This window comes from Ochotona curzoniae, unplaced genomic scaffold (assembly GCF_017591425.1).
Source record: "Ochotona curzoniae isolate NIBS_2020 unplaced genomic scaffold, NIBS_Ocur_1.0 scaffold_461, whole genome shotgun sequence".
In the NCBI taxonomy this organism is placed as follows: Eukaryota; Metazoa; Chordata; class Mammalia; order Lagomorpha; family Ochotonidae; genus Ochotona; species Ochotona curzoniae.
The window spans coordinates 12,236,892-12,378,822 of record NW_024467120.1 but is presented as its reverse complement, the minus strand read 5'-3'; the positions used below and the strand labels follow the sequence as shown (position 1 = coordinate 12,378,822).

The window sequence follows — 141,931 nt, the reverse complement described above, 5'->3', positions numbered from 1 at the left end:
GCGCTTGAAAGGGCAGTATTAGTCAACTGACTCACAGCACTGAGCTCTAAAAATATGTAAGATGAGGTCCTTTTTTTTTTTTTTGGCCAATTTATTTGTAATTTAAAGCTTTGCAGTGATCTAGAATATATTTTAAGAAGCGATGGGCAGGCACAGTGGATTAAGAAGCTGCTTGTATGCCATATGGGTGCTGATTTGTCTCCCAGCTGCTCCACTTCTGATCCAGCTCTCTGCTTATGGCCTGGGAAAGCAGCAGGTGACCACCCAGGTCCTTGGGTCCCTGCACCCACATGGGGGACCTGGAAAAAGCTCACCTCCTCATGCAAGCCTGCCCCTGTCCTGGTGGTTGTGGCTATCTGGAGAGCAAACCAGCAGATGGAAGGCCTCTCTTTCTCAGTTAACCCTTTCCAATAAATAAGCAATTCTTAGAGAAAAGAGATGGAGTCTTTCAGTTTTCCGCGATCATTTATGAAATGTTCAGAGCCAAGCTGCAATTTTTCCTCCTTGTTATACCAATTCTTTTTTGGTATATTTTCCAGTATTTTGGTGTATTTTCTAAGTTCTAATATGTCCAACCAACCTGTCAGCTTACTTTAAGCACTGCAGCTTTGTGTCAATCCTGTTATTATTATTATTGGGCATATGAGAAGAGAGTCTGCATAAACAGGTTAGGCTAACTAGGATCTCAACATAGTGTGGCTTAGTTCACGTTCTCTACCTTTTCTCGGGAATGGGTTAGTTTTTAGGGTCCAGAATGTCAAGGACTGGATTGGCACATCCTCAGGGGGTTGGCACATCCACTCAGCCCCCTGGGCACCGTCTTGCATGAGTAAGAAGCCTGCAGCTTCTAGCACCCTGAATGTGCCCATAGTGGTCTGACCTGGAATGCTAAGTAGGGTCGGCCCAGTTAGTATCTGGATGGGAGACGCCGGGGGTGAGTCCTTCTCAAGGGCTGCTCTGGAAGCAGAGGCCTCACTGCTGAGACGCAAGAACTGTAGCTGAGAACTATTCATTGGATAGCAGCAAACACCTGGTCAGGGCTGAGGGGGTGATGCCAGAGCTGGAACTGTCCTGGACGCTAGAACAGACCCTGGGTCTCCATCCGAACTTATGCAAGGAAGGAGTGGTTTTAGGTTTTACTCCCAAATAAGCACCCTCCTGCTGACATCTCTGCCCTACGGAAATAGTTACCGGTCCATGTTAAACCCATTTCACCTCTCCTCTCCCCAAACAAAACAAAATTGTGAGCCCCTGTAAATTGGGGTTTGCTGACTAACGTGCGTCACATACCGGATGCAGCAACCCCACCCCCTGACCTCAAGGTCTGTACTTCCCAACCCTACACACAAAGCCAGCTGAGGCCTGAGCGCCGCGGGGAAACCAAAGAAACAAAAGAGCAGCGGGGGCAGGCCGGGCGGCTGCGGAAACGGGGAGGCGGGCCTGGATGCACCCTGTCACGGCACCAGCGACCCATTCCGAGCTCTCGTGCCGGCACGTCCCGCCCCGAGGCGGCTGACCAAGCTACGGCGCGCCGTGCGTGAGGAAAAAGCCAGGCCCGCAGGCTCCCAAACCGCGTCGGGCTGCAGGAGCCCGGGCCAAGCCCCGCCCCGCCGAGCCGCCTCTTCCGCTCGCGCCGGGGTGGGGTCGACGCGGCCTCCCCGATCCGCTCGGACGCGGCCACGTTGCCTTACTCGCCCGTCGGCTCCTTGTCCCCTTGGGATCCAGCCCGGCGGTTCCGCACTCCTGGCCCCCGCAGCAGGGCCGCCGCGCACGATCCGGCGGCTGCGGCGTCCCCGCTTCCGCTCAGCGGGGCGCGGCGGGGTGGGGAGCGGCCCGGCCCGCCCCGAGCCTCCCGCCCCGAGCCTCCAGCGCGCCGGGCGCGTCAGGGATCCGGCCCCGAGAGGCGCCGCCCTCCGCCCGCCCCGCCGGCCTCCCCTCGCCTCCTGGGAGCTGCGAACCGGAGAGCGCGCCCGGCACCTGGGCTCGGCGCAGGGCTCGGTGCCGCGGGCCCATGCCCGTGCGCTCTCTCAGGCCCTCGCCATGGCCTCCGCGAGCGTGGCCGAGTGCCTGCAGCAGGAGACCACCTGCCCTGTGTGCCTGCAGTATTTCGTCGAGCCCATGATGCTCGACTGCGGACACAACATCTGTTGCGCGTGCCTCGCCCGCTGCTGGGGCACGGCTGAGACCAACGTGTCGTGCCCGCAGTGCCGAGAGACCTTCCCGCAGCGGCACATGCGGCCCAACCGGCACCTGGCCAATGTGACCCAGCTGGTGAAGCAGCTGCGCACCGAGCGGCCGTCCGGGCCCGGCGGCGAGATGGGCGTGTGCGAGAAGCACCGCGAGCCCCTGAAGCTGTACTGCGAGGAGGACCAGATGCCCATCTGCGTGGTGTGCGACCGCTCCCGCGAGCACCGCGGCCACAGCGTGCTGCCGCTCGAAGAGGCGGTGGAGGGCTTCAAGGTGAGGGCCACCTCCATCCCACCCCACCCACCCAAGCGCGCGCGCGGCGGGGAGGGGGGCAGGCGTGCAAGACGGACAAAGGGAGGAGGGAGCCAAAAGGGGCTTCCCCCCTTTTTTCCTGCCTAGAAAATGGCTGAGCCGGACGTGTGGTTCACAGCCGTCATTTCCTCCCTGTGCGCTCCTGAGCCTCAGCACTCAGATTTGGAGGAAAACCTGTAGCTGGTGAGGAAGCCAGAAGCCCCCCGCCCATCCCCCGCTCCAGTCCCCGTCAGTCCCTGCGTTTCCCTCATCACTGACACCTTGTGCATAAAGAGCCCCCTCCTCCAGTGGGGGCTGTGGAGACCCCCAGGCCTGACAGCAGCAGAGGCGTGCATGGCCAACTTACTCCGCGCAGGCTGCGCTGAGAATTGGTTGTATGCCCAGCAATCAGACGCCTTTCACTCAGTCCGTCAGCGACTTTCCCAGTACTTCCTGTATCCCGTCCTGTTCTAGAAGCTCATGGAAAAGAGTGCATTTCTTGGCTGCTTGAGTAAGCCACGCTTCCGAGGCCCAGGAGATAACACAGGTATCGTGATGAGGGAATGAGTTGTGCAGAGCTTATTGCAATCTGTTGAGCAGACCCGGATAGCAGAAACAATAACTTGGAAGCAAAGTATCCGGAGTAGGACAGTCTTAAGGAGACGTTCAGGGCGTCCATGATGTCGTCTGTTTTGTGTCTTGTAGGACTACAGGACAATATGGCGAGTGTTCCCATTTAAACGTGACAGCATTCGTGCAGTCAATGATTATGGAGTTTCCAGTTAACAGCATTCCACCTGCTCTGGTGGCAGCTGTCGGATAGGCAGGAAAATGAGAGAAGATAATTCATTTATCTCAGTGTGCCTCTGTGGCCTACACCGTAGGCTTTAACTTTCTTGGGCTAGTCACCTTTGTGCTAAAGTGGATAGATGACTTGCCGTTTAAGAAGGGCACACATTGCCCAAGGAGAGACGGTGGTGGTATGCTGTGTGGATTTGGGGTCTGTGACCACGCAAGAACCAGAGACCTGGCATCAGAAGAGTGGGTTCTGGATGTGGTAAGCAGAACAGCCATGCTTGTGCTGAGTAAGGCCTGTGTAACTTTGCCTTTTTTTTTTTTTTCTCAGGAACAAATCCAGAACCAGCTGGACCATCTCAAAAGAGTCAAAGACTTGAAAAAGAGGCGCCGGGCACAGGGGGAACAAGCACGAGCTGAACTCTTGGTAAGGGCTTTTGGAATTTGCGGATCATTGTGTTTTGACTGGTCAGTCCCTCTGATGGTCAAGCCAGGTCTTGTTGAGTTGCGTTCCTCAGAACTGGAGTTGCAGGTACAGCAGCCCCATGTGCCCGGGAAGACTCACCTGGAGAACCGAGGGATTCCCTTTTATGGAGAAGAGGGAGCTGCTGTGGTTGCAAGTCACAGAAATCCCCCACAGCGATCAAGTTTCGCTTGCTGGCCGCGTGTGGACTAGCCCTGATCCTTGATGGCGTGGAGCGGGGTGATCTTGAGCCCCGTTAGCTTGTGTCCTACCCATGGGTGCTGCTGCTCGATGTGGGCGAGCCACCCTGGTGGCCTCTCTCTGGAGTAACAGTTCATCCATTCTGAATTCTTTGACCAGTCTTTCAAGGCTTTGGCAGGGACCTGATGGGCTAATTCTGACATGGATATTTGGGAATTTTGTTTTTGAAAAACGGAATGTACAAAGTTTCATAATATAGGCTCACCTGTTCCACAACTTAAGCATTTATCATGTTTTTTGAATGAATAAAAGATCGTGAACATCTACCCTTTAGAGGTATCTGAAAAGCAGAGTCCTACACTGGTAGTGTCTGGAATCGGCTTGTGAGGAAGTGTGTCAGTCCTAGCCGGGGTATGGTGAAGTTCTAAACCAGGGGACTCAAGCCTGTGATGTCCTTAGATCGTACCACTTGCTCTGCCCACACAGTCAGCTGACACTGCAGTTCTTACTCCAGAAGGATTTTTGTGGCTGAAGCCTCCTCTTGTTGGGCCTGAGCGATCTTGAGTCATTAAGTACAGCACCGGGTCTCCTGTGGGGGGATTGTCGAAGAGGAAAGACAGCCTTTCTCTGAACTCAGGCCACCTGGACATGCCTGTTGATCTGACACTAGCCATTTGCTTAACATCATGCAGCGTCTGGGCTTTGTGGAATGGATGGGTTGAGGTGGGGTAGCAGGGAGACCAGTGTTGTGGTGTAGTGGGTAAAGCCACATCCTGCAGGGCAGGTTGGACAAGACTTGTGGATCTCCAGCAAGGCTAGTATTGCCTTTTGCTTTTCAGAAGAGTTGTGTGGATGTTTCTTTGGTCTTTATTCTAGGAAATCAGGTGACCCGGAAGGGTAGGGTGAGGAATGCTATGCATTATGCAACCCAACAGCAGTGTCCTGGCCGAGAATCCCCTTTGAGAAACACTAATATTTAAGGTTTCCTTCAGCTTTAGTTTTCTGTTTTTGAGATTCTATTTCCTGGCTTATCTTTGAAAAGATTTATTCAGCTGAGAGAAGGATTTATAGAGAAAGGGGTGGGAGTATGTACTAAGTTGTACAGAGAGTGCCTAGTGTCAGGGTGGCTAGAGGGGTGGTCAGCGGGGGAAGTGTCTCGGCAGGATGTGAATTCAGAATATGTGTTTAGCTTTGGGGGCACCATGGGTCCCTTTAAGCTAATCAGTTCTGATGTGTCGTCTCACAGGGAGCTGCATCCAGTATGTAAGTGAATAGGTATGGTTGTGTTTCAATAAAACTTGTTTGATTCCTTTGGAGCCATCTGCTGCCCGTTTGCTTAGAGCAGACCTCTAAGCTCTCTCTGACAGTACCGTGAGAGGTGGAGAAGGAAGAGGGGCTGTGATCAGTGAAGCTCCGAGAGGAAACTGGGACTGTCCCCTCCCCTCCAGCCAGGGAGCTGGGGTACCTGTAAAGGCCCTGTCCTGGAGGGATGGAACGTGGGCCTGAGGAAGCTGCTCAGCAAACCTGTGATGAATTTTCCCAAATCCTCCACCTCAGGGCGTGTGTGTTTCTAACCTGGTATTTCCCTGTGTGAAAATTATTGTCTCAATTGCAATAAAGTTCTTGCCCCCTAGCCTCCTAAGCAAGGTGTGGCCTGATCTCTTTCCTGGTGTCCTCCCTCCACACTTGTTTGCCCCAGCCAGACAAACCGCTTCCCTGCTTTTCACACTCTGGTGTCATTTACTCTTCCCGGAAAGCCTTGCACCTGTGTGCTAAACTCCTGTTCTCCTTTTTTTTTTTTTCCAATTTTTATTTTTGAAATTTATTGTACAGTTTTGTATAGTCTGGGATATCCCTCCCCCCCACCCCCAATTTCCACCCCATGATTGATTTTTCCCATAAAGTCACAATTCTTCATAAGGAGTTACAATTCCATCAGTTGGCTGTATAAGTGTCCCCCTGCGTTGCTGGTACAGACAATGTCAGACAGTCCATCATCCCATTGTCTAGGTATATCCAACACTTTCCTTGGGGGTCTATCTTTTGTTTGGAAGCAGAGATGCATGTTGCATTGTGTCTTCACATCTGGATATGGTAGTCTCTATTCCACCACTATACATTCCAATTTGCATGATGGATTCCTTATTAGAGAGAACATGGTATTTCTCTTTTTCTGGCTGACTTATTTCACTGAGCATAATGGTCTCTACTTGGAACCATCTAGTTGCAAATGGTACAATTCATTCTTTTTAATGGCTGAATAATATTCCATGGAGCAGATGTACCACAGTTTAAGCACTCTTCTTTGGAAGGACATCTGGGTTGTTTCTATGTCTTTGCTATTATAGATTGTGCTGCTGTAAATATAGGATTACAGATCCCCTTCTCACATGTAGCTTTAGTTTCATTTGGATATGTTCCTAGAGTGGGATAGCTGGGTCCTGTGCCTCTTCTCACATGGTTTGTACATTGCTTTTGTGAAGACTGTACCACTTTCCCACCATGGACTATTAACCTATTTAAAAAAACCTGATTTTCAAATGTACAATTTCCTTTTTTTTTAGTTTTAACGCAAGATTTATTAGAAAAGCTGAGAAGAGAAGACTCCCGTCCTAGTGACGGGAGGGGGTTTTGAGACAGAAAGGACCCTCACCCCCTGCCATAGTGTCAAGAGGAAAAGGACCCCAGTGCTCTGCCATAGTGGCAGGAAGACAAGAACCCCTCCTTTTTTGTTTTTTAAGATTTACTTATTTTTATTGGAAAGGCAGATTTACAGAGAGGAAAATCAGAAAGATCTTCCATCTGCTGGCTTACTCCCCACATGGCTGCAAAGGCTGGAAAAGAGCTGATCCGAAGCCAGGAGTCGGGAGCTTCTTCTGGGTCTCCCACATGCAGGGGCAGGGTCCCAAGGCTTTGGGCCATTCTCTACTGCTTTCCTAGGCCACAAGCAGGGAGCTTGGTGGAAAGTAGAACAGCCAGGATACCGACTGGTGCCCATATGGGATCTCAGTGCTTGTATGGAGAGAATTAACCAATTGGGCCATCACCTCAAGCCTTCAAATGTACACTTTCTTTTTCTTTTCTTTTTTCAAATTTATTTATTTTTATTGTAAAGTCAGATAAACAGAGAGGAGGAGCGATAGAGAGGAAGATCTTCCATCTGATGATTCATTCCCCAAGCAACTGCAATGATGCAGAACTGCTCTGATCCAAAGCCAGGAGCCTGGGCCCAGTTCCCTGGACTAGTAGCTAAAGTCCTTGCCTTGAACATGCCTGGATCCCATAAGGGTGCTGGTTCTAATCCCAGCAGCCATGCTGCCCATCCAACTTCCTGCTTGTGGCCTGGGAGAAAGCAGTGGAGGACAGCCCAGGACCTTGGGACCCTGCACCCATGTGGGAGACCCAGAAGAAGTTCCTGGCTCTAAGCAGGGAGCTGGAAGGGAAGTGGGGCTGCCGGGATTAGAACCGGCACCCATATGTGATCCCGGCAGGTTCAAGGCGAGGACTTTAGCCGCTAGGCCACACCTCCAGGCCCTGCTTTTTGTTTTTTAAAGATTTATTTCTTTTATTACAAAGTCAGATATACAGAGAGGAGGAGAGACAGAGAGGAAGATCTTCTGCCCGATGATTCACTCCCCAAGTGATCGTAACAGCTGGTGCTGTACCGATCCGAAGCCGGGAACCAGGAACCTTTTCTGGGTCTCCCACGCGGGTGCAGCGTCCCAAAGCTTTGGGCCGTCCTCGACTGCTTTCCCAGGCCACAAGCAGGAAGCTGGATGGGAAGTGGGGTCGCCAGTATTAGAATCGGTGCCCATAGGGGATCCTGGTGTGTTCAAGGCGAGGAATTTAACCACTACACTATCACACCAGCCACGATTCAAGGGTTCTTTATTGTTCTTTGCCAACTTTCCAAGATCTTTCTTGTGGTCCTTGTAAAGTTTGGGGAGAAACGTCAAAATAGTGACTTTGCTAGGATGTCAGGCAGAAAGGCTGTCTCCTGGTCTTTAATTGACTGTCCCATGAGCTATGTGTGTCTCATGAGTATTAACTTGACTGAGCTCCATAGGGTCAGGAACTGCCGTAACAATCCCTGGGGCAACTCTTTCCAGGACATCCTGTAGCTAATCACTGAGCACCAGAAGTAGTGAGCGAATGAACACTGTGGTGTTTTAGTGTCCTAGGACAAAATGATGAGTTCTCTGAATGCATGGTCGCGGGGGATGGGAAGGGATCCAGCAGTGGGCTTCCCCTCTCTTTACTGACATCTCTGTCACCCGCCAGAGCCTGACCCAGATGGAGAGGGAGAAGATCGTGTGGGAGTTTGAGCAGCTGTATCACTCCTTGAAGGAGCATGAGTACCGGCTCCTGGCACGCCTGGAGGAGCTAGACCTGGCCATCTACAACAGCATCAATGGTGCCATCACCCAGTTCTCCTGCAACATCTCCCACCTCAGCAGCCTGATTGCCCAGCTGGAAGAGAAGCAGCAGCAGCCCACCAGGGAGCTCTTGCAGGTCAGGCACAGAGAGTGCTGCCCAAGTGGCTCCCACGACAAAGAGTCTCCCTCCTTTGCCAAGTAGGACCCAGGCCCTGTCTCCTTGTGAATGCTTCAGGGGTAGCGAGGGCTTGCCAAGCGCTGCATTCGCAAGTTAAAAGCAAAACGTGTGCACTAGAGGTTGCGATTGCCGTATCTTAGACCAGTTCAAAGCATCATCTCACGGGAGGATTAAAAGGTGATACTGTGTCCAGGTCTGCCTTATACTGATAAGTGCTTCTTATCGTAGTTGTGACTTTTCTATGGTGACCTCATTTGCTCTTTTTCTTAAAAAGGAAAAAAAAACATTTTTAACTGGAAAGTCAGATACAGAGAGGAGGACAGAGAGCGATGAAGATCTTCCATCTGTTGATTTACTCCCCAAGTGGCTGGAACGGCCAGAGCTGAGCCAGCCAGGAGCCTCTTCCAGGTCTCCCACATGGGTACAGGGTCCCAAAGCTTTGGGCCACCCTGAACAGCTTTCCCAGGCTACAAGGATGGAGCTGGAAGGGAGGCAAGACTGCCAGGAGACAAACCAGCACCCATATGGGATCCTGGTGTGTGCAAGGCGAGGACTTTAGCCTCTAGGGCTGCACCTGGCCGATCAGGAGCCAGGAGCAGCTTCCAGGTCTCCCATGCAGGTGCAGGGTCTCACTGCTTTGAGCCATCCTCTATTGCTCTCCCAGGCCAAAAGCAAGGAGCTGGATGGGAAATGGAGTAGCTAAAGACACGAGCTGGTACCCATGTGGTTTTCTTGGTTTATGTATCTGAAAAAGACGAGGGAGAGATAAATCTTCTGTCGGCTGACTTACTCCTTGAATGGTGCACTGGCCGGCTTTGGGCCAAGCCAAGCCACAACCCTGGAACTCCCTGTGAATCTCATACAGAAGTGCAGGCTGGTCAGCCAGGTGCCTTTGTAATAGGAAGAAATCCCCACTATATGACTTCTTGTGCCCTGCCACCTCCCAACTTTAATTAGGTCATTTGGGGGAGAGAATCAGTGCTTCTAAGGTGCCGGAGTAGCATTAGCAGGAAACTTAAATTAGAAGCAGAACGTGGTACTCAAGTCTACAACTCACATGTGAAATACAGGTATCCCAAAGGAGAGAGATTACTTTTTAAGGGCAGAGTTATAGAGAGATGAGGAGAAATAGAGGCCTTTCATTTGCTCCCCAGATGGCTACAAGAGCCAGGGCTGGGCTATTCCAGCCAAAGCCAGGGTCCTCCTGCCAGTCTCATGTGGGTGGCAGGTGCCCAAGCACTTGGGCAATAGTCTGCTGCTTTCCCAGGTGCTTTAGCAGGGAGGGGAATTGAAAGTGAAGCAGCTGGGACTCAAACCAACACACAGTAGGCAGCAGCTTAAGCCACGGTTGCCACTATTCCCGTCCCCAGTCCCCTGCCCCAAGCAGCATCTTAACCACTGCACCAAATTCCTGTCCCTGGCTCCTCTCACTTGGCATACATTCTTCAAGGTTTATTAACCATATTGCAGTGTGTATCAGTATTTCATGTTTTCTGTCTTTTTTTTCCCCCCTTGGAAAGTGAGATTTACAGAGAGAAGGAAAATGAGAAAGATCTTCCATCCACAGGTTCATTTGCTACGTGGGTGCAGTGGCCAGAACTGAGCCAATTGAAAGCCAGGAACCAGGAGCTTCCTCTGCGTCTCCCACATGAGTGCAGGGTTCCAAGGCCATCCTCTGCTCCTTTCCCTAGCTACAAGCAGGGAGCTGGAAGGGAAGTGGAGCAGTCAGGACACAAATGAGCAGGCATATGGGATCCCGGTGACTGCAAAGCGAGGATTAGCCACTAGGCTACCGTGCAGGTCCCATTTCATGTCTTTCTTTGCCTAAATCATATCCCTTTAACCATAATACACAAGCTAAACTGTAAATGAATGAATCTGTAAGTCCATAGTAATAAGTAGGGGAAATATTTCCTTTCAGTAGAATGTCAGTAAAATAGTACAGAAGGAAATTTGAAGCTAGAAAATGATGGTTCAACAGCCATCGTAGTAACACTTGAGACAATAGTTTTTGTTTTAAATATTTATTCATTTTGAAGGAGTTTTGACGAGAGACGGAGAGATTAGTGGTGTCTTACATCTGCTGGTTCGCTTTCCAGATATTTGCAAGTGCCAATGATATGCCAGGACAAAACCAGAAGCCAGGAGTTTTACCACTTCAACATGAATTACAGGAACCCAAACACTGGAACTGCTTTGTTCAGGCCATTAGCAGGGACCTGGATCAGAAGTGGAGCCACCGGCACATGCACTGGTACCATGTGGTATGCTGCTGTTGGCAGCAGTGCTGGCACTGCAGACAAGTGTTGTTAATGAATGTTCGAGAAACGTTTGGTAATTGGTAGTGTACCTATAACCACTCACTAATTACAAGAGGTAAAATAACAACAGTACAAGGATCCAAACCGGTATCACAAATGTGGGGCATGTTGGTGTCATGTCACTTTAAAGGACACAACGTTTACTGGTCAGAGGTGGTGCGGTCTTGTGTCCATTGTCATGGTTCCCAGAGTGCCCTGCTGATGCACCTGGGCAGTCAGTGGGGGGCAGTCAGTGGGAGGCGCCCCAGGGACTTGTGCTGTGATGCTTTCTGGCCTCAATTGTGGCCATTTGGGGAGCGAGCTAGTGGATGCAAGATCGTTCTTTGTGTCTTTTTCTCCCTGCAACAATCTGAGTCTAATCATGAGGGAGATATCTGACAAACTTACACCTTAAACAATGCTGTGAAAGAGGAGTCAGTACTGAGGGACTGTTGCAGACATCATAACTAAATGTAGCTAGTAATTCTAGATTCCCCTGTGGGTGGGTGGTATATTTGTAAACAACATTAAGAAAGTGATTGAAGTGTGGGCCACTGGTTGGATAGGTGTCTGTGTGTAATTTCTTGAATTTGATGACTAATGTGGTTATGTGAAGAAATGTAGTTGTTCTTAGGAACTACACATAGAAGTATAAAGTGGTACTATAAACAATCACCTCTTCTGAAAATAAGTGTGGCACATATATCAAAGGGGAGAGAAAAAAATAAATTTTAGGTGCCTGGCACAGTAGCCTAGCAGCTAAACTTGCCTTGCATGTGCTAGGATCCCATATGGATACTGGTTCTAATCCCAGCAGACATGCTTCCCGACTAGCTCCTTGGCTGTGGCCTGGGAAAGCAGTGGAGGACAGCCCAGGACCTTGGGACCCTGCACCCATGTGGGGGACCTGGAAGAAGTTCCTGGATCCTGGCTTCGGATCAGCATAGCATCGGCCATTGCACTCACTTGGGGAATGAATCAATGAACGAAAGATCTTCTCTGTCTTCCTTTCCGTATATCTGACTTTCCAATAAAAATAATACCATAAGTCTTTTTTTTTTTAAGATTTATTTTTCTTACACAGTAGGGGGAATGCTAGGATAGCGTATGCTTCCCCGTTTTCTCTGTCTGGCTTTTAGCTGCTTGCACTGATCTTTGTCTTGTAGCTTTTCCTGGGGGCCATCCCATAGTTGCATTTTCAAAGACCATGCATGAAAGATGACTGATGTTACGATGGCCTTTGATGGTTCTGCTTTTCCTTTCTTTTGCAGGACATCGGGGACACACTGAGCAGGTACAGTTCCCTCTCCCCTTAGTGTAAAATCAAGCTCAGGAAGACTGTTTTCCTCATGTTTGTTCATCCTGAAAGGAACCCAGTGGCCGAGACAGATACAAAACCGACATACCTGCTTATCCCGGAAGAGAGTCACTAGTGTGTAAGGAACTAGGTGAACCAGAGCTCTTCTCGGTAAACCTTGGGAATTACTGGCAGACTGATGAATGAGGCGGTGCCAGTGTTTTAACAGAGTGGGTACCTTTCCATGCAGTGTGGGGACTCAGGCCGAGTTCAAGGTTCAGCTATTGTTTCCTATATATTTCAGAAATTTTTCTGCTTTTGTTCTATCGTTTTTATTTTATAATAGAAGAAATACAAAGTAAGTAGGATATACCGGACTTGAAGTTATATGATTACTCGTGAGCCACTGGATTCTGGTTCTTATTTCCATTATTTTTCTACCATCAAGTGGCAAGTAGGAAAAAGCTCCTTGGGAGTTGGGATATGATCACACAGGGAAAGCTTCGAAAGGGGTGAGAAGCCAGGACAGTGCTGTGTTTGCAGAATGGAAGGTGAAGGCAAATGGAATACAATGTTTAGTACAAGAGTGCCAACAGAGGTGGAGGCTGGCTTTGAGGAAAATGGGCTTCCCAGTTGGTTAAAAGCCTGTATGGTAGAAATCCTCCAAGAGAAGATGTAGATGAACTATGTGAGAACATTTCAGGAGATAGGGAAGACCTCGTAGATGAGGTGGGCTGGCTTGCAGGTTTGTGTCAGTAGAATCATGCTGATGGAAGTCAAGTTCTTGAGGGTCCTGGTCCCCAGGATGGATCTATGTTAAGAGTATATTTGACTCCCAGTCAGATGACCCAAGAAAATACCACCTTTGCCTACTGCCTTTTGATGCCCATCTATTTCTGACCTAACATAAGAAGGTAGATTGTTTGGAATCTAGTGGATAATTTAGGATTAGATATGGCAATAGGAGATAAGAACACCAAAATTTCATTGGCTTTAGGCCTAAATGTAGCACAAGGTTTTGTTGCCATGTGAGAATGTACAGGTAACGCCTGGGGCTGGTGTGTTGGCTCCAGTGATTCACGGACTCCGGATGTTTTCCGCTTTGCTCTTGTACCATCTCGAAGGTACATCCCTCCTGCATCCCTGGCTGGCTGCTGGAACACCAGCTTGGGGAAGATGTCATATCACATTCTGTTTTCAGACAGACTTCTCAAAATACCAAGATACTTCTTAGCCACCCATTGGCCAGAATTTAGCAGCAGGTCATATCTAACTACAACAAAGACTGGATATGTATAAGCCATAAAATTGGAGAAACCGGAGAATTTTTTTTTTCCCCAGAGATTGTGAAATTGGTCTGTTGACCCTCGGGGAGTGCATTATCTCTCTGTAGATTGTATTTGGATTGTGGGGATTCTGGATAATTACCTACCATAAATAACAAGGAGTAGGTCATAGATTCTAGTACTTTGTGGTAAGGTCAGCCCGTAACTTAATTCAGCAAATGTGTTTTTGAGGAATTGCTGCTAGGATGTCCATGGGCTTGGATCCATGGGGGAACTGACAGTGAGTAAGGGTTCTTCCTTCCCTGATCGAGGGGATCAGAGTCCAGGAAAAGCTGTAGGGATTGGTTTGAACAACTCCATCCATATAGCTCAGTTTAAGCCCAGGACCATCTGAACCCCGGAAGATTGTGGCTTGGGGGAAGGGATTCATGTGTGTGTGTTTTAATTTAGGGCTGAAAGAATCCGGATCCCTGAACCTTGGATCACACCTCCAGATCTGCAAGAGAAAATCCACATTTTTGCCCAAAAATGTCTGTTCTTGACGGAAAGTCTGAAGCAGTTCACAGGTAATATGAGGGGAGGGATTATGAGGGGAAATGGATTTATATTGTAAATATTTATGTAATGTCTGAAAGGAAATATTTTCCAACCAGAGAGAGTAGCATGCAAATTCACACTTTTCGTTTTCTCTCCTTAGAAAAAATGCAGTCAGATATGGAGAAAATCCAAGGTAAGTTCATGTATTTGCTGTGATTTTTGATGTTGACATTTCCTGGAAAGCAGTGCCTTCTGTACTATAATCCTTAGGGAATGAGACCAGCGAGGTGCCAGTCAGCCTGACCTGATAGCTTGCTAGCTTGCATTCTTTTTTTTTTTTTTTTTAATTTTTCAATTAATAGCTTCTTGTTCTAATTTGAAATCTGGTAACTGTTCAGTCATTCTTCAGTCTGTCTTGATGAAGGAGAAAATAGGCAATCCAGAGATTTAATTCTGAATTTGATTTATTCTTAAATTGTTTTTGATTAGGGAAAAAAATGAACAGAAACTGTCCTAATCACATTTCCCTTGAGGCAGTGCGTCTCGTGGTTTGGTGAATTCCTGCTGTTTGTGGCCAGAGGTGCCATCCCAGACGGGAGGACTCGGGCAGCCCTGTCAGCACTACCAGCAGAGTTGTTAGGAGTGAGCACTGGCAGTTTGGACAGCCTGCGCTGTCTACACCCAGTTCCACCACTTCATCAAGATTGTTTTTTTCCAGTATTTTATGTATTTTTTTTTTTTTTGAAAGACACAGTTACAAAGAAAGAGGGGTCTTCCATCCACTGGTTCACTCCCTAAATATTGACAATGTCTGGGTCTGACCAGAGAAGCCAAGAACCAGTAGCATCAGCAGGGTATCCCATGTGGATGCAGAGGATCAAAAACTGCGGCCATTTTCTGCTGGTTTCCCGGGCCATTAGCAGGGAACTTGGATCCTACGTAGAGCAGTCAGGACTTGAACTGGTCACTGTGTGGAATGCTAATGTTGGCAGCAGTTTAACCCACAGTGCCACAATGTTGGCCCCTTACCAAAGATCTTACAGTGGAACTTTCTAAATGACGAAAATAATAGTTATAAGGTTGTAAACTAAGATTAGGCACCATTTCTGAAGCCTTTAGAATGGAGCCTGACACACTAAAATATTCTGGGCAATTAGGAGACACTTTCACATCTAAAATTTTCTACTCGTGAGCCATGTTTAGTAGTTGGCTAGGCTGGTTAGTAAAATCCTTACATATATGTAACTCCTTTTCTTATTGTAAATGGTAAAGCCTCCTAATCCTTGATAATTTCTTGTATTATGTGTGCTGAATCCTTGTTGGCATTGCATCTTGTCGGATGTGTATGGTCATTTGGCATCTAGCAGCATAGATGTAGGAGACCCTTTTGTGTCCTCCACAAGGGAGACATGGCTGGAGACAGTTACGACACTAGGTAATGCCGGAAGCGAAACAATCAGACATGGCCTGCTTCCCTCTCTGCAGCCTTGTGGTCTGGGCTTAGTTTGACCCAACGTTCTGGCCATCCCAGGCGTGTGGCTATCCTTTCAATGAAGTTGCCAGCCCCTCTCTCCTTTCAGTCTCTTGGCTGAATGATGGAGTCATAATTTAGATGTGGAAGTCAGCGCACGGCTCACAGTGGGAGTTCTGGAGGTCTTGGTGGAGACCTCTACCTTGGGATTACTAAGCAAAGCTCCTGGTGTTAACCTGCTTCCTGGAAATACTCCTGTGACTTCTGTAACTGCTTTTCTCTTTTCTTTCAGAACTCAGAGAGGCTCAGTTATACTCAGGTAAGTAATGGAAGACAAACTGTTGGGAATAATGACATCCCTATGCGTCTCTCTGCTAATGTGAATGATTTCAAAGTGTCCCAAATGTGGATTCCTTCAGGTTTCATGTGTAAAAATCATCAAAAACCCACTGGTTTCTCATAGTATCTTTGCCTCCTGAAATGCCTCAGAACTAAAGCCATGGGAAGAAATTAGTCTGAGATGTCAAAAAAGGTTAGAATGGAAGCCTCTACTTCCTAAAACAAACAGCCTTCCCAGCCTTCCCAGCCTCGGGGCAGCAAGCAGCTGGCCACAGGCAGGGCTGACTGAGCTCAGCTCTCAGTGCCAGACGCAGCCTGGAAGCCTTAGCCCAGCCCATCACTTCACCTCAGGGAAATGGTCACATGCTCCCTTCCTTGCCAGCCACTTTCACCCCAGAATCAGAGAAAGCCTGCAAATCCACAGTCCTAGAGGTTCCTCAACTGGAAGTACATACTTTCTGTGGTTACGCAGCTGTCGTCTTGTGGAAGGCTTCACGGAGAGAAGGGATGAGTCCGTGCACTCAAACCCACCGGCTGTGACCCGTATTTAAGTCTGAGTCCCTTGCTCACCTTCTGCACTGTCTAGCCTTGTGCTGGATATTTTAGAGGAAGGCAGACAGCCCCTTTGTGTTTGGAGTTTTCATGGTCTGGTGGAAGGTATGAAGTGTACCCGGGACATGGGAAAGAGATAGGCAGCTGTTGGGAACAGATTGTTCAACCACGAATGAAGGATCTGGGGTTCTTGCTCGCTTCTGCCAGGTCCTCCACTGAACCGTGGTGGGAGTCACTTGGCCTCCCTGGGCTTTGTGCTCTGGAGACACAGTAGTTGGCAGACTTCTCCAGAACAAGAGGCAAAGAGCAAGTGAGCGCACTTATCCGGGCTTTCACGTACTAAATGCTTGTCCCAGGAGATGTGACGTAGGTAATGTGAAGAATAGAACAGTGAGGGCTGGCTGAGAGCTCCGAGGTAGACACAGACGTTAGACGAGAAACGGAGTTTGGGCGTGCAGAGTAAAGATTTGATAGAATAAATAAGCACGTAAAAGAATGACTTGAAAGGGGGACACCTTGGTACCTACTCCTGATCACTTATCTACATTTCTCAGATCCCAAGTCTGAAAGCCAAAAGCTTTCCCATTATTTGCTATTAAGTTCAGTCTGGTAGCAACAGCTGTGCTTAGGCTGGTCTGCAGAGAGGCTTTTTCCTGGGGGAGGAAGCACTAATGTTTCATGGCTGCCTGTCTAAAATCTGTGATATTCTGAATTCTGCAACACTGTCGGTTTCACAGAAAAGTGATTTACAGACATGTAAGAAAACCTCAAATTCAGACTATACTGGATATTGTGGGTTAGGATGTAAAAGAAAGGGAATGCAGGTAAAATTTCAATATTCAATATATGCTTATTAAGAGGTAACTAGTTATTCCAAGGAAAAGAAAAAACTCATAGTAACAAGGAAAGAGTTTTTTTAGCTCACTTCCCAGATTTCTACAATAGCCAGAGCTAGGAGAGGCTGAGAGCCAAAAACTCAATCCAGGCCTCCCACGTGGTGGCAAGAACCTGGTCCCTGAGCCTTCATTCCTGTGCTTGCAGGAAGCTGGAACCGGGAGTAGGAGTTGACTGCTGATCACAGGTGCTGCCTGTGGGACCTGGGTACCTGCACCAGGGTCTTGGGCACTAAACACCCCCTCTTAAGCAGTAATTCTTTTTTTTTTAAAGATTTATTTATTTTTATTGGAAAGTCAGATATATACAGAGGAGGAGAGACAGAGAGGAAGCTCTTCCGTCCGATGGTTCACTCCCCAAGTGAGCACAACGGCTGGAGCTAAGCCGATCTGGAGCCAGGAGCTCGTTCGGGTCTCCCACGCGGGTGCAGGGTCCCAAGGCCTTGGGCTGTCCTCGACTGCTTTCCTGGGCCACAAGCAGGGAGCTGGATGGGAAGTGGAGCAGCTAGGAATAGAATTGGCATCCATATGGGATCCCAGACGTGCAATGCGAGGACTTTAACCACTATACTATAGCACCAGGCCCAAGCAGTAATTCTTAAGTGTGGATTTTAGGATTTATTTCACCATACATGAATGCAGCTTCTTGTGGGGAGCTTTGCAGGAAGGTGTGAAAGGCTGCCGAGTGGTTCTCCTGGCCCTCGGGCTGACCATGCCTCTGTGTCTCTGCAGTGGATGTGACTCTGGACCCGGACACGGCCTACCCCAGCCTGATCCTCTCCGATAACCTGCGGCAAGTGCGTTACAGCTACCTTCAGCAGGACCTGCCCGACAACCCTGAACGATTCAACCTGTTCCCCTGTGTCCTGGGCTCTCCATGCTTCATCGCTGGGAGACATTATTGGGAGGTAGAAGTGGGAGACAAAGCCAAGTGGACCATAGGTGTCTGCGAAGACTCAGTATGCAGAAAAGGTGGCGTGACCTCGGCTCCCCAGAATGGCTTCTGGGCAGTGTCACTGTGGTATGGGAAAGAATACTGGGCTCTCACTTCCCCCATGACTGCCCTTCCCCTCCGGACCCCCCTCCAGCGGGTGGGGATCTTCTTGGACTATGATGCTGGGGAGGTGTCCTTCTACAACGTGACAGAGAGGTGTCACACCTTCACTTTCTCTCACGCTACCTTCTGTGGTCCTGTCCGGCCCTACTTCAGTCTGAGTTATTCGGGTGGGAAGAGTGCAGCTCCTCTGATCATCTGTCCCATGAGTGGGATTGATGGCTTTTCTGGCCATGTTGGGAATCATGGGCATTCTATGGAGACTTCTCCTTGAGGACGTGAACTTAGGCTATAAGGGTTCTTGGCCATAATCTGGTCCCAGGCACAAGACGTCTTGTTGCCTTGCCACTTCCTGTCCGTCACTCCAGGTATTCTCACCATTTTCCACCCCCTTGCCAATGGGAGATAGGATGTCCATGTTCTTACCATCCTTTCTCTTCCCCTGGAAATTTTGAGAAGTATCAAGAGTTCTCCTCCCCACCAAAATAAATAAAAACCAGAGTGTACCTCTGGTGGTTCATCCTTTTTGCTTTTACACACTACTGGAAGCGATCCCGATGTGGGGAGTCTCTGGCTTTGCAGGGCCGTCCGAGACAGGCATGCCCTCCTGGGTCAGCCACGAAGAGTGACCGAGGTTTTCTGCTATTATTTCTGGACTGGAGCTTTTCCCTAAAAACTTGGATGGAACGTCAAGGCCCAGTGAACATGGCCACCTGTGTTCATTTTATTCCCTTGGAAGAGTACCTCAAGCCCCGATTTCCCCATCCATCATAATTTGATTAACTCAGTTAACGCGGCCTGTGTGTGTTTTGATTAGTCAGTTATTTTTAAATTATGGTGGGAAAACGCCTCCAGCTGTATTATGAGATGATGTTCTAATCACTGTCTCCGAGTCTTTTCTAAGGGATTCATCCACTTCCTTTATTCTACTGGAAGGGGAATCCTGGTGCTGGATACACATCATCCAGGATGATTTCTGCCCAACACGTGTCTGCTGTCTCTAGGCCCCCCTCCCAACTCACACGTATGGATTGGCGGGCACAGGGCAGCCCTGGAAGGGTGCTGGGGAAGTACTTCAGGGATTCATTGACCTCTGCCTCCTTCTCTCCATCTCCTCTGGGCGATGGGAGGATTGACCTTTCGGATGCGCATACCTTTGAGACAGCTCCAGCCCCCTGACTGTAGGATCATGCCACATTCTAGAATGATAGGGCAGATCGCTCTGAACGAGCCCCCTTGCTGGTCCTTCTCTTCGGGTACATGCCTCTCTGTTTAAAAATAAAGTGAATATGGATGTTTACAGTGTTGTCATTTTCTGGGTCTTGGTAAGTCTCAGTTCATAGATAATTGGGGTGGGGTGGGGTTGGGTGTGTGTGGAAATGGTAGTGATTTTCCATATAAATCCAGAATTCCATTCTGCCGAGTATTTTTGCTTCTAACTGAATAATAAAATGACTTTCTAATTATTGAGAAAGTAATGTTGGATATCCTTTAATTTCACTGAAAAAGTGTTTTTTTTCTTTGTTGGTTTGTTTTGTTTTGTGGTTGGCAATGAAACGACCCAAACCTTTCTTCCAGAACCCACCAGGCATTTGGATACCATCACCATGTGCTGAGGGAGGAAGTGCCATACTGAAAGAATACCCCTCTTTCTAGGTTAGAAGCTTTTCCGCTTGAGAACCTGGGCTTAGAAACCAAGACCCTGTGGGCTGTATGTTGCAGTGTGCCACACTGAGGTTCCATAACGGAGAGCATGGGTTGGTGGTCACATGTCCCAATTTTAGATGTTACAGGGGAAATAGAAGCAGGGGCTTGTAGAAAGGGCCTTCTGGGGCCAGTGTTGTGGCATGGTGAGTTAAGCTGCTGCTGCAATACCAGCATCCCATATGGTTGCTGGTTTGAGAGTCAGCTGCTCCACTTCAGTTCCCTGCTAATACACTCCTAGGACCCCTGCATCCACCTGGGGAGACCGGAAGGATGGAGCTCCTGGCTTTGGCCTGGCCTTCTCTGGTTCTTGTGGCTCTTTGGGGAGTGAACCAGTAGTTGCTCTCTAACTTTCAAATATATATTGTTTTATTATTGGAAAGGCTATACAGAGAAAGATCTTGATTCACTCCCCAGGTGGCCTTAGCAGCTGGAGCTGATCTGATCTGAAACTAGGGACCAGGAGCCTTTTAGGGGTCTCATGCAGGTGCAGGGTCCAAGGCCTTCCTTGACTGCATTCCCATGCCACAAGCAGGGAGCTGGAGAGAAAGTGGAGCAGTTGGGATATGAATCAGCACCCATATGGGATCGCAGCAGATGCAAGGCAAGGATTTAGCCACTAGGCCCTCATACCAGGCACTCAAAACAACTTTTTAAAAGGGGGCTTCCAGGAGGCTGAGGAGCTTTTTCTGAGTACACCAAGATAACAATATCTTTCAGAACATATACACATGTATGTAATGTGCTATGAAGTGTGTACACTGATGTTACAGTTGAGAAAACTAAACCAGGGAGGATAATTATCCACAGTGCAAAGCTAGGATTTTTTTTTTAAAGATTTATTTTTATTACAAAGTCAGACATACCGAGATTCACTCCCCAATTGAGCACAATGGTCGGAGCTGAGCCAACTCAAAACCAGGAGCCAGGAACTTCCTCCAGGTCTACCACATGGGTGCAGGGTCCCAAAGCTTTGGCTGTCCTTGACTGCTTTCCCAGGCCACAAGCAGGGAGCTGGATGGGAAGTGGAGCTGCTGGGATTAGAACCGGCGTCCATATGGGATCCCGGCACATTCATGGCGAGGACTTGAGCCACTAGACCACACTGCTGGGCCCCAAAGTTAGGATTTTAACAGAGATGGAACATGACCACGTACATTCAGTGCTGCCCCCCACAATGTCTGGATGGATGCATGCATGCATGGGTGCTTTTCTGCAGGGGAGGGACAGAACTAAGACTCGTCGGTACTCTCCCCTGGAGTCCTGCATTGTTACTGTGGCTCTTCTGCACTTAAGGATCTGCAAAGATCACAGCTGTGGCTGGACATGGTGCACTGGGCGAAGCATAAAGGCTCACAAAGACACACCTGGCAGCCGTGCTGGGAAACCTTCCCTTGGGATAGATTCTAAGGTCTTGTTCCCCTACTGGGGGGCTGTCTCTCCACGGGAACTTAAGAGGCTTTTTCACAAAGGAACTACTTTATTCCCCGCAGATCCAATGCTTTGGGAGTAACATCTCAATTCACTGTCATTAAAAAGCAGCAATGGGCCAGCATTGTGGCACAGTGGGTGGAACTACTATTTATGCAGGCATCCTCTACTGGAGTTCTGGTCTGAGTCCCAGCTGTTCTTGTCCTCTGGTTCCCTGCTGCTGTGCCTGGAAAAGCAACAGAAGATGGTCCAAATATTTGGCCCCTGCTAGCCACGAGGGAATCCCAGAGGAAGTTCAGGCTCTTCCCACTGGTGTGGCCCAAGCCCTAGACATGAACCAGTGGATAGCAGTTTTCCCATGTTTTTAAGTAAAAAGTCAGAAAACTTTAGAATTTATGAAACCCACTTAAAATAGTCATCTTTACCAATGGGGGTGCGGAAATAAAATCTTTATCAATGGAGGGATGAAATACAGGAGGGGTCCTAGGTTAACAGGTATTAGTTATTTTCTAGTGTGTGTGTGTGTTAATGTATTGAGAAGGCAGTGTGACAAGGAAATCAGAGAAACATTTTCCATCCACTGGTTCATTCCACAAATGTTCACAGCAGCTGGGCTAGGCCAAATCTCCACCCCTAGAGTTCTGGTCTCTTATGGGGGTGGGAGGGCTGTCTGCCATTTTGTTTCAAGGGAACTTGTTAACAATTATTAGCAATTGTTGCTTGCATAAAGGCAAACAGTATTTGAGTTGATTGAATTGGAATTTGGGTCACTGAAATCAGTCAGGTGGCCCCTTCTGATTCTTGAGGCTTTTCAGGCTGGCTAATCCTAGTATGCTAATTCTCATAGGTTAATCCTTTGCCTGTGGTCCTGGCAGTTCGCGTCCCAGCTGCTCCACTTTTGATCCAGCTCCCTGCTTATGCTCTGGGAAAGTCAGTGGAGTATGGCCTTAGGATCCTGCACTCACGTGGAGACCCAGAAGAAACTCCTGGCTGCTGGCTTCAGATCATCTCAGCTCTGGCCATTTGGAAAGTGAACCAGTGGATGGATGATCTCTGTCTCTCCTTCTCCCTCTGTAAAATAAGCCCTTCTTTTTTCTTATTGGAAAGGCACATTTACAGAAAAAAGGAGAGACAGAAAGATCTGTGTGCTTGTTCACTCAAGTGGCACCAATGGCCTGAGCTGAGCTGACCCAACGCCAGGGGCCAGGAGCTTCTGGGTCTTCCTGGACGGATGCTGGGTTGAAGGCTTTGGGTCATCCTGTATGGCTTTCCCAGGGCACAAACAGGGAGCTGGATGGGAACTGGAGAAGCTAGGATATGAACCAGCATCCATATGGGATCCCAGCAGATGCAAGGCAAGGATTTAGCTACTGAACAATTGTTCCAGGCCAAAAATCTGCCTTTCAAATCAATAAAGAAGTAAATAAATAAATTTTTAAAGGATTCTTGTGACTTATTTCCTCAGAATGTCTGAAGTTAATGGCCTATTAGGGGCTCAGTAACTCCTTATTTCTTCAACTAACCTAGATCTTGCATATGTCATGTGCCCCACCTAAGCATCTTCAGCTGCTCTTTTTACTTTTTTCTTTCTTTCTTTTTTCTTCACTTTTTTTCATATGGGGCTAATATGCAAACTCACCCTCCGCAGGAGTAGACAAGGCCGGGGAGGGCAGAGCCATGCTTAGGAAGCGGATTCCAGTCCCTGGCATCCAACATGTATTCCACATAAGAGAATACATGTGGCCATGTGAAATTAAAAGGGAATAGCCATTAGGTGGTGAGAACCCTTTATTAATGCCTTCAGTTACCCGAGGTCCAGACTAGAGATTTTATACAGTTGGAAATCAACACATCTGTTCCCCAGGGACGAGGGGGCTAAGTCCCAAGGTTCTGGTGTACTGGTAGTGGGTGAACTGCCTTTTTCACAAATGGAGGACAATGATTCTTTGAAATACACAATTGGCTACTGTTTGCCGCAGCTGAATCTGACTCCTTGGGGGAGTACAAGAGAACGTGGCTTCTGCGCTGAGAATACTAAAGTCAGTTAAAGCGGTGGAGGGAGGGAGGGAATGTAGAGAGAACACTTGGGAATAAATGACACTGCGCTGCAGGAGAGTCCTCAGCTGGTACCACGGCATTTAGAGGAAGCTGACATATTAAGTCATCGCACATTTAGAATTTATGAGGATTTGTATGGGATGTAAATTCAAACCTAGGTTGGGGTTTGGAACACACAAGAAAAATGGGAAGTGGAGGGCTGATGTTGTAGCACTGTGGGTTAAGCTGCTGCCTGCAATGCCAGCATCCCTAACTGGCACTGGTTTCTGTTCCAATTGTTCCACTCCTGATGCAGCTCCCTGTAATCTGGCTGGAAAGCAGCAATCACCTGAGCTTCTACACTTGTGTGGGACACCTGGCAGGAACTCGTAGGTGCCGCCTTTGGTTCAGCATAGCCCCAGCCACTGAGACCATCTGGGGAATGAATGAACGGGTGGAAGATACATATATTCCCTAGTTCTTTCAAAATCTCTTCTGCGGATGCTTTCTGTTAATAAATAGTAAAATCTTTCCATTTTAATTACATCTCACCTTATTCTGAAAAGAATTTAAAGCTCTTTAAAAGGTAATGTCAGGGCCCAGTGGTTAAGGTCCTCGCCTTGCACGCCCGGGATCCCATATGGGCGCCAGTTCTAATCCCGGCCGCTGCATCCAGCTCCCTGCCTGTGGCCCAGGAAAGCAGTCGAGGACAGCCCAAAGCCTTGGGACCCTGCACCCTCGTGGTAGACCTGGAAGAAGCTCCTGGTTCCCGGCTTCAGATCGGCACAGTATCAGCCATTGCAGCCACTTGGGGAGTGAATCATCAGACAGAATATCTTCCTTTCTGTCTCCCCTCCTCTCTGTATATCTGACTTTCCAATAAATAAATAAATCTTTAAAAAAAATTAGGAATCTTGTGTTCTGCAAAGCTGGTTTGATAATGGGATCTTGGAAGTTGTTAAACCTTGCACTAGGCTTGCACAAGGGCACAGTAGCTAAGCTGCCCTTTTGGATGGTTCCTGCTCCAGCTTCCTGCTAATGTGCACCCTCGGAGGCAGCAGGTGCAGCCCCTTGCCACCATGCCAGAGACCCAGAGAGACTCCTTGGCTCCTGCTTTCAGCATTGCCATTGTCAGTATTTGGGGAGTGAATCAGCAGATGGAAGATCTTTCTGTCTCTCAAAACATAACTTTTTAAAAATGCTAACAGGGATACAAAAATTATTTACTTGGCAACACATCTACTGTACTCTAAAAGAAAATTCACAAGACATGCACTACACACATAACGATTTTTGGGAAAAAAAAGTGTGCCATGGAAAGACTGGAATGAAGTCACAAAAATGTTAACATTACTTAACCCTGATTTGATTATGGATAAATTTTTTAAAATTTATTTATTGGGAAGTAACGTTCACCACTCATTTTCTCCCATATTGAAAAAAAAAAACAAACCAAGAGAGTTCATGGAAATTTCAGAGCCTACCAAAAAACCCGAATTATATAGAAATGAAGCATAGGTTCATTTTAGAACAAGCGAAACTTTTCGTTTTGGTAAATTAAAAATAATAATCTATCTGGACAGAATTAATTAAAATAGCCAAATCGATATTTCACTCTCAGCTCCACAATCGAAACTACTGTAATTAAAATAAGCTGGAAAAAAAAAAAAAAAGCAAAAACAAGCTGGGTTTAAACACTGTTTACTGAGCCCTGACCGTGCTGGGAGCACGGTCCTGGCCTACCAAGGCTATTTCAGCAGTGTCCTCCGCTACTAAGGGTTGTGCTAGTCGGGGGAGTCATTTCTGATCAAGGCCCCACTAAAGTGTGTGACCTGGGGCCTTGCACGCCCGGATCCCAGAGCAGATGGCGCAGCCCAAGAATTCTGGGCGAGGCACGCGGCCTCCTTCCCGTCCATCCTCCCTCACCGCCGAGGCTTTCTCGCTCCTTCGCGAACCCGAGGGGGCCTGCCGGCTGAGGGAGACTCCACAGCGCGTGTCATGGCGGTCCCGAGACGGAAGAAGCCCCCGGGGAGGAGGAAGGGGACGCTGCAGCCTTGTGCTGTGGATTGCTGAGAGAGAAATCCAAGCGCAAGCGAACCCCGATCAAAGTTTCGGACCTGTTCGAACCCGGACGGGCCATCCGGGAGCGAGGCAAATGCCGCCTTCCTTCCCCTGCTCCCCGAAACCCACACGGGCTGGGCGCAGGACATGGCGCTGCCGACGACAGCTGTAACATTCGTGGGATTCGTGCTCAGCCTCGTTCGTACACAGCTTCGTCCACTTTGGTAAAATCTCCCTGTTCTCACTACCGGTGGCTGTTGCCTTTAGCGTTGCCAAGCAACCGTGACGTCGCCGCTGTGACCTACGTCATACAGCCGCGCCCACTCAGCGCTTTTTCAATGCAAAATTTTCCCTCTTCGCCAGGGTGTCAGGATGGCCGAGTGGTCTAAGGCGCCAGACTCAAGCTCCGCTTCCCCGCGCTGGGGGTTCTGGTCTCCGAATGGAGGCGTGGGTTCGAATCCCACTTCTGACACATACCTTTTCTTCTTCCTTTTTGACAAGAATGTTAATTTGAGCACTGTACATATACAACTACCTCTACCTTTTAAATAATTTTCATAAAAATTGTCGATGTTGAAAAGATATAAGACATCGCGATATGGAGGGAGTCAATAAAGAGCAGAACTGACTACGTTAGTTTCTGGATTGTATCGCGAGAAAAAATAATCTGTGTTGCGCGAAGTTTTGATTGGCTCATTCTCCGCAGTGTAGGGCGCTAGAGGCGATGAGGTTACGGGCAACCCCTGCACCTCAGGGTTCCTGTATATTCAAGAGTTCTTTTTATAACACAGTAGTTAAATCTTTCTCAGCAGAAATTTTCCACGTCTTGTTATTATCCTGGTATTTTCCCACTATCTATGTAGTATTTTTAAATACTGCCAGCGTAGAAGTTGTGCCAGGTTTGACTCTGCTGTGGACCTTGTGTATCGTTACATAGAAAAATGCAAGAAGGCACTGGTTACTCAATAAACAGTACACCAATGATGCTTGATAGACTTGCAGAAATTCATGTCATGACTTATACTGTGCTTAAATTCAGACACTGTTAACTTCACACTCCCTTCTTTTCCTCCAATATTTCTTTTTGTTTTGTCTTTGTGTTTAGAAGAGTTTGTCATAAAAGTAGTTTCTTGGACAGAGTTTGGGCACACAGGCAATATCATATATCACACATCACATATCATATACAATGTGCAATATATAATGCATAATGTATTATATGATGTGCATATATACATTATATGCCATATAATATATTATATTGCATATAAAAATACAATATATAGTAATTTCACATATATTTCATGCATTGTATTTATATATTTCTTTGTATAATCACATACTTGCATATAAATATATGAATGTATTTAACATTAATTTTATTCATATATAATATAAATATGCTTTATATGTTGTAATATTTATATTCATGTTCATATTTATGTTTTATTCATATAGCAATATGATTATATGTTATAAATATATAAAATATAGTTATTATGCATTTATATATAAATGCATTATATTTAAATATTTATATATAAATTCTACACATATAATAATTTCATGGCATTTAATTTCTAACCTTCTTTAAAATTCATTGAAGTTCCATAAGGGATCAAATGTTTTCTATTGATGCTCTACTTTTAAAATTCCTATATGTCATGTGGAAAGAATATTGTTAAAAATTATTTCATATCCTAGCTTCGTTAAAGAATCTCTGTTTTAGGGCCACCTACCATAAATACTGACTGTTCCATCATGGTACTGCAGGTGAACACAGTATGCTTGCTGTTTGGGATGCTTAGTGGATTCAGCCCACCGGCAGTGCCTTTGCAAGCAGCAAAGCTTTCGGAACAATCCTAAACGTCCAGTGACTATATTTACAGCACTCACTAGAATATGTGATAGTTGTCATATTTTCTCTAATACAGGACATGAAGGAAACCCTAAAAGGTTGAGGGGCAGCAGATAGTCTGTTTTTTCACTCAAGCATATAGTAATTTTGTGATTTTCATAAATATCATCGAATCTCAAGTTTATAAAAACCTAAAGATTTCCAGGCTGTACCATGGAAGAAAGATTGGTTCTATTTCTAAAGCAAAACCAGAAAACAATTTGACTTGGGAGAAGTTGGTAATAATTGGAGTTTAAATTGATGTAAAAGAAATACGCACGGGACACTCAAGAGAAACTGAGCTTCAGACCTTTGAAAAAGATGAAACCTGAGCTCCAACGACATCAGGACCACAGATGGATGTTTGGTTACACTGGCAAGAAAAATTAAAGTGTTAGATTCTGAGCCATGCAGAGTCACATAAAGAGAAATGTAGTTGACAGTGCACTAAGCTCAGAGGCGGGATCAGAGCAGCATGATTCACAACAAGGAAAATCAGTCACTTGGGTCAAAGGTGCGAGTCCCTCCAGGGAACCTTGCTCCTCTTCCCGAACTCAAGCTATCCGCAAGCTGTGCCTGTCAGCCACGTCATCACTTCCTTCGTTTTCTCTTGCACTGTAACATGGCTGCTGACTGCAGTCTTACTCATTTTCTCCTTTAAGTCCATCTTCTATACTATCACCATGGGTTCTTTCATAAAACACAAAGCTAATATTACTTGCTCAGAATCTGTTAGTTTGACAGGATGTAGCCTACCTGTACAGCCTTCGCTGCTTTCACTCTTACAGTCGTTCTGAACACTAGCTCATTTATCCTTTTTAAAAAATGCATGAATAATTTTGTACATGTGTTCTTTCTATCTAGAAAAATGTATCTACTTTCCCCTTTTCTGCTCATTTGTGCTCAGGCTTTGTTCTTTGAGAGGATGGCGGAGATGGAGAGCAGGGGAGGGAGGTTCCGTCTGTTGACTCACTCCCCAGATGCCCACATGGCCGTAGCTAATGCTGGGAGTTGGGAATGCAATCAGGATCCATCAGGGAAACGCAAAACCGCAAGGAGATTCCATTTCACAGCACTAGACAGGCCATAATTAAGACAAGGAAAAATAAGAAATGTTGATAAGAATGTGCACAAAAACCCCTCATAGATTAGGATAGAATTTTTAAATATTGCAACCATTATGGAAGCCAGTTTAGTGGTTACTTACTCCGAAAATTAAAATCTTAATGCTCATTGTAGCATTGTTCACAAGAGTCAAAAGGTGAAATCCAGCCATCTGTAGATGAATGGATAAGCAAAATATAATATATACAAGGAAGCAGCAATCAGCCAAAAGAAGAGCAAATATTTAATACATGTTGCAAATGAATGAACCTGGAAAACCTTTGATTAAGTGCAACAGGCCAAACACAAAAGCCAAGCACTGCGTAGTCCCACTTAAGTAAGACAGCCAGGGGAGTATGTTACATAGAGACAAAAAGTAGACCAGAGGTAAGCAGATAATTGGGAATTGTTTCTTTTTAAAGAAAAATTTTGTTTGTAATTTACTCATGTGAAGTGGACAAGTTTCACATCTATGGCTGTGCACATTTAGGAGCTTAGTGGTAATGTCCCAACGCTCTCATTCCTTCTTTCTGTTTTATTATTTCTTTGGATTTTTACCATAGCATACTTTCATTTCACTTCACAGTCATTGGTTTAACTCCTCTCCGTTAGGTGAAGATTTCAACACATGGCTATAAAGATAGGCTGTACATAATAATCAAATCTCAGAGGGCGGGAATTCTTTCTTAATGGGTACAGAGCTTCTGTCTGAGATGATGGAAAAGTTTACTAAATAGATTATGCAACTGTGGGAAGATACTATCACTGATTCTTCTGCTTTAAAATGGATAAAATGATCTTTACATTTTGTATATGAGTGTTAAAATGTCACACTCTACCTTATATATACACACAGTAACTGTTAGTTAAAAAAATATTTTTTTAAAAAGTTGAAGTCGGGCGTGGCCTAGCTGCTAAAGTCCTCACTTTGAACGCACAGGGATCCCATATGGGCGCCAGTTCGAATCCTGGCAGCTCCACTTTCCCATCCAGCTCCCTGCTTGTGGCCTGGGAAAGCAGTCAAGGACGGCCCAATGCTTTGGGACCCTGCACCGTGTGGCTCCCGGCTTCGGATAGCAGCAGCACCGGCCGCTCACTTGGGGAGTGATTCATCGGGCCTCTCTGTCTTTCCTGCTCTCTGTACATCTGACTTTGTAAAAAAAAAAAAAAATCTTAAAAAAAAGAAACTTGAAGTAGAAAATGTTATGTGGAATGCATCTTACCAAATAAAATCAGAAACAAACAAACATCATAACAACAACCACAAAAACGATTACGTTTTAGGGGCCTATGTGGCTCAAGCCAGTACTGGCAATGCCAGAATTCCATCAGGGCACCAGTTCATCCAGCTTCCTCCTAGTTGCCTGGGAAAAGCGGCAAAAGATGGCCCAAGTCCTTGGGGTCCTGCCATCACCTGGGAGATCCAGAAGAAGCTCTTGGCTTCTGGCTTCTGTGTGGCTCAGCACAGGCTGTTGCAGCCATCTGGGAATGAAACAGCAGATGGAAGACCTCTCTCACTCTTAATCTCTCTCTCATCTCTTTCCCTCTCTTTCTTTGTAACCCTGTTTCAAAATAATAAACATGTATATAGGTTTTAAGCATTGAGACTGGACTCCAAATATTACATATTTTGTCTTAGTCCCTAATTTTACCACTTATTAGTTACATCATTTGGCCCAAGAAATGGTTTTTTTTTTTATGGCCTTGTGTTCAAGGATTGTATAGTAGAACCACTAGTAAGTCTATCCCAGTTGCAATAGTGAAAGCACATTTGCATTCAGTAAATATTAATGGCTACTGGTTTTAAGTGTATAAAGAGCATCATTCTTTTGAAAAGGATGTTACTCTATTACCACATATTCTCAGAAAAGCAAAGATTCTCAAGAACTACTTCTAGTTATTGGAGCCTAGCTCAAACAATGAGAACCTTTTTAAAAATTTTGTTTTAAAACAATATTCAAGTTTATTAAACAAATTAGAAAAGGTTTTACAAAATGTTTAACTTTCGTCAGCTTCAACGTTTATGTTGCTTCCAAATTTTGCATGTAATTGAACGTGCTTGAATTGATTTCACTGTGGATTCCAAGGCATCAGTTTCTCCTTGCAAACTTTTCTTGGCCTCTTCTAGCATTTTCTGTGTTCCTTCTTGCGAGTGGCTCATGAACACATCACCAATCTGATAAGGAATCATTAAGCAATCGTCATCAGCAATCATGATACCAGCACAAGCATCTTCTAAATTTTGGAGTTTTTGTTGTTGTTGTTGTTGTTGTTGTTGCTGTTTTACTTCTATTTCTTCTTTTTAGCTCTGTGATTCTACTTGTATTCCGCGCATATTGATTGATTTATTCATTGATTGATTGATCTTCGAAAGTAACATTGACAGCTTCTGCAGCCGCCTTCACCATGGTGGCCGCCGTCTTAAGACTGGACCATACGATGAGAACTTTTATCCATTTCTCGTCACTTTCTCTGTAGAAAATTCACATCTGTTTATACAATTGATTTCTTTGCTAAGACGGAACCCGTCGAGTTTGGTCTAAAAGTTTTTGGTAGTTTCTGCCTTTGGACTCCTTTCTGATATTACGATTTGGGAAGTAGAGACAGATTTGCGGTAGCTAGTGAAAATCTAGAGGACACGGATTGAAAATCATATTCAGAGCTTTAGTGATGGACTCCTTGTCAGAGTCCTTGCTCCTGAAAGATTAACTCGACGTTAGCCCTGCTTGTAGCGATTTTCTCCATACCCCCTGAAAGAAGTGTTCAGTGATCAGAACCTGGAGGAGAGTAGGCGCTTTCAGCCTCTGGGTGAGCTAGCCCCTGTCACTCCCTCTCCCCACATTGCCCTTAAAGAGGCTTTCTAAATAAGAAAGGCTTGCTTAAGAGATGGGGCTTTCTAAACAAGCCCCCGTTCGGTTTTGTTGTTGTTTGTTTCTGAGTTGTTTTGTTTTTCTATTCTTCTGTCCGAACTTTGAACAAGCGTATTGCTTACCTGACATCCTCTGTCTGGAGCAGTGGAAGGTAAGCTTCTTGAGGACACGTTCTAATTCTACCTTGCCCATTTGTAAAGTTTTTGTCACGTATCTGAACCTCCATGTGTAATTACTACTAATGAAGGGTTCTGGCTTTCCTGTCTGAGCAGTAGAAACAGTGAGGGGAGGAGAAGCAAGGAAAATGAGGAAAGACGAGTTCCTACCTCTGAGATTTATTCAAGCATGAAATCAGACAAGGAAAACGAAACGAAGGCAACGACCACGAAGGGACTCGAACCCTCAATCTTCTGATCCGGAATCAGACGCCTTATCCATTAGGCCACGCGGCCACCTGATAGTAGTGGCTCTTATCACGTCTGATGCAGATAATGTAACGAGGTGGGGGCAGGGCTTTCTAATGCTGATTCTGAAATTTTAGTTTAACAAGAAGTTCCCTGTTTGACATTTAAATTTATTGCTACAAATGATTCCGACTTTTAGGTTTTTCAGAATCTAACAAGCAGATGTCACAAACTGTAATACAGCTGGCAGAGAGAAAGAGAATATGGAATAGTATCCAATGATTTAGTAAGAATGTGAAGATGCTTTTCTGTGAGGTATGGGATGAGTGGGCCCAGCCGTTATGCAAATCTTTAAGATCAGTAGAAGCTCTCATAATTTTTCATTAAATGAGTCCCATCTAATCCTGACTATCAGTTTAGGAAGCCCACCCACCAGAAGATCACCTTAGACAAGGAACCCGCGAAAAGGTCTTGGACTGAAGTCCAAAATTCTAAGGTTAGATTTGGAATATACTTGAAAATATTTTCTCCTAAGCCCTGGGATCTGCCAATAAAAAGTGTATGCTGAACTCCTCTTGCCAAGACAGGCTCCAAAGGGTACAGTGAACTCACCCACGAGGGACTTTTTCACAGAAGAGACTAGAGGTTGATACATTGGTTGGACAGATTGTTACTGGTTATCACCTGTCCTTTAAATGGTCCATTCATCTTTCCCCTCCAATAACTAGAATAATTAAAATACGGATTTTGGAACAAGCGTGATGGGTATATACATCAAGATTGAGTGTGAAGCCAGAATTAGGAATATTTTCCAGTCTATTTTACAGAATAGAGAGGGTGGTATTATCAGCTAGTCAGTTAAATGTATCTTATTGCACAGATACTACTTCTAATACATAAATAAAACCATTATGATAAAATTTATCTAAATTCCATTTGATATTGAAATAATTTAGTTCTTTCCTCTAGGCTACTGATTCATTTTAATTACAGATTTTCTTCTGATAATAAATAGTTTTTATGCTTCTGGAAAAACCATTTGTTTAGGTCAGTAAGGTTTTTGACTTAACAGGTATATATTTGACTAATGTTTTTTACAACAATGTGCATGAATGAAATTGGCCTTGACTTCCTGTTCAGGCAGCCTTGGAAGGAGTTAGAGCCAAGACTGTGCTAGCTTCTTGAAATTAAGTGGGAATTAATTAATTCTTTTCCTATGCTGCCCAACAGTTGAAGCGATGGTGAGTGTGTGCTTAATGTTATTCCACAGCCTACCTTCCTTTTAGAATGCCACTTTCCTTTCCCTTCTCTAGTTGCTCAGGAATTCTCAAAAATTGTGATTCGCAAAATCAGACTGTGTGCAAGATATTGGAGTTTAGAAACTCAAGATGCTTAACAAAACAAGTTAAGAAAAGGGCCAAGGATATGAACAAGCCTTTTGCTAAAGATGATTAAAAAAAAAAAAAACAGCTCAACACACGTTTGGGGTACTACAGTCTTAGACATTTTCTTTTCCAGTGAGAAGTTGTCCTCGAGGGAGAGTGAATTGTAAATGGTGTCATTTGAATTAGACACATACTGTGGGGGTGGTGGAGCAGTTGATTCGTTTGAATGGCCCATATCTGGCTCAAGCTCTTCCAGGGTACAAATAGACACTAACAAAAGAATGATAGTCTAAACATGAAGCAGTGCCACTGGAAACAGGATTTGAACCCACACAGGAAAACCCTACCAGACTCCAAGTCCAATCGCTTGATCACTCAGCCACCACAGCACTTAAGAACAACTTCCTGTATTCTTTATACACTCATGGCAAATGTAATTTTTGGCTCAAAATCCTGTTTGGCTTTTGCAACAAGTATGAAAGCCACCTAAAGTGTAAGAAGAGCACAGTATCCTAAAATGGAGGATGCAGGATACGCAGGTAAATGGGAGTTACAATGAAACTACAGAGAACTCTTTGCTTGCTTCCTGAGTTTGCTCTCTGTTAAATGAGAGAAGATGAGACTGTCGTGCGTGGCACTGAATGGGCAGGCGGCTTCCCCAGAGGCTCCTTCCACGCTCATCATCTGGCTTGTTTACTCTCAAGATAGGCTGCTCTAGTTTCCCTGGCTCATTCACGGAGATCTTACTCTGCAGCAACAAGCTTGCCTGCGAAGCTCTGCTCCTCCTGGAGGTCAGTCTTGGGGTATGGATCGGAAGGGCACCGCTTCTAGAAAATAACCGAGCAAAGAAAGAGGAACAATGTGACTTAAAATTTAAAGCGTAAACTTCACCTGGGAACTATCCATCTTAAAGACAGTGAAGATTCTACAGTTTCCTTTGAGTGCTGGTAAGTTCTCGGTCTTTTTAGAAGAGTTAGAAAAACAAAATAGAACACTTTTTAAATTTTTTCCTTCACCACAGAGTGAATAATTTAAAGAGAGAAATCTTGGAGGAAAAGAGAGACCAAATGATGAATGAAAGGCTGTTCTCTTGTGGATAAGAGGGTCTGGGCAAGAAAGAAAGTTTTTATTTCATTTTTCACACAGGATTCACACAGTTCAGTGATCATAGCCATGTCTACGGTTCAGGCAGGTTGATGTCTTATGAAACTTCATGTGAGAAGTCATGTTTAAGAAAAATATGACTATGAAATTAGATATAAAAGTGAAAGTGTTTAGAATGAGACAAGAAATAAAGATAAAAATTTTAGATAGCTTGTGGATCTTGAAAACATAATTTAAGAACTAATTTATTGATCCAGGTCTACAATAGTTTTTCTCCTACGTTATTTAGCTGCATCCCTCTTGATCGCCTTTCATAGAACAATAGTTTTCTATGGAGAAGTGGACAATTCAGGTTTTTCTTCAATTTTATTGGACAATTCTTTCAAAATATAGTTTAGGTGTTTTTTTTAACCCTTATTATTTATATGTCAAGTGTATTTATTCATTTCTTTAAGTTTGGGGAAACTGGCCTTTGTTCATATACGAGCAGAAAGATTTCAGGATCCATATTTCAAATGTGATTTCTCTTAATTACTCGGGGGGGGGGGCGCAAGTACAAAAGGTAAATTTGCAAAGCAAATTTGAGAATCTAATTTGAGGCCATATCAAGCCAGTTGGGCTAGAAAGAGATCCTGAAGCAGGTATTATATACCTTTAAGCTGAGCATGCCCCTAATTCGACATTGCTCAGCTTGATTCCAACACTGTCTGTTCCTACTCCAATGCTACTAGATACAAGGGAAAACTAGATACGAGGGATTTTGGAGTGAAAAACAATACTAACACTTTTAAGATTTTTATACAGATTCCTGGCCTTGGAAAAGGCTGGAGTGAATGAGACACCAGGTGATTAGGCTTAATTTGCTTTTTATATCTCTGTCATTTGAACCTCATTCTGTTTTTCCAGGTCACAAAGCCTTCTGCGCTTCACTGTCCTTCACCCATTTATTATTAATTTTTAAAGATTTAATTTCTTTTTTATATCATTTACATAACTGAGAGGGATGCATGCCCATGTGGGACTCTGATTAGGGTAGGGTGGGTCATTAATGGAAGAAGATGGGTGGGACAAATGTTTCAAGTTCTTTTATTATTATTATTATTATTTCTTTTTTTCCTATGTCCACAATGGGGAAAGAGAAGGAGCTGTTTCTTGCTGTCAAACCCTATCAGTACCTGGGGATGGGTGATGGTCATTTGATGACATCTTAGAGACCCTGATGTGGGGAAGAATATTCCAAAGTTGTTACTTGAGTGGTTTTGATAGTTTTGAAATGTTGTTGGCCTTGTTGCACCAGGGTAGAGAAAAATCTTTTCAAGGTCTATTGGTTGACCAAGCCCACCTTAGTCCATCCACAGACCCAATATCATGTTACAATCCTTGCCAGGAGAGTTGTCAAAAAAGGCACGTAATGTCCTCTGCTGGCCTAGATGAGCTGGCTATCATGTCTCCTGTGTGCATTTGGGCATTCTGTCCACTGCACAGGCATCACCAACTCAGGAGGCCCAGTCCTGACACATGCACTCCAAGGTTGGACCACACGTCTTGTGCTTTTCTCTTGTGGTTCGAGTTCAGCAATCTAGTTGGGAGGTCCTCCAAGAAACCTTCTCTGGGGTGACCTCAGATTTGACTCTTCTGTGTGCCAGCAGTGCAGGATCAGGTTCTGTCTGTCACCCGCACCAGCCACTGCACATACTGGTGGATGTAGTTGCCTGGTCAGTTCCACCCCCAGTCCGTTTCACACACAAACTGTGATCTAGCTTGGCCCAGCCACAGGCCAGGTCCTCACGAACAACAATGGGTGCTAAAACCTAGTAGGGGAGACCACCAATTAAACCCACCAGACCTGCCCCAGCCATGGTTTTTGCCCATGCTGGTAGGTGCTGTGGTCTAGCCTGGGCCGGTCTACATCTCATCTGGCTCTCGAGTACATCATGGGTGGTGCAGGTTACCTCAGTTTGACCCACCCCTAGACACAGCCCACATATATGCCAAAGTCCAGCCACCTTGTCCAGCCTGGACTGCCACTTGCCCTGGCTCGTATGCTAATTAGCAAAAACTGCAGCCTAGCAGGGGTGCGTCCATAGTTCCCCCTCCAGGCCTGCTGCCAGTGCTACATCTTACACTTGCCAGGGGGTTTTGCAGTCCATCCTGACATACCTTGCACCGAGTCCCAGCACTTGCCCCTGGGTACTGGGGCCTAGGTCATCCATTCTGGCTCTGCCAGCAGATGTGGCAGCCTAGTGCAGCCTAGCCTGCCCCCAGTCCCAGCTCTCACACTCACCAGTGGAAGAGGTGGCCTAGTAGGAGAGTCCCTGAAGCTCCCAGGTGAACTCCCAGTCCTGAGTATTGTGTGTGCCAGCAAATGCTGTGGCCTACCTCCAGTCATAACATTCACAGGCCTGACTTATTTTGGCTCACCTGCAGTCCCAGCTGTCACCACTTGGTGTCTAGCTCCACCTTGACCTCGTGAACTAGCAGGTGTGTTAGCTCAACCTTTCCTGGCTTGCTCCCCATCCTGACTCCTAGCCATGTCAGCAGGTGCTGTGGCCTAGCCCTGCCCTGCCTGAAACCCAGACACAGGCCACACACATGATGAGGAGTGCTGCAACTTTGCCTGGCTGGGCCACCTCATCCCTGACTTCCATTCTCCCAAGCAGGAGCTATGGTCTAGAAGGGAAGTTCCCCAAGTTCCCTTACCATGCCCACTTCCAGCCCTGGGTCTCATGCTTGCCAATGGTTGCTGCAACCCTGGTTGGCGCCCTCACTCCTGGCTTTTTGCTGGCAGTGGGGCCCAGTCTGCCCTCCTCCCAGCCTCAGCTTCCTTGAGTATTGGTGAATTCTGTGTCCAGTCTGGCTCAGCCCCTCACCACTCCCAGCTCTCCAGGCACACCGGTGGGTTGTGCATTCCAACAGAGGTGAGTCCACAAATCCCCTACAGAAATCTTTCCCCAGATCCAGTTCTCTCATTCCAGTGGGTGCTACAGCCCAGCGTGAAGTGGCTCACACACTTGCCTTGACACTGACAGGTAGATACTTCAGCCTAACCTTCCAGGATGCCCCTCAGTCCCAGCTCTTCTGTGTGTCAGTGGTGATGGGTGATGCTGCTTAGCCCAGCCCTTCCATGTGGGTCTGTGCCTTGGCCTGGACTTGGCTAAACATGCCCTTAGTGGCCCCCCACTCTAGTATGTCCCCAGCTGCCTTCCCCAGGCAGTCTGTAGCTCCACCCCCTCACTAACCTGGGGACCTTTGGTGGTGTGACCTGGCCTCATGTCTCCTGCCTTCCCAGCATATCTTTAAAAAATAGAATAGGGAACCTGGCACGATGGCCTACTGGCTAAACCCTCACCTTGTAAGTGCCAGGATCTCATATTAATGTAAGTTCATATCCCAGCTTCTCCACTTCCCATCCAGCTCCCTACTTACAGCTTGGGAAAGCAGTGAGGATGGCCCAATCCTTGGGAATTTTGCATCCACATGGGAAACCTGGCAGAAATTTTTGGCACCTGGTTTTGGATCAGGTTAGCTTTGGCTGCTATGACCTCTTGAAAAGTAAACCAGCAGATGGAAGATCCTTCTGTCTGTAAATCTACCTTTGCAAGAAAAATAAATATTAAAAAAAAATAAAATAGAATAGGCCATTATGCTGGCACACTTTTAGAGTTGACACAGATTTGGCATTAAACAAGAGCAGAGTGCCCGCCAGCTTCTGGCTGCTTTTTGCCCAGCAGTGTAATACTTGCCTAGGTGCATGACAACCTAGGCAGGTGCCTACAGATGGGGTCAGCACATTTCAATTAAGAAGTCTCTCATGACACATCGCTTACTGTCCTGGTACAAATTCAGAGTTACTTCTCCTTGGGGCTGATGTCCTTGGAGGTGATAAAAGAACATTGCTGTGATTGACCTTCAGCTTTGCCCCTTCTTGCTTTGTGAATTCTTCTGTTTCTTTAGCAAACTGACTTAAAAAAAAAAGTAAGTCATGAGATACAACAAAAAAATATGGGTGTCTATTCTAACCCGATTCTTACAGCAATTCTTAAAACTTAAATTTTCATAAAATGTTTAGACTTTCTGAATTATGTTTATATTTTTCTTGCATACTACTTACCTTTAAATTTGTGAAAACTGAAAAAGAAAAATGGTAGGCTCTCGGTAAACACTTTTCTCAGTGTCACATCAGCACTGGGAATTTCACTGTGGAGAAAACAGGTGCTTTATTTTCCCACTGAATTAGTTTGGGCTGTAGATGCACATATGTGGCTGATCATCTGAGCGGGATCTTTCCTCTTCCTAACAGACCAGAGCAGAAAGGAATGGTTCAGATCCAATTACTGGGGTCTGACATCTTCGTGAGTTAAAATCCAATTGTCCTTTTCTCACAGGGCTCTAGTTCTAAACTTGGAGAATGAGAGTACATTGAGATTTGTTTTCTCCTTTCGTCATTCTTCACAGCCTGGGGATGCTGAACCTCCTAGCCCACGTTCTCAGTTCTTTTATCTGGACGTCATGCGCCTGTTCCCTTCTGCTCAGAGGAGGGAAATTCCGGGCTGAGGCCGTTTTCTTTCCCTTACTTCTGTCTACTTTCTGTGTCAGTGTTGGCCTCATGGGCATCTTCATTTCCACTTACATTTTGCATCCCATATCTTCTGCAAAATATATGTAAAAATGCATGGTTAGTTTCCTCTCCAGCATATCTTCTATCCTCCCTTTCTCATTGTACTCGTCCTAAAATATCGTGAATCTATCTTTAATGGGGGTAATGGATGGATTTCAGTAGATTCCAAACAGTTCTTTTTTTGCAGATAAGAAAGTTTTTGACTTTTCCTCTCTTCTGTCACATCATGTAAAGAGAAAATCACATTGACAAGTAAAGGAAGTGTGAACTGGAGTTTGTAGGAGCCTGTAGGTTCAGAGTTCTATATACTCTTGCTGTACTCAAGATGTTATACAATATTTGCTTCTAATATTTCTGCAAGAAGAAGGAAATCATGCAGAAGTTACTTGAGAAGACTTCAAAATTCCATCAGTATCTCCAGGACTTGTTTTTTATATTTATAATTGTAGATGATGAATCAAAACAAATCAAGTTAGAAATAAAAATACCTAGTATAAGTAAAAATTATAGGAGGTCATTGTTATGGATTAAGCTCTTACACTGAGCCCTAGTAGGCCAGACTGAAAATAAAAATGGAGTCACTCATGTTGAAGTTTCATGTAATTAAACCAAAAATAAGTTACCTGACCTTGCAAGGCATCAGGAGAGACAGCTGAAAAACAGATCAAAAACAAGAGACCTTTTTCAATCAGTTTGAAATGAAGTTCTCTCTGTCTTAATCCTGACCAAAAGAAAAAAAGAAAAGTAGCCTGATTTTACCCAATGTTTATCATAATCACAGTGTTCTTAAAAATTGTTCTGTCTTCCTGCTTCCATCATAGAAGAAATGACCAAGCCACTTTTGGGCTATAGCAATTTTTCATCTATGCAACCAGCCTCTTCTATTCAACCTGGTGGAATACTTACTGTATTTTATGAAAGGACATTTTGCCTTATGCTAGAAATGCAAAGAATAACCAGTTACGATCTTTAAGCTGAATTGTAATTGCATCCTTTGGCATTAGTTATCTGGGTAGGTACTTCTAAGAATGTCCTTCTCTAGTCCTTATTATGGAGTTGAAGTAGTGGGAGAGTCAATGGTGTGGGAATCATTTATTTTCTACACTCCGAGTTCATCTCTTTGAAGGAAATTTCCGTAAGAAGATTCCACATGGTTCCTCTAGGCTCAAGAAATCTCCTGGGAATAAAATAAAAAGACAAAAAAAAAAAAAAAAAAAAAAAAGGAAAGTTAAGAAAAATAGAGGATAATTCCACATAGTTCACTAGCAAACTAAAAATAATTCCAAATGAGAAGAAAGAAGAAAGGAAAAAGAAAAGAAGAAAAAAGGGAGAAAATGGTTCCAGAAATATATTTTTCAAAAATTTTCTAGGATGGGAGGTAAGGAATTTATAGATTAAGATGTGTTAAGATTACACTAACCATTGTAAAAACAAGTAAATGCTTCAAACACATAACGAGTTAAGCAAGCAGGGCTCTTTCCCCTTAGTTTTATATTGCAGATGAGTTTGTGTGTGGGGGCTGGATGTTCCTTTGAGCAGTGGCTCACAGCCCCGTCTCCTTTCTGTGTGTGACTCATTTTCTTCAGCTGATGCTTTTGCAAAGCACATCTGCTCTTTTGCAGTGAGACTGTACGTGAAGACTAGGGGATTGACTAGGAGTTATAGTTATGCTTTTGCCCTGCAAGAGTTGTAAATCCTGTTCTCATTCCTCCAACACAACTCAGTCACATGGCCACACCTAACTCCAAGGGAATCTGGGAAATGTAGTCTTGTGTGCCCAGAAGTCAAGGGAACAGTTGTGTAAATGGCTCACCAGTATCTTCCACAAGAGGATACAAAAAACAAAACAAAACAAAACAAAAAATCCCCAGCAAAAGAATAAAAAAAAGATCTGTATTAAGACATATCATTGCAAAATTTCGCTGTATTAGGGATATTATTGCACACTATTTTTATTGGTGGAGCCGCTCGCAATCTCCGTGTTTAGGAATTGCACATTTAGAAAACATAAAGGAGCAAAACATAGAGAAGCTCAACAGAGATCTTGGGAATCAGGACTTTTTTTACTTGGGAAAAATGTAACACAACACAGAAAGGCTCTGGGGACTGTTCATTCAGACTAGAAGGAGGTGTGAACTGGATGCTCCAAACTCACAGATCATTCATTCCCAGAGGGAAGATTAACAGACGTTCTGTATTTAACCAAACTATGATCAGGGTCTCGTACCTTCGCCTGTGCCTACCTGTGCACTTCCTTCTAAATTACGATTTGTAGCAAAGCAGGGCATAACCGGAGGCCAGGAGACTCACCCGGATCTCCCAAACACTTGGGCCATCTTCCGCTGTCGGCTTTCCCCGGCCGGTAGCTGGGAGGACAGCACGGATGCTCTTGCCACCTTAGGAGTGTGCATGGCATCGCCACTGCCTCTTAAGGCTCAGAACGTGGGTCCTGCAGCAGTATACAGTATTCGCTTCCTTTATTTTAACGTAGTCGCAACAGTGTCAGACACAGAAACTGTAAATATTGAATTTAGTAAAAAAAAAAAAAAAAAAAAAAAGTCTTCGCCGGTACCAAAGCTGGTGTTTGTAAGCAATAGAACTATTTCGGCATCGCCTCTGCCGTGAGGGGGTGTAGCTCAGTGGTAGAGCGCGTGCTTAGCATGCACGAGGCCCCGGGTTCAATCCCCGGCACCTCCACTTTTTGCCCTGTCATTTCATTTGCCTCTCGATTTTTTGGGGGTGGTGGGGTGACGTGTTTGTTTATGCTCATTTCTAATTTACAGAGGAAGCAAACTGATTCCTACTTGGGGTTTCGGTGTATGTCAACGTTGACGCCTTGATTTCACCCTCGCAAACGTCGTAGGCTTGACGGACAGTAAGAGCCACAGGCAGCGGGTGGGGAGCATGGCGCATCTTTAGACTCCGAGCAGTGCAGGAAAGGAGACCTCTGTCCTGCACTGTATTGTGCTACGGCCCAGTGACCTGCTACCGACTCTCGTGGCTAGCAGGACGGAGAGCATGAACGCACACAGCCTTTCCTTCTGCTCTTCCGTGACGCTGAAACTCTGAGATTCTCCTGATCTCTGAAATGAAAGGGTTTAATCGAGCCCTGACAGGTGCTAGCCAATGAAGGGCCCGTTCCAGGACGAGCTCCAGCAACTGTTAAGGGTAGCTAGCCGCGTTCACACTGGCTTTCCGTTCAATCAGGAAAGTCTGGGGATAGGAGGGCAGCCCCGAAGGAGGAAGGAGTGCTGTGTCTGAGCTGGTCGGGGCCTCGGCAGGATGCAGCGGGCTTTGGGAGTTACCACGGGGCTTGATCTCACAGTCTGTCGTCTCACTAGCCTCCTCGCTTCCCTTTCCCCCATCCTTACTCCATCGAAATTAAGTTTAGGACGTCTCAGATTTTCCTCTTATCATCTCCCACTCTTGGTTCCGTCTTACTTTGAAACGCCTCACGCTGTGGACCCGAGTAACACGCGTTGCTGAACGTGGGACGCGCGCCTGGCAGCACCCAGGCCTCCTCTTGGTCAAGGCCAGAGCGCCAACAGGAGAATCTGCCCTGGGTGGATGCGCTGGCTTCAGAGGGAGGACCGGAACGCCAACAGGAGAATCTGGCCTGGGTGGATGCGCTGGGTTCAGAGGGAGGACCAGAACGCCAACAGGAGAATCTGGCCTGGGTGGATGCGCTGGGTTCAGAGGGAGGACCAGAACGCTAACAGGAGAATCTGGCCTGGGTGGATGCGCTGGCTTCAGAGGGAGGACCGGAACGCCAACAGGAGAATCTGCCCTGGGTGGATGCGCTGGCTGCAGACGGAGGACCGGAGGACCGTGACTGCTCTGCCCGGGAATCCTGCGGGTTCAGATCAACAGTGTGAACTTCACGCCCACAGAGACACGCAGGACCAGGAGAGGGCCCAGGGTGCAGTCTGGAACGCATGGGAGGTGTCAGAGTGTATGGACATATTTTTCCTGACCAACACCCCAGATGGTCTTTCCAACGTAACCCCGTGCTATCTGACCGAGGGCTGTGCCTCTCAGAAATGTGACTTGTCTCTGCTGGACACTGCGTCAGACACCTGACATTAGATTTTGACAATACTTTCAAAATTAAAATGTAACAAGGCAGGATTTATCAGATGAACTTTACAAGTTCCTCTAAAAGTGTTGTGATAAGAGATTCGAGAAACTTGGTAGCATACATCGTATTAGGGATGAAGATGTTTAGGACGAAGAAGGCTTTTCTGAAAATGTGAAGATATTTGTCTTTTTAAAAAACACAGGAGTTTGTGCTACTTCCTCAGAGTTTTGAGAACGTACAATAATGTGTGTGCTGTAGTGAGAAAATGCTAATTTTCTTACTGAAGTGGAGATTTCTATTAAGAATGCTAGACAATACGTCTCAAGTGCAAAACTGAAGTTCATAGCTTTCAAAAAATATTTCCTGCTATTACTCAGTCACAGGTGCATTCACTGGTCTCATGTCAATGCTGAAGAGCCACAGGTGGCAATGACCATTTGGCCAACACAGATATTGATAGAATATTTTTGTTTTCATAAAAACTTAGGTTTGAGAGCACTAAATCAAATTATTTGGGGAGAAAAAGTATCAGTCCAACCAAATATTGTAGAATTTTATCTGACCATATTAATGATACATGTTACATTTTTAAAAGTTTAAACAAATGAATGAAATCCATTTGAAATATCCCAACAGTCCTAATTTAGTTTTGGGTGCTGTGTGTAGGAGTGATAATACAGATAAGACAGGATCCAGTCACCCTTAAAGCTTCTGGGTTTAAAATTTTTTAGAAGAAATACTGATAAATTTGGACAAATTTTGTTATTAGGAATGTTTTTATTTCATAGACGCGTTGAAATTCCAGAGAATGACTTTGGCGCCACCAAGTGGCCGTCTTGGAAACATCAGAATCCGTTGCTGTGCAGCAGTTTTGAAATGCACAGTCAACATTTTCTCTACTGTTGATTTTGAATATATCCTTCTGAGTTCCCAAAAGCATACTGAGAAATTGCTTGTACAATTCAGATGGCAGAGGTGTAGGGAATTGTATCGGGCTTCAAAAGGTTTGACTTTGGAATTCACTTCAATATTCCTAACAGATTTTCAAATGTTGATTTTTCTCTCGTGCGTCATTACTATTTTTCCATGTTTGAATGAGGTGTCCAAGGTAGTTAGAATCCCCTATTTCTCTATCACAACTTTCTAAAACCACATATAATCGAAGGATAGTTATTAACTACTACCTTCCAAGTTTTCATGATGAAATTTAAACTAAGTGTAATCTTCTAAGTAGATTTGGCTTCTATTGCAGTGTTCAAAATTTAAAGTATATCCAGCATAAAATGTATCTTGAATTTTAAAAGATATTTGTAGATATATTTTGAATTTTAAAATCAGAGTTGTCTAGAGGGAAACAGGTAGCAGTAGTCTGACTTTCCCCCCTTTATGTGATCAGTGGCTGGAGAGCGGCTCATTCGGGCGCTAACACCCGTTAGTAACCAATTCCCTCAGGCTCAACAACTGCAATTCACATCTGTCTGATCTCCTCGGATTGCAGCGAGCTGCTCTCTCTAAACTGCATCTTAGTAACAATGAAAGGTCTTAAATTTCCATTTTTACATGCTGTCGTTCACATGATCCACGCCTCTTTACCAGCTTATGATAAGTCATGGATAATGGGTCTTTTTCCCCTCTGCCTCGGCGTTTCCCTACGTCTCTCCTTCTGACAATGTTTAGCTGCCAGGTTTTCCTTAAGAACATAAGTACACCATCCTTGCCCTGCGAGAGAATCAGGTGCCATCCATAGCACGGAGAGGCAACTCCTGGACTGGCAGGACTGGCACATGCGCCCAGGTGAGACAGACCAGTTCTGCAGGGATGTGACTACTTTGACTTCTGCGGTGGTGAAGTGAGAGGGACCACGCACATTTTTTTTTAAAGATTTGTGTTATTTTACTTGAAGGGCAATTGGAGAGAGAGAGAGAGAGGGAGGGAGGGAGAGAGGGAGATCTTCCAACTGCCAATTCACTCCTCCACATGGCTGCCCAGGGTGCTAAAGCAGTTTTCCAGTCACTTGAAACCATGCTTCAGGGTAAAATCTAGAAAGAACAGGCTGGCATTTAAATATGAATCTCCTGAAGTCCTTTACCCAAAAAGCAAAAAGAGATAACAAGGCCTTGTCATCTTGAAAAATATTTTTCTTTCAGCTTTTTGGCTTAAAATAACCACAAGTGCCAGTTACAGTAGATGGAATAAATTATTTGTCCTTCCTCAAAAAAATTAGTCCATTCTCTACCCTGATATTCCTAATTTTCAGTAGAGATCCAGAGACCCAGAGACTCAGGCCCAGATAAATATTTTCATTTCTACCCCTCCCCCATTTTTTGAAGATTTATTTGTTTATCTATTTATTTATCTATTTTTATGGGAAAGGCAAATCAGATGTACAGAGAGAAGAAACAGAGAAAGATCTTCCACCTACTGGTTTACTACCCAGATGGCCACAAGGGCACAAACTGAGTCAATCTGAAGCCAGAAGCCAAGTGCTTCCTCTGGGTCTCCAACTTGGGAGTTGGGTCCTAAGGCCGCGCTCAACTGCTTCTCCAGGTCACAAACAGGGAGCTGCATGGGAAGTGGAGCAACTGGAACACAAATTGGCGCCCAGTTGGGATCCCAGCACGATCACTACGTCCTCACCCTGGCCCTAGCCTCGATTTTATTAAATTCCCTTATGTGCTATATATGTCACTGTTTTTGCTTTTTGTAACTTCACAGAGCCAATGAATGAGAGTTTAACGAAAAGAATGGATGTTATTTATATACATATATAAACATACAAGACGCCTATGTATATGTGTGTATCTTGAGAAGGGCGCACAATCTAGGACCGAAGCAGGCACCAGCAGCCAAGGCCCTGCACGCCACCTAGTGGCTTTGCATGCAGGGATGCCTTCTCAAGTGCTTTCAGCAAGCAAATGGAATCATACAAAATTAGACTTTTTGAAACAAGAAATGGACACATGGCAGGTTCCTAATCTTTTCAGTGTTACTGGCCCGATGGCAACAAAGTAGCCTGATGTTGCCTTTTGATTTTTTCATACCTAATAGATAATTCTGAGCTAAGGGAACATTCAAAAGAAAACTGCCAAGCTATGAATTGGGCTCATGTGATGGAAAATGCTGCGTCCAGATCAAGACTGGGAATCATCATAAAAATAAACAGCAAATTCCTTTTACAGAATGTTAGAGTCTTAATATCATTTTATAATCCCCACCTAACAGCACAAGAGTTGCATGGGAGTAATCTACATTAAAACATCAAAATTTGTATCCTTTATTGATGTTGGAATAACCTATGGTAGAGGTTTGCAGAATGTTGATCTTGATTTAACGCTGTGATTGCCTTCTTGCTCATCTGTACAAGAAGGACAAAGAAAGAGATAACATAGTGCAAACTTCATGAAGCTATGCTTGCACTTCTCACTCTGTCAAGCCCTTCAGTCTTTTCTCATGGTTTTTCTATGTTTTGGTGTGACAAACCCAGGGATAAGGAGCAAAGTATTCTGCATGGTACTTGAATGGTAGATACGTGTCACTTGCATTTGTTCAAATTCAAAGAACACACAAACACCACAAGTGAAACCGAATGTAAGCTATGGACTTTAGGTGACAATGCAAGGCTTATTAACTGACACCGATGTGCAACTCTGGTGAGACGATGCTAGCAGTGGGTCTGTGGGGTGGGAAGGGAATGTAGGGGAACTCTGTAGATTTCAGTTGATTTTACTGTAAATCTAAAAGTGCTCCAAAAGACAAACTCTATGCTAAACGTCCAGATTATATATGAAGTTATAATGATAGTATACAAGATTTTTCCTCCTGGGAGTCACTGCTTTAAAATACGTATCCTTAAATTTAGACAATTACTAAGCACATTGGAGACAAAAAGGCAAATGAGACAACCAGAGGTGGCCAAGTGAGTTTGAATTGTCATCCTTGGACCTATACACACAGTCAAAGATTGACTACTCCAATAAATGCTTTTTAAAGATTTAGCTGCCTGTGTGGGAGACCTGGAGCAAAGTTCCTGGCCCCTGGCTTTGGACCGGCACAGCACCGACCACTGTGGCTACTTGGGGAGTGAACCATCAGATGGAGGATCTTTCTCTCTGTCTCTCCTCCTTTCTGTATATCTGACTTTGCAATAAAAATAAATAAAATCTTTTTAAAAAAGGATTTAGCTGAAGCACTGTTGCTTTCTTATTTCCTTTCTTCCCTAGCTACTTCACTGCATTAATAGTGCCAGTGGTTATGGAGATGAGTTTTGAAGAAGAGTTCAGAAATTGTATCACAGAGCCTGAAGTCAAAGCCTGTAGCATAGACAGGAGGTAATGAATTCGGTCTCTAAGCTTTTATTCTTTTGATATAATTTTGGTTTATTGAATATTCTTGTTCTAATAAAATCTTGAGGTACAATTTAGTCTTGTAGTTAACATTTTGGAATCAAAACAACTGGATTTAAGCCTGATGTTACTATTTTTATAGGCATGGTTACATTTCCAAATTACAAGAATTTTCCATAGATTCTAGTTTTATTTATGATAAACGAAGAGGGAACTGTACTCTTGGGAATGGATGACGAGTCACCCTAGTGAAGGCAACAAAAAAGTTGAAGGTTATATGAAAATCACTCTTTTTAAAGCTTTGAGAGAAGCAAATTCAGTGATTAAGTACGAAGGACCGCTTTCTCTGAAAGCAGAGACGAAGACATAGAGCTGTGTTAATGAGAACCTGGGGCTGATGCTGGGAGTGAGGCCGGGCTGGGCAAGGCTGTAGCATTCATAGGTGAGAGTTAAAATGGGTGCGGGCCATCGGGCTGGGTTGCAGTACCAGCCAGGACTTGGGTATGGCCAAGTCAGTCCAGGTGGCAACACCTGCTGGCAAACACAGGATCCATCGGGGCAGGGCTGTTACGGGGGGTTTGGGGAACTTTCCTGCAAGTCCCAGCTCTCGCTGGGGAGCACGAGGGGAAACTGGGAGCAGGCCAGACTAGAGTCTGAGGTCCACAACACGATTTGACACGAGAAAGAGCCAGGACTGAGTATAGGCTGGGCTGGGTAGGCACGCAACATCTACCAGTTCACACCAGGCCAGGCTGGACTAGGCTTCTGTACCTGTTAGCGAGAACTGGACTGGGGGCGTGCTGGGCTAAACCAGCCTAAGCCCGGCTGTAGTACCTGCAGCAGCATGCCAAGACTGGGACGGCCATCTCAGACTTGGTCGCAGCATTAGCTGGCATGTGCAAGACTCAGGGCTGGACGTGGGCTGGTAGGGGACTCTCCAGGACTCCGAGGCCGAGGGTTTGTGATGCGGCCCTCAGCTGCGCAGAGCCCGGGGCAGCTCAGTCCTCCTGCTCCCAGAGCTGGGGAGCCCACTCCGCTCACGGTGAATGCACCTGCCGCTGCCCCACTGCACATTTCTCTTGGTCTGCATCTCCCACCAGTCCCCCAGGCGCCCGAGTCCTGGACTCGGGGACTGCGACCCAGCAGAGCGGCGAGGATCCTCCGCCTTTGTCTGCTCGCAGGAATGTCTACCGCAGTCTTTGCATCCTGTAGATCTTCAAAGCAGCGGGAAAGCGATGCGGAGGGTGGAGGAGATGGAACAATGAGAAGGGGGAAGTCCCCTCTGGGCTCTGCCTGTGGTGCAGGGAAGATCTGAGGACCCATGGGTGCTGTTTGAGGACAGAGCAGTTCATTTGTGGCTCCAGCCCAGCGGGGAATGCTAGCTACGTGTACAAGTTTTGGAAATCGTAAGATGAAATAAAATGGGCTTTAGCCACAAAATTCTGTTTTGCCTTGTATGTATTCCCGAGAGCCATCTCCCACCAAGGGGGTGTAGCTCAGTGGTAGAGCGCGTGCTTAGCATGCACGAGGCCCCGGGTTCAATCCCCGGCACCTCCACTTTTCTTCACGTTTTGGGGATAAATGTGCTTGTTTTCCTGTTTTGTTTATATTTGCCTCCCTCAAACAGAAAGTGAATCTGTTTCACATCATATGAGTGCTGCCCGTTTCTATTTGAAATTGCACACTACCGGGAAAGGCTACAGAAACAAAAAGAGAAGAAAAGGTGGAGAAAGAAGATTCCACTCGCTTCTCACTTCCCGGTCTGTGCTGCAAGAGTACCACCAAGGTGGAGCACTGCGGGGAGGCATTCGTCTTGGGTTCCATTTTGCGGTTATTTGTAGAACAGGCTGAAAAGAAAGATGAAGATAGAGGAGTTTAACAGAAGAAAAACGACAGCTCTCAATTTTCCTTGGTTTCTTTGTTTTCTAACTGTGATTGGCGGGGACGCAGACAGCAGGCTGAGCAAGGGAGACCGGTGGCGCCCCTGCCACCTGGGACAATGAGACGGATGTTTCATCAGTGAATGCAACCGCCCTCGTTTTGTCCACAAGTGGCCGTGTCAGCTGGAGATCTCAAAGCTCATCAACTCCCAGTTCCTATGTGACTCACCTAAGTAGCTACCAGACACAGCTGTGCCACCAGAAAGGATTTTTCCCCTCATTAAACTTTTAATGGGTTTCAAAATTCTGTGAGATTTTTTTGGTTAAGTTGTTTCCATGAAAATGTGCTGATTTTAACAACCGATAACTTGAAATGGCCACCCACACCCACAAGTACGGTCCACAACACACTCTGCTTTCCTTCAGAATGTTTTATATTATCACTAGCCAGCCTTTCACTATTAAACCTGAATGATCAATTGAAATGATCGATCAGAGATGGTTCTTCCATTACTAGATACTATTCATTTAGCCTTCTGTGGCCTTTCCAACTCCGGCTGCCACGTTCATTGCTTGGATCACACCCACAGCAGCTGTCTCCTATTACCAGCGGCAGAAATGATCCACAGGACAGAGACGTTCCCTACAACGGCAGCATCACCGGATTTCAAGAACTGGGGGCCAATTTCCAGCCTCTTATCAGGACCATGAGCTGTATGTTCTGAAACTCAGCAGACTCACAAGCAGTGTGAGCTGGGTGACGATCCAGCACTGATCGGTCCTGGATGGTTCAGGATGATCACCTAAACAGCAAAGCCAGCTGCTTCTGCCGGTGACACCAATGACCTTGCCAGGATGACCATCTTTGCCAGAGGCATTCCTGACATTGAAGCCCGTGCTGTCACCATGGAGAGCTTCACTCGAAACCTCGCGGTGCATTTCAGCAGGCGTGACTTTGACCATGACTTTGGAGAAAAGGCTACACGCATGCAAGGTTTCAGAACACCAGTTTCCACTGGGGCCACAGGAATGGTACCCAAACCAATCCATTTTGTATACATCCTGTGGAGATAGAAGCACAGACCCATCAGTTGGTCTACTAGGATGGAGGACACAATTCAGGAATTCAAGTAGTGTTGTACTGGCGTACTGTCTTTGTAGGTAAATTACTAGCTTTTTAGCCAAGACCCATTGGCACTGGGCATGACAACATTATCATTACAACCAGAAATTGGCAGAAATGCTACTGTATTGAGGTTGTAACCTATTTTTTCTTTTCTTCTTCCCTTTTCTTTTTTTTAGATTTATTTTGTTTTTGTTTTTGTTTGATGGGCCTGGCGCGGTGGCACAGTGGTTAAGTTTCTCTCCTTGCACACCTGGGATCCCATATGGGCGCCAGTTCTAATCCAGCTCCCTGCCTGTGGCCCAGGAAAGCAGTTGAGTACCGCCCAAAGCTTTGGGACCCTGCACCCGTGTGGAGACCCTGTTTGGGACAGACCTGTATTAATATGAACACACAAGAACCAGATCTGAGATCACCTCAGATGAAGTATTTTTGGGAATCTCCCCAACTGAACTGCTGGACTCAGAACTCCAACTATGGAGAGAATTGTAGGTTCCATGGTCTGACGATAGAATGCATGTGACAGAGCTGGGCCTCCTCAGTGGCTCAGATGGAGCGGTGGACAGCATATCGGCATGCACATGGAGGATATGGCAGTACATTGGAGCCTGCAGAGGACACCTGGTACCATGGCAGAGCACAGAGGACAGAAGAAATGGATCAAGTGCACAGGCAATAGTTGGCAGTGAATACCTGGGCATACGGAGCCTCTAAGGTGGACTGTCTGCCAGTGGATTCTGAAGAGATTTCAACGTTATAAGAGTGGCAAGATCAACAGCAACACAGAACTGTTGAATTATCAAAGCCACTTGAGCAGTGGCCACGGAACAAGGCCCACACTGGGGACCCTGGGATGGTTGCGAGGTTGGGTGTGGCTTCTCTTCTTATCTCTCCACTCCCCCAGGAAGGAAAAAGAGAATGTGAAACAATGGTCTCACCCACTTTCCTCTAACCCTTGACCCTTCCCACCCTAATCATATTTGTAAAAACTATCAAAAATAAAATACGGAAAAAAAAAAAATTCCCCTCAGGGCCCAACGCGATAGCATAGTGGTTAAAGTCCTCATGTTGCATGCGCCGGGATCCCATATGGCTGCCAGTTCTAATCCCAGCAGCTCCACTTTCCATCCCAGCTCCCTGCCTGTGGCCTGGGAAAGCAATTGAGGATGGCCCAAAGCTTGGGGACCCTGCACCCGCTTGGGAGACTTGGGACCCTGCACCCACGTGGAAGGCCTGGAAGAAGCTCCTGGATCCTGCCTTTGGATTGGCTTGGCTCCAGCCATTGGGGCCGCTTGGGGAGTGAATCATGGGAAGGAGGATTCTCCTCTCTGTATATCTGCCTTTCCAATAAAAATAAATAAATCTTTAAAGAAAATTTCCGTCTATCTCTTCGGGCTGTCTGGTGGCTCAGTTAACACCAACAATGAGTTGTTTCATTATCAGAAGATAAGCCAGAAGCACATACTTAGCAATCCACCGGTTCTTGGGAACGCGAGCTTCACACTCGCCAATACCAGCAACAACAGTCAGGACAGCACAGGGAGTCTAAGATGTTTCAGGAATCATCTTTTTGATAAAGTCTATGTGTCCTGAGACATCAGTGTAGTACTTGCTGGTCTCCAATATCCACCAGGAGATGGTGGATGGTGAGATCACACACTTGACTTTTAGTTTCCCCAAGACCCAGACATCCCTGAAGGAGCCCTTTCCCATCTCAGCAGCCTCCTTCTCAGATGTGGTAATGGTTCTTGTTGACACATCAAGTTTGTAGATGGTGGCGGTAGTGGTGGACCTGCCCAAATGGACCTGTCTGATGATAACAATGCTGATAAGAATCTTTTCTAATCTTTCTTTGGCTTTGATTTAGCAATGATTTTCAAGACACACATAGTGGTTGATCTGCATGGAAAAGGAAAGCCAAAAAAGGGATTTCCCAAATGTTTGGTCAGTGTGGTCCCTCGAATCACAAGAACTAGCGGCGCTGGAGAATTCAGAATCTGAACTCCATCCTAGACCTACAGAACCACAGCAGTGTTTTCCAGGGTCCTCAAATAATTTTTGCATAAGAAAGTTTGAAATCTATGGTATGGACTGAGGTGGTATATTATATAAATATAGGATTTTTTTTCTCAATTTTCTGGAAAAAAAATACTGTGGAAACACATTTTTGTTGGTGAACCACTTTCGTGTTCTAACCATCGGTGCTGTTCCCACCTTCTTCCCTTGGTAACTTATTTACTAACATTTTTGGATTACTATACATGACTGAATATGATGTGAGTTTTGCTTCTTTGTCAATAAAAATCGTACAACTTTTGCCGTAAAGACTGCACTAGCCTCTGATATGTGAAGTTGATGCCTTTGTCTCCACTCTGCAGCGTTTTAAACCAGGTAAATGTTGTAATCATTTCACAACCCAGGGCTACTGCCTCAGCACCACCACCAAATCTTTAGGAATTTTTTTCTATGAAAAAATTTCTTCTTTTTGTTTCTTCTTTGTGTTCTAAGCCCTATGGTAGACCTGGAAGATGCAAAAACTTGCAGCTATAATGAAGAGGACCAAAGTGTACAGCAAGAATTGGGAAATTCTTGGCTTTCATGGAAATCATGTCAGACCCCCTCTCTTGCTGTGAGGCGACTAAGGGATTTTCAAAGAATGTGTTCCAAATGACATTGGGATTTAGTCCTCTGACGTAGTACGGAAACAATAGTCAGTAACCAGACTTTATTTGGTAGGGAAACGGGTCACATTTCGCTCTGATGACGTATAATCTCTCTGTTTCCGGCAAGGACTTAAAAATAAATCCTTAAACAAAAGTAACAGAATCATCCAGAACTTGCTGATTTTCTATCTCCAAACAGTCTTCAATCCTGTTGAAAGAATCACACACAAATAGGGGGATGGGGAGCCACAGAACGCAGTGAGATAATGGACCTTCACATGGCTCTTATAAGTGTTAGTGCGAGGCGTGAAAGAAACCCTGGATGTAACTCCTTGTGCTCAGGCCTACAGTGTTGTTGTCAACACACTTTCAAAAAAATATGTATATTTTAAACAAAATTTGTATAAAATATATTTAATATTCTATTTGATGTTATAAACTTTCATAAATGTAATATAAGACTTTATAATGTTTTTATAAAATGTGTGTGGAATTGTCAATTTGTATAGTTTTTCAAAATTTTATATGAATTTTACATAAAATTCACATATACTGCTATTGCCTATAAATTTGTTTTTTTGTTTGTTTTTTTTTAACATTTATTTTATTTTTATTGGAAAGGCAGATATACAGAGAGGAAAGACAGAGAGGAAGATCTTCCGTCTGATGATCCACTCCCCAAGTGAGCGCAACGGGCCGATGCTATGCCGATCTGAAGCCAGGAACCTCTTCTGGGTCTCCCGTGCAGGTGCAGGGCCCCAAAGCTTTGGGCCATCCTCGACTGCTTTCCCAGGCCACAGGCAGGGAGCTGGAAAGGAAGCGGGGCTGCCGGGATTAGAACTGGCGCCCATATGGGATCCCAGGCGTGCAAGGTGAGGACCTTAACCACTTGCGCCACCGTGCCGGACCCTGCCTATAAATTTGTATAAAATTTTTATGTTGTAATTTTATATAAAATATAAACATAAAGTATGTAAATTGTTACTAAATTAAGATAATATTTAAATAAAACTATAAATATAAATAGTTTAAACATTTTCTACTTTTAGTAAATATATACATTTACAGAAAAATTCAATAAAATTTATACAAAATTTTATTTAGTACAATTTATATAAAACATTTATTTTGTTTTATTTTTATTTATTTAAAATATTTATTTATTTTTATTGGAAAGGAGGATATACAGAGAGGAGGAGAGACAGAGAGGAAGATCCCCTGTCCAATGACTCACTCCCCAAGCGACAGCAATGGCTGGAGCTGAGCCAATCCGAAGCCAGGAGCCAGGAGCTTCATCCAGGGTCCCAAGGCTTTGGGCTGTCCTCAACTGCTTTCCCAGGCCACAATCAGGGAGCTGGGGTGTAAAGTGGAGCTGCCGGGATTAGAACTGTCGTCCGTATGGGATCCCAGGTGTATTCAAGGCGAGGACTTTAACCACTATGCTATCACGCCAGGCTCTATATAAAATCTTTATAAAATGTTTACATTTAAAAAATGAACTTATATTTACAGTAAGTTTTAAAAATAACCTATTAGTTGAATCCTCACCTTCAGTTGCTGGGATCTCATGCGTGCTGGTTCATTTCATGGCTATTCCACTTCCCACCTAGCTTCCTGCTGGTGGTCTGGGAGAGCGGTAGAGGATGGCCCAGGTCCTTAGGACCCTGCACCCATGTGGGAGACCTAGAAGAGGCTCCTCATTCAGCAAAGACCGTTGTGGCCATTTGAAGAGTGAACAAGCAGATGGAAGATCTTTCTCTCTGTAAAATAATAACAATAGTAAGATAATTCTTAAAAACATAAAATTGTGTAAAATTTTATTGCAGTTTTTATAAAATTTAGGTTAGATTTTATAAATTTATATATGTAAATTTATATATTGCACAAATTATAAATTAGACATACATTTAATTTGTAATAAAGTTGCTATATTTCTATATATGATTTTTCTATATACAATTATAAATATTTCATTCTTTTTGTGCAAGTTGCAAAATATTATTTATCCTGAACAAATGTATATGTATTACATGATTAGCAAAAAAAAAGTTCATTTTTAAAGAAAGAAATAGTCTTGAAACCAGTACACCAAAATTCTAGTCTCTCCAGAATTCCAAAATTCTGGTTCTAAAACATAATCTTGCTTCTCTTTTTTTAAAAATATATTTTTATTTTGAATTTTGAATTGTGAGGTACAATTTTGTGCAGGCTGGAATTCTCCCCCAAACTCCCACCCCCTGTCAGATTTTTCCCATTTTGTTACAATAGTCCTTCATAAGGAATCATAATTCTATCAGTCTCTTATTTAAGTGTGCCCTGACATTGTTGGTACAGACAACGTCAGACAGTCCAGCATCCCATTGTCTATACATGTCCAATAGTTTCATTGGGAATCCATCTTTCATCTGGAAGCAGGGATGATTGTTCCATTATAACTCCACATCCATATATGATAGACCCCAGTACTCCATCACTATACATTACCATAAGTGAGAAGCCATGAAACAAGGTCAACAACTGGTATGAGTTAGAATACCCACAATAACAACATCAACAACAAATTATAGTACCATGAAAAAAAAAACAAACAAACAAAAAAAGTGCCACTCAGTAACCAACACATGAGTGACAAAAACAAAAGACAGAAGTCTCTTGGGAAAATGATGCCATCATATAATTCATGAGCCGGCGATGAATTCGACTAGAGAAAAGGGATTATTTGGAATGAACCAAACTGAAATAAAAAAAAAATTGCTTCTCTTACCTACAGAGAACAATTGACCATTCCTTTCCCGCACTCACTGTTATTACTGAGTAGGGATAGATGTTTGCAGTGCTGGCATATAGAACTGGTTGCCATAAAGACCGTGGAGACACAGGACCACAGCCTGTGTTAGTGAGGGTTCATTCCACGAGTACCAGCCTGCCCAGCAGCTAGGAGAACAGTGACTAAAACAATTAACCCATGAAAGTGTTTGCTAATGATTATTGTTCTAATCTGCCAGTAATCTCAGACCCTCGGATTCATGTAGTGTTTACTTTGTACACATAGAATAAAGAATTCAAAGAATGAGTCGCCCTGGGCTATTGTACCTAGAATCAGCCCTGGTCCCTTCTCTCTCTTCATCTTGTGTAATTCATTCTTAATTCTTCCTATTTTGATTTCATTCCTTCAGTTGCTGTCTCTTACAGAACTGTTGCGTACTGGCATGCAACACCACTCTATCATCATTTTTTTCCAAATTTGATTCTGTTTTTAGGTCTTGATTGCAGTGGAGCTCATATATTTTGGGGTGGGAGATGAAGTAGAGGTGGGTGATACTGAATAAAGTGAACGTTGACATAAAAACATATGAACAAGCTAGCTATATAAAATGAAAGTTTTTTTTTTTAATTAACCAATCGTTTTTTTTTAAAGATTTATTTTTATTATTTTTTTCATTGGAAAGGCGGATATACAGAGAGGAGAGACAGAGAGGAAGATCTTCCGTCCGATGATTCACTCCCCAAGTGAGCGCAACGGGCCAATACTATGCCGATCCAAAGCCAGGAGCCTCTTCCGGGTCTCCCACGCGGGTGCAGGTTCCCAAAGCTTTGGGCCGTCCTCGACTGCTTTCCCAGGCCACAGGCAGGGAGCTGGAAGGGAAGCGGGGCTGCCGGGATTAGAACTGGCGCCCATATGGGATCCCGGGCGTGCAAGGTGAGGACCTTTAACCACTTGCACCACCGCGCCGGGCCCAAAATGAAAGTTTTAATACTGAAAAGAATGGCTAGAAAACTTGTCCCAGGGGGCTGTTGAAATAATTCTACTGGGAGAATGTTAAAGAACTAAAGGATCCTGGTTCAATCCTGGGTTTGGGCAGCAGTTTGACAATTACCATAGTCTTGATGCAGTAGCATCAGAAACACATACAAAGATGATTGGCTTTTGCAAATCCGATTAATAACTATAGCTTCTGCTTTTATTCCCCCCCCCTTTTTTTTGGCAAACATCAAGGTGATGTCAACAATTGTATTATGTACACAATATCTCACTCTCTGGTTGACTATTTCACCGAGTCTTCTATCATAAAGTGTTAATTAGATCATTTTTTAAATTTAGTTTTTTTTAATCCATTTAAAAAAAGAATAATGATTACATGGTAGATCGGGGTGGGAAGGATCGTGGTTTAGGGAAAAGTGAGTGAGTTCATTGTTTCCAAATTTGCTATTTCTTCTTGTTGTTCCTTGGGGGAGGGGTGAAACAAAGTTGGAAGCCACTCACAACTTTCCACACGTCCCAGTAAATATAGTTTTAAAACCTAAAAATTCCCATTGAAGCAAAACCAGCCTATTTTCGCATTGTCCAACCTTTGTCCCATTCTCAAAAGAATTACTACACTTTTTCATTTCTGTTCTTCCTTCTGGCTCTTAATGGAATGTTAGGTTGTTTTTTCTTTGTCTCACGAATCTGCATGTCTAAATTAGAACTGAAGTTTCTCCTGACCGTGACCTTCCTCCACAAATCCAATCATTAATATTCCAGTTAAGAAAACAACGAAAATGAAGTTCAATAGCCTTATGTTTCAGGCTAGGATTTTATCTGGAAGAAATCACAAGAACCAAAAATCAGAAGGAGAACCTGATAACTTGCTGTATTTTTTTTTAATTAATTACCTTGCATTATGTGACACAGTTTTATAGGTACTGGGATTCCCCTACCCCTCCCCAAACCCTCCTCCCATGGTGGATTCCTCCACCTTGTTGCATTACCACAGTTCAAGTTCAGTTGAGATTCTTTCATTGCAAGCATATACCAAGCATAGAGTCCAGCATCTTATTGTCCAGATTAGTTCAACGACTTGTTGGGGAGACCATCTCTGGTTTAAAGCTAGAGCCGCCAGACTATCATCCCGATCTATTAAAAGTCCCAACATAACATCAGCTACAATTTATAACTTTGTGGAATTAAATGACCTAGTATTGAGTAACCAATATGTTTTAAAAAGTGCAAGTTCTTAACTACATCCTGTGACTTCTTCATTTACGTTTCAATTTTAGTTTATATACAACCAGGTTCTATACACTTAAAATGGCTATAAAGTACTATTCAGCTGTCTCGTGCCTATTTTCATTATAGTATTTAGCATTTTATAGCGTTGAGGCATAATTTTGTTGAAACTGGCTTTTTTTCGGGTGGTCTAGACTGGCTTTTAACTCTAACAAGACATGTGTCAACAGTTTAGGTGCAGAACATTTTTAGGAGGGGTGTGCAGAGAAATCCTCAATACCCTAGTGAGGAGTAACTAATCTTTGTGTCCCATCTAGTGAGGATGAGTGAATCCACGCTGACTGTTTCCTGTCTGGTTCTAAGCTCTCCTTGTTGTTGTCTATCTATTCTAGATTTTTTGTTTGTTTTCTTGTTTGTTTGTTTTGAGGAGTTTCCGGAGCAATCCTGATGGTCATTGCCAGAGAGGGTGGAGACCCAAAGTGATAACTTGCTGTATTAAAGCCACCATGAAAGATTCTTGTGATTATCGCCTGATGTATGTTTCCAATCTCTTGGCTTCCATTTCCTGTCCTACACTGTAAACAGTCTATATTTATCCATTGCAACTTCCACTGCCAGCATCCAGTGTTAAGGAATGCTGATACCAACAACTATTTCCGGTAGTCCTCAGGCATGGAAACCTTTGAGAAGTAGAACTTTTGATACACATTAATCACAGGTTGGCTTGTGGAGGGTGACTTCCTTATGGATGGGGGTGTAGCTCAGTGGTAGAGCGCATGCTTTGCATGTATGAGGCCCCGGGTTCGATCCCCGGCACCTCCATGGTGGTTAATTTTCAAGACTGTATGTTTAATCATATAATTATGATATATTTTAATAATACTATATTTATATAATTACATATACTCAGTATATTACATACAATATGTCATATAAAAGTTATATTTGATAAAATATGGTTTCTATTTATATTATATTATAAATAATTTACAAATATTATAAATATGAATATGTTGCAAAATAATATAAAATGTATATTATATCTCATATATTATATAGATACTTAATATATTAAAATATTAAAATGTAAATATGAACATATAATAGAATAGATAATATATTAAGTGTGTATACTTTTATATTATATATTATGTATTATATAAGTACATCTAATTACATATAATTCATTTAATTATTTTTTATTTAGCTTTTATACACAAAGGAAGCTAACCTTGCCTTTCCAAACCCATCTCTGCAGTGAAGCCCCATGTTGGATAAGATGTCTGAGAAAGAGGAAAGAGGGCAAAAAGAAAGGACTAAATAAAGAAAAGGGGATCCCAGCTCCTGCATCCAAGCAGCACTGGGCCCATTCACAGGCAGTCACCTTTTGTGCTATTACTAAAGATGGAAAATCTAGAGGAATAAGTAGAAAAGAGGACCATGTGAACATTTTCACTTTAGTTGTTTTTGTTTTCTGGGCCAAGTAATGGAGAAGTACAAGATATCTCAACCAGTCTGTGGGCAGAAAATGCGGCAAAAAGTTTCCTCCCATGAGATGAGGATTGCTGCGACTTTGGAGTCCGTAGATGAGGGAATGGCAGGTCGCTGGTCTCTGGCGTTAGACTGCTGGGGAGACTGGAGGCTTCCAATGCAACAGAAGAAATAGATAAGCAGTTACACTTCCAACTGGTATTCCCTACATGCCTTTCCCTATGTCCCTCTGACACTGCATTTCCTCGTGGCTTCAAATTCTAAAATAAAACCCAGGCTGGAAGTCTCTGTTGAGAGCAAGCAGAGGTCCACATCTGAAGAGGCAGCAGGAGGATTTTCAGTCAGAATGGTGAGTCAGTCATTCGGGGTGTGGAGCACTTGCACCGGGAAACAAATATTTCCTTTATTCTTGCTTGATCAATACAGCTGCATCTGCTTTGTATGATCAAGGAGTGCCTAGGAATTTCCAACTCATGGATGGAGGCTCGCATGGTGGAAGGCTTGCATGAATTTCTAATGCTTGGTGGTTTCACAAAACTACTTGCACCTGTGTACCCATTTTCTGTGGAATCAAAGTTTCTCAAGGAGAGAACAGAAGGCAGTGCTTGCTCCAATTTATCATCTCACTAATGTTCTTTATCAGGCTGGGATGTCCTAGCTTCTTGACTTTTTTTTTTTTTCTATACTTGAAATATCCACTGCAGGCATTCAGGAAGCATCCCGATGAAACCCACCTGGCTATAGACTAGGTGTGTATTTATTTGTCTTAGGGAGCAGTTTGTTTTTAAAAGGAGATATTCTATGTATTTTCTTTAAAAATGTTTTTCCACTTGTTTTCTTCAGACCCATTAAACTAATATACAGAGACATGTGAGCCAGAGTGGACACTATGCAGAGATGGAGGAGTAGTTGGATTTAGGTTTCTGAAGCAGAATTGTCAAATTCCAGTATTAGTTCCAAATCTATTGCAGCAAACACTCTGAGCATGGAGTCCGAGAAGCACTGTTGTAAAAAAACAAAAGAAAAGCAGAAGTGGAGAGACACCCAGAGTCAGGTGCATGCTGATCAGGCAGTCAGCTCCTAGGGTTCCCTGACCCCATCCAATCTGGAACTCAAACCACTGAGGAAAATTAACTTCAGGGAGGAGTGTGGGCTGTTCATCTCTTTCAGACCTTTAGTATTTTAGATTTAAACTTTCAATGCCACATTAAAAAAAGAAAAAAAGCTCTTGTGTTTTCTGTAAAGGAAGCCAAAATAAGCATAAAGAGATTCAGTTTACCTAAACCACCTGAGTCCTACCGCGCCATCACTACCTGGAAACTACCAAGTCTCAGAGAGAAACTAATAATTCCCTTCAGTCTCTGGGTTGGGACTTTGCCTTAGCCACTTTTCAGCCTCCATCAATTCAGTCTTTTGGTGTAAGCTCAGATAGTTCCATCCACAGTATGCATGAGTGGTAATTATACCTTCCTATCAGTAAGATTTATTTATCCCCAGCTGTAAGCAAGCAATTGCGTAGGTTGCATATACCAGGCAAGTGTTGCACTGCTTGGAGAAATGCAGTTAATAGCTGGCAGGAATCCTGGGCCTGGTTAATGACATATTTGTGTTAACTACACCAGTGTGCAGCATAGTTCCCTATCCTCTTTCCTTCTTTCTTTCTGTTTCTTTTTCTTTCTTTCTTTCTTTCTTTCTCTCTCCCTCTCTTCCTTCCTTCCTTCCTTTCTTCCTTCTTTCCTTCCTTCCTTCCTTCCTTCCTTTTTGTGAGGATGTGTGGGCAGATGCTGGCACACCAGCAGGCAGGGTCTGGGGACCCACCTCAGAGTGTGTGTGGATCCTGGGTTGGTGGGCGAAGCTCAAGGCTGGTGCAGCATACTGCTGGAAGAACAGGCACAGGGAGCTGTGGCTTGCTCAGGGTAATGGATATGCAGATGTGTGGGAGGGAGGACTGCTGAAGGGAATGTGACAGGTGAGGAGTGACTGCTGGGGGACTTCCACCAACCAGGGTAGGGTACTTGCAGGTAAACAAGGGGTTGAGACTGAGTGGGTTAGAGGAAAGAAAGTGGAGGAATTTTTGGAACCAAACCAATGCACCCACCCATGTGGGAGACCTGAGCTGAGATTGTTGATTTCAGTCACCATCTACTGGGGAGAGCCTGCCTGGCAGGGCTCCATCATAATACCCCCAACAGTGAGTGTTGAGATAGGGTGGACCATGTTAATCTGGGCCATGACACTAACCAACATATGAGAGAACCAGATCTGGGAGCAGATTCTGTGGGGAATAGTGGGCTCACTCCTGTGGGACTGCCATAGCAACTGTTTTTCAAGGGCTGGGGTTGGGGGTGGTTATGGGCAGAGCTAGACATACCATGGAACTTACCAACATTAAAGGGAGCTGAGGTTGGGAACGGGCTGGGCTGGTCCAGGCTGTAGCACCTGCAGGCACACCCAAGAATTGGGTGTGGGGTGGCTGACCAACTACTCCAACAAGCGTTGGCAATGAATATCTGAGCAGACGGAGACTCTAAGGTGGACTGTTAGCCAGTGGATTCTGGAGAGATTACATCGCGATTGGAATGGCGTGATCTACAGCCGTTCAGGACTGTTGAACTATCAAAATCTCTTGATAATTTCATGGCATTGTAAATTTCTATTTTTCTTCCTGTTGTTGATTTTGTGTTGTGGCTAACTGTGAAATGGAGATTATCATATCCAGTTGTGAGGATACAATGCAGTGGGCATCTCTACTTCCAGGTCAAAGACAGATTCCCAATGAAACAGTTAATTATATCTTCACAATGGGAAGCTGGATTCTCTGCCATTGTCCATGCCCACAATGATGGACATTTGACTGTTTATGAATGACCATGTTAAAGTAATAGTGTATATATATAGTAATAATAATACACTGGGGAATTCATTGGGGAAGAGGGGATTTGAGGTGGGGGTAAAGGCCTATGGAACCATATTATAAAATGATGATAATAATAATTAAAAGTTTTTCTTCTTTAAGAAATGGATCAAACTGACATTTTCTTTTTTCTTCTCTAGTGTTATCAGATCTTTTCTCCAACTATGATAAAAAATGATGATACTAAGACCTAACAGTTCTCCTTACCATTCCAGGTGGCCGCGTGGCCTAATGGATAAGGCGTCTGATTCCGGATCAGAAGATTGAGGGTTCGAGTCCCTTCGTGGTCGCATGCTTACTGTTTGAACCTGGCTGGCAAATAGCTCTAGCTACGCTGAAATTTGTAAAGGATTGACCCAGTGTTATTGTGGCATTTTGGTGAGAGTTATAACAGGAAGCATCACGATTACTTTTGAACTCATCAAAGATGGGACTCCTGCCTTCAGATCGGCTCAGCAACTTTGCGTCCACTTCGGGGATGAATCAGCGGATGGAAGATTTCTTTCCCTAACTTTCAAATAAATAAATACATCATATTCTCTCTCTCTCAACGAAAAATGTCTTCACAAGGAAAGGACTGTAAATCCTGCATTCCCGGATTAAGGTCCTGATACACTTTTAATTGGGAAAAAGAGTATTTATTAACTAATAAATAGCATTCAGTAATAGCATTCAGTCCCTGCTCCTCTTATCTTTCTCCCTCTTGTATTTTTAAGGTTAAAAAAAAAAAAAAACCGCTCACGAATCAGTTGTTGTAGGCATCTGAAATGCTCACCCGGGTGGACTGACTCGCCGGTTTCTCGCTACACCCAAAGAGGCCCCCGCACCGCGTCTCCTTGTGGAAGCCTGCAGTCCCAGGACCAGAGCACCGCAGCCTCCACCCCACGAGCTGGACAGTGAGCCACGCCGTCGATTTCTGCCTCCGATCCTGAAAATTCAGAGAGCCGGCGGCCCCCCTTCCCTCCTCCGCCAGGGCAGCCTGCTCCCCGCACCTGTCCCCGCGCGCATCGCTCGCGTTTGCCTCCGCTAGCGCTTCCAGGCAGAATCCGCACCTGGAGCTCTCCGTCCACCGCCCACAGCCAGCTGCTTCAGGTGTTCTCCCACGTGGACTGAGTTTCACCAAGTTCTGGCTACTTCCTCTTCTCCAGGAATCGATGGCATTACGTGAATTTGCGGGATTCTGTCCGGCCTCGGTGGTACTTTTCGCGCAAACAGCGTGGTCCGAAAGAGACGCTGCTTGGAGGGGAGCGTCTGGGTTTTCCTGGCTCCTGCTCCTGTGTTTTTTCAGCCCCAGTACTCTACCTAGCAGATCTGAGACAAAGTAGCAATTCCAAATCCGGTGCTGGGTACAGCCCAGCGAAAGCGTGCAAACGTGAAGGCTCACACAGCGATGAACTAAAGGCATTGCTTTGTACAGGTAGCTAGAACTTCCTGCCTGTGTAACTGAAATAATATATCCGTTTAGCAAATCCGTTTATCCATGTCCCCTCCCCCTTGGCCCCTGGTAACCGCCTTCTCTTCCCTTCCGTGGATTTGAGTGTGCGAGCAACTTCACCTGGTAATTCTGATTTGTTTTATTTTGAGGAATCTCTATACTGTTTTCTACAGTGGTCCCACCACTTCACTTTCTCATCGCATTTTGCAAAATCCTCAATGTCTTCACAGACTCAATAACTTTTTTGTTGTTGTTAAAGTAAAAGCCATCCTAACAGGAGTTAGGTGGTATTTGATTTGCATTTCCATGTGGAGGAGTGATGACTTTCAGACTTTTTTTTGGAATATCTCCCGTAGAGAAATGTTTACTTAGGTCTTTTGACCATTTTAAAATTGGGCTATTGTTTTTGCTTTGTTATTGAGTTGCCTTCTATATATATATATATGGTTAAACAGTCTGTAAGCATTTTTTTCCACTCGGTCTGCAGGTTGATTTTGTTGCCCACGTGCTTGTTTGACGTAGCCCCACTTGCCTGTTTTTGCTTTCAATGCTGGTCATTTGGGTGCCATACCCAAAGAATCATTGCTTAGACAAACACCTAGAAGATTTTCCTTTGTTTTCCTTGGAGTGTTACAGTTTAGGGTCTTAAATTATTTTTAGTCTATTTTCATCTCTTTCTCTCTCTCTCTCTCTCTCTCTCTGTATGTGTGTGTATAAGTCTCTTATTTTCCTACCTGGGTCTATGACAAACTTTTAATGTTTTTGTGAAAAATTAAATGAAAAAATAATACAGATATTTGGCATGGAATCTTGAAGCCCAGCGGAATGTTGGCTCAACGGAGTTACCAGGACTGCCACTGCATCCTAAGTACCATCTTTTGTAGGTGTTTGGCAGCTTCATGGGCTAGGAAAGGAAAAGACAGGAAACTCGGAAGAAACACTGGAAGACTCAATGTGGGGAATCTTCCCTCAGCTTGATTTGGAGCTGAACACAGCAGGTTAAAAGCAGAACTAGATGTTGACTACGAAGATCCAATGACTTCTCGGTCCAAAGTGCGCTTCTGGTGACAAGATCTGTGTTTTATTTTTATTTTTTTTAGGTTTTAGAAGTCGGAAGTTACATCTGTCAGGAATTAAGATGTAAGGCACCTCCATTGAATATCACAAGAGGAGGGGTGACGTCTGTCAGGTGGGGTTGTAGCTCAGTGGTAGAGCGCGTGCTTAGCATGCACGAGGTCCTGGGTTCAATCCCCAGCTCCTCCAGATGATGTGGTGAGTTCACTAGGAATCTTAGGTTCTGATTTTGCATCCCTGCTAATCAGACATGACTGCTTCACAATAAAGTACCTTCCTAACTTTGAAGATCATCATCTTTTGTTGTCATTTCTCGATATTATTACGAAGCCGGGGTTGGGGAAGAAGAAGAAAGGGATCAAAATATAGATTCCCTGAAGTATTATGGTACCCAGAACTCCAATACTTTCCTATTGCCCGTGGCTTTTGACAGCCGCCTGAGAGATTCATTGAGGAGTGTGAAGTTTATACGGTGAGTTTACAGACAGCAAGGGGAAAGCGATGAGCTGTGAATCCGTGTCTGGCAAGAAAGGACAATGGTTCAAGCTGGTTTTCCTGATTTGTGTATGCTGTACCCCAGCAGGAGGCAAGGGAGTGGAGGTTAAAGGGAAAGAAAGTTCATTTCCCTACACTGTGGAGGGCCACCCGGAGGTGGCCCTGGTCGGTTCTGAGGCTTTACCTGGCTGAGTAGATTCTGTCCTGAGCTTGCGGCTGACCCCGCTTCCTCTCCTGGCTCTTGAAGTCGTCGCTATCATCGCTAAGACTTTGAGAAAAATGGACCTGATTCTAAATACAAGCAACTTAACGGCTATGTTCATATCCCCCAGCCAAATATCTTCGGTTACATCTGACTTTGGACCCTTGTTGTGGTTTTATTATTGTTATTATTAGTATTAATAATGTATTTAATGTAAAAAAAAAAAAAAACCCAAGTCCAGAGGGAAATGTCTAGGTAAGGAATTTATGGTGTTCACCAAAGCACCTGAATGTTACTCCAGCTAGATGCCTTGAGTTAGAGGACGTAGGGGGTTGACGAGTATCTTATTATTGTGTACATTTCTAGTAAGTATCTATTTAATACGAGGGTACTTCAAAAGTCTGCGGACATGTTCCCATGAGCTTTTTAAAGTCTTGGATGGAATTCCTAGTAGCTGGTTCTCTGTCAAGTGCAGAGCGTTTTCAACATTGGCGTGGCCGAGGCTTGGCTAAGTGCCTTCCTAGGTTAGGCTGACACTCATCCACCCACCCGCCTAAGGTTTAGCACCTGCAGAGCTTCCAGCCATGGCACTCTGCACAGGCTGCGGCCGAGGAAAGGAAAGGAGTAGAAGCCAGAGCCAAGCCCTGCTCCGCAGCTTAGACGTCCCAGTGCTCCCGAAACTGAGGAAAATAAAGCTGGCTGCACTGCCGTCCACTAAGCGAAAGGGCCCGTTGGTTTGGCTGCATCCTTTGTGCTTTTGACATAAGAAAGAACTTGCCGTGGAGGAGCCGGGGGTTGAACCCGGGACCTCGTACATGCGAAGCACGCGCTCTACCACTGAGCTACACCCCCTCCTACAAAGGGACATCGAAAGATTATCTATAAAGTAACTTTGGTTGTTCATTTTTCCGGTTGGAGGAATCCTGCTAGAGTAAATCGCATCATTGAAGCAGTGCGTGCTATCCTTCACCAGGACACGATTCGAGGAAACTTTGCCGCTCCTGTCGGCCAGCTCAGAGCTCCCTTACAAGCAGACGGCAGCTGCTTGCCTGGCCCGAGCCGAAACACGGGCTTTCACCAATACCCAGGCGAGGTGCTCCGCAGGCTCCAGGCAGCCGCCAACTTCCGTCGAACTAAACTGGACAATTGCACTTCACCCACGTGGTGCCGGGTGTTCTGCCAACATATACTTCCAAGCAGACACTCCCAGTCCTCCTCCCCTCAAGTTTTGAGATTGTCCTCAGTTCGCTGCACGCCGCCATCTCTAAGTCCCCCGCCCCAGGACTATACAAACAACTAATTTCAGAACAAATGCAAACACACTCTTAAAAAACCCCACTGTCCCTAAACAACTGACCTTATGCTAGACCGGGAGAAGGGAGAGGGCAGGCGCCACCGCAGGGCGGCCACGCAGGTCGGGGAAGGAGCGAAGCTCTACCACAATGGAGCTGTCGGCTCCACACAAGGAGAGATGGCTGAGAGGATGAAAAAGGCCACATTGTCCCTGGAGTCTTTTCAGAGTGTCGTCCACGAACGCCAAGCGCAAAGAGGGCCTGCAGAGCAGGACGCAGGCGGAGCAGCGGGGATGCGGTGGGATGTGGCCAAGCTCTCCGCTCCGGCCTCAGTTCTGCACGTTTTGTGGGAATGGCCCCTCGCCTCCAACATGCGTGTCTCGCTGCTTAGAGTGCTTCGGGTGACCCTGCCAGAGGCATGCAAGTGCTCCCTCGAGATTTGCACCAAACGGCTTAGCATTTGGAATACAGATGTTTGCTGGTGATGGAAAGAAACCTTGAAAGCTCTCAGAAATGGTTATTGGAGAAAGTGGATTCGGAAGGGGGTGTGTGTGTGTGTGTGTGTGTGTGTGTGTGTGTGTGTGTGAAACTAGAAGTCTTAGCAAAAACTGCGGATCTTTTAAATCGTTTCAAGAGATTTCTGATTTTAGTGTAGAACTCTTCAAACCCAGCCTTGGCTGTGGACCTCTCGCTTTCCTACCCAGCCATTCTCTTTCCGTGAATCAGTCAACTATAACCGGCAACCCAGAGCCTGTACTGCTCTCCTATTCCTTTGTGTTTGGGGGTGCTCATAACCGTAAGATCAGTAGATGCCAGCAACATAAAACTGAAGTAGCTCAGTTTTAAAGTCAATCTCTTGGTGATGGATTTACCTCGGGGGGCGGGGGGGGGGGGGGGAGCAGGGGAATGAATGATTAAAAGGGGTTTTTAAAGCAGGAAACTTGAGTATTTTATCGAGATGCAGTGCTGTTGGGGCAAAAAGGAATGAAAGTTCAAGATGACCCGTAGTCTCCCGCGTACTTAGGCTACACGAGTGTTCTACACGACCACGTAGACTCCATGCTTCAGTGAATCTACAACTGATGGTTGTCCTGATGCGTGCGTGTTCCAGTTGGGAGGACCAAGTCTACCAGCTTCACTATTTTGTTGCTCTGCTATGGGAAAGATAACCACGTGCTAGATGGAAGGCTACTGCTTCCCTTTCCCCTCTGTTACTTCAGGTGAATCTACCCTTGAGGAGATAACCAGAGCATAGTTGCATCTCACCACCAGGGAGAGGCTCGGCTTGGCATGCGTTTAGTCTCCAAGTACCTTTCATTTCCATTCACCTTTATCTGCGAAACTGTCAGCAAGACACAGAAGATAGTGCAAGAACCATCTGTGACCACATATCAAACATCTCAAAATCAGATCATAAAAACAACCAAACATGAGCACATACACTTCATTTACTTATATTCCTTGAGTCAAAAAGTTGGGCATGGTCTGGCTTGGCATCTCTGCAGCTTCCCGGACACCTGCCGGGATTGCCTGCTGCTTTGCCCTTAGTTCATGGCTGGGTTGGGCTCAATAATCCTACATGGCTTCAATCATGTGTCTGCCGTATCAGTGCCACCTGCTGTAGTTTTCTTCTAGTCGTTCTCTGTCTGTGCCCCAACTTGAATTCCCTCATAGCATGTTGACCTGAATATTCAGACTTGCTGTATGGCAGTTTCCAAAAGGGCTATTCCTGCAGAACTAGAAACTGCAAATGTATTTGGCCATTGATGAATGTAAATGACATCAAAATCATAGGCCTTCAAAGGAGAACCCCTTCTACTATTCGCACAACTGGATTAGGAATGAAACAGGGAGAAAAAAAGGTGACCATGAAGCAACATTGAACTCTCAATATTTTTGTTGGTGATCAGTTGACTTACCCATCAAGTCATGGAGCTAATTTATGCCCAACGTGGCGACTGCCAATATTAAAATGAAAACTATATAGTAAGGTCAGAAACTTTCAGTTCATTTCTTTAAAGATATCACCTGCTCAAAAGACCAGTCCTAAGTGGATTAGCATTCCGTAACACTTGTAAGGAGATATGATGTTTTCTGAAATCCCTTTTACTTAAAATTGAAGAACTGCAACATGAAAAATAAAAGTGACTGAGGTGTGCAATGGGACTTCTGTGCAAGTTATACTCCTAGTGACTGCACTGGAGACAAGCTTCCCGAGCTAAAAGCAAAACTCAGCAATGAAGTTTGGACTGATCACAGTGGAAAATGCCAGTGAAGAGTCAGAACGGGTGATGTAATTAGATGCTTGAATTGGAAGGAACGAGAAGGTGCTTGCTCCAAGATGGAGAGAAACTATTTCTTTTTAAAACAGGAAATTTTCTTTTAACACATAATCTTGAATTGTTTGCTAGTAAGTCTTCTGTTACAATTATTTTATCCCACAGGTTTGAACACTATATTTAACGGGAAGACTGAACCATCCAGTGTTTGTCACCGTGGGAGTATTTTTAAAAAATTTTTTCTTTTTAATATTGCTTACATAGTTGAGAGGGACACATGCCTACGTGAACCCCTCTGGTTAGGGTACAGAGGGTCAGGTGTGGAGCAAGGTGGGTGGCACAAATGTTTCAGTTTTTTCTCCTGTGACCACACAGGAGGGGATTCTCATTATTCTCAAGCTACATCAGCACCTGGGGATGGGAGATGGTCTGTTGTTGACATCTTAAAGACCCCAATGTGGGGAAGAGTGTTCTGAGAAGTTGCTGGTTTATTGCTCCGGGGTTGAGGAAATCTTTTCAAGGACTATTGGTTGACAAAGTTGATCTTAGTGCATCCACAGACCCAGGAACATGCTGCAATGCTCGGCCAGGATAGTTATCCAAACTGCTCTGCTTTCCATGCTCTGACAAGGCAGTCAGTATCCCCTTCTGGCCTGGATACGTAGTATACCAAATCCCCCTTGTGCATCTGGATATGCTGCCCACTGCACAGGTATTAGCAACTGAGGAGACCCAGTCCCGATACAGACACTCCAAGAGTGGACCACTCATCCATCCTGCGATTTTCCCTGTGGCCAGGGTGTGAGTCCAGAGGTTCAGTTGGTGAATGAAACCTTGCCTGGTGATCTCAGATTTGACGTTTGTATGTGCTAGCCAGTGAAGGTTCAGATTTGTTCTGTCAGCTGCATTTGCTAAAGCACATACTGGTCAGTTCCTCCTCAGTTCCATATTTCACAAGAACAAAATGGTGCTGGGGTCCAGCTCAGCCAACCTGCCTCAGACTCACTCTTCAAGCATACCATGGCCTAATCTGGGTGATTCCCAGGCACCAGGCTTGCTCCCAGCCTCAGTTTTTGAAGCAGTCAGCCTATACTGTAACCTAGCCCAGCAGGCCCACATCCCATCCTGCTCTTGTGTACACCCATGGGTGCTGCGGCTTAGCTCAGCCTGACCTGCTTGTAGACCCAGCCCTCAAAATGCCGACATGTGCTGCTGCCTTGTCAAGCCTGACCTGCCCCCGGCTCTGGTTCTTGTGCTCACCAGTGAGAGGCATAGCCTAGCTGTGGAGTGCCCACAGCTCCCCTGCCAGCTTTGTTTCCAGTCCTGGAGCTTGTGCTTGCCAGGGGGTACGGCGGTCTAGCCTGATATTGATTTCATCAAAGCCAAGACTTCTTTATTTGAAGCTTTCTGAAAAATAGTGCTGTTTATCTTTGGGAGTGAGCATCACTTTGCCTCCAAGAATACCGCCAGATGATGGTGGGACTTCTATTACTCTTCCTTGCCTTTCCAGGCTCATACTAAAGAAAGAAGAATTCTTGCGCAGATTCATGTTTTATTCCAGGTATACGGCAATATTTCATATATAGTTGCGTGTCCAAAGCATTTAATTTTCAGCCTGCATTATTTTTTCAGGAATGGTTGGAATCCTTATACATAGCACCTTCCTTTTTTCCACTGCTACTCTTTAGATTAGCACTTACAGCTAAAGAAGTTGCACGTGGATCTGCAATTTTTTGTCCATCTTCATTTTAGCATCTTATGTAATAGTGTAGAAAGGCTGTCCAGACAAAGAAGCTCATTATGGCTGTCCAAGTGAGAAAGTTCATTAATTTGATAGTGATCATGTGCTAAATAAGCATCTAATTTCCTTTTGTTTTGATTCTCATTTCTTCCTCTTGTTATCATGGCAATCATTTTAATTTTTTTTTTTTTTTGTAAGTTGAGGGGAAAGTATAAATAAATTTAGGAGAGTAAAAACGTGTATGATACAAAATGAGTTGTGGAAAAAACTGGAGGTGCTGGGTATCGAACCCAGGGCCTTATACATGCAAAGCATACGCTCTACCACTGAGCTACACCCCCACCATACTGACAGAGTATTTGGTGATATAATAGAAAATATGAGATCCTCTCTAGAATCAAAAACAGCAATAAAAATGAACATTCTGGTTACTCCAGGTATAGTTTAAGAACATTCTAACATTATGTCTTCATCTTCTTTTCCAGAATCTGCTATTTTTAAACATGTATTTTCTCTATGTGTTGTACATCGCTGTTACTGGTACTTGCAGCAATTATCTTTCTAGCAAATTAAAATAACACTCCAAACTCTCCCTCTTCTTATGCATGTTATATCATTATACCATCCTGTACTTTTTCATTTCATTCTGGTAGATCTACTCTTCCTTGTATAGAAAGTCAGGCTGAATGTTTTTCTTCAGCATTTAAAGATATTTTTATGATGTCTTGCTTAATAATTTCTCACAGCTTGGAGTGAACAAGGGCAAAGGACTTTTAAAATATATATATATGCTTTAAAGGACAGCAAAAGGCCTAATCTTTATAAAAAGGAAGTTAACCCTCTTTGAATCTGTCTTCAAACATCTCATATCATCTTTTTTCTTCTATTTACTTATTTATCTCTTGAAAAAAAATTGATGGCGGTTTTTTGTCATTTAAAAACGTGGACATTTAAACACACCTTTTTTATTTAGAAAAATGTAATCTGGTGGGAAGGAGTGAGAGATGAATCTTTTTTTAAAAAAAAAGATTTATTTTTTAAAATATTTATTTATTTTTATTGGAAAGGCAAGTTTACAGAGAAAAGGAGAAAGAGAGGGAAAGATCTTCCATCCGCCTGTTCACTCCTCAAGCGGCCTCAATGGTCAGAGCTGAACCCATCTAAACTCAGGAGACAGGAGTTTCTTCCGGGTCTCCCACGCAGGTGCAGGGTCCCAAGGCTTTGGGCCGACCTCCCAGGGCGCAAGCAGGGAGCTGGATGGGAAGCGGGGCAGCTGGGAAAGAACCGGTGTGCAAGGGCCGTCATCGCACCAGACCTGGAGATGATTCTAAGAATTTCCTAGTTTCATAAACTACTCATGAAAAATAACAACAAAACAAAAAATCAATTCAGTTGTAAAATGGTAAAAATGTGAAATATTTTCCTGAGAAAATCATTTCCCAAACTTTTTTTATCTCCAGAAAATAATAATGAAGTTATAGAGTCTTATATTTTTATAAATTGAATCTCTTTGATGATCTGACCCCATAAAGATTAGAAAACTCAAGAATTTTCTGGAGACAAAGAGGAGTTTAATTTCTAAGACTTTAGAGTGCTGTTATTGTACTCCTAACAACATTTTGGTTTTTTGCAAACTGGAGACACTTACCAGTCACTAATAATGAATTTCCATGACCACGCTTGGCGGTAGAACACGTCCTCCAAAGGTTGGTTGGCTTTTCATTGTGGGGGTCTTTGTTATTCACCAACCCTCTTCCCTGCTTCTTACAGGTTTTCTCTGATGGTGTCGCTCCATTTGTATTCCACTGACTTCAGCACTAGCCAGAAGCAAAATGGACGGGGGACCTTCTTACTCCAAATTACCAGCAGAAAGAAGCCGGATGCCACGTGAACAGAAATTAGCCTTGGTTACAAATTCTCAGTAACTTTGAAGAATGTGAAAGATAGTGAAGAGCAAAGTAGGGAGTCCTAAGCATGCTGCCCTCGGAGCTGTGCCTGGTCCATAGACGAAGTGTAGGAGAACAGTTCAGCCAAGATTTGAATTCCCACCATCCCTTTTGTCTTCCTCCGCCGGGGGTTGGAATCAACCAGCGTCCGCGGAAAGCAACAGATATTAAGTCTTTGCAAACTAACAACTTTATCCTACAGAAACAACACTTTGGGGTTTTGAAGCTACAAAATTCAAAATAAATCACTGAAAAATAAAGGTTAGAGAATCACCACGCAGGAAGCCGGAATAGCTCAGTTGGGAGAGCGTTAGACTGAAGATCTAAAGGTCCCTGGTTCAATCCCGGGTTCCGGCATGAAGACATACCTTTTTTGCCCAGTCTGAACTTTGGTGACAATTCAGGTTAGACAACTGAACTTTAGGAACCAAGTCTAATCCTACACTGCCCACATAATTTTCAGTAAAAGACTATAGCTTCAGTACATAGTAGATTTATACTTCAATAAGTTGTATTGCATTCTTAATCTGACAGAGTTGGAAACCAAAGGCCAATGTTTGACATGATATATGTGCTAATAAAAAAAAAAATGTACTAAAGTATGAGGCATCACAAAAGTGGCCCCTTTTGAGAGGCACCGCAGCATGAGGGTTGAGGGGAAGAACGCCCTATGACAAGGGGGTCACAGCGCGCCTGACAGCATCCTTGCACAACATGTGAATGGCTGCGTGCAAATCAAGCTCTAGATATGGGCACAAACATGGAAGTTCGCAAGAGTCACAAAATGTTAAACTTCATTTCTCTCTCTCTCTTTTTAAAATGTAATATCCTGTGTTTGCTTCCACAGCTGGCATACTGACACTGGGATGGTGTAAGAGGTTGGTCCCCGTGCCATTTCCAGGCTGACACACAAATAAGGAGAGTGCTCTGCATACAGGTGTGCATTTATCTGTCACTATTCCAAAGGGTAATTGTATCTTACAGACGATAGGCACCAACCTGGGGTAGACCCTACTGCCAAAGCCCAGATGGTCCTGGAGGAGGCACAGTTTCAGTAACTCCTCCCCAGAACAGAAGTGAAAGGTCAAGAATGCAGGATCTTCAGCCTCTGCATCTCACACTAGAACTTGCAAGCTTACTCACTAAGGTCCGCAGATGAGCCTCCCCAGGGCACACACACGTCAGGAATTCCGTTGGTAACTTGTCCCAACTGGTGAAGAACCTTCACGTTTTCCTGATTGCAGGGGAAACGCTCTTTTGTTTTTAAGGAGATAAGATATAATCACTACTGCTCAAGAATGAATTGTCCACAGTCCAGACCACTGAGTAAACTTTGCTTTCTAGGATGTGCAATTCCGAATGAGGGGAAGACAAGCACCATTTCAACTGTAGCTTTGACAGAGAAGAGAAATTCTGTGGATATTCCAAGGAAGTTTCAGAATCATAACAGCATGTCAAGAAACTCAGAATTCCAGAGTTGCAAGCTCATTCTGTTGTTTCCATCAAGCTTACATTCAGGAGGACTTCGTCTCCCAATCCTGACTGCGCCCCCTCAGTCTTCACTGTGGGTTCAGGGACCCGTTTCTGCACAGCTCAAGAGACGTCACCCCCTCAGGGAGCGGACTGCTTATTATACACTTCAGTGAGATCGACTGGTAGACATCTTTGTCATAGTCAACCCAAATTCTCCTTTATTTATGTGTTTGTTTGTTTGTTTACAAAACTACCTCTAGTCGCAATTCCCCAAGCACACCATGCGCCCAAGAACAGAACACCACACGGGAGATGGCGCTCTTTGTAGACACCCTGCCAGGCACCACCGTCCACAGAAGGCGAGTTAGTCTTTCCCGGCAGACGTTCTAAGCTCGTTCTTCCCGCCCCCTTTTGAACGAACAGGTTAACAATCCTATGGCCAATCTCTCTTCACCATCAAAGTTAGTCTTGAGTTTATCCGTGCGACCCTAGGTGCCTCCCTTACTTTGTGTCTGTAGCTACACTAGGACATAGTGGAGGTAGCTACAATAATGACTTGTGATTAACTTTAGGACAACTGACTTGCAGCTGATTCTGTTTTTTTGTTGTTGTTTGTTTTCTTCCAATGTAGCGCATCCTTCTGTCCACACGTGTATAATCAAGACAATCAAGCTCTCCTCCTATGTTTCCTTTTAAAGCCTTGAAAACCAGTGAGTGCTCAAGTAAATAGCTTTGTAAAACTTCATCACAAGCGCTCCACCTCTCCGTTGACTATGGCATGATCACAAAGATGCTCTCAGACCGGGGAGTGTCTTGGGAGAAAGCAGTCTGATGGGAAGGTGGGGTAGGTGCGCGGAGGCGCAGGGTGGAGGCGCCGGACCCCTCGGGGTGAAGCCCGGGGCTCGCGTCCCCCAGCACGGCCCCCGCGGGAGACCCCTAGTTCTCCAGTCCCGCCCCCTGGAGAGAGTTGTGCTTTTGGAAGGACCGCGGCCGGTGGCCCGGGGTCTCCATAGGGAAGCTGCGTAGCCCCCTTTGCGTGTTTGCCTCTGGCTCGGGAACCAGTCTGGATGCCCATGGCAAAGTCAGGCAGATCGCGAAGAACGGTGCCTCAGTGCTTCTGGTAACGCTCTTCCGCAGCGTTCGGTCGCCTTCCAGCGCAGTGGAAGTCCCAAGGGGGAAATAAAGCCAAAAACAGAACAGTTAAATGCATTAAAAGTACTTTCTAATAAGAAGAAAGTAGACTGGTAAATTGAGGGCCCCGTGGCTTAGTTGGTTAAAGCGCCTGTCTAGTAGACAGGAGATCCTGGGTTCGAATCCCAGCGGGGCCTTTCTGTCTTTGCATTCTATGATTCCTTTGTGTGGTCTATTTTCTGCCTCTGGACACTTCCCTTACTTTCCATCTCTTGTCCTTGAACCTTGGTAACAAAACCAGAATTGATGCATTCCCTCAGGATACAAGGAAGATAGTATGATGGTTTTGAAAGCACATTTTCCACTGAGTTTTTCCTGTAGTATGGCGTCAAATATTCCAATCTTCACATATCACATCACAGCCAATCAATGTATTTTGAAAATCATTCACTCATGTTCATTGATTCAAAAGGCAGAGAGAAGACAGAAAAGTCTTTCATTTATATGGTCCCAAGAGCCAGGCGCTGGGAGCTCCATTCTGGTCTCACGTGAGTGACAGATCACCTGAGTCATTGCTTGCTGCCTCCCAGAGTACACATTAGCAAAAGCCTGCACTGGTAGCACATTTAGGACTGGAATTCGACATTTTGATTTGGGGTGTGGGTACAGTAAATTGTGTTGTACTCACCGTACCAACTCCTGCACCAAAAAGAGCTTCTTCATAAAAATGCTTTAAATAAAAATGAGACGATGATCAAGGATATTTCCAACCTGCTCATCCTTTGTCGGTGTAAGGAAAGTGTTCACTATGCAAGCTAATTACACAGTTGTTTATTGCAGGAATCAATGCTAACGTAAAGTGATGGAAGGACAGCTTCATGAATAACCTGCATGTACAATTACAGGTGAGGATACCTGCATGTACAATTACAGGTGTCTAACTAGTTGAGAAAAAAAAAAAAACAATAATTTGCTACAGCCCAAAATCTGCTAAGACCTATTATAATTAGTTATGGTAAAATTATGACTGGGACAGAAAAAGCCTTAATTTAACAATTTGTTAAATTTTTATTTTGAATTTTTGAATTTTATGGTACAATTTCGTATAAACTGGGATTCCCTCCCCCAAAATCCTACCCCCTGACAGATTTTCCCCATGTATAGTCCTGCATATGGAGTTATAATTCCATCAGTCTTTAATTTAACAGTTTGATCCAGTGAAAACATAAGCCCATAGTTACGCTGCTTTGTGGAAAATATTTGAGTGGGTTATGTGTAATTAAAAAGTAATATCAGCAGTGAATTTGGTTCATTGCGGTGGACCTAACCATCATCAGTCCTACAAACTATCGTTAGGAACTAGAGACTGAAGGCCATCACTTGCCTCCTCACGTGGAAGTTCAGTGACTTGGCAAAAAGTTATGCTTTTGGGAATCAGTGCTGAGGCTGGACATTTTTGAATGGGAGGAATTGTTTTCAACAAATGCTGTCAGTTAGAAACCAGCTTGTGTTTCAGATAGGATAATGTTTTTCAGTGAATTGAATCCAAAATTACAGAATAAAACACTAACTTACCTTATGGTAAAGTCATTTTGGTCAAATAAGTCAGGATAAGAATCACAGTCCTTATTTGAAGGGTAGAAGAGATGTAAGGTTCCTAAACACTTAAGTATTTAGCAGTGGCCTCTTTATGTCACTTAACTTGGCTTCCTCAAAGCAACAAAGTACTTGCAGCAAACACTGAAGTTAATTCACACCAAGCCAATCCTCTGTTTGAGATAACTCTTTGGCTAAACAGACACAGCCTTCTATTTCCCGGAAATGTCTCACTTTGCGTTCTAGTCTCCCTCTAAAATATTTCCTCCTGTTTAAGTTTGAATACAAAATGTATTTTATATCGGCCACCGGACTGCACGGTCAATTTTACGCTGATTCATCAAGGTTATTATCTTTATTAGGTTCCCAGGGGAGGTGGGTACAAAGCTACTGTCTTAAATCAATGCAAGTGAGATGTCTGGGTCCTCTTTTCATGCTTCTATTGAAGCTCAGAACTCCTGCTCCCATCCTCTCCTTTTTTCCAACCTTTTTGAGAGGTGATACTCTTCAATCATATCCAGAGTCTGAGTTCAGGACAAAGAGAAGAAGAAAAAAGTGTCCCTGCACTGTTCTGGCTTAATTCACTTTGGGAATCCTGAAAGGACAATAGGTCTCTGTGATGAATGAGACTCTGCTACTCTCTCAGCCCACACTGGCCCTGTGCGACACCTGCTCCTGCACATGCTTGGAAAGGGCAATGCAACAGGAAAGTGGCTTGCTGCTTTGGTGGTGGCGCTCTCTCCCACTCTGGTCATCGTGGCCAGCATCCTGGGACTGTGACCCTGGGAACCTGGTTACGGCACCTGTCCTGTCCTTCATACCCCAGCAGGGTTCCAGAAACATTTGAATAGTATTTTCTATTTGTTGGCATATTTCCAATATTTCAAAGATGCTATGTACAAACATCTTTAGGAGTATGCTTGGCTTTGTTATTTCCGAACTCTTAGGTTACTTTGTATCTCCCAAGTACATCAACAAAGGCTAACTTAATGCTGGGTGGAAGGGCACTACTGCTAGGATGCACACCTTGCACCCTCATCCCAAGGCAGCTCCCAAGACGCCCAAAGGACACTTCCATTTTTGCACCTGAGAGCATTCCAAGGTGCGGGAAGCCATGCAGTCGGGACAGATGGAGCGAGGGTGTGGCTAGCACCGCTCCTCAGTTAGCAAGGCTACAAGGAGTTTCTGGCTACATGGCAAGGCTCGGCAGAATGTCTCTAATCACCTCATCGCTGCCTCACCCCATTGTATGACTCGATCACCTCTTTGATATTTCATAGAATTCTCCTGAGGGTGTTGTTGCTGCTGTTTTTCTGTAAATGTAGAATGATTCCTGTAACTGGTTTAACACCCCAAACTGATCAATCATGTTATAGTAAAAGAGTCTTTAGCAACTTAAGGCAATGGCACACAGCTAAAAGCATACAACAGTACAATTGAGCCTACATTATCCCCAAACATCCTATTATGCGCCCACCTTTGCTGGAGCTTGCTGTAATATAAATAATGTTTTCCTTAAGAAATGGCTTGATAATATCTTGGAACAGATGGTAGGAAAATGATTTGAAGCTTCTGCCTTATATTGGTACTTATATTTAGGGAAAGAAAGCAGTTTATAAAGATAAAAAGAAGTTTCTTGTAGAGGCCTTCTGTTTGTAGAAGGGCTGAGTGGCCCTGATCCTTTTCACTGCCCTTTAACAAAATAACAAAATACAATTAAATCCACACTCGGTGAGAGTGATGGCAACTAATGCTTCATTGATTATAAGATCTAGTAAAGAATCTATGATATATGCCTTGGTAAATTTCTCTCATTCATAGGCTTTCCTTTTAATCTTGTACTATTGATATTTTAAGTAATATTAGTTTAGGTTTGATGAAAATTGATTTTGGATATAAGTAAACCATCTGTCACAAGTGCTGCCAACTGTGGAGTTTCTGGTTTTAGCCGGGTGACTGCAGGTTGAATAAGTAATTGCTTGCTGAAAATATTTTGTCTGAAGTAAAACAACAATAATGTTTTTTAGGATTGTTTTTGTAATCATTCTTTTATAGTGAAATGAAAATGAAACAGTTGGATTTTGTGCAAAAGCTTGTGATGATTTGTGTATAAATAAAGAAGGAAACTTTTCTGAGGGGTCCATTATGGGCATCATGCCTTAGTGGTGCACGTCTTTCCTTCTTATTGTCTTGCTGATCCACACATCCTTTGCAAGCTCTCAGATCAGCTGGAGCTGATCTCCGGCCCCAAGGTACGAAAATCTCTAATAATTTAAAAATATCTCTGGAGCACCATGTCTCAGTATAATTTTGTCCCCTGAAGTCATGTTAATGCTTTGTGTAGTCAAATTTAAAAGTCAAATCGACACTGGTAGAAGGGGAGTTATTTAAATCTGAATACAAAAAGAAAAATATATGATCTCAAGTGAATGAAACTACATAGAAAAAAAAGAAGAGAGAACTAATGCAAATAGATGCTTTACACAACACTCTTGTTTTATGATTACATTCAAGACACAAAAAGACAGTAAGCGAATCCTGAATCTTACCTACTATGTTATTTTTTGTAGTGCTCTGAGTATAGTAATTACTACTTTTTGGTGTGTTTTAAGGATTGAACCAGTGTATTCATATAGTTCTTGTTGGGCTCTCTGTTTTCCGTACTACCAGCAAAGCGAGCAGCCTTGGGCCATTTGTCTGCCGAAAGGGTACAGAAACTGCGACAGCTTGGGTACAATGAGAAGAGATGGCTTTTCCATCTTGCTTTTAAAGTGTAAATCCATGCTAAAAAGAATTGAGGATGCTGAGAAAACTTGCTGTCATGAGAAAGAGCTACAAAATCAGCCCAGAACATCTTCCTGTGCCAGATTGTACAAAAGTCCTCAGAAGACGGTGGGACATTTAAAAGGGCACAGAATCTACCAGAAAGATCTTGAGAACACTGTACAACAAAACAAATATTGAACACTAGAAGAGTCTATGGACTAAAATAAGTTGAATCTGTACTGACAAGAACGGAAAGAGCAAAATAAAAACAAGAGTTAGGGCACTGTTCCTTTACAATTGCATGCCAGTGCATAAGCATGGAAGAAAAGACAGCATTTTCATAAAATATTGATTCAGGCACAATTCACCAATAAATGTCACTATTAGGGGCAGAAATTTGATGAAGAATGAAGACATTAATGTATTCTCAAAGTGTTTCGTTAGAAACACGTTTTCCTTATTGAAATGGTAACTTGAGGAGGAAGAAACACAGTGGAGAATACCTTAGCTCAAATGCTGAAGTTGACATGGTCACAGTGGGGATACTGACATCACACAGCCCCGGGCGAGAAGCTCGCGGCATCACCGCTTCAGCGCCCTGACCCTAACCAAAAACGATTCCACAATGTTCCTCCTCCGTCGTTTTACGTATGACCATCCCTTTCCAAACATCATTCGTTGAATAAACTGTAACATTTTTAGAGAGAAAAATAGGAAGACATTATTAAGACCCAGAACTAGGCAACGATTTCGTTGATTTCACACCAGAAGTTTGATGCATACACGGCAAGTCTGACTCCATTAAAACGACAAATCGGTGCTCTGTAAAGGACTTGCGCAGGATACAAATGCCAAGTTATTGAGTTAGAGAACAATGCGCGTCGGAAGTTTTACAATTTATGTATTTTTGCCTTCTTTTTTCCTCCAAACCTGTCCTCAGCATCAGGCTTGGGTTAACTGTGGCACACGTTTTATTTATGTATTTTGTAAAATTTTAAATAAATTTATTTGAAAGAAAAGAAAAACAAGCTCTTGCAGGTTTTATTAAAGAAAAAAATGCCAAGATTTACTTTTCACCAGTCTGTTCTGGAATGCTTCACCTGGATCGATGCTAGAAAGAGTGCACGTTCTGTAGTATTTTCTTCATGCTGTGCTCAATTCTGTATAATTGCCTCTGTAAGTGATGGACACCAGTTTGGGGCGATATGGCGTAATACTCCGTTTCAGATTTCCTCATGCCGGGCAGTTGTTGGTGCGGATGACCAGCGTTGCCTTGCACTGTCGGATCAGACACTGCTGGTAGCTCAGCTCTTGTCACCAGCTGCAGCCGCGAGCTGATGGATTCCAGCGACTTAGTCGTCCTCTTGGAGGCCACCATCTTCTTGCCTGAAGTGCTGGACCGACTTTCAACCTCGCGCCTCCATCAAGACGATGTGGCACGCAAGTCGAACGAGGAGCGTGTTTGTGCACGCGCGCGGCGTCCGAGTCCCAGCAGCAGTTTTTTGGAAGCCGCAGAATGAAGAGTAACTTAAAACTTGGGAAAACCCTTATAGAACAAGAATAACCAGTTTTCCTGTTGCAAGGACGAGCCCCCAGCAGTCGGGGGTGTAGCTCAGTGGTAGAGCGCGTGCTTAGCATGCACGAGGCCCTGGGTTCAATCCCCAGCACCTCCATGTTTAGGTAGCAACCTTTTAGTCTCACCTACATTCGTGCACGGCATCTGTGTATGCCCTGTTTTAATCACATTGCTGTCTTGAAGCATTCAAAAACAGACAGGAACTTGTCAAAGTGAAAGGCAAAAACTGCTATACGGAAAGACAAGGCCCATCAAACTTCACTGTTAATGCTTCTTTCCTCCACTTTTACCTTTCAGCTCCTGTCAACAGACTAGACACGCTGAGGGATGAAGACGAAAGTCCTTTCCGTCTCCCTGCTCATTCTCATCCTTGCTCAGCCATCCGCTTACACTTGGCGTGGGAAAGGTAACGTCATTCGCCGGACACGGAGAGCTGCGACGCCGGCTCTTAGTGGATGGATACACTGCCGAGAATTGACTTCTGTCATCCGCGGTTCAGTCTGTACCCTCAGAAATTCCTGGCTTTCTTGTAAAACACTTTTGGTCCTTCCACCTTTCCCCTCAGATTTGGCTTTTTGTTTGTTTTTGTTTTGTTATAAAATGTACCTATGATAACATTTGCTATGTTAGTTTCGAAATGCACGGTTGGGTTCTCACCTTTCCCCCAGCCAATAGCAAAGAGCATTTTGATTTGTTGACATTGTAACTAACGTACATTGTTCATGGAAGTGTCTTTGTGTACTGGGCTGCCTCACTTGGCAGAATCTCCCTTCAGTTTCTCCATGTTGTAGTGCATCGCACAATGTCCATCCCTTTTGTGAGGCTCAACAATGGTCCACTGTGTGGATATGTCACTTTCATCTGCCTGGGGTCACTCGAGTTGCCTCCATACTTTATTTATTGCAGATAATACTGCTGTGAACACGGTGTACAGACAGGTCTTCAGACCATGCTTTCAATTTCTTTGTGTCTACATACCCAGATTTACTGGATCTAATGGTCATCATATATTTTTAATTTGGAGGGGGAACTCCAAGTACTACTCCCTTAGCAGTATGATTTTACATTCTTATTAATTATGCATTCAGATTCAGTTTTTTCCACATCCTTGCCAGTATTTATTATTTATAGTTTCCTAAAGTAGTAGCCATCCTGACGGTGTGAGGTGGCAACTCACTGTACATGTGATTTCTATTTCACATGTAGCATTTCTCTGTCACAGTTATATCATTAATATTGCATTAACTTGTATATCAACTTTGGAAAAAGGTCTATTCATGTCCTTTCCCTATATTTGAATTGCATTTTCTGTTTATCATTTAAAGGAACTCTTCATATATTCTACGTATTAAATTCTTATCAAATACCCAATTTACAAATATTTTTTAAACATTTCTTTATTTATTTGAAAGGCAGAGCCACAGAGATGAGAGACAGAGATCTTCCATCTGTCTGCTGCTTCACGCCCCAGATAACCAAAGTTTCTTCGAGGTCTCCCACACCCCTACAGGGTCCCAAGGACTTGAACTATCCATTACTTTTTTCCCAGGTCATAAGCAGGGAGCTGCATCTGAAGTGAAATTGCTGGGTTGTTGATGGAAGCTTAGCCTACTATGCCATGGCACCAGCCTCACAATTTGCAAATATTTTATCCCTTCTGTGGATTTCCTTTTTGTTCTGCTGATAGTGTGTTTTGGTGAATATACTTAAGTTTTTTCTTTGAAGTCTTTTACATCTAGTTTGTTATTGTTGTCTGTGCCTTTATCATCCTTTTCAAGAAGTCATGGCCAAATTCAAGTTTATGAAATTTTACTCCATGTTTCCTTCTAAGAGTTCTATAGTTTCACATCTTACATATAAGTCATGAATCCAATTTTCATTAATTTTTGCGTATGACATCAGTAATGATTCAAGTTTTCTTCTACATGCAGTTATATAATTTTCGCACCATCATTCATTGAAAAGATTATCTTTGCCACATTAAATGGTCCTGGCACCATTGCCAAAAATTGCTTGATTGGCTCTGTAATGACTTATATTTGGACTGTGTTCTATTTCATTGGTTTTATGTCCATCTTAACAATGGTGCAATAATTTTTATTACTATAGCTTACTTGTAAGTTTTGAAATCAGAAGTGTGATTTTTCAGGCATTGCTCTTTTTCAGGATTTATTTTAGTTATCTGAGGTCCCTTGATATTCCATATTAACTTTAGGATAGACTTTTTAATTTCTGAAACACACACACACACCAAAATAGACATCCAGGTTTTGATAGGGACTGCATTAAAACTGTAGCATGCTCATGAGGTCGGACTGTTTGTGTAGTGATTGTTGGTACTGATGACATGGGAGCCAGATGATTATGTTGTGAGCCATGTATTACATGGAATTGGTTTTTAACCCACTATTTTGTATCACAGTGACAACCAACCCAATATATTCATCTTCATATGCTGTCACATGCTACTCACTTGTGACCCTGGTTAGCTCAGCTGGTACAGCCTTGCCTTTTTAATATGAGGGTTCAGGGTTCAAGTCCCTTTTCAGGCGATGGTTGTTTCATTATCGTTGCAGGTAGGTATTCCAACACCAAGCCCTCAACTTCTTCCCCTCTGGCCATCTGTATTTGACCAGACCATATAAGAAAACGATCATGACCAAAAGGCTAAATTTGGGTTTGGTGTTTTGGTTCAACTGATAATCCTTCAGGTCCAAGGGCCCAGTTCTAACATAGGCTCCGGTTTGCAAAGCTCCCTGGCTCCTGGTTTCTGATCAACTCCATTTCAACTGTTGTGGCCATTTTGGGGAGTGAACCAGCAGATGGAAGACCTTCTTGCTTCTCTCTGTAAATCTGCCTTTCCAATGGAAATAAACAAAAGGCTGAATCACAGATGTCTGGAACTGACTTTAATTTGGGGATGTAAGTTTAACAAAGCATGCCTCTCTTTCAAAGGGGATGCAGAGTCAAATCAGGAACCCATCTCTGTGTTAAGGTAAATTGAGTCCATAGCTACAGGAAATAGAAGGCTCTTGGCTTATTGGTGGATTCCTTTCTTTTTCGTTTTATAGGGCCAGAAGGGAGGAAGAGTTTGAATTTGAGCTTGATCTGGTGAAGGTGAAGAAGCTGCCATATGTTTTAGACTTTGATACTCACACCGTTGGTACTTCTGGTTCTGCAGGCACATGGAAATTGCCAGCTTTTCACATCATACTCACCATCTAAATTTCAGTTCCATACATCAACTTGTGTTCCTGGTGATGGTGCTTAGCATTCTCATAAACTTCCTCTTTTCCTTTCCCAGAATCCTTGGGGCAAACTTTCTCAGTGGCTTGATCTTTCACTGTGACATCCCTCCACTTTTCTTAAGGGTTTCTGGTGCAGTAGGAGCTGTGTTCTCTTTGTTACTCTCCATGGTTCTAGCCAGGAAAAGAGCTGAATTGGTTACCAATAACTATGTTAGGCCCTCCTTTTTATCTTCTTATGATTTTTGTCTTAAAGTCTATTTTGTCTAATATAAAGAACATCTGCTATTCTCACTTGCTTGTGGTTTCAGAGAACAGGACACTGTTCTCTGATTGCCGAGTCTTATTCCTTGCTATTTGCCCACAGCTGGGGGAGAGTAAGTGGAAGCAGACCCTTGGCTACCCAAGATGATGCTAAGTTGGTTGCCACAGCACAGCTACAGGGCTCTGTGCTGTGTTGCCTTAATGGCCATATGCCAGGGTCTTGAGAAGCTGCAACTGACAGAAGCTGAAACATTCATCCATCCTACACATCTCCACTTGAAGATGGGTGGGATTACAGGCCCTGTCTGCAAGTACTGGCTTAGGCAGGGATGCCTCTTGTGCTGGGTCTCACTGCAATGAGACTGGCACTGAGTTTCAAGCCAGTGTTTACCTTCCTGCCCTATCCCCCTGCAGTTGACATCTTACCTCTTGCTATCTGACAACAGGCAGTGGAGGCTTCCTAGGCGGACGCTAAGCTGAGTTACACCAAAGTCTCCCAGTCACAGAGCCCTGTACAGTGCATGCCAGTGGCACAAGCAGAAATGAGTCTGTCCTACCACGGTGTGAGTGCTTGCCTGATGCCAGAGCATAGCTGGGCATAGATGCCTTTATGATTAATTTGGTGTGCGGTGTCCCTGCAGAAGGCCTGACTCTGAGTGTCAATGTAAAGTCCCAATCTCATTTTCCCTACTTTCTCCCCAACACCTGCAGTCTTGCTCTGTTGGCTGTCTGAGTTGGTGGAGAGGCATGGCAGCTAGCTAAGGAGGGTCCAATCTCGGGCTGCAGGTACTAGCCAAGGGCAGAGGCCACAGAGCCCTATCCAACACCAGGTTTGATCATAGCAGGACTGGTACTGGGATTCAAGGCTAAGGCCTGCATGATATTCCATCTCCCTCCCCTAATAGAGGCACCTCTCTTCTTGCTGTACTGTTTGGAGCTGGTGAACAGGTGGTGGTGGTTTTTTCCTTCCTGCCTTCTTCAGTGCATCTTACCTTATTCTGCTATAACCAGGCACTGTCCTCTCTTTCCTGGTTTCCTTGGCGCTTGTGAAAGTGACGTGGTTTGTGAAGTTCAATTTGGCTGTTAAAATTGCTATCTCTGTGAGGAAGTGTTTGCCAGAGTATCTTCCTCAGTTACCATTTTGCTGCATCTCAAGGTTACTGGTTATTTTTAAACGAAATGATCCATAAGAAAACCTGAATGGAGAGGGTTGTAGAAATGGCTGGCAGTCGTTAGCATGGGAAAACTTACAGCCCCTCCTGTGGGTCTGAAATGCATCTGTGAGCATACATGCAGCCAAACAAGAGGAATCCAAAATGCATCTGGTGAGTCCAGAGCAGCTCCCTATATATGCTGCACCAGCTCGCCAATCTAAATATGTTGAAGAGCAGTCTGTTCATTTACAAATGGGCTTCACATCTATCCGTACTAGACCTGGTTGTTATATTGGCTGATGCAAGAATATTTAAGCCTTTGTGAAAATGGGATAAACGATACAGTGTGATTTAGAAAAGATGCATATGTGTATCTGAAGAATCCTCCTTCAGATTTTCTTCCAAAACCTGGAGTGATTACAGCTTCAGGATTGGTGGATGTGATTTCAGCAAGAAAAGGTTTATGAAAATCACTTATCCATTGGGATTGACCACTTAGGATCAACTGTGTGCTACTCAGTTCAATCAGTAATAATTGCAAAAGTAACTGGGGAAAAGGCATACTCTACAAGCCAATAGTTTTATGAAGCAGTTAAAACTTGGTGAACACAAACAGATACAAGAGTCACAGCCAGAACTTAAAAGCAAAGGCTAAACTAGCAAGGTTGGTCGAGATAGATGTACCTGGGAAAACAGCCCAATCCCTGAAACACTCAGAGCCTTTGTCAAGAAAACTCATTTCTGAAACAAAAACCAAATCAGAATTCATCTTAGGTGCTACACAGTTTATGCCTGACCCCAAGCTCCTGGACCACGGGCAGTCCCAACCAGAAGATGGAAAGATGTACAGCACTAGAAGCTATAAATAAACCACATAGAGAATGATCAGATGTGTGATATTACAAATAATGATAAAAATCATGGAATTGGTAATTGATGCATTCAGCAAAAGTTAAATCAAGTTATTCCCTGAGATCTTCAAATGCACAGTTTGACTAGTCACATAAGTAACTAAAACACAAACCATGAATGCAATGCAAATATCAAATGATTGGTGAGCAGACACCAGTGTTGGGTTGCATTGGAAAACTTTAAAAGGTGTTTACCATAAAAAGGTGTTATAGAGAAATAAGATCAAATGTAGATATGAATGCTAGCAAAACTAAAATCTGAAAAGGTGCACATGCGTTCATTTATCTACATATCTACTTTAGCTTTTCTAAGTTGGTGTCAGTTAAATTAGAGTGGTGTGTGGAGAGATGTGTTCTCACCTGTTTCGTTTTTTATTTCCCAGCACTGGAATAAAATAACAATATTTTGTGGCAAAAAACGCACCTAAATTAATGATCACCAAGCTGATTTTCTCTGTTGTATAGCATTCTCACTTAATAAAAAACAGCATCCCAGTTTTGTTTTGGTTTTTTTTGGAATGGGGAGTAGGGAGTGGGTAGTGGACTTTATCGATAGTTACATGACAAGGTAGCTCCCAAATCTCCTCCCCTTGTCCATTGGGCCTGAGATAGAAACTGTGAAGGGGGCAATTCTCATTGGGTTGGGGCCTGAGTAGGAGCAAGGACTCCCCAGTGGGACGACTAACTCCATCTGATACTGAAGGAAGAGTGCCTCAGCCACTGGGAGTCACGAGGGAGTTGTCATACTTCTCATGGTTCACGGCCATCACACACACACCCAGGGAGCATCAGCAGTGGGGCTGAGATGGTGACCTTCTTGGGTCCATCCTTCAAATGATCCGCAGCCTTCTCCACTGTGGTGAAGACATTAGTGTACTCCACCACATACTGGGCACATTGCCCCGTTTGATGTTGGTGGGATTTTGTTCCTGCAAGATGGTGATGGATTTCCCACTGATGACAGGCTTGCCATTCTTGACTTTGTGCTGTGGAATTTGCCCTGAGTGGAATCATACTGGAACATGTAGACCATGTATGTGAGTTCAATGTATGGATTACTGATGGTCGCAATGTTCACTTTGCCAGAGTTGAAAGCAGCCCTGGTGACTGGGCGCTGGATGCAGCCAAATCCATTCACTCCGCTCTTCACTTTGTGTCTCAGGGAAGCACTGGCACTGCATGAGATGCCATGCCTGTCTGTCACACATGCAGGAGCAGAGAGCCAGCATACCTGTTTTTGCCAATCACTGGGAAACCTCAATTTTCTTTTCAGATGGTTCAATGATGTTAACATCCTGTACTCACCAAAGCGCCTTACAACTTGAAGCTTTTGTGTGGTCACCCGGTCTTCAGCAGTCACTTCAACCTACTTGCCTTTTGAAAAGTAATATCAAAGCGAGTTGATCTGTGTGGAAGAAACAGAGGGAGAAAATGGAAGTGAAATTGTTTCATTATGACCCATTATGACCCATTATGACCTGGGTCACAGCCTCATCTGCTGCAGTGCTGCGTTCCTTACCGCCCAGAAGTGAGCCCCTTAGCTCAGCGTCCTGTCTCTCTCCCACAGCTTAAGAAGATGTAGCTTTACAGCCTGAGGCAATGCTAGCAGACCCAGCACAGCACAACTGAAACTCATTTCCTTTTCCTTCTCCTCCATGATTGGGGCTGCACAGAGTTTGAGCCTTCCTGAGGTTGCCTTTCCCTTTTTTTTTAAACAATTTTATTTTTTAGAGCACTTTTAGGTTTAGAAGGAGAAGAATCTCTCATATACATTATTTCTCCACCCATGTGCAGCATCCTTGGCCATCTCCCACACCGAAGTGGTACCATTTATACCTATAAGTCTATCGTGGCACCTGTGTCGGCCAAAGTAGAGTTCACTTTCAATGGCACACTTCTGATGGGGTTTGACACGGGTATAATGACATCTATCCACCTTTGCGGTATTATGCAGGACATTTTTCCTGCCCCGCAGCCCCTCTGTGTCCCATATATTTGTCCCTGCCTCCCCTATTACTCCTGCAGCCACTGATGTTTGTCTTCTAGATAATTTGTCCTTTCCTGCTGTCATGTAGTTGAATCACACCGCATGATTGGCTTTTTGGTTTAATTTTGATCACAGATCATGCCTGTAAGTTTCTTTATATCTGCATGCTTTGATAGTTCATTTCCTTTTAGAACTGAAGAATCATATTCCATTGCCCGAATGCACCGCGGTTTATCCATTTACCTACTGACATCTTGCTTCCAAGTTTGAGCAATTATGATTAAGCTGCTGTACACATGTGCATGCCAGGATGAATACCAGGAAAAATTACTGCTGCTTCTTATAGTAATGTTTTCTTTCGTCAAAGACTACCAGATTGTCTTCCAAGTGGTTGTGCTGTGTTGTGTTTTTACCAGCAACGAGTTTCTGCGGCACCCATGCTCATCAAGTTAGGATTCTGGATTGAGACCATTGGAATAGGATGCTACAGCATTCTGCTAATGTCGTCTCCTATTCTTAGGAGTGTGCCTTTGGCAGAGTTTTCAATTTTAACAAAGTCTAGCTTACTTCTTTCAAGGATATTTGGTGTTGTCATTTTTTACTTTTCAAGTATTGCTCTTCTCTGTTGTACAGCTTCAGAAGTAAGAGACAAAAGCTTTGTGCACTCGGCTGCAGAGAAGCCAGACCCTGGGCCCGAGAATCGCGTTTAGTGAAGTTCGTCCATCCCTGGGAAGGCAGGCTCTCCACGTTTACCACCCGGCGCCTCAGCCCAGTGTGTAGACGCAGACCCAGCAGGAGAGGAAAGAGAAGTTGTGTTAGGGTAAGGCGGAAATGAGCAAGTGCGCCTTCTCAAGCTGAAGTCTGCAGATAACTGCAGCGGTGTGGGATGGGTTAAATGGTCTCAGCCGGCCAAGCTGTTGCCTGTGGCGAAGATTAACGCAAGATGCTCACTCACTCGACTCCGCTCAGCTGGGAAGAGGCTGCTCCAGAGATGCTTTTGACCAGGAAATCTACTCAGCTGCAAACAATTTGTGGTGCCTTTTCCGTGAACTTGGGTCAGCAGAAAAACAATTTTCAAACCTGCGCTTCTTCTTAGCCCGTGGAAGTATCACTTGAACTAGAGCTGCTAAAACTGTGTTTTGCTCGACCAACGATCGGAGCTGCTGATACTCAGTGAGTCTGCGAAGGAAGTCCAGTGAACCTTGGCCGACTGAGCCTTAATATGGAATTCAGTCTCACAGTCTGCTACTCCACAGAGGACCACAGACAGCAAAATAACTGTACCAAACACTGCGAGCTTTAAGCAGCCCAGGAATTTTAGTCAATTGCTCTAGTGTGTTGGGGGATGTAGCTCAGTGGTAGAGCGCATGCTTCGCATGTATGAGGCCCCGGGTTCGATCCCCGGCATCTCCACTCCCTTTTGCCACCTCCCCGCCCCCCGCCCTCCTTCAAGAACTATTGAGTAAAATATTTTGGTGTTTTACCAGTTCTTTTCATAATCATTTCCCTTAAAGCGGACCATTTCTTAGGCTCCATGTATATTTCTCTCAAAAGGAATGAAGAAGGAGTGAGCAACTGTTTTTAGTTTCTGAACCTTGATGTTTAAACGCAAAATTCTTTTCTTGGCAAAAATTGGATATGCAGTGAATAACATAGGAATACTGCTAGTTAGTAAATTGTGAAACTATTATACTTGGGAAATTTAACAAAAACTGTACTATTTGGAAAATCATACTGGCAAGCCGGACATGGCTCTTCCCTTCCAACATGGATGCAACATTTCTGTTTACGCCTTCACTTGTGTTTGTTGACTTCGTATTGAACTTGATTTTCTCATTGTTTTCCAAAATATTGATTCTTAAGCATTTACCTTAGGTTAGAAGGATAGACAAAAAGGAGAAAGAATGAGGACTTTCAACTGCACAGGTGGTGGTGGTGAGCACGGCTTTCCTACAGGATGGCTGTACACATTGGTGGCAGTTGGGGATCCTAGGTGGGCGAGTGTAAGATAGGGCTGAACCTTGTCTGAGTCCAGTAAGCAGCTAACTCAAAAGTGGTGGGATGTTTAAAGATCTGCTTTCACTCTCACTCCATCCATTTACATAAAGAAGCAGATATTGTATTATACATTATAAATTATTTTCTTTTTGTTTCTTATTCATATAGCAATTAAGGCATCTTATTGATTTGGAATTGAATTAGCTAGGAGACTTATTTCAAGATATTGAAAACATGTTACAAAACATTGGTTGTGAAGAGTTTAAGAGAGAAGAACACACAGAGAGGGTATGAACTCACAGCCAAAATGAATATTAAGGGAAGAGTTTGCTGTGGTAGCTAACTGGGTGCATACCTAGCTGAGATTTTTTTTTTTAAAGATTTATTTTTATTATTCTTTGATTGGAAAGCCTCTTCCGGGTCTCCCACACGGGTGCAGGGTCCCAAAGCTTTGGGCTGTCCTCGACTGCTTTCCCAGGCCACAGGCAGGGAGCTGGAAGGGAAGCAGGGCTGCTGGGATTAGAACCCATATGGGATCCCGGGCGTGCTAGGCGAGGACCTTAACCACTTGCGCCACCGCGCTGGGCCCAACAGGCTGGAATTTCAACAGCTCCAGTGGACTAGGGTTCTGAAGGGGAGCACAGTGGGCCAAGCTGACCCGATTTATACAAGCTTTTTGAGCGCCTTCTTCTCTGGGAGCTGATCAATTGGGAAAGAACACAAGGTGGAGTGAGGGAGAATGCAGGGCTTGGGATTCAGCTGATCTGAAAAAGAAAGCATGCATCAGGGAGTTCCTGAGGGATTGAGTCTGCTTTCAGACAAGGAGCTAAAATGGCTCTGAGGTTTTTGTCCTTGCTCCCTCTGAGAGTGTGTTGGTTGCTAAGGTTAAGAACCAGGGCCAAATGATATCATGATTCATCCCACAGGACATGTTGTTCCCTAAACAAAGCTTGTTTTGTAAACTGAGGAAGAAGGACAGGTGAACACCCAGTGGTGGTTGCATCTGCCCCATTACATGCAGCATAAAAATCCTGACTTTATGAAACAGGACCTGGCTTTAGATGCATCATTTGCAAGCTTCAGCCACATCAGCCTTTCTTATAATTGTTGAAGCTGCAGAAGTCATTCCTACCATAAGGCTTCTATTCATAATGTCGGTGGGCCTTGCTCCATCAGTCAGAGGAGACCTTAAGAAAACCAAAAGGGAAGCTTTTATACTTCTGCTAACAGACTACTTTTTAGACTCAAGACTGCCACATGAATTCCTGCTGAACTTTCCAGCCTGAAGAGCTACAACTTTCAGTATTCACAAGCATTTGAGCCATTTTCTTAAAATAAGCAAATTTCTCAAAGAGAAAGACATAGGTGGGTGAGTGGGGAGCTGCTGTTTTCTCTGGAGCTTCTCCAGAGCTGCTGTCTGGCGCCTGACTTAGCAGAAACGGACTGTGAACTCGCCATGTCTAGGTTATAAAGCTGAGCAGAGCCCACCAACATTATGAAAGGTAATTTGCTTTTCCCAAAGACTTCTGATTTAAAAGTTAATCACATCTAAAGGTATTGTCACAAAAATGACTAGACTGATTTTTAACCAAGTAACAGGATATTAGAGCTTAACTTAGTTGACAGGTAAAATTAACCGTAACACAGGTGACAATATTTCTTAAGACAGTAAGCTAAGACAATCAGTGTGGGGATCTTGTTTATCACAGGTATTGCCTAATGACGAGAGTTTTGAAAGCCATTGCTCCACATTGTTTGCCTTTTAGAAGTAGTGACTGATCCAGGATAAAGAGTAATTCTGGAGTCTGTCCCTCTGCATTGACTAGAAGTCTCCACCATCCTTACCAGTTTTCAAATATCAAGTGAGTCAGGCTGGAACAAATGATACAGACACAACTATGGCTCCAAAAATATCTTGCTTCCCTACCTGTCTCCAGCTTTTGTGAGATTTGCTGTTTTGTCTTCTAAGTTTGTACTGGAGCATAGAGTAGTCTACGCTTAATTATTTTAATTATTTGAATGTCAGAATTTGAAAAGACTTTTGGAACGCTCTCTTCTAAGTTCCTGTTAAATAATAACATATATACAATAACAGAATAAGATAAGTTATTAGTTATACAAGATATAATATGTAGTAAATTACAATAAAAGATAACTTTTCTGAAAGTATTGGGATAACTATATTCTTTTTCCTCTCTTATAATCCACTATTGTGTTGAATTAGATAAATTCTTGAGTATTCAGTTAAGGCTTAAATAAATAGTAATTTATATTAATTATATATTCTATAACATATCCTTTATAATTAAACAGTAATTAAAATCCAGGACTAAATGTTGATTGATTTGATTAAATGTTGGTGGGGACTGTTAACTATACATTTGCTTAGAATTAAGAACCAATTAGATTGGCTCTTTAGTTTTAGATAGTTTTGGTTAATAAAATGAAATGTTATAGTCTGAGTGGCTTACACAGGTCATTTACTTTGCCGAAAGGTGTGGTCAAGTTCTGGCTCGGGGCTTTTCCTGGTTTACGGATAGGGATCTTCCTGCCTCTTCACACGGCAGAGCAGAGGGCTGGCCTTCTTCCTGTTCTTACAAGGACACCATTCCTACCACGCGACTCCATCCTCATGACCATGACTTCCCAAAGGTGCCACCTTCTCACACTGTCACATAAGCAGTTAGGAACTCTGTACCTGACAAACCTGGAGCCCACAATAAACATTTCCACAGTGACATGTTTTTGAATATTTTAATTTGTCTGGGCTAAATTTTGTGATTTTGCCTCTATGTTCATTGGAGAAGTGGTGCTGTATCTTTCTTTCTGTTTTTTGGTTTCCAGATACAAAGTTGTCTCTTTCTTTTCACACAGAACCAGAGTAGGATCAGCAGATCCATATTCTCTGATTTTCAGACTGTTATTACAGACCAAGTTCTTTGGAAATCAGGTAGCAATGCTATAACAGGACACCCGGTTTTCTCCCAGTGTTTCTCTTTTTATCTTGTCCCTATATCTCATCCCTTCCCTCAAAAAGAGAGATAAGTACTCAGAAAGGCAGGATCTGGGAAACATTTTGTGTGTGTGTTTGTGTTTTTCTTTTTATACGAAGAGTCGCGGCTTCATTTCGTTCTCATCAGTCACCAAATGTGTATAAAATGAAAAGTAATCAAAAATCCTTAGCAATAAGCTTCTATGGAAGAAAGGTGAAAATTCTAACATGTGTAAACAGAAAGACAAACATAATGAAAGCTAAGAAGGTCTGTTAAATTTCTTGAAATTGATTTGGAAAAACTCCCTGCTGTGGGTTGGGGATGTAGCTCAGTGGTAGAGCGCATGCTTAGCATGCATGAGGTCCTGGGTTCGATCCCCAGCATCTCCATTTTTCCTCTCGGTAATGGCTGAGACCAAAATCATTCATGCAAAGTGAAAACAAAAAAATGATAACAACAGCAACAAAAAAGAGTGACATTTGTTCGTATAAGCCTTAAATCACGTTTATGGATAGATTTGACTTTTTATCTAATTGTAGTGATAGGGTTTGAATTGAGTGCTGGGGCAGTAGATTGAGCTCCTGTCTCATCACGTTGAAACAACTCAATGAGAGAAGAGGATGAGGTCTTGGCAAGCTGGCTGGAAACAAAGTGCTCTCTTTTCAGGCCTGAAGCAATGACATCATCGGCTAATGCAGATTTTCATCCAGGGCAGTTCTCAGAAATACAACAGAAAGGGGGAAGTAGAAGCATTTCAGTGGCTGCATTTTGCCAGTGAGTTCCCAGCATTCACAACGGTGTGATCCTTTCCATACAAATTGTTTTTACAATCTAAATTTGCAAATTTGCTTCATCCTTTCTCAGGTTGTTCATCTCAATTCTTTCTCAAAAAAAAAAAAAATCCACTTCTGTTGATGAAGCTGACACCTTTATATGTTCCTCTGGAATTCTGACATCTCTTCTATCTTGGTGCTTCCATATCAGTTTCCAACTTGCAACATGATGTTTGTCACATGGGCAAGCAAAGAAAGTTTAGAAAACAGTTTTCTGGAGGTGCTGTTTTTAGCAGTAAGCTCATTTATTCAAAGCAAAGTGCAGGCTACTGGAGAGCCTAAAATGACCTAGATTCAGTCCTACAAGCCAAAAGATGACCAAGAAAAATATCTACATTAACTAAATTGGTAGGTCTTACCAGCTGCTTTAGGCAAAAGAGACAGAGAGACTCTGTGGGTGCTTTAGCTGTGGAATACAACAAAGGAGGCAATTCTGCAGTCCAGAACCCTCAAGGAAAACACAAATGGCCTAATGTCTTTTTCTAAATTTATTGAAGGCCCTACCTCACAGTAAACAGTTCACTGTATGGCAGGGGGCAGATTGGGCAGGGCTGAGAAACCATAGTCCATTGGCAAGTACAGAAACCAGGATGGAATGCAGGTCATGCCAGGTTAGGCTGCCATACCTACTTGTTTGCATGAGCCAGGGATGAGAGTGAGCAAGGTTGCAGCACCTGCCAGTGAGAGTGGGGGCCAGCTTGGACCAGGTCAGGATGCAGGATCTGAAGGCAAAGGCCAAGACAGCTGAGGGGCTATGCCAAGCTGGGTCAGAGCAACGACAGGTATGCAAGAGATCTGCAGCTGGAATCAGGTCTGATTGGGGAGCTAAGGGTACATCCTGGCTGGACTGTGGGTCCCACTGGTGAGCACAGGGGCCGTGGTCTGGTCTGGATGCAGTCTCCCTTGGCAGGGGGGTGGACCGAATCTAGGGTGTGCAAGACTGAACTAGACTCCAACATGCACTGGAGCTAGTGAAAACCAGGGTGGGTGTAGGCTGGGCTACGTCTCTGTCTCTTCTGAGCCATGTGTGAGCTGTGTCTGGGCGTGGACTAGGCTTGGCTGGGCTGTAACATTCAACAGTAAGAACTGGAATGGGTGAGGGCTGGTCAGGAAAGGCCACTGTTACTGATAGGACAGGAGGTTGACTAAGTAGGGATGGCCCATGGATCCTCCTGCCCAGTGTGCCCAAGATCTGGTACTGGGAGGTTCAGATGGAGAGATGTTGGGCAATTCTTCTGTCAGAACACAGTCCCTTCAGCTGAGTGAAAACCAAACCAAAACAAAACACCCCCACACACATACACACACACACGCAAAAACACAAGAAAGGGAGCAGGTCAGACCAGTCCAGCGAACAGTACCCATAGGCTTACCTTTGGTTCAGGTCTGGGGTGAGCCAGGCTGGGTCAATTTATATCACCTGCTGGCAAACCTGAGAGCCAGAATGGTGTGTGGGTCATGCCGGGTTGGGCCGCAATACCATCCAATCCACATTAGGTCCGGGACTGGAGGCCAGTTGGGCTGGACTAGGCTGTAACCCCCTATCAGCATGATCTGGAACTGGGAGTGGGCAGGGTGCAGCCAGGCTATAGCACCCACTGGCAAATGCCGAGATGAGGTGGGCCATGCAAGACTGGACTACAGCGCCCAGTCAGCACAGATGAGACCTGGGGGAGAGTGGATGAACCCAATGGCAGGGGGCGTGGGCTGTAGGGAGGTCCCTTGCTGGGCCACTATTCCTACTGGTGAACATGAGACCTGGGACTGGGGGCAGACCAGGACAGGAATGACTACAGCACCTGTTGGCCTGAATGTAAGCTGGATCAGGGATAAGCCAGGCTGAGCAGACTGAACCTACTAGTACCTGCATAAGCCAAAGAGGGTGAGGGTAGTTGAGTTTTGCTGCAGCATCTACTGGCAGATGCTGGCACAGCGGAAAACTCCGTCGAGCTAAACTGCAGTACCACGTGGATAGTGCAAGATCTGGGAGTGGGAATGGACCCAGTAGGGAAACAGTGGGCACCTCCCTCTTAGGTTGCTACTCCCAACTGTTGAGCATGAGAACCAGGACTGGGGCAGGCACAGCTAAACAGAGAGTGGCACCTGCTGGCACATGTGTGGGCTGGATAGTGGGGCTGATTGGGTTGAACTAGGCTTCAGTGCCCACTGACATGTGTCAAGTGAATGGGATGTGGGATAGACAGAATCAATCTGCTGTACGTATTGGTAAGCACAGGAATCAGGGTAGGGGGCGGGCCTGGTGGGGACTATTGCGGGTCGCTCCTCAGTGTCTTAGATATAGCAGTGGACAGTATATCCAGATGCACATGGAGGATATGGCAGTACACTGGAGCCTGCAGAGGACACCTAGTACCATAACAGAGGATGAGAATAGAGCAAATCGATCAACTACCCCAGCAAAGGGTTGGCAGTGAATACCTGGGCAAATGGAGACTGGGCAAACCAGACTATGTAAGCCAGTGGAATCTGGAGAGATTTCATCGCGCTTGGAGGGGCAAGATTGGCAGCAATACAGAACAGCTGGACTATCAAATCCACTTGAATAGGACTATCGGAGCGTGCTTCTCCCCTATGTCTTCCCTCCCCCAGATACAGGAAGGAAAAGAGAATGTCAGAACAATGGTCCCACTTACTTTCCTCTAGTCCTTTGACCCTTCTCATCCTAATCAAATATGTAAAAATAAAATTTATACAATTAAAAAATGTTTAAAAAGCACAATTTGAGACAACTGGATTCTATGGTCTAGTCCCAGTTCTCCTACTTGGTGGTGGCAACAATTTTGCCAAATTATTATTATTATTATTATTAATTATTATTATTATAAATATTCTGAACCTCAGCTTCCTCTTCTGTGATTGGGGCATAAAGTTGTTGTGAGCACGACATGAGAAAATATATAATATTTGGGCCCGGCGCGGTGGTGCAAGTGGTTAAGGTCCTCGCCTTGCACGCCCGAGATCCCATATGGGCGCCGGTTCTAATCCCAGCAGCCCCGCTTCCCTTCCAGCTCCCTGCCTGTGGCCTGGGAAAGCAGTCAAGGACGGCCCAAAGCTTTGGGACCCTGCACCCGCGTGGGAGACCCGGAAGAGGCTCCTGGCTTCGGATCGGCATAGTACAGAAGATCTTCCTCTCTGTCTCTCCTCTCTGTATATCTGCCTTTCCAATAAAAAAACTAATAAAAATAAATCTTTTTTTTTTTAAAAAAGAAAATATATAATATTTTATTTGATAAAGTACCTGGCAATGAAGACTGTTCATGAAAAGCTGGTCAAATCCTAATGTTTCTAGGGAAAGCTTCTTTTTTATTTTCAAAATTGTTTACTTAGTTGAGTGGGATGCATGCCCTTGTGGGCCTCCAGTTAGAGTGAAGAAGATCCAAGTATGGAGGAAGTTAGGTGAGATAAATATCGCAATTCTTTTTCTTTTTTTCCTCCTGTGTACATGAGGTGGGGGTAGAAAGGGAAAAGGGACTTACTCCTTGCTGTCAAAATGTATCAGGACTGGGGGTGGGGAGGGTGGAGATGATCATTTGATGTCGGTTTAGAGACCCCCGATGTGGGGAATAATGTTCTGAGGGTGCTGTTTGAATGGTCTTGATAGTTTTGAGATATTGTTGGCATTATTCCAGCAGGGTTGAGAAATTCTTTCTAGAATCCATTCTGTGACCAGGACTATGTCGGTGTATCCACTGGCTTAGGTACTTGCTGCAAAGCCTGGCCAGGAAAGTTGTTTAACTTGTTCTGTTTTCCATCCTTTGATGAAGCACTCAACATTTTCTGTTGGCTTAGATGAGTTGGCTGTGGTGTCTTTTGTGAGCATCTGGGTATCCGATACAAGTTTAATGTCTTTATAGATGTTAGATCTCAGGGCAATTCTTCACTTAGGAAGAATGTCCATGGATCTTCCTCGCCTCACTCAAGGTGATCTATAAAGCCCCACCATTTTTCAGAAATGATGAGAATCAGGAAAATGTGTTAATACCCATAGTGCTTTACCATGATGTTGATATCTTGTTACTCTAGTGATTATGTCTTTGTTCTCAGCCAAACTGTTGCTTCATTGCAGAAACATTTGTATTCATGGGGATGGAAAGGAAAGACCAACTAATACAAGACCTGGGATTGTCAGTCAGATTGTGGGGAACTGATATAGTAAGATGAAGGTTCTGCCCATGACAAATACTGAGAAAATCTAAGCCTATCCCATAGCCCCCACAGTAAAGGAATTCTGAACTTTTTTTAGGCTACTAAAGGACTGCCATGCCTTTTCCCCACATCTAACTCCAATGTTAAGGCTCCTTTACCACTCAACAAAAAGAGCAAAATGGGATTCTTGTTAGAGCAAGATGGCATTCCCAAGGGCTAAACTTACAATAGAACAGGTTACAGATACTGGGAGTGCTGATGTTAATGTAAATGACCTGTAAATTAGATATGGCTAGCTATACTAAGACAGTCAGATGGGGGTTAAATGACAACAGTGACTCAGACAAGTACCCACTTTAAAGTCACATTGTCTAGCATTGGGCTTAAATGTACAATGTGTCATGCCACTTTCATCTGTCTTATAACCCCCAGGCAAAAGGATTAGAATAGTTTGCAATACCCTCTCTCTAATTACGGTCTGTCTTTGTCTTAACCTTTCATTTTATGTCCATCCTATTATCGGACATATTCTTGCTGATATCTTTTAAAAACCCATGTTTCTTTTTGAAATTAAAAAATTTTATTTTTGATATTGTTTACATAGTTGAGAGGTATAGAGGAAGATGGGTAGGACAATTTTTTTTTCTTTTTTTTCCTCCTGTGTCTGCAGAGGGGATAGGAGAGGGGGGTTGCTCCTTGTTGTCGGACTATATTGGCACCTAGGGATAGGGACTGTCATTTGATGACACTTTAGAGACCAAAATGTAGGGAGGAATGTTCCAAAGGTATTACTGTATTGCTTTTGACAGTTCTGAGATGTCATCAGCTTCATCGCACCAGTGTTGGGAAAGTCTTTCCAAGGTCTATTGGCTGACCAAGTCCACCTTAGTGCATCCACAGACCGAGGAGTGTGGTCCAACCTGCTCTGCTTTCCATCCTCTGATGTGCCAGTTGATGTCCCCTGCTGGTTTAGATGAGCTGGCTGTCATGTCCCCCAGGGTTCATAAGCAACTGAAGAGGTCCAGTCTCAATTCATGTTCTGTAAGTTGGACTACATATAATGTGATTTTCACAGTGGTTGGGGTTTGAGTCCAGTGATCTGGTGAGTCCTGCAAGAAACTTCACTTAGGGTGATCTCAGACTTGACTCTCATGTGTGCCAGCCAATGCAGAAACAGGTTTGGTGTGTAATCACATCAGCCAATGTTCTTACTAGTAGGTACAACTGCCTCGTTAGTTCTTCACCCAGCCCTTTTTCTTTTCTGTTTTGTTCCTTTTTTAGGACTTATTTATTTATTTATTTTAATTGGAAAGTCAACTAGAAAAATCCATGATTTTCATTACTACATTTTTATAAACTGATTAAAATTCCTTATGCTAAGATCTTCTTGTACTGGACAGGATATTACATTTAAGAGCCTACCTTTATGTATCTGAAAACACATTGTGTGCTGTAAATGTATACAACAAAGTTGATATGTTAAAAAAGAACCTATTAAAAACATAAATGTGAATATCCATTAATCCCTAAAATTCAACCTTTCTATAGCTGAAACTTTCAAGTGACTCACTCCTATTAAAGCTAGGACTTCTTTTTTCAACTTATTTGAGACACAAATTTTTCCTAATCATATTTTCAATTACCCATGAATATCTCATTCTTCTCTATTGAATGAGTATAAGTGAGTTTTAAAAGATAGAAACCTCAAAAAGACCCTGTGTCCACACTCTGCTTTGGGCTACCTAACATTCCATCATTGTCCATACTTGCCCCATTGGAATGCATTTTCTCACTTCATTTCATTTATACCATCTATTTTATCGGGTTTGAAATTTTGCTATCATGCTATCTTTTTTTTTTTTTTAATTGGAAAGTCAGATATACAGAGAGGAGGAGAGACAGAGAGAAAGATCTTCCGTGCGATGGTTCTCTCCCCAAGTGAGCACAACGGCCAATGCTATGCCGATCCGAAGCCAGGATCCAGGAGCCTCTTCCGGGTCTCCCACATGGGTGCAGGGTCCCAAAGCTTTGGGCTGTCCTCAACTGCTTTCCCAGGCCACAATCAGGGAGCTGGATGGGAAGTGGAGCTGCCGGCGCCCATATGGGATCCTGGGGCGTTCAAGGCAAAGACTTTAGCCGCTAGGCCATCGTGCCTGGCTCCATACTATCTTTTTTTGCTGTGTTTTGAAAATTTACTTATTTTGAAGACCAGAGTAATAGAGAGAGAGAGGGAGAGATGGAAAGACACATTTTTTACCTGCTGGGTCACTGTCTAGCTGGAGGTGAACCAGGTTGAAGCCAGGAACATCATCTTGGGTGGCAGGCCCTTGTACTTGGGGCATCATCCATTGCTTTTCCCAGGCCCATTAGCAGGAAGCTGGATCATCAGTGGAGCAATGGGACAGGGACCAGCACTCATATGGTATGATGACATCACAGGTGGCAGCTTTCATGCTACACCACAATCCCAGCCCTAATAACAAAAATGTATCTTTTAATTCCACCCCTCTTCCCCCTACCACACACACACACCAAACTTGGTGAAACACTCTCCTACTTCCCATAATTTCCCTACCTCTGGTTGCTCAGAAATTTTGGACCTGGTTCACTACTTTTCCTTGTGTGTTTTTTTTTTTTTTCTTTATTTCTCCATCTTGGAGTTCAACTTTTTTGCCCAGTTTTTTGATATAGTAAAACAACTTTTTTCTTTTCATGCTGACCTTTTTTATCCATTCTTCACTGATTTCCTTTTTAGATATATTTATACTGGTTAAACTTCGGGGAGAAAAAACCTGGGGAAAAACCAACTCTTTCTCTGAGAGATGTTATAACAAAATCACACAAATGAGGTGACTCCAGCCATGCAATTTTATTATCTCACAATTCTGGAAACTAGAAGCCTAAGACCAGGTTTCAGCAAGGTTGGCTATTTTGGAGGGTTGTAAGGGAGAATCTGATTCCAGTGTTTCCTTGGCTTATGGTGGTTTCCTTCTAATTTTTGGCAGTCCTTGGCTGTCACATACACCACACACACCATCTTTGTCTTCAAATGCACATAGCATTCTCCCTGTGTGTCTGTATTCAAATTCCCCCTTGTTTTTGGGACACCAGTCATACCAGATCAAGGACCCACCCAACTCCAGTGTAGCATCAATTCAATTTCACCTGCAATAATCCTATTTACACTAAGAACACATTATGAAGTGTTAGCGGTTAGGATTTCAACATCAATCTGCAATTTACAGCAGCTGCTAATTAGTATTAAGTTGGATCAACCTGTTTCCAACAGAAGAAATAATAACTGAAGCTAATTAGAAATCATGGCAGTTGTAGCATTCATAGCCCTCAGCGGTTTTGTGGTCTTTTTCATGTTGCTAAAGCACTTTTCCAAACTCAGTGAATATGCAGAAAATGGAGTACTTGGATAGTCTTGCAACTGTTTGTGAATATGGATTAAACTTTCTCTCCATAGATTAATCTATGTTTTCTAATAAAGCCATAAGGGTTCACCCCGACATGACGAAGGATAGAAGATGTGTCTCCCCACCTTTCCTTCTCTCTCTCCATAACTCTGGCCTTTGTCTATTTTTTTTACATTGTATTATTATTATCATTTTATGATACAATGTCTATTTTGGCTATAAGAAACTTGTCTTGTTCTCTGGGTGACCCTGTGAGCTAAACAAAGCCATTGATGGCCCTCAAGAATTTCAGGCAGGAAGCTGACACTGGAGTGTCTGCTATGTGATGCCCAGAATTGCAGTACCACCTGAGAAAGTCCACTTGCATTTCAGTTAGCCATGCACCTCTTTAACTTAGCACACAAAGCTGTTTCCTCTCGACTCCTGGACTAGGAACCCTCTCTTCCTGAGGTGCCCAAGAAACACTTTAATCCATAAACTCATACGAATCACACTCTGCGATCCTGGATTTGCCCATTTTTTCCTCCCATCTCACTACTTATTTTTGTGTACAGTTTCCTCCCGACCCCCACCCCTAACCTCAGAAATCCTCACTCTAAATGGGATCGAACATGACAATGCCCCAACATGTGACCCAAGAGAGAAGAAACACTTTGGAATTGAAATGTCTCACCTGGCCCAGAGTCTGCACAGTCTTTGCTTACATCAGCAGGGCATTTTAAAATCCTCTCTGTCTTTTTTGTAAGAAGTCAGCGAGGGAGATCAGTGTGGAGGGAAGAGCACTTGGTTATTCGGTGAGTTCAGGTCCTTCTTTCAGCACCTGCCTTTGTTCTAGTGGAAGGCAGGAAATGCTAGCTAAAGGGCGGATTCTTCTTCAAGGGAATTTTCTATCCTAAATTTGTTGAATTTCCACAATTGAGAATCTTTAAGAAGTACATTGGAGAACATCCTCTCAAACAACCAAAATGAGAAAGACAGACTGGCGAAGAGCAACCTGCTTGTCCAGTAATGTCTCCCGAGATGTGGGTTTTGCTTGCTCTCTGTGGAGTTTTCTGAGATCCGCAGGAACAGCGATCCTTTTCCCCAGACAGGAGGCGGCTCCTGAAACTTGTTTCCCACATCATCCAGCCTGAACGTAGGGGGAATTTCGGCTTCTTTTATAAACACTTACGCTATCTTACAACAGCCCCAAATGTCACTAATGGTATGAAGGCTCAAACCGAATTGTGTCTCTCGGGGGAAAAATACCTTTTATTTCACCTTTAGCCAAGCCAACCGCTTGCGTCCCGAGAGCATCCGCCCCTTTCTGATTCCAAGGTCCTCTCTGCCCTCGGGTCGCGCTGATGTGGTTCTAAATGTGAGCGTGTGTAGGTGTAGTTTTGGTATTTCCAGTTTTCCAGAGTTCCTTTCAAGAGTTAGTCTTTAATATGACGTACTTGAAAAGTACATGCATAATAACCATTATTAACAACATTGACCGTCAACTTAAATGAGATGGATTTGGACAGAAAGGAAGAAGCTACTCGTGTGTCTGGCTCTGTGGCTTAGTTGGCTAAAGCGCCTGTCTCGTAAACAGGAGATCCTGGGTTCGAATCCCAGCAGGGCCTGGTGTTTCTCAGCAAGCGCTAGTTTTCACTCCTTACAGTCTGTTTTTCCTTATGTAACCTCAGGTTCTGTGATGATCATACAGCTTTGCAGTTAACTGCAGGTAATGATGGCACCTCTTGCCAAAAGCAAACATTCTCTGTGTTGTTTCAGAACACACAATTTCTTTTCCATGTTCATTGATAAAGGAAAGAACTAAGTGTAGCAGCTAATAAAAATTGTCATCTTTTCCTGTGTTCACGAACATTGCTCATCACTCCTGTCCCTTAGTTAGCACTGCTCTGTCTATAGTTTCACAGCTCTGGGAAGCTAACGATTAGAAATCAGTCTTACTAATACCATTTCACCAGTGGTGTACTTTCTATTCAAAAATTACCTTCCAATATGCTATCTTCTAAAGTAGAAGGAATAAGAAACCTTTTGTGTTAGCCCGGGAATGCAGAAACACTTGGACAAAGATCAGAGATTTGAGGGGGGGAAGGGGAGGGCAGTGGTGCAAGCACCCTCCTGCCTTACCGTCCCACTTTCTGCCTCTTCCAAAACAAGAAAAATCATAAGAAAAAGGGAGAGGTAGTGGTCATCAGGACATGAATGACCTTGGCAGTGAAAGCGAGCTGAACATTTCTGCAGCATATTTATGTCTCAAACAAAGGTGTGGTATAAAGATGTCCAATTTTATTCGGAATTTGAACTTTTCCTCTTTAGAACTATTCAAAGCGTCAACAAGAAACTGGAGATGCCGGGGATCGAACCCGGGACCTCATACATGCAAAGCATGCGCTCTACCACTGAGCTACATCCCCATCACAGTACAAAGATTTTGGTGCAGACAGGCTTCTCTTTATACATCTGTTTCTTTTTTCCCTAAAATAATAACTTCTTTAATAGTTTCTTGGACGAGAATTATGTGAATTTTACAGGCGTTGAATATAAGAAAAATACACATATCAGTATTCACATGACTACATTGTATGTAATGTAATGAAACTGACTTAGCTCAGTGCAGAAACGTGATCATATGTGAGAAGACACAGAGGTGTCATTCCTGAAAAGGTCATGTACTGTGATCCCAGTTTTATGACATTCTAGAAAGCAAATCTGTGGCGATAGTGAAAAACATGATAGTAGGCAGAAGTCGAGAGAGAATTTCTGTGGGATTTTGACCTTTGGGATCCATTTGATTCCCAGCGGTGAATGCTGAGGTGAGACGGGTCCTGCCAGACTGGGCTGCAACATCCACCAGCACATGTAAGACCCCAGGCTGGGAATGATCCTGGGGGAGGGGGAGCTGTGGAGGCACCTCTGTGGGTCACTGCTCCCAGTGGGGAGCATGAGAACTAGAACTGGAGGTAGACGGGGCTGCAACAGACTCTGGGCAAGGCTGCACGAGAGTTGAGTTTGGGGGAGGGCTGCGCTAGGCTAGACTACTGCATTCACTGGTGCAATAAAAGGCTAGGATAGGTACCAACAGGACGGGCTTTGCCGTAATATCTGTTAACAAGTGCCAGGGCAGGGGACAAGTACTGTCAGATTAGATTATAGTACTCCCTGGAAAGTACAAGATCCAGGACGGGGACTGGGATTAGTAGGGAATCTCCTCTGCTGAACTGCAACTACAGCCTGTGTGCATGAGAGCCAGGGCTGGAGGTGGGCCAGACTCTACAGGCGACAGCACCCATTGGCATACATGTGAACTGATTCGTAGGGTAGGGTGGGTTGAGCTAAGTTACAACACACAGTGGATGTATTTGAGAGCCTGACTGGGGTGCAGCATGGACCAGGCTAGTCTGCTGCATGTACTGGCAGGCATAGGAATGGGGACTAGGGGCATGCCTGATGGAATTTATTGAATGTCACCCCAACTAGGTTGCAGTTCTCGCTGGTATGCTCAAGGGCAAGCTCTGTAGCACACTGACTTGACTTGCGACAACACCGATAATTTGCATGGGATGTGGGGCTGGGGACAGAACTGATCATGTGACTACAATTACCAGTGTGTACATAGGCTGTTGCAGGTGATGGTTTGAACTGGACCTTGTACTGGCTGGTACATGCAAGAGTCAGGTCTGGGGTCGCCTCGGGAGAGACTTCTTGGGGGACTCCCCAAGGGTTCCCTTGCACTCAAAACTCCAGCCACAGAATTTGTCATTCAACCATGGAATGCATGTATTGGGATTGGATCTCCTCAACTGTTGATGCCTATGCAGTGGGCAACATACCCAGGTACGTAAGGGGGACATGATGGTCAGCTCACTTGGGCCTACAGAGGATATCGAATGCCATGTAAGAAGATGGAGAGCTTGGACAACTTTCTTGGTCAAGCTGACAGCAAGTATCTGGGTGAGTGGATGCACTAGCGTGAACTCTGTCAGCCAATGGACCTTGGAAGAATTTTCTCAACCTGGAGCAATGAAACCCACAGCATCTCAGAACTATCAAAACCACTCACACAATTCCCTTAGAACATTCTTGTCCACATCATGGTTTCTAAGATGACAGCAAATGGACATCCCAACTTCAGGTAGCGATGTAGTTTGGCAGCTGGGAGCAGCTCCTTGCCCTCCTGCCTTCCCCTTACAGGAGAAAAGGGAAGAAAACAAAAATTGGAAGCATTTGCCCCACCCATCTTCCCACATACCTCAACCCTACCCATCCTATTCGATGGTCCAAATGGGCCTTCATTCTTGTCAACTATGTAAACAACATCAAAAATAAAGTCAAATTTAAAAAGTGTTTGTGGGGGCCCGGCGCGGTGGCGCAGTGGTTAAGGTCCTCCCTTTGCACGCCAGCCTTCCAGCTCCCTGCCTGTGGCCCGGGGAAAGCAGTCGAGGACGGCCCAAGACTTTGGGACCCTGCACCCGTGTGGGAGACCCGGAAGAGGCTCCTGGCTTCAGATCAGCATAGCATTGGCTGTTGCGCTCACCTGGGGAGTGAATCATCACACGGAAGATCTTCCTCTCTGTATATCCGCCTTTCCGATAAAAAAAAAAAGTGTTTGTGGAACTAACATAATTATGCTTCTACGAATGTAAATTGAAATAGCTGGTAGGGTTGTGCATCTGTTATACAAAAATAAAAAGGAAAATAATATTATCATGGATGGGGGTGTGACTCAGTGGTAGAGCACATGCTTTGCATGCATGGGGTGCCAGGTTCAATTCCTGGCATCACTATCTCTTGCTACCTTTGAGTTCTTGGTAGCTATGTTGTTCATAAAACACATATTTTATAGACATATTTATGTTAAAATACTAGGACTTTTAGATATCAGTTGGATGGGTTTAATTATATATTTGTAATACTTAAATGCTAACTTCCTTAACAAAAATTACATATCTATATAAAATAGCTTTAAATTTTATCATACATTATTGAGATCAGCTTTACATTGTTTGACTAAAGGTGGGTGGATGATTTGTGATCAGAGTGCAAATTCTCTGGAATTTCAAAGGTGAAAACAATGCTGCCTTTGGGTCATTATTTCTGAAACTTTAGACCATGAACTTCAGGTTAGGACAGATTTGGGCCACTTAATGGTTGCATTTTGTCGCTGTTATTATTGCGATGTTTTCAACCGTATGTTATGCCTTCTGATTGTCGTAAGCCAATTTTCAACTACTTGTTGAATGAGACCTGGTATGATTTTACTGACTAGAGTCACTGGAGTGGCCTGAAGGGTAATTTTTCTTCTCATCAAGACCAGAATTATTGACATAATCTGGAACAAAGAGTTATGAATATCGCTTCTTTTTAAAAAGACTAGTGAGAAAACTGAACTAATTGCAAGAATATAATAAGGAACAGATTTTATAATTTACACACATGAGGTTCCCAATCTTATTCTCAGTGTCTCTATTTCTTCCCAACAAGGGACAAAAATATAGCAAAACTTCTACTTGCATATTGTGTTGATCCACTTATGGCTTATTTCAGCAGGTGGGGTGGAGAAAGAGAGAGAGAGAGAGAGAACTCAAGAGAGATTACACCCTGATTCACTCTCCCACAGAAATGGCTGCAAGAGTCTGGACTGGTTCAGACTGAAGCCAGGAGCTACACAAAAGGCTTTCAAGTGGCTCGTAGGAACTCAAGCACGGGAGCCATCATCTGCAGCCTCAAGGAGCAGTAACAGGAACTTGGATCCAAGATGGAGGGGGGATTGTATCCCGAGCACTCCTCTGTGGGATGTGCATGTCCCCAGTAGCACCACAGTGCTGGCTCCTCTTCCATCCCTCCTGTTCTATCTTGATGTGTCTTTACCGTCACCTTTCCTTCCCACCTGCAGCTACAGCTGTTCTATAACAAGTCGTGCAACGACAGCCTTTGGTCACAGCAATCAGAAGAGCCAGTAACACCTCTGGTGGAGATGTGGCTCAGTGGTGCAGTGAAGGAATCTACTTTAAAAATCCAGGAATTAAGAGACGGATGATGACTCTCTGTAAAGATATATTTGCTTTGATTGGAAAGGCAGATTTATAGAAGGGAGAGAGAAACATCTTCTGCCTGCTGGTTCACTTCAAGGAGTTAGGTTTTTGTTTTTGTTTTTGTTTTAACACAAACATTTCATCGGTTGGTCCTGGGTATGTTATTTTTCGTTTTATGAGGAAACATAAAATATGTGGTGGCCTCATTTTAATGATGTGAAACTCCTCATGGTACTGTGTGATGTCGGTCAGCGCCATGCATTCTAGTCTCCCATGCAATTTCCCAGAATGGCTGTAGCAGTCCTTGACGGTTGTGACCTGGATACATGATAGCAACACCAGTTGCAAAGTTTTGACTCAAATTTTATCATCATCCCTGTATTTATTAAATACAGAGAAAACATTTCCTTCATCTACTATGTGAAGGACCTTTGAAAGACTCACGTAAATGCATAAATTAAAAAACTATGCATAAATTTAAAGCATGGTGCTACACTAAAATAAACCATAGAAAATATTCTATTTTATGAAGTATACTCATATGTTGTTTAGCACAAAGTACATTTCATCATTTTATACAGGAGAGGTTGACTCTTTTCCTTCATTTGTCAGCTTTCAAAATAATGGATCAAAAAAAAAAAAAAACCCCTCCAAATTTTGGTTATATAAAGGTTGCTTTGTGTGTATGTTGTTTTTATGTTAATTTTATAATCACATTCTTCGCAAAATTCTTTATTTGTAGTCGTTTTTTCATTTGGGGGATGGTCTCTAGAAAGGTAACCCTACCAAACTTTGCCCCTCTATATCTAATATTTAATCCTCTAGTTACTTTTAATTTTCCTTAATTTGGCTTATTTGTTTTTATATGCTTAAGAGAGAAAGACTAAGAGAGGGTGGTCGGCTTGACGGGGAGGAAGGGACCAGCTGCTAGTGCAGTCTCTTAATTCCCCGCAAACAGTAGGGGCTGAAACAGGCTGACGCCTGGAAGTCAGTCTAGATGTGCCAAGGTGATGGACTGGTCCCATCCTCCAGTGCACACTCTAATCCGGAGCACAGCCAGGACTCAGGCCCAGAACCTCAGACAAAAATGAGAGTGCCAGAGCAGCCTTAACCAGCGTACCAAACACCTGCCTTGTACTACTTTTTGTGGTGAAAATCTTTGGCTAATATCTCCATTACAATATTAAATGGTATTGAAGGTGATCAATATTCTTGTTTTTTTACAAAAAAATTCAAACCCATTTAATCAAAGAATGTTTTAAGGAAGCTTAAATATGTGGTATAGGCTATAAGCCCAACTAACAACGTATGTTATGCAGTTACTGTTCAAATTTAAGTAATAATTTCTAGAAACTAACGTTAAGAAAGAATTACCAGGTTTTCCCCCTTCCAATATTGTGTATTTAATTAACATGTCAGACTAGAATCTAGAAAAATAAGCTTTGGTGTTTGGACCGTTTCGTACGCATGTTATGAGGGCAATCTGTGTTTTGAAGAGAGCAGGCAGTTGTTGGGTCAAACGTATTTCTGAAGGGTGCTCTATACTTATTCTCATGAAATTTTTTTGAGAAGAGACATTTAGATGTCAGTTTCTCACACTTCCACTAAGTGACTTTCCCAAGACGGCACAGTAGCCCCGGATGCATCCGACTGGATAATCTGATCCGCACCCTCCGGTGTTGGCTCCGGAGGCACCACATGCAACGACCGTTTCTGTACCAACTGCTTCTGCAGCAATAACACAGGCTGCGGCCTCAATACCTAGTGCTTCCAAAAAAAAAGGTAGGGAAATTGAAGAAATCATGAAAATCGTATATTTCCAGTGCGATTTAAGTTCCAACTCCTCAGAATTCAAAGGTATGAACAAGTGAGCAAAACCCACGTTATGTACTGAAAGACTCCTGAGTGTGGCTCATTGTTTTTTTAAGAGCCCTCAGAGAGGGGAAGCCGGATAGCGATTTATTTAGAAATTTAGAGAAGGTGGACTTGTCTCCCCAAAACTGATTGGAGGAGCTGGGGATTGAACCCAGGACCTCGTGCATGCTAAGCACGCGCTCTACCACTGAGCTACACCCCCGACTACAAAACAGTTGTTTCCTTGCCTCCTAAAGAACCGAATAAATTGGCGCAACCTTCCCGTTTTGAGACAGCTGGAGCTGGGTGCTGCGCAGCAGCGTCGGAAGAAACGAAGTGAGTCACCCCAGGAAGGGGGCTGGCAGGAGGCCATGGGTTGCCTTTCGCTCGTGCAGCTGCATTTTTTCATCGTTCTAACTGCGAAAACATTTGATTCTGGGTGTGGTTGTGAAAGTTGTCAAGATTAATCCAGAAAAAGGAGAACTAAACATATAACAAAAAGAAATGCAGGCAGGGAGAAAATTATGACCTCTAGGTTTGTGTCTGACGAGGTGGCCGAGTGGTTAAGGCGATGGACTGCTAATCCATTGTGCTCTGCACGCGTGGGTTCGAATCCCACCCTCGTCGGCATGAGAACTTTTAACTTCTTATATCACGGATTTGAACACTGGTTATTCTCCACTGAATCTGTACATCTGTATACTTCCGCTTGACTTTAAATCTCAGGATCTTTCGCCCCGAATATCACGTGGCGAACTCGTAATTCAACCCGTGCGGCAGGATCCTTTGAGTTTTCCTTCCAGATGGCATTCCCCTTAAGAGATTCTCTCTGAGCACTCTCCAGGCTGGCTTTATTTTGTTTTTGAAAAAGTAATTGAGGTGTGGACTGTAAAACAACATTGCCTTATAAGTTTAACTTCATGCGACATGCCCGATTAGATCTAAAGACTACTTCTTAGGCCAGACGACGAAGCTAACAATGTTAATGTTTAGTTTCTACTTGCGACGTCTGGGAAAAAAAATATGAGAAATATTTTCAAGTTGTATTAAAGTTGCTGAATAGGCACTAAATTTACATGGTTCCAATAGTACTACATGCTATGCACCCATTTCTATCCTCAATCACATTTCACATAGATAAATATTGTTATTAAATCCTCCTAGAATTGTATTTAGATAATATATTAGATCATTCTTATTTTTGTAAGTTGATAACATTAATTATATACTATGCCAGTTGGTTCTTTGCGATTTTATACTAAGCATTGTTTAGATTTTGCGTGTGAGATCATGTCATGTTTTGTTTTTCTTTGCTTAGTTCAGTTAACGTAATATCTTCTAGTTTTCCTGTTTTTGAAGCCGCGTAACATTCTACTGTACACTTATGCTACTTTTTTAAATCCATCATCCCCTCAGTCAACACTTGAATTGATTTTTGTAAATTAGTTATAATAAATAATGCTGCTATGAGCCTGGGGTTGGGCTGGGCGGCGGCGGATGGCAGCCGGTGGCAATCCGGGTGGGGAAGTCGCGGAAGGCCGGCGCCCCCAGCCGCTCCTCTCCCGCGCTCCGTGGTTGCCCCCGGGCCGGTCCGGGATGGACCTCGAGCTCAGGGCCGGGCGGGGAGGAAGCGGGGCAGGTCCGGGAGCCGTGCGCTCGGGGCCGCAGGGGGGTGGGGAGAAGCACGGAGAGGAGAATGGGGCGGATTCTGAGCAGGTGAATGTTCCGCTCCAAGCTGCCGCAGAGCCTTTCTGTTCCGACAGGTTCTCCAGGGCGACAGAAGCCAAGCATTTTCCTTCCTGTTGTCTTCTGAGTTCCGTGCGCTTTGAAAGCTCCTGGACAAACATGTTAGGTTCTTTAGGTTTGGATGGGAAGGGAAAGTCCCCTAAGAAGAGGAACAAGTTTTTCCACGTTTCTGTGCCAATCCCATCCAGGAACTGCAAAAAGTCACCCTTTATGAGGTCCCACCGAGATTTGAACTCGGATTGCTGGATTCAAAGTCCAGAGTGCTAACCATTACACCATGGGACCAACCACAATACGTAAGAATATGTATTCATAACTGATGAAGTATCTCCTCCGTAACGCACTTATGGAGAAGCATTAGGTCAGACTTCAGTTTGACCGAAAAGCCAGTGCTTTGATGCAAAACAGGCAATGGGCAAAACCGCACTCATCAGACTCTCTTGCCTTTGTAGGTCGGGAGCATAAATTAGATTGCCAAGGACAGCATGGGCAGATCCAGATTTCAAGAGGTCTGAAGTTTGCAGAATTTAGGATGGCTTCTTTAAGTAAAAGAGTAGGAATTATCAATGCATAATTAGATGCCTAGTTTGGTCAGGATCTGTTGGAGTAGAAACAAGCTGTCTTTAGCTTCTGTCAAAACAGTACAATTGTGCAAATTTTATAAAAATGTGTGTCATGCAGAACGACCCCTCCAAGGTCTTGGAGAAGCTTCAGCAAGAGAAGCATGTTGGTCCAGTTAGTGAGACTCATGAGAAATAGCACTTGGGTACAGTTTGGCAATATTTGTCAAAATAATCTGTACCACAGCAACTTGGCTTCTACAAAGCCGTCTTATGTCGCTGTACATCAGCAATGGGGTTGGTGCATGGAGCCGATAATCACACACACATGGGCCACTGACAATCAATAGCCAAAGTTCATTAACAGCAAGTGACTTGCAGAGACTAAGGTTCATGCAGGCATAATGAAGTAGGGGTTGAAACAGGATTACGTGCCTGCATTTGGGGGTGTGTGGGGGGGAGGTCAACCTGAAGATGATGTGTTCTAGCAGGTTATTAATGATTAAACAGCATGTTAGAGGAAGTGCTTCTCTTCGATCTGTTATCAAAGCCAGAGGATCAGGGAGTTCCTGCACCCATCCTTTTCTATTCCAACTTCCTCCAGACCTTTGCCCTGAGCTTTCAGAGCTTCATCACAGGTTTACAGCTGGTTATTGGTTTGCACCAGCCAGGTCCCCCATTGTCCTACAATCTTACCAAAATAGAAAAATTTAAAAATGTAATGACATTCTTAGTTCATTGTCATACTTCCCAATATTGGAAACTTGGGAATGTGACAGTGTATTTGATAGAAATACTATACATGTGCTAAAGAGAACACAATGAATGTATATACCCATGGGTTGGCACAACAGTTCCAGGGAGCACTTAGTTTAAAACAAAAGCCCAGCAGTTTGATGGATTTTGATATGTAAAGCAGGACATAATTTTTGCAAGCAAGTTGACGTGTTTTCTGTTGTTAGTGACATAAACCCACAAGATGAGTAAAGGAGGCTTGTATTAGCTCACAGTTCTAGAGATGCATGTGACAATGACCTTCACATCAGAATCCAGAGGGGACACAAAGTCCACCTGGCAAAACACAGGGAGTGCCTGCGTCTGAGTGTGTGCATTTGTCTCTCCTGTATTTCTCACAATGCCATCGGGCCCAACCCCTAGTGACCTTATTTTCAACCTAGAATCATTTTGCTCAAGCCCAGTCTTGAAGCCCGTCATTCAGATTAAATTTTCACCCTTTTTAATATCTTATCATAGGGATTAAATTTCAAATTGAGAAGCCTTTAAGGACACACAAACTATATCCAAAGCACAAGAGTAACTTGCAAGTTATGATTTCCTATGTTCATTTTAAGATAGGTTGGAGGAATATACACCATACTCTTAGCATGAACGATTCTGAAAAATTGAATTGAGGATAAAAGTACTTTTTACATTACTCTGTGTTCCTCTTTGTGATATTTGACTTTTTAAAAATGTAAATGTAGTTGCATGTCATTTTAATAATGAAAAATGCGAATCCCCAAACTTTAAATCTTCCTCCTTCAGTCTAGGTCTAGAATGCATATAGTCTTTTTAAAGAAACAGCTCTCTCCATGACCATGACTGTATGTGTAGACTATGAAAGAGGTAGAACCTCTGACTGCAGAAGATCAGCAGCTGGCGATGGGAAAATACAAGAGAAGTGTCCCATACAAATAGCGGCCAGGAACATCCGGGAGGAGGCTGGGTCCATCTCAGGGCTTGGAGCAACTGAGAATTTGGGCACATAGAGAAAACTTTCATAAACACTTTAATTGGGGTTGGGAGACTATTCACCAACTCCTCGGACAACGATTTTACTTGGAGATTTCTGGAACAAATATTCTGACCGTTCAAGGTCTCTGGAATCAGAAATGTCAACATATGAATCATCGATACAGAAACCAAAGGAGAGAGGGTGGGGATGGGGGCGGGGGCCATCGAGCCTTGCGCTGATACATCTTGGGCGTTTGTTGCATAGTCCTTGGGAAGGCTGCGTGGCCCGCGGGTAAAGAGGAACCCGAGGCTGCCTGTTGCAGCAATGCTGAGCTTCCACGTCTCGGCCCAGCCCGTCTCCGCGGCGTGGAAGGGCGCACCCCTGCCTAGCACATGGGCAAGCCTGAATGAACCCCTCTGTCAGTGCGCGGTCTGAAGAGCCCCAGCAGGTGGGGATTTTTTGGAAGTCCCACAAGAGCGGATTTTGAAGATCATTTTATCAGTTTCCCTTCAATTCTTTAGTCCCGGCTCGCAGAGGCACAGCGGCTGCCTGGACTCCTTCGAGGGAATTTCATTCTCCATGAATGATGGTTTTCCTCTTCTGGTTATGAAAAGGTTAGAGCTAGAGCTTACAGTCAGTACTTCTTCAAGAGTGATTTACAGCAATTGCAGAAGAAGAAAATGGCCTGAAATGAAGATGAAAAGGAGGGGCAGGAGAGGGAAGTTTCTTTGCGTCGGTGAGTCCCGCCAAGTGGGCGGTGAATTTGGCAGAGCATCCTCTACAGCAGCACTGCTCACACCGGATAACAAGGCGACTAACAGTTCTTTGTCCCTTCTAGAACGTTTGCCCCAGAAAGGACCAGTATTGCTTACCACGACCAGTGAGATGGCTGTACCACCTGGCATCCTAGAGCGGACCGGAAGTGAGCGCAGCTCCGGGGCCGGGCTTGCAGGCACCGCCCCGGGATGGGTTGTGTGCACCCAGCGGTTGCACGCCTGCACGCTCGTCTGTGTTCCGAAAAGTTTGTGGTCCCTAAAGGTGGAAACTGCAGCTGAGAGAAGTTGGGCGCGCGGCGACTCTCAGGCCTCCTGGGCAGCCGCTCGGGGTGCGGGAGGACACCTCCTGCCTCTCCGCCCGAGTCCACGTGGCTGGGAGCTCCGGTCGGGTCTTTGCGTTTCTTGCCTGAGATCGTACACCCAGACTTTATTTAGGGACAAAGTGACCCTGGTACCCTACGTTATCTTGTGTGTGATCCTATCACCTCTGTGAGTAGTTGTGTCCCAGCCCCTTCTGGTCTTATCCGAGGACAGCTTCACTTTCAATGAAATGGACTGTTCCATGTTGCCACGCGAACATGTATTTTTGAAACTGTCTGTATTTGTGGTCCGTTAACACTGTTTTCTTATATCAGAAATTTTTCCGGTCAAAGACGGGAAAAGAGAGCTCAAGTAAAAATCACCCTAGATCCCAACTGGAGAGAGCCTGACCTGAGCTAAGCCCGGGCTGGAGGCGGCCTCAAACCCCCGGCCCCCAGCCTTGTCTGGCCAAACTTCAGAGTAACCAGGGGTCATTGTCAAAGTAAAGATTGGAGAAGATCATATTTGGGCTCAGGAGTCTTGTCCACAGAGAAAGATGTCTTACACTAGGGAACTTTCTTGGCAGTACTTTCTCGTCAGCACCAGGAGACCCCTGGGCCCAGGGAGGCACTGAGTCAACTGCCAGAACGTTGCCATCACTGGCTGAGCCCAGGAATAAAGTACTAAGGAGCAGATTCTGGAACTGTTGGTCCCCTCAGCATCCTGCTGGAGGAGCTACAAGCATGGGTGTGGGAGCACCGTCCTAGAGGGAGGAGCAGGTGGTGATGGTGTTGGAAGACTTGGAGAGGCAGTTGGATGATCCTAGACAGCAGCTGAGGAATCGAAGTGCCGTGTTCTGGGGGAGAATTTAAGTGTGTGAGTCCAGAATGGAGAAAGTGGGCTGGTTGCACTGCCGGGTGAATCCCTGGCTTTGGACATTATCTGATCACTGGTGTGGATGCAGAGATTCACGCTTAGGAGACTAACAGCCTGTAGGTGACAGCCAATACAAGTGAGAGAATTTGGAAGCCTTGAACTATTGCTTACTAGTAGGAAGTAAATAGAGAAATGGCTTTTGTGACATTAAATAATTAGGTAAAATTATAAACAATTACTGTTGTATAATTATGTTCTTTTTAATATAAGCTTGATTTATTTTAAGTGGAAAGGCAGATATACAGAGAGAAGAGACAGAGATGAAGATCTTCCGTGTGATGATTCACTCCCCAAGTGGCTGCAATGGCTGGAGCCCAAGCCAGGAGCCTCTTCAGGGTCTCCCACGCAGGCGCAGGATCCCAAGGCTTTGGGCCATCCTCGACTACTTTCCCAGGACACAGGCAGGGAGCTGGATGGAAAGCAGGGCTGCAGGGATTAGAACTGGCGTCCATATGGGATCCTGGTGTGCTCAAGGCAAGGACCTTAACCACTGCGCTTTTGCGGAGGGTCCAACTAGGTTCTTTTAATGACCATTACTTTTATCATTTTGAAATTTAGTCAGTATATGGATTTGAGGACTTTCCTGGTGTTTAGCAGCCACTCGACCGCTAAAACAGAGTATTACTCACACCAGTGATAGTCACAGCAAGTTGTAATTACAATGAGAGGCAGGGTGACCAACTGACCAGGACTGACACCCCTTACCCGAACAGCACATTTACAGAGTTTTTATAGGGGCAGTTCACATGGCTCGCATAGTGTAGCAGGAGAGGAGGGAGGCATTGTGCGGTTCCCTGCCTATCTCAGCTGGGCATCCTGTGCCCGACTCCCCTCCAGTTCGGCTGTCCAGATAACCAGACTCAGGCCTTGGCAACATCCATGAAATAACCGGGCTTGGACCTGAATCCCTGGAACTGGGAACCATTTCGTGTTGAAGGTTACGTAGGAGGCTCAGCCTGCGAGCCTACTAAGTCTCATACTGTTTCATAGCCAAGCAAGCAAAACAGGAGTTACAGAAGTGAGAAGTATTGCAGTTAGCAATGAGCCATGTTTACTCCATTTTGCTTTCAATTCTACACTGGTAACAAACAGGGAAATAGAGAATAACAGCAAATGCTGAGTGACAAGATCTGAATGAGCCCTCTAACAGGCTCTGTCACTAATTAGCTGTGGAACCTTGGGTGTATTACACTCCCTCCGGGACTTGCATGTCTATCTGTACAAGGAACAGACGAGCTGCAGACACTAGATTGATCTATTCTTTTGAAGAGATTTTTACAAGTCTTATTACACTAGAGTTATTTTTTAAGGGATTAAGGGATTATATTGCCTTTAAAAATACTTATTTATTTTTATTGGAAAGTCATATACAGAGAGGAGGAGAGACAGAGAGTAAGATCTTCTGTTCGATGGTTCATTCGCCAAGCGGCTGCTCGAGTTGATGCAATCCAAAGCCAGAAGCCAGGAGATTCTTCTGGGTCTCCCATGCAGGTGCAGGATCCCAAGGCTTTGGGGCTGTCCTTGATCGTTTTTGCTAGACCACAAGCAGGGAACCGGATGGGAAGAAGGGCCACTGGCATTAGAACCGGCAGCACCCATATTCTAGATTTATTTTTTATTATTTTTTCATTGGAAAGTGATACTATGCCGATCCGAAGCCAGGAGCCTCTTCCGGGTCTCCCACGCGGGTGCAGGTTCCCAACTGCTTTCCCAGGCCACAGGCAGGGAGCTGGAAGGGAATCGGGGCTACCGGGATTAGAACCGGCGCCCATATGGGATCCTGGGTGTGCAAGGCGAGGACCAGGCCGCACCAGGGCCGCACCAGGCGCCGCACCAGGCCCGATTTACTATACATTTTAAGAAGGATCCTGTGGTGACCGGGAAGTTGAGACAAGTGCAGGAAACCCACTCAGCTTATGCTTCCACACGTACCACCTGTAGGGCAAGCCTCTAGTGACCTAAAATAAAACACCCCTCCCAGAGGCCGTATTTAGCTCATCTCTCCTTCCTTAATCTGACAGCTGTCGACATAAGACACCCCGGTTTAAATATTTGCATACATTTGAGAAGTCAGATGCTGCTCGACTCTCAGAGACAGTCCACCTTGAAAACAGATGGATTATTCAGATGGAATATCACTATAGAAATGGCAGATTTAAGTAATATTGTAGAAGTTGACATTATTGTGTTCCAGGTTAAGCCAGCTCTCTGCTGTTGTTCCTGGGAAAGCAGTGGAAGGTGGCTCAAGGGACTGGCACCTGCACTCATGTGGGAGACCCAGTGAAGCTCCTTGTTATTGGATTCAGATTGGCCCAGATCCGACTATTGCAGCCAATTGAGTGAACTAACAAATGGGAGATCTTAACAAATGATCTTTCTTGGAGAATATTCTGCGTGTACTTGTGAAGAATTTTGTTTGTATTAGAATGTCTTGTGCATTTGGTCTGTAATGTTATTTTCTTAAAGATTGGTTTTATTTGAAAGGTGGAGTTACACAAAGAAAGGGAGAGATCTCCCATTTGTTAGTTCACTCCTCAATTGGCTGCAGGATCTTTTTCCAGGTCTCCCACCTGGGTGGTCAGGGACCATTTTCTGTCGCTTTTCACAGGCCATCAGCAAGGAGCTGGCTGAAAGTAGAGCACCGTGGACATGAACCCGAGCCTGTATGGAATGCCTGGTGCAGACAGCAGCTTTACTTGCCACATCACCTCATCTGCAGCTGTTTGCACTACCCGAAAGCTTCTCCCGCTGGCACATCACCCTGGGAAGCCAGGAGCTAGAGAGCAGAGGGGGGAAAAACCAAGAACTGGAAAGAAAACACGCAACCACCGCCGAGTGTGTGGAACACCAACTTCGCTCTTCGGAAATCCAAACTCTTACTCCTCAATCACCCCAGGGGCCTGTCTGTACCTGTGAGCAGCTCTCGGGATGCAGTATCTTCTCGGGATGCATTGCCTTCTTGGACTTGGAACAAACGATTCACTGTTGAGCGCGCAGCAGGCTCGGCTCCCCTTCGATCTCCAGGCAGGCGCGGGCCTTAGCATACGCCTGGGTTTCATTCATGAGAATGGGAGTCATCGTGGCAGAACTGGACGCAGAGCTGAGAGGGTCGCCCAAGGTTGGGGGCTTGGGGGAAGGCGGGGAGATGTCTGTCTTGTTCACCCCGTGGTGATTTCCATTTACTGTCCGAATGTCGCCGTTCTAACCGCAAACAACACTAGCAGGTGACTGCGGAGAGACGATCCATCGTTTGCCGGTACCGGCTTGGGAGCCGCTCTGGCACCGCCAGGGTAAAATCCGGAGCCAATTCTGATGGCAAGGGCAGGGGTTTGCAGAATAAAAATAGCAATTCACATTCCACGTTACCCTGTCACTGTGTGATGCTAGAGAAAGCGGCTTAGCTTTTGTGAGTATGAAGCATACAATAATGATAATGGCGAGAACAATTTTATTGGTATAATGTAGCATGATGTACAAATGGTCCAAAATGCCCTGACTCTCAACACCTGTTATACATTTTCGCCACCCTCCAGCAGCAGGACCACGTGGCCTAATGGATAAGGCGTCTGACTTCGGATCAGAAGATTGAGGGTTCGAATCCCTTCGTGGTTGTGGCTTGCTTTTTCAATTCCATTTTCGAAGTGTCACCATACCTCGCAAAACGCACCGTAATCCTTTCGCATTCCACTCTCCAATTTAGGATAGTACACAAAGCAAGCGCCCAGGTGTATTCGGTGTCGGAACCTGAGGCATGTTCCTTGTCCTAGTGGATTCCCTGCCAGGAGAAGGTGGGTTCAGTCAGCTGGCAGACACCTTTGTTAGGGAAGCCCTGTTTGCCCCATCTGGCTGGGCGGTCACCCTCCCGTCCCCATTAACCCAGAGGAGCCACGCCGTTAAATATCTAATCCACAAACACAACCAGAAAGCGGCTATGTCCTGAAATTCTTGTCTTTTTGAAGTTAGAAACAGAGGTTGAGAAACACCAGGTTTTAAAACCCACTGCTGACTGGAATGGATGCCGGTGACCGGATGCCTGGCCGGACCGGCTTCCCAGCCCTCTCCACTTACCGGGCCAACTTAGGAACCCAGCCACTTCCTTGTCACCACTGTCTCCCACCGTCTGCATTGCCAGGAAGCTGCAGCCAAGAGCCTGAGCTGGTCAGGAAACTCGGACACTCACTCAGATACGGTTTTGTTGCTTTTGGATCCCAAGTCACGGTTAAACAATGTTTCTCCATCCCCAGATGTTGCACTTTCTGCTAATTCATGCATGTGTGCATCATTTCAGTCGGATCTCAGATGCATTGGCGTGTTCTTTCCTGAGCTAGTCTGCAAGGGAGCTTTTATCACAGGCAGCAATCCTGGTTTTCTCTTCACACTTCTACCACGAAGTAGCTCAGACTACTTTGAAATCTTTCTATGGCTCTGGAAGCTGCGAAGTTCAAGATTCAGACATTTGCAGTCTCAGTCCGCACATGTCAGAAGGGCAGAGGGACAAAGGTGTGAAGGGCTCTTTGGCACATTTTTGAACAACATCACTTAATTATGTGCTGAAGACCTCTTACTGCCACTACAGCAACAATTAAATTCCAACACACGGATTTTGCCCAGCACCTTCAGTCACACAGGCTCATATACCAGGGACCAGACTGATCGGATTGCCTTGAAAAGCTGTTGCTTTCTTTGCTCTGTGCTGTAGATTTACCACGTCAACATTGCCACACTGAGGACATTAGCCCTTGAGAGACTTGTTTAAAACATACCCAAGACGTAGCTTTTTCACTTTTTTTTTTTAACAGGTTTATTTACGTTTAAGGTAGAGCGACAGAAAAAGAAAGTGAAACAAGGAGAGAGAGAGTACATCTTCCACTTGTACACCAATTTCTCCCACAATAGCCAGGGTGGGGCCAGGCCACCACTAGGAGCCAGGAATTCCATCCAGGCCCCCACATGCTGACAAGGACCTAAAGGCTTGAGCCATCATCAGCTCTCTCTTAGGCTATATGTTTCATCAGGAAAGGATTGGAGATAGAGGTGGAACTTGATTTTAGATTTGCAAAAATGGGATGTGTTAGATGATGACCACTGACCGTCCGGCTGCTGGTGGAATAATATCAGCAAGTTGTCCATAGCTGTAATTCTGGAAGCTTTATTGGAAAAGCTGCTCCTGGACCCCCTTCACACAGAGCAGAAGGGAGATGGAGGCGAAAAGGACGGCTGAGATATGTATTGAGGACTTTTATACTCCTCTGGACACTTGGGCTGGCAAAGGGGCTATCTATGCCCTATTTTGGTAAGGAATATAGGTACAGGTGGAATCCCACCAGGCCGGTGACGTAACTGGCTCCCGTGGCCCCTCCTGTTCCGGGCTGAAGCCTGGGAGATATGCCTAGAGCAGACCCAGCCCCTCGCCTCCAGTGTCTTAGGTAGCCGTCAAGATGCGGCATTCTAAGAGCAGGAAAAATCCACTGTACCTACCACTACTACTTACCTCACGTACTTTATTATTTTTTTTTTAATTTTCTACAATCAATTCATTCTCAACATGACTTTTCAGAAACATAAACAACTCTCAATGTGGTCAAATCCTTTAAAGAAACTATCCATTCTGATATTTTTCTTAGTGGTGACTTCTATAGAGTTCTTATTATCTTTCTTTAAACTGATTGCTGTTTAGGAACTACACAGGTTCTCTAAGAATGCCATGCATGTGTCTATATGGAGCTTTTATTTCTTCATCATGGACAGTCATCTTTGTCTTCTTCCTGGTCTGGGTCTCCATAGGTTTCCCCCTCCCTTTTGTGGGGGGGCTTGTGACATTTTGACGGAGAACAACTTCTGGGGGTCTTCTGGTGGTTGCTTCTCTCTCTAAGTGGCTTTGGAGCACACCCATTCTGACAGTTTGGTTAAGTACAGAACACTTTTTTTTTTAAAGATTTATTTATCTTTATTAAAAAGGCAGATATACAGAGAGGAGGAGAGACAGAGAGGAAGATCTTCTGTCCGATGATTCACTCCCCAAGGGACCGTAATGACCGGTACTGCGCTGATCCGAAGCCGGGATCCACATGGGGTGCAGGGTCCCAAAGCACTGAGCCGTCCTCGACTGCTTTCCCAGGCCACAAGCAGGGAGCTGGATGGGAAGCGGGACTGCCGGGGTTAGAAGCGGAGCCCATATGGGATCCCGGCACGTTCAAGGTGAGGACTTTAGCCGCTAGGCCACACTGCCGGGCCCCAAAACACTTCTTAATGTAATAAATTTATCTTATTTTTGATCATACATATTTAAGAAGGATGCATGCCCTTGCTGACTACCGACTACAATGAGGAGGGTTGGGGAATGGGGGAAAATGGATAAGACAACTGCCTCCAATCTCCTTTTCCTTCCTGTATCTTGAGAAAATGGGGAGATAAGGGGAGAGGGCTGCTTCCAGCGGCCCAATCACATCAGTTACCAAGGAAGGGGAACAAGGGGAACAACCACCTAATAGGACATTTGTTTTCTCTCTCTCATAATTTTTGACATGTTTTTATTTTTGGTTTTAATGGGTTCTTCTATGAAATGCAATGTTTTTGGATAAAGTCTATTTGCTGATTGTTCAGACTTGTAGAGCACAGAGCAAAAACGAATCTGACCTAGTCCTGGTATCTTAGTGAGTAGGTGCTCAGTAGGATGGTCCTCAGGAGTATTAGGTAAAAGGTGATACACTGAACTTTTAGACACTGCAATTGCAAGTAAGCTACCCATAACATTGTCTATAACGGACACTATGTAGAAAAATAATAGGTAAACTGTCAGCAATCACTCAGGTGCCTAAGATCTGTAAACTACTTAAAATTTTGTGTGTGTGTACTTCTCAGCATAGATACTTATTTGCCTCTCTCTATCATAAATGAAAAAGAAGATTAATTTACTTGCCCAAAAGATAACTAGCATCTGGAAGATGCTACTGGAAAGGACGATGGACCTGCTCGTCTAAGTTACTTGCAAAATGAGGCAAGGAACAAGACCCTGGCTCCTCACTCATGCACGTATTTAGCCTAGATATGAGAAAACTTTGAATCTTTCACAGCATGAACTCTGAGCTTGGTTCAAGGACTCAAGAAATCAGAAAGTCACTCAAGGGTTAGAATAAACAGCCCAGGGTTTGTTGCCCCACTCCCCCAGGAGTTCCAGACTGAACAGGAGCAAAGAGGAGTTCTTGCTTGGAACAATGAGAAAACCTAGAAAAGTAACCAACCACGAGGTTATCTCAGACTTTTTCCATTTTGCTTAGAACTGTGCTAAGTGCTTACATCCACATTAGTATCTATGTAATGAGCCTCACTGGAATTTAGTTGCTAATGACAACTGTTTCTTCTGTTTATACTGCAGGTTAACAATTTGAGCAATGCAGAATTAAGGGCATTATTTCCCTAGTTTTGCTAGAAGCACTCATGTGGTTATAGGTTGACAAGGATCGAATGGTCCATGATGGTCTCATTCACAGGTGAGCCTGAGTGACTGTGATGGTGGGGAAGGCTGGACTTGCTCCATGTGGCCTTCCCCATTTGGAGACTAGGTGGGGATTCTGCATGTGGTGGTCTCAAGATTCCAAGGTGACAGGGGGTAGTGGTTGAAGGGCTTCTTGAGGCTCTCATTTCTGAACTTCTGACCATAGTATTCTAATGGTCAAGCAAAACACAGGTTACACCAATGCCACACAACAGGGAAGGTAAACAGACTTCACTCCTTCATGGATGCTTTTGCCAACGCACTTAGAGAAGTGTCATGCCATCAGGAAGGGCAGGAATTTGTGACCCTCACTCAGCTGATGATTTATTATCAAACAGCACTATGAATAGCCCCTCTTGAAATGTCCAGTGTATATCTTGGTAAGTAAATTGTCTACTTTCATTTCTTTACCAAGTATAATCTTGAGATCGTCTGCAAGTCCTGGTTTGGAAGCTGTAGTTACACAATGGGCAGCTCGGAATAGGAGCATCTGAAGGTAGCAGGGACTGGAAAACAACACAAGACTTTGGCCCTGGGCAGTGATGAATCCTTGGTAAAGAGGAAGGGAGTTCTGTGAGTGCCTCCCTGGTGTCTCAGATCATGTTTGAAAACCAGAGGGTAATATCTAGTGGTTTATCCTAAAGCTTACTGGTCAATGCCAAGGCTATAATTGCCAGTGTGCTGTCTGAGATTCAACACCTGTTTGCCTGTCACAACTACAAGCATTACAGGTTTAGCAAGGCTGATAAGGGTGCCCAGAGGTAGATACAGAGGAGTAAAGACATTTAGGTAAGGAAAGTGGGTTGAAGCACAAACCACATTTCACAGTCAACAACACGGCCAGGATGATACGGCCAGGATGATTATTTTTTATTGGAAAAGCAGATATACAGAGAGGAGAGTGAGAGAGAGGAAGATCCTCCGTCTGATGATTCACCCCCCAAGTGAGTGCAACGGCCGATGCTATGCTGATCCGAAGCCAGGAGCCTCTTCTGGGTCTCCCACACGGGTGCAGGGTCCCAAAGCTTTGGGCCCTCCTCGACTGCTTTCCCGGGCCACAGGCAGGGAGCTGGATGGGAAGCGGGCCGCCGGGATTAGAACCGGCGCCCATATGGGATCCCGGGCGTGCAAGGCGAGGACCTTAACCACTGCGCCACCGCGCCAGGCCCAGGATGATGATTATTATTATTATTATTTTTTAATTCAGATGTACCTGACTACTGGGCCTGAGATCAGATTGGTCAGTTTGTAGTTGAGATAAACATCATGATTATTTGCTATAGCAACTGTCCAGTACCTTTGAGGAATTGGAGGAAGGTAGGCAGCAAAAAACGAGCAGAAGAGGGTAGTTAAGCACGGGTTTCTTCAAGGAATATACAGGGGTTCGTTTAACAATGATTTCTTCAAGGAATCATTGATGAATGGCAAGCAGGATCTGGACATCCAAGTTTGTAGGAGAAAGGTTAGTAAAACTGCTCCAGGTGAGGATCGAACTCACAACCTCGGCATTGCTCACAGCCATACTGTCTTATAAGTACCGCGCGCTAACCGATTGCGCCACTGGAGCCACAGGAAGTGGAAGTTGGAGGTCGTGTAAATCAATACTTTGCAATTAACAGTAACTTTTATCATAATCCCTCTGACCTACACCTTCCGATGAAAAGCCACAATGAAAGGAACCCCGGATCTTCCTCCCACAACTCAGACGGACGCCAGGGCCTGACGGCTGCAGTGGCGTCTTGCTTTTCCTCTCCTGTTTTTCCCACGCTCTCTTGGACATCGTTTCGTTGAAACGGAGGCATATTGACTGCACAGCTGCAGAGAACCGAGATGGCTGCGCACCAGATTCAGACTGATTTGGAGCGAGTCTTCCGCCTGCACGGAACCGCTGGCGGCTCCCAAGGCTTTGCATTCCCTCGGAGCCCCACCGACCCTTCTGCTCTAAATCCACCTTCCCACCCAGTCACTGGCTAGTTTGGGGGTGTGGGGGGGTTACCATGCTATCATGAAAAATTCGCAGAAGTTGTATTTTCTTCCGTTTTAAACGTGTACCTGGAACCAAGCTATGCAAAAGTAGTAACACAATGAAGTAGTTATTTTGCTACAGACTCTGTTCACTTCTATTTTAGGGCATTTTTTTTCCCTTATAATGTTTACAAAAAAGATGAAAGGTCATGAACAGGTTTGTATTACGGTTACTCAACAATGTGATCAAAATGACCCTTTCACCTACGTGTTCTTCTTTATTTTTGCAAGTCAGATGAAATAAAAAATGTTCCCCAATGAACTTGACAGGGCAGAGTTGTCTGTGCAGTCATCAAATCAGTAGGATGTGCTAACCCTGCACAAGGAGGGAAGGAACATATCTAAAAACTTCAAGAGGCCTGAGCAATCTGGGGATTCGGGTATTCTAAAGCATCAGATCCAAAGTCTCCAGCCAGTGGGACAAGGTCCTATTTCTTACCAATCAAGGCAAGAAGCTGGCACAGAATACATTCCATGTGGGGAATTTAACTGTCTTTGGAGCTCTACTCTTTTGATGATCAAGCGAGATCTTAGTTTTTCTGTCCTGGAGTTACAGGACAGGAAGGCTTCTTTCTCTAAAGCACCAGGTCCCTCCAGGAGGGAGCATCCAAGTCTGTTATCTATGATTGTCACCCCCAAGGATGTTTCTCAAACTTACAATGTATCATATGTGCTAGTGGGCATCTTTCCATTCATGTGCCACGCTGGTTTGGGTTTGATGTAAGTTTCAACCATCCCTGCAACTTTGTTCCAATGGCTGCTTGTGCTGTATCCATCATCTGATTTTTATCAGTTTCAAAAATGTCAGCCTAGCATCATCTTTTTCAGATCATTGTTTGGTACCCAAAATTGCAGATTGAATTCCCTGGCATTCAAACTCCAACTTGGAGATTTGCATTAGGAGTTTATTGTAACATCATCTGAGAATTAATACTTAGATGGAAGGAGGACAGGAGAAAAGCAAGATTTGCCAGAGGGAAAAACTGGGCTGCAGTGCAAGATCCCAGACACTCCAGCCTACCCTTTGGGAGAGCTCACTGCAGCTACCTAGGAAGGTCCTAACCTGAATAGTGAGGCCTTGACCCTGCCGCCCCCGCTGGATTTCATGTAGGCTGCCCCAGAAAAGGGACAAGCTTGGCCTGAGGTTATTTCCCAAAGAGAACTGACAACCAGGGGCCTTCCAGTGACAACCTCCTAAATATATTTGGGGAAATAAGCTCTTTTGTCTCTAAGGGGGAGGATGGAGTAAGAAGGAGGAGGAAGATAGAAGAATGCAAGAACAAGACATAGCTCTTAGATGCTGCAGAACATCTTTGATTGGAGACAGTAACAGGGCTGGTGGTAAGTCTGAGAAATCTAGGGTTGAGATGGGGAAATTCTACCCTATGAATGATCAAGAACCTTCCTGCCATGTTCCTTAACTGAACTGTACCAAAAGTCAGACAGTAAGAACTGACTTGATGGCTCAAAAGAGGAGGAAATTGCCAGTACATTTCATCCAACGGCACCCACAGTGGTAGAAAGCAGAAAATGTAACTATAGCCCCATCACTATTTCTATATTTTTGATGTGGAAAGAAGAAAAGGAGTTAGCAGAATGTACGGGGGGCGGGGGTGGACTCTCTTAGGGCTATGACCGTGGGCGGGGCCATCCTAGTGGAAGGATGGTGAGTGTGAATGACTCAATCCAAAGGAGGTCTTAGAAAGTCAGTTCTTTTATTCTTTACCCAGATATCTTGCTGGGAGCGAAAGCAGCAACCTTCTGAACAGAGATACTTGCTGGAGAGCGGAAACTTCCACAGGAAAGAGATTCCTTACTCAAGTGAAGGCCATTTAGGGCAAAAAAATGTGACGAGAAGTGGATTTTTTTTTTTTGGGGATTAGGGTCTTCCAGTGCTCAGCTGCCTCCAGCTCCACCGTCCCCTGTAGGCTTGGATTGCTTGCTCTGGTACGCCAGGATGTCTGACTTGACCGTGCTGACTTCAGCCAGGTGGAACCAGCGCATAACAGGGACTCCGTCAGGCCCCACCAGGAACTTTTCAAAGTTCCATCTGATGTCGTGGACTTTTATGGGTTCCCAGGAGATATGTTTTAATAAGCCTAGTGTCCCAGAAGGATGAGGACAGGAGTGCTGAAACAGGGAGATGGCAAAGGCAAGCGACAGCGTCATGGGTGATCGGATGTTTTCATTCACTAGTCATCTAGTTCCTCCCTCCTTCACGTACACACTGTAATCTGCTATTCCAGGGAACCCCTTCAACCATCATGCCGACTACCGAGACTGCCACAGATTTCATAGCAAAAGTCTGTTCATCACAAAATCGCGAACACCACGACCAAGCTATGTCACCTCAGTATTTTAATTTTCCTTTCTACAAGGTAAATGACAGATTAGAATGTGATTTCCTAAGTTCTAGGGCTCCATGGGCCAGTTAATTTGGTTAAACATATTTTGGATACAAGATTGACCTACTAAAATTTTCTATCAAATCAGAAAAACTTAAAACAGCATAATTTGATCAATTTAAAAATAGCCTTATAGGAATAAATTACATGTGGATCATAAACTTAGAATAAAGCCTATGCTTTAAGCTGTAAGTCAGAAAAGTTTTGTTTATAATACCTTCCTTCTACTGACCTGTGCTCTTCAGCTCACTGGAGACATACACAGGCTAATTCCAATAAAACGTGCAGCAGTTAAGAATAATTGCCTCTAGTGATCCCTTAGGTCCTTTTAGTTCTAGCATTCTCTATAGCTAAAAGTTAGTGCTTAATAAAAGGTACAGTATTGCATTATATCTATTTATTTCTATGTTTCTATTGTCCATATAAACTCATTAAGGGTGGCAGCAGGACCTTATTCAGTGAATATTCTTATTTAGCCTGCCTTATAGATACCAGGTTCTTGGTAGGTACTTAATAATGGTACCTTGAGTGAATGAATGCCCATGACAAAGAGAGGGTGGTTATAATAAAGCCGCCACTCACCAGAACTATCTTCACTATTCAGAGTCCAATCTCAGTAGTTATTAAGAAATGAAGATCACTTTCCTGTGGCAATCTAGCAATTTCCTCCAAAAAGATCAAGTTCACTTCTAGGCACCAGATGTAGTGTTCTTTTCCACCAAACAAACTCTAGACTTGGAATATTAGGCAAAAGGAAGAGCCTTGGGAACAGTCACTCACTCACCTTCAGGAAGGTGAAGATGCTCTGTTCATTTCTCCCATTCACATCCCCTTTCTCAAATAGCTGGAAATTTGGAACAAATCCTCTGCCTGGACGGACGTACCTGCAATGAGTCATAGTGTGCCCAGGAAGTGCCAGGATGTGAGCAAGTTATTTTGGGACATCAAGTTTTGAAAGATCAGGACAGGCCAGGGACTGAGAGAAAGTGACTGGGAAGAGAAAGAAAACTTTTCCCCCGAAACTTTGGGCTTTCGTTTCCATTGTTCTTCTGTTCTCTTCAGTTTGTCATCATTTCCTCACTCCTGTCCTCCACAGTCCATCTGGTCACATCCGGGGATGGAGATGGAGTTCTGGACATTGTCAGATTCTCAACAAGGTGTTAAAATCAATTTTCAGATGTCCCTGAATCTAGCAGTCTGCTATCCTTCCACCCCACTCCAACAATTCCTGACATGGAGGGACCTGGGGACACCAACTATGGTAAAATCTCCTAGTGGATTTCTTACTTACTTGAGCGCAGGAAGAATCTCTGAGTTCTGTCCTGGTTCTTGCTTTCCAAACTGGTTGCATGGAAAGCCCAATACAACTAGGCCGAAAGGTTTCAGTTCATCCTGAAGTGCATTCAGTTCTACGGTTAGAGAAGGGCCGACAGGTGGCTTACCTAGAGAGCCTGCCTTGTGTAGACAGATTTCAGGTTACTGGCTTTACAAAGCAAGAAGCATCTCTTGATCAGAGGGACTGCTGATGACACAGTGAAGCTAGACTCAGCCTTCAGATACACACTCAGAACTCTATATTCCAAGATGGTGCAGGCCAAACCTGTACCACATCTGAATCCCCCAGAGACCTCCTTAAAAAAAAAAAAAAAAAAAAAAAAAGGTGGTCCAGGTTCCATCTCACAGAAGTTTTTTAATTTCTCCATGGTGGGGTCCAGTCATCTTTCTTAGCCAAAATTCTGGGGCCCGGCGCGGTGGCGCAAGTGGTTAAAGGTCCTCGCCTTGCACGCCCGGGATCCCATATGGGCGCCGGTTCTAATCCCGGCAGCCCCGCTTCCCTTCCAGCTCCCTGCCTGTGGCCCGGGAAGGCAGTCGAGGACGGCCCAAAGCTTTGGGACCCTGCACCCGCGTGGAAGACCCGGAAGAGGATCCTGGCTTCGGATCAGCATAGCATTGGCCGTTGCACTCACTTGGGGAGTGAATCATCGGACGGAAGATCTTCCTCTCTGTCTCTCCTCTCTGTATATCCGCCTTTCCAATAGAAAAAAAAATAAAAATAAATCTTTAAAAAAAATATTCTGATGATTTTTTTTAACAACAAAGGTTAGAACAGTGCTGCTTTTCAGCTTGTTCATTGGGAGATGAGTCTTTCAAAGGGACCCCAAGAACTGAACTTCTCTGCACTGGCTGGTTCACCCAGAGTAGCGTTGAAGTAAACCTGACAGCGGTGAAGAGAACCAGAGAAATGTCGAATGGAGCCGCCTGATGTCGTTCAGCAATCCTGGGGATGCATTCTGCCTGAACTATTCCACATGTTCTGCCGCAACAGCGGCTTCTGTTTTCTTCCTCCGCAGCCAGGGTGTTTGCTAACGTGACTGTTCAGACCTTCGTCTTCATGTTTTAGCTCATCCTTTCTGGGATAGATGCCCTGCGCCACATCCTAGCCTGTGCCAGTCAGACTCCGCTCAGCCGCTTGGTATCTCCTCCTCTTCTTTACAAAATGCAAGATTCTTGGCTGTTGCCGCATGATGCTTCAGAACCTCTTCCCAAGGTTTCCCCTCTTGTTTATCATAATTGCAAATAAACACAAGAAATGGGGAAGCCAGTCTTGGAGCCCTTGAGCAACCACTTCAGTTTTTTTTTCATCTGTCATGTACAGAATAGAAACTGGATAACTTGATTCTTAAGATTGTACTAATTAATACAATGGATTATGATTCAGTAAATATTATTCTGCCTTTAAAAGTAAAATGAGGGTCTGGCGTGGTAGCCTAACACCTAAAGTCCTTACCTTGCATGCACTGGGATCCCACATGGCAGCCCTGTTTCCCATCCAGGTCCCTGCTTGTGGTCTTGGAGGACAGTTAAAGATGGCCCAAAGCCTTGGGACCCTGCACCCATGTGGGAAACCCGAAAAGAAGTTCCTGGCTCCTGGCTTTGGATTGGCACAGCTCTGGCTATTGAAGCCACTTGGAGAGTGAATCAACATATGGAACTTTTTTTTTTTTAAGTCAAATGAACATGAAAGTATTTTATTCCTTTTAAAGACACAAAGTGGTGGGCCTAGTGCCGTAGCCTAGCGGCTAAAGTCCTTGCCCTAAACGCGCCAGGATCCCAGATGGGCGCCAGTTCTAACCCCGGCAGCTCCACTTCCCATCCAGCTCCCTGCTTGTGGCCTGGGAAAGCAGTCAAGGATGGTCCAAAGCTTTGAGACCCTGCACCTGTGTGGGAGACCCAGAAGAGCTCCTGGCTTCAGATTGGCGCAGCACTGGCCAAATCATCGGATGGAAGATCTTCCTCTTTGTCTCTCCTCTTCTCTGTATATCTGACTTTGTAATAAAAATGAAAAAATCTTTGAAAAAAAAAAGGCACAAAGCAGAAAATAAGTTTCATACCAGGTGATTAACTGAGGAAAGGACAAGCAGCAGAACATGGAAACCACCCACAAATTTTATAAACATGATAGCGTGGGTCATCTGAAGGAAGAGGAAATAAGTAAAAACAATTTTTCCTTCCGACACTTATTTATCTTGAGGGCTTTTTTTTTTTTTTTTAAGATTTATTTTGTTTCTATTGGAAAGGCAGATTTATAGAGAGGAGAAACAGAAAAAGATCTTCCATCCATTGGTTCACTCCCAGGTTCCAAGGCCTGGGCCGTTCTCGCCTGCTTTCTCAGGCCACAAGCAGGAACTGGATGGAAGTGGAGCATCAGGGACATGAATCGGTGCCCATACAGGATGTCAGTGCATGCAAGGCGAGGATTTAACTTATTTTCGATTTTGAGCCTTATTCATAGCATTGTTTTTAAAACTAAAAGAGGGCATTAAAAAAAAAAGATTTACTTCTTTTTGTTGGAAAGACAGATACACAGAGATAAAGATCCTCCATCCTCTGGCTTACTCTGCAAGTGGCCACAATGGTTGGAGCTGAGCCAATCTGAAGCCAGGATCCTCCTCCAGGTCTCCCAAGCGGGTGCAGTCTCCCAAGCTCTGGGGCCGTCCTCCACTGCTTTGCCAGATCACAAGCAGCAATTTTGTGGATCAAGTGGAGCAGCCAGGATACGAACCAGCTCCCACATGGAATCCCAGACAAGCAAGATGAGGACAAGTCCATCACTCTAGGCCTCATTTTTAATTAGTTCAAATACATGAAGTACATTTGTCTTTTACACAACCCATCTTATTTGCTATTAATTGGCTTTTAAACAAATGGTCTAAATTTTGGAGAAATGAAATTTCTACTTGAACATCTGTAGGAGAAAACAACAGCTGTTAAAGAGCTGGACTTGAAGGGGAAGTATTGCCCCGTGGCCTCCATGACCTGCCCTTTCTACAGACAAATGCCGTCCCAGATGCGAGGTATCTTTTCTTCTTTGTTTATTAGTGTATATTATTCTAGCAAACTCTCAGATACATGGGTTCTGTCTTCTGTAGTTGCCAAGGAAACTTTTGGAATCTTCTGACAAGATTCTAATTCTTGGATGGTGGAACCTCAGAAAATGGAGTGGCAAGAATTTGAGATCAGCAATTTTGTCCCCACTAAATGGCCAGAAAATCAGTATTTCAGGGTTTGTGCGTCACCTGGTCTCCATCACTACTATTCACACAATGACTGGAATTTGCCTTGTAGTGTAACAGTAGCTGTTGATATATGTAATCTAATGGACCTGGCTTTCATAAAACTATATTCATAAAATTAGGCTGGCTGGATTTGCCAACTTCTGGCATGGTAAGGGGTGATTGGGAAGAGAATCAAAGACTGGGGTGAAGTCAATTGATTGTATTTATTTGGCTACCTGATTTGGAATAGAATCAACTGGTAATTTTTGTCCCGAAGACACAAGGCTTTGGAATCTTACCAGGATACTGGTCTGTCAGAGCGCAGTAGGTGGCCACGTTGATGAAGAGGACATACTTTCCTGCATACTGTCTGAACCGAATCTTTTCCTTTCCATCCAGAGTGAAGGCCTCGTAATCAAAGATGGTGCCTTCCACACCTTTGTCACAATCCATCTGGAAGATTTGTTTTTAATAATAATTATATTAGTAACAACTATAACATTTTGGTATTCTTTTAAAACATTCAGAGAATAATGTGAAGTGACGTCAAAAATTTCATCAAGAAATGGAGTTAAAAGGTAAGCTTATTTTGTTTTTTTGACATTTACTTATTTGAGAAACAGAATGATGGGAGTGGAACAGAGACACTTCTCTCTGCTGGCAACAGCCGTGGGTGGTCCAGCCAAATCCAGAAGCCTAGAGTTTTGAGTTTCGTTAGTGTCTCCCATGTGAGTGTCAGAAGCCTAAATACTTGGAGCATTCTCTACTGCTTTCCAAGGCACATTGGCAGGGAGTTGAATTTGGAAGAAGGGCAACCTAGAACCAGTTCCCCAAAATGGGATCCTGCCATTGCGGGCAGTAACTTAATCCACGGTGCCCTGGTGTGGATCCCAAGATCAGCTTGGTTTGATTCAAAAAAAAAACATTCAAAATCCAAACACAACTTTTTCCGAACAAATACTTTTAATATACCTTTTGAAGACCTTTGATATGGATGGATTTTTGAAATATTTTGTACCCAAACAAACATTATTTAATTCTGCTTCCAAAACTTTTTAAAGTAACCTGTTTTAACTGACACACACACAAACCAGACGAGAGTTATCTAGATATCAATCAATGACTAGACTAAAGATTGGGTCTTGTGAGTTAAAAATATAATTTTTTTTAATAACAAGCAAATAAATAACAAAAAGTTGCTCTTTTTATTACAGGGATGTAGGCTTTGGTTCACCATCTATTTTTTTTTTTTTTTTTTTCATTCTCTGTAATTCTCTCTCTCTCTCTCTTTTTTTTTTTTTTAATTAATTACATTGTATTATGTGACACACTTTCACAGGCTCTGGGATTCCCCCAACCCCTCCCCATACTTTCCCCCCATGGTGGATTCTTCCACCTTGGTGCAGTATTACAGATCAAGTTCAGTTGAGATTCTTTCATTGCAAGCATGTACCAAGCAAAGAGTCCAGCATCTAATTGTCCAGGTACATTCAACGGTTTCTTGGGGAGACTCTCTGGTCTGAAGGTAGAGCTGGCAGAATATCACACCATCTATCCTTTAACAGTTGGTTTAAAATGAAAAAGAACCCATGGTTGTCAGAGCACCCACTTGTCTAGGTAGGATTGAAGGAGCATTGTGGAAACCTTCCCTTGCCTTTTTCTTTTTCTTTTCTTTCTTGTGTGTGTGAACTGGAATTTAAATAGGGCTCTTAGTGCTAAGCTTTCATGATTTTTTTTTTTAGCTGCTTGCTTTAGACTTTCTGGAGTGATGTTGGTGTTGAAAATAAGTTATCAAAATATCAAATGCAATGCAAAAAAGGAAGGAAGGAAGGAAGGAAGGAAGGAAGGAAGGAAGGAAGGAAGGAAGGAAGGAAGGAAGGAAGGAAAGAAAGTGAAGTTTTACATCCAAACCTTTCAGTTAGATAAAGCAGAGAGGGACTGGCTAGAGAAAAGAAAGAAAGTCATTTTCTGATAAGGAAGATCCAAATTGAAGCTAAGATTAAACTACACATTTTGGAAGTGTAGTGGATTAGAAGGGATTTTGGTCAAATGCCGTCTGCCCCTGCTTAGCAAAGGAGGAATGTAAAACAACAAAACAACCCTGCCAACTACTGATACTGTCAGTAGCACCTACATTATAGCTACTCAGGCTTTCTAATCTCAGGAAGAAAGCAAATATGGATATTCTTCATGATTTGGATGTGTTGTCTGTCCTACTCCGCTCCATCAAATGTTTATGTACTGGGATGTCTTGGGAGGTGCTGTGGAGCTTTTAAAGGGTGGGACTTAAGTGAGAGAGTCTTCCATCAACTGAGGCTACATGGTCAGTGTTTAAGATATTTCTAAAGAACTCTGTTAGTTTCCATGAGCAGATTGTTGTAAAGGTGTGAGCCTCAGCTGGGAGGCGTTTTCTGGTTTCTTGTGTCAACCTGTGGTTTCTTCCTCCCACAAGGGCCCTGCATGAGACTTTGTGTCATGCTATTTGGAATTTTAGCTCCTAACAGTTACTGTAGTCTGATTCATATGTTTGATTATAGCAAGTAATGGTTGACTTACTACAAAGCTCTTGCAGCTTTTTCTAATGTGTTATGCTCACATATGCACAAGCAAAACTGGCCTATAGAAAGGGAACATTATATGACTGTGTCCAATCTTATCTCTATGATGCCTGGTTGTAAAACAAACATGTTTAAGTATTTGAATTTTGTTTTTGTAACTGCAACAAAAATTACATAGAGCATATAGGGGCTTAGTTCTAATACTGAGTGCTGTTGTAAATTTACTTGAACCTGTGTGAAATGTCTTGACCACTTTTATTCAGCTTTTATTAAGCAAATTCTACAGTTGGAGCATCCCCATGAAATTAGGCAGCACTAGGTAACATAAAACTCGTAGCATTTCTAGAAGTTTTCTGGAAGTTGTCTAATTAATTTCAGAGCTGGGGACTGGTGGGAGTTGGGAGAATGAGAGAGAGGGGAAATGGAGGGGGAATGGGGAGGAAAGGGATTTACCAGTGCTGTTTTGTAGAACACCTTATAATAAGCATCATGACAGTGTGCTCACCTACGCTTCGGGCAGATACCGTTCTCCACACAGTTATAATGAGAAATCAGAGACTAACCAAGGTGAAATGATTTTCCAAGACCAAAAGTGGCAACCTACTACGTGCATGAAAGCTGACTGCCCCCAACTTCATAATTCAGAATGTCTCTTTCATTGCCCTCATTTTTCCTGTGCACTATGTACCTGTTTTGTTTTGTTTTGTTTTGTTTCAGTAAGAGAATGAGACAGGAATTGGGAGTAGAACTAAGGCCAGAATTCGAGACACCTGACTTCAAACTCATTTGCTCTAGGCCTTTGGTTACTTTTTTCATGTGTGCTGTGTTTCTCTGACAGATCTCCGACCTCATCCAGAGAACTTGCACATGGTTTTTCTCCTCTCCCCGAGTGTTTTGCCAAGTGATAACTGAATTGGCTCATCCTCCCCACGCACAGGGATTCCTGTCTACACTGATCCTGACTGTTTCACACTTCAAATCCAGTTGTGATGCAAATACTGCTGTGAATGGAGCGACAGGCAGGGCCCCCACACGGAGAATGTGGATCAAAAGGAGCAGAAGCCATTTTTCCTTTAGCCATATTCAACTCAAGGAGCATCATTTACAAGAGTGAAGAAGATTCAAGAGAAAGCAAATAAAAGTTTAGGGGAACTATAAAGAGGGGGGAAAAACCAGTGAGAGTCTTGTAAGAAGGTCTGGAGGGAAGGACTTAGAAGGATGACAGAAGCCCTCTCCAGGGCTTACTCACCTTCATCGTCTCTGGCTTGGGGTTTGTCTGCACGAAGCCAACCAGGAGAAGAGAGACAAGACAAAAGGCTTGTAATTGTGCAGCCATGATTAGCACTTGTAGAACAATATTGTGCGAGGTCCTTGCACACCTCTGCAGACTTTTGATACTTGACCAGAAACTAACCTAAGCCCACACAGACCAATTGCAGAGTGGCAAACTCCCATCATCCAAGTGGGGCATGAGAATAATAGAATTTGAACCACATCCTCACTTAACTACACCCCCAGGAACACTCTGGGCTCACTAGAGCAGTGAGGACCTGGGATGCACATCCGTTCTGACAGAACTGTGAAAAATGACAGCAGCAAACCTCCTTTAGTTCTTACAGATGTTTGTCTTACCTGAGTGGACTGGAGTGTCTAGGTGCTGACTCAGGCTCCCAGACACTGAAGTCACAGCACAAGAGTAGGCACAGATTCATCCTAACATTATTTTTGAGATTAAAAAAAATTATAAGAGGATTGACCAACAAGCATGTGACCTAAAGTTGGTAAAAATTTATCTGAGTTGGGGAGATAGTCTCAATATATGTGAAGGCAATGCATTAATATATTCATTCTACAAATGCTTTCAAGTACATGTAAATAAATTAAAAAAACACAACAGTCCAGACCAAGAGAAAAATGAGCATTAGAGAAATAAGTGGTGGCATTTGTGGTAGGAGCAATGTTCTCTTCCAATAATCAAAGAACTACAAATAAAAATAGATGCATTCTGTGTTTATCAGGTTGGCATGGTGATAGTAAATTGGGTGCAGTATGGTGCTGGACATTCTTGTACACCAGGAGAGGGGATGGGCAGTATTAACACTGCTCACAGTCTAAACGACAGCCTGTCTTTCTGAATGCAATGATTTTTTTCAAGCAAATAATTTTCTCTGAACTTTTTGTTTTGAAATAGTCATACATTTTCAGAAATTTGCAGGTATATTTTGTCATCTCTGAGACTATCCAGGGCTGAAGAAGTGTCAGGGAAACGAGGTGAAAGTTCTTCTAAGAATAAAGGTGCCTTGCCTTGTAAGCAGCATACAAGCTTCATCCACTCAGTAATAGTTTCCAACAAGTCATTAATTAGTCTTGGTTAAAATTTTAGAATGGAGTGGGCACTGTGGTGCGGCAGGCTGAACTGCTGCCTTCCATTCTGCTATCCTATATGGGCACCAGATGGAGTCCTGGCTATTCTACTTCCAATCCAGCTTCCTGCTGGTGGACCAGGAAAGCAGATGGCCCAAGTGCCTGGGCCACTGCACCCATGAGGGAGGCCCGGGAGTAGCTCCTGGAGCTTGGCTTTTGGCTTCAGCCTGGCCCAGCTTGACTGTTGTAGTCATTTGGGGAGTGAATCTGCAGATGGACAATCTCTCCTTTTCTCTATAATTTTTTCAACTAAATAAGTATCTTTTGAAAAAGTTAGTGGGGGGTGAGGAATGCAAAGCTGGAGCCTTAGAATTTCTGCTTTATATGGATAACATATTTGTGTAAAATTTCCACACGCACACACACACACCCACCCTCTCCACTCCCTTCCCCCAGCTATCCCTACTAGGTGTGGTAGCCTAGTGGCTAAAATCTATGCCTTGCATGCACCGGGAACCCATATGGGCACCATTTCTAATCCTGGCAGATCCACTTCCCATCCAGCTCCCTGCTTGTGACCTGGGAAAGCAACAGAGGATGGCCCAAAGCCTTGGGGCCCTGTACCTTTATGGGAGATCTGGAATAAGTTCCTGGCTCCTGGTTTCTGGATTCTGATCAGCTTAGTTCTGGCCATTGTGGGCACTTGGAGAGTGAGCCAGCAGAGGGAAGATCTTTCAGTCTCTCCTGCTGTCTATATATCTGCCTTTTCAACAACAAAAAAATAAATATTTACAATTCATCTTCCCTGAGGCTGGTCAAGTCTTATTTTTTGGACCTTAGGTGCTAATGTCTGAGTAATCATGCACCTACATTCATAATCATTTGCCCTTGCAGGGCACCTCCCTTCTTTTATATTTAATCTCCATTGATTTCCAAACTGCCTTCCATCTTCCGCTTACCATACAGGTGTATTTAAATGGTTTAAAGTGCATTTTGTTTATATTCTTAACAAATTTGTACATTTCTCATCAAACTACCAGCTCCTAGAAGTTTAGCAAGTTAACTACTCACATGTTCCCCCTATTTGTACTTCAATTTCAAAGGGTTGGATTAATCTCTTAAATTTATGGTACTTTGTCATCATAAGGCTGTGCAAGGCTTCTCAATACATTATTAAGGGTTTTTTTTTTTTTTTTTTTTTTTTTTTGTCTCCAATGCATCCTACTTTCCTACATCTCAAAGAAGTGGCAGGAAAGCTTACACAGATAAGAAAGTTGGCCTTATGTTGCAGCTAAGCATCTCACAGAAATAACATGTAGGAGGCTTGGGCAGCAAAATGATAACCACAAGAGCAAACACTGGTGTCACTACATTGAACCACAATGAATCAACAAAGAAAGGGATGCTGATAAGGACTTGGCTTAGTCAATAAGCTTGCTCTTGTTCTCGTGTATCCCTCTTTTCTTTTCCTCCCCCTCCCCCGGGAGGATTTGTGCAGCCAGCTCAGCTTTGCCAGTTCCTTTCCATCCAGCCCCCTCCGCCAGCTCTGCCTTTTCCAGATTCCCACACAAAGCTGCCTTCAACTCCTTCCACACTGGAGTCGGCTGGCTGATGGAAGCTGGGCATTCACCAGCACTCTTGGAAAATGCAAGTTGTGTGTTCTAGATTTCTGATCTCTTCTCAGAGGCCTCTAATCTGGGGAAAGAGCCCTGATCCAAGACAGCTGATCCAGCCACAAATCCCCTCAAAGCTCCTTTTGGCCTCTGGCTTTCCTGCTTCCCGCTCCTCCCCATGCAAGACTGGCTCTTCTACCTCCCCAGACTTCTCAGTTCCAAGAATCGCAGAGATGAAAATATCAAGCCTCAAAAGCAGTTCCTGACCCTTGCCCAAGCCATATGCCCTTGGGCAAGCTGTTCTGTTATTCGTAAAATTGGTAGAATGTCACAAACACCAACAGACTGATGGCTTTTTTTTTCCCCCAAAACAATTATTTATGTGAACTACCAGCATTAGACCTGACCCAAAGTCAACAATCCTTGTTAATCTAACAGATACAGAAACTGACACTCAAGTGGAGAAGCTAATTTAGTCAAAAAACACGTATTTGTGACAATAAACTTATGACTGCCGTTGCCCTGCTGCTATCAATTCTTAAATTTCCACGTTTATCTTTGCTTATCACACGAGCACTAACTTCTAAATTGCAAGAAAAACCTTCAATATAAACTCTAACTTGATGGTCACATAAAAGCCTATCTGTTCAGGTCTTTGTGTTTTAAGAACTCGTCTTGGGAGCTTAGGGTCAGAAAGAGGCTACAGAGAGGACACTGCATGTCACACCCCCCAAGCTGTAGCCCAGTTCTTGCCTCTCTTCAGGGTCATATGTCCAAAAAGGAGGAAATCATCTTCTTGCCTTCTCTCCTCTAGGCTCTCCCTCTTTGCTGCCTTTTTTTTTTTTTAACCACTGCTCTGTCGTCACTGAAAACCTGACATGCCTATCTGATGGTATCTGGCAGTTATCCTGGCAACTTCATTACAGTCTCAAATCCAGAATCTCCACATGGCATTCAAGGCTGTTCACCTCCTTGCTAGTCTTCTCTCCCAGCAGCTCCTCCCACGAATCTCTCAGATGAGCTGCAGCTCTTGCTTTCTTCCAAGTGCGACTGTTCAGGTTAGACTGTTTGATCTTGAAGTCAATTGTCACAAGAACTTCTTGTGATTGCTGGCTCACTGTAGATTGTATAGTATTATCAGAGAGAAATTTCAAGATGTCCTAAATTTAATTATGTGTCATCTATTCCTAATTGAGGTCTCTAGCATTTTCTATAACAAGTCTCTTTTCACATCAACAATTTCAGTTCGCCTTCACAACTGGCCAATTAAAAAAAGTAAAATGGGCACAAAAGTGAACATTATCAGCTCAAACTTACGATGGAAAAATTAGTTGAGGAAGGCAAAGTAAGGGCAGGCATTGTGACTCAGTCATGAAATCTCTGCTTAGAGCATTAGTTTGAGTCCAAGTTGCTTACTTGCTTGCTTTTTAAAGATTTTTTTTTACAAAGATTTATTTATTTTTATTGTAAAGTCATATATACAGAGAGGAAGATCATCTGTCCGGTGATTCACTCCCCAAGTGAGCACAACGGCCGGTGCTGTACCGATTTGAAGCCAGGAGCCAGGAGCTTCTTCCAGGTCTCCCACTTGGGTGTAGGGTCCCAAGGCTTTGGACGGTCCTTGGCAATTGAGCTGTTATTTGGGACCCCGAGTTTCTCTGCTTGCAGTCTGGCCCTGTGAATGTGCACTCTGGGAGGCAGCAGGTGACAGCTCAAGTAGTATTGGGGTCCCTGACATCCTCATGGGAGATCCAGACTGAGTTCTTCTCTCCTAGTATTAGTTTGACCCAACCCTGGTTTTTGCGAACATCGGGAAGTAAACTCACAGATGAAAGATCTCTCTTCATTTGTCTCTCCATGCTTTAAATACAAATTTAAATCAATAAAAAATGTTTTAAATAAAAGTGTGAATTAAATGTTAAGACATTTATGAAAATGTCATAACAATGTAGACTTAGACTATGAACTAGAGATTTTATTTTACATCCACTTACCTCTCAACCTTCTAAACTCAATTCTCCATATGTTTAGAAATGGAGGAAAGTTTCAGAGAGATTAATAGTTGCCTTTTTGAATTTAATTCTCAGAGGGTGGGGTGGGGAGGTGGTGAGAATGATGTGTTCTCTGCTAGGCTGTGCTCTTCTGTGCTGCGCCCACCTTACTGGGCTGCGGATGGTGTGGGAGCAAGAGCATCATGTCCACAGCCAACGGCCGGATTTTGAGCAACCCACACTGTAAAACACCAGATGTCCTCCTCCCCGGAAATCCTCTATTCGGTGACTCAGGCCCTTATTGATACAGGAAACAAAGATACTCCGAATCACTAACACACAGCAAAGGATCATCTGATGTAAACCTGAGCTGGCACGGGCGGAAGCAGAGTGGTGGCGCAGGTAGCCAGGGAAAACAACGCCACGCCTCTTTAGCAGGCCAAGTTCTTTCTGACAGTTTTCTGGTTATCATCTTAGTGTGTCACAATACGCAGGCTTATGGAATAAGCAGGGCAGAGACGATTACAGTTATTTACAAAGCAGGAAACTGAAACCCGGGGGGAGTTTTCTGGCTCCTGGTTAACTTCTCTGCGTAATAATTTTCCACTGTGTGGCTTGGCATCTCTCCTCTGTGCTACTCCTGAATTAACAAATTCTTCTCCTGGGGGGCAGATTTTGGAGCAAAATGTCTGAC

At 44.2% G+C, this 141,931-nt stretch overlaps 2 protein-coding genes, 21 non-coding genes and 3 pseudogenes across 24 annotated transcripts; 16 read left to right on the top strand and 10 right to left on the bottom strand.

Annotated features, from left to right (window-relative positions):
- Positions 1-1,560: 1,560 nt before the first annotated feature.
- On the top strand, positions 1,561-19,520 carry LOC121147711 (zinc finger protein RFP). Of its 2 annotated transcripts, none has more exons than XM_040967617.1 (8): positions 1,561-2,460; positions 3,605-3,700; positions 8,219-8,449; positions 12,063-12,085; positions 13,825-13,940; positions 14,072-14,104; positions 15,675-15,701; positions 17,899-19,520. In XM_040967617.1, the coding sequence occupies exons 1-8, from the start codon at positions 2,041-2,043 to the stop codon at positions 18,492-18,494; spliced, it is 1,542 nt and encodes a 513-aa protein (XP_040823551.1). In that variant the 5' UTR covers positions 1,561-2,040; the 3' UTR covers positions 18,495-19,520. The 2 variants fall into 2 exon arrangements, with proteins under 2 accessions (XP_040823551.1, XP_040823552.1); XM_040967618.1 differs by having other exon boundaries at positions 1,939-2,460; positions 8,219-8,440; positions 12,054-12,085.
- Positions 19,521-25,819: 6,299 nt separating this feature from the next.
- On the top strand, positions 25,820-25,925 carry TRNAL-CAA. The gene is made up of 2 exons: positions 25,820-25,857; positions 25,880-25,925. It is a non-coding gene; the product is annotated as a tRNA-Leu (tRNA).
- A 4,527-nt stretch (positions 25,926-30,452) lies between these two features.
- Positions 30,453-41,748, bottom strand: LOC121147762 (annotated as a pseudogene).
- Positions 31,704-31,776, bottom strand: TRNAR-CCG. The gene has a single exon. It is a non-coding gene; the product is annotated as a tRNA-Arg (tRNA).
- TRNAA-AGC lies at positions 41,461-41,532 on the top strand. The gene has a single exon. It is a non-coding gene; the product is annotated as a tRNA-Ala (tRNA).
- Positions 41,749-48,741: 6,993 nt separating the features above from the next.
- On the top strand, positions 48,742-48,813 carry TRNAA-AGC. The gene has a single exon. It is a non-coding gene; the product is annotated as a tRNA-Ala (tRNA).
- Positions 48,814-58,662: 9,849 nt separating this feature from the next.
- Positions 58,663-58,734, top strand: TRNAA-UGC. Its single transcript has one exon. It is a non-coding gene; the product is annotated as a tRNA-Ala (tRNA).
- Positions 58,735-62,534: 3,800 nt separating this feature from the next.
- Positions 62,535-62,607, top strand: TRNAR-CCG. The gene has a single exon. It is a non-coding gene; the product is annotated as a tRNA-Arg (tRNA).
- Positions 62,608-64,943: 2,336 nt separating this feature from the next.
- Positions 64,944-65,015, top strand: TRNAA-AGC. Its single transcript has one exon. It is a non-coding gene; the product is annotated as a tRNA-Ala (tRNA).
- Positions 65,016-66,303: 1,288 nt separating this feature from the next.
- Positions 66,304-66,375, bottom strand: TRNAA-CGC. Its single transcript has one exon. It is a non-coding gene; the product is annotated as a tRNA-Ala (tRNA).
- Positions 66,376-71,104: 4,729 nt separating this feature from the next.
- On the bottom strand, positions 71,105-71,176 carry TRNAA-UGC. Its single transcript has one exon. It is a non-coding gene; the product is annotated as a tRNA-Ala (tRNA).
- A 1,889-nt stretch (positions 71,177-73,065) lies between these two features.
- TRNAF-GAA lies at positions 73,066-73,138 on the top strand. Its single transcript has one exon. It is a non-coding gene; the product is annotated as a tRNA-Phe (tRNA).
- A 2,370-nt stretch (positions 73,139-75,508) lies between these two features.
- On the top strand, positions 75,509-75,582 carry TRNAT-AGU. Its single transcript has one exon. It is a non-coding gene; the product is annotated as a tRNA-Thr (tRNA).
- A 5,231-nt stretch (positions 75,583-80,813) lies between these two features.
- LOC121147821 lies at positions 80,814-81,125 on the bottom strand (annotated as a pseudogene).
- Positions 81,126-81,263: 138 nt separating this feature from the next.
- On the top strand, positions 81,264-86,855 carry LOC121147761 (annotated as a pseudogene).
- On the top strand, positions 81,349-81,420 carry TRNAA-AGC. The gene has a single exon. It is a non-coding gene; the product is annotated as a tRNA-Ala (tRNA).
- A 3,370-nt stretch (positions 86,856-90,225) lies between the features above and the next one.
- Positions 90,226-90,297, top strand: TRNAA-CGC. The gene has a single exon. It is a non-coding gene; the product is annotated as a tRNA-Ala (tRNA).
- Positions 90,298-94,192: 3,895 nt separating this feature from the next.
- Positions 94,193-94,264, top strand: TRNAA-AGC. The gene has a single exon. It is a non-coding gene; the product is annotated as a tRNA-Ala (tRNA).
- A 9,566-nt stretch (positions 94,265-103,830) lies between these two features.
- On the top strand, positions 103,831-103,904 carry TRNAT-CGU. Its single transcript has one exon. It is a non-coding gene; the product is annotated as a tRNA-Thr (tRNA).
- Positions 103,905-104,633: 729 nt separating this feature from the next.
- On the bottom strand, positions 104,634-104,705 carry TRNAA-UGC. The gene has a single exon. It is a non-coding gene; the product is annotated as a tRNA-Ala (tRNA).
- A 5,623-nt stretch (positions 104,706-110,328) lies between these two features.
- TRNAA-AGC lies at positions 110,329-110,400 on the bottom strand. Its single transcript has one exon. It is a non-coding gene; the product is annotated as a tRNA-Ala (tRNA).
- A 322-nt stretch (positions 110,401-110,722) lies between these two features.
- On the top strand, positions 110,723-110,804 carry TRNAS-GCU. The gene has a single exon. It is a non-coding gene; the product is annotated as a tRNA-Ser (tRNA).
- Positions 110,805-112,136: 1,332 nt separating this feature from the next.
- Positions 112,137-112,208, bottom strand: TRNAQ-UUG. The gene has a single exon. It is a non-coding gene; the product is annotated as a tRNA-Gln (tRNA).
- Positions 112,209-119,769: 7,561 nt separating this feature from the next.
- On the top strand, positions 119,770-119,842 carry TRNAR-UCG. The gene has a single exon. It is a non-coding gene; the product is annotated as a tRNA-Arg (tRNA).
- A 5,356-nt stretch (positions 119,843-125,198) lies between these two features.
- On the bottom strand, positions 125,199-125,292 carry TRNAI-UAU. Its single transcript has 2 exons — positions 125,255-125,292; positions 125,199-125,234 (listed from the first exon to the last, which is right to left on the bottom strand). It is a non-coding gene; the product is annotated as a tRNA-Ile (tRNA).
- Positions 125,293-128,977: 3,685 nt separating this feature from the next.
- LOC121147801 (epididymal secretory glutathione peroxidase-like) lies at positions 128,978-136,605 on the bottom strand. Its single transcript, XM_040967708.1, has 3 exons — positions 136,519-136,605; positions 133,011-133,164; positions 128,978-129,039 (listed from the first exon to the last, which is right to left on the bottom strand). The coding sequence occupies exons 1-3, from the start codon at positions 136,603-136,605 to the stop codon at positions 128,978-128,980; spliced, it is 303 nt and encodes a 100-aa protein (XP_040823642.1).
- Between the last annotated feature and the right edge of the window lie 5,326 nt (positions 136,606-141,931).

Coding starts and splice junctions, on each gene's coding strand:
- LOC121147711 (XM_040967617.1), top strand. CDS start 2,041: ATGGCCTCCGCGAGCGTGGCCGAGTGCCTGCAGCAGGAGACCACCTGC. Junction 12,086..13,824: donor ATCGGGGACACACTGAGCAG/GTACAGTTCCCT, acceptor GTTTTAATTTAG/GGCTGAAAGAATCCGGATCC. Junction 15,702..17,898: donor AGAGGCTCAGTTATACTCAG/GTAAGTAATGGA, acceptor GTGTCTCTGCAG/TGGATGTGACTCTGGACCCG.
- LOC121147801 (XM_040967708.1), bottom strand. CDS start 136,605: ATGGCTGCACAATTACAAGCCTTTTGTCTTGTCTCTCTTCTCCTGGTT. Junction 133,165..136,518: donor CCAAGCCAGAGACGATGAAG/GTGAGTAAGCCC, acceptor CAAATCTTCCAG/ATGGATTGTGACAAAGGTGT. Junction 129,040..133,010: donor TCTGACAGACCAGTATCCTG/GTAAGATTCCAA, acceptor GACTCATTGCAG/GTACGTCCGTCCAGGCAGAG.